Source organism: Capricornis sumatraensis, chromosome 7 (genome assembly GCF_032405125.1).
Source record: "Capricornis sumatraensis isolate serow.1 chromosome 7, serow.2, whole genome shotgun sequence".
Lineage (NCBI taxonomy): Eukaryota > Metazoa > Chordata > Mammalia > Artiodactyla > Bovidae > Capricornis > Capricornis sumatraensis.
The window spans coordinates 47,678,328-47,822,506 of record NC_091075.1 but is presented as its reverse complement, the minus strand read 5'-3'; the positions used below and the strand labels follow the sequence as shown (position 1 = coordinate 47,822,506).

Below are 144,179 nucleotides of genomic sequence, written 5' to 3'. Positions count from 1 at the left end.
ACAGGGATTATGAATTCTGTGAGATAGGCTGAAAGCCCACAGTCACCTTCTGAACAGGCGAAACTCTCTCCAGAACCCACCTGCACCGCTTCCTTAGTTACACTATTCTTTTCTGCTTCCCTTCCTGTCACCATCTCTGATACACCAAGGTGCTCATTGGTGGTCAATCCCAGACAGTAAGAAATGTCTTTAGAACACTCTGATCCCTCCTCTGGATCAGGGTGGAGGAGAGATGGGTAAATGAATGAGCAGGTGTCTATGGAGCTTCATCTCATGCAAGATGCTGTGCTGGCAGCTAGGAAAGGTACAAAGAATTCTGGAACACATTCCTGACCCTAGGTACATCTCTTCCAGCCAGGGTTAGCAGCACAACTTTGAAGCAGACAGCCTGGGTTTGCATCCTGGCTCTACCACACTGGCTACGTGACCTCAGGCAAATTACACAACCTCTAAAACCTCAAGTTTTCGAATCTGTAGGATGGGGATAACAACGCTACCTCCCTCCCTCATAGGGTCATTGTGGGGAGTAAACATATTAACAAAAGGGCTTAAACCATGGTCATTGCTCAGTAAATGTGACCAAGCAGCAATCATTTGTAGAGTATTCACTGTGCTGAGTGTTTTATATGCTCTATTTCATCTAATCTGCAAACAACATGTGAGATGGGCACCAACGTTTTATCAATAAGGAAGTGAAGTCTCAGAGAAGTTAAGTGATTTTTTATACAGAGCCACAAAGCTAGGAAGTGATGGAATACTGGGGTTTGTACCCAGAGCCCAGGTTCCCTAGAAGAAAATCCACAAGGTCTTTAGGTATGCAGAGAACAAAGCTCCCAGGGAGCTGGGGCAGTCAAGGAAGTTTTCTTCTGAGTCTTCCATTCGCGGGAGGAGCTCCTTTATTTCTTCAGCCAATATTTGTTGAACACATACTGTGATCGGGCACAGAGCTGGGGACCTTATGAGTAATGCATGGCTTCTATTAACAGTTTGAAGTGGAGGAAGTAAACCACTGAATGCTACGTGGCAGGGAGGGACCTCTGTAAAGAGTCACTCTGAGCAGGACCTTGAGGGAGAAGTTGGATGAAAAGAGATGGAAGAAGGGAGAAAAACAGGATGAGTAAAGTTCAGAGGGATGAAACAGCTCCAGGAAACCCCAAGTATTTACACGTCTGAAGCCAAGGGTGAACGTGGATAGGAAGATAAGAAATCATTATCATAACCAACATCCTCTGAGTACCCACAGCATGTTAAGTACTCTCTGCTATCTCTCATTCTTTCCCTGAAGTAGGCAAACTGCGGGCCAAATCTAGTCCACCACTTGTTTTTGTTTTTAGCCTAAGAGCTAAGCTAAGCATGATTTTTCAGAGACGAACATTTGCAAAAGATTTTGATGATAGGAAAATACTAAGACTGAACCTAATTAAGCAAAATATTATCTTTTCCCCCCAAAGAATTCCATTGTTCTCATTAGCAGACATGCATTATTATTAGAAAAGTCTTCAATTTTAATTATTATTATATTTTGTATTTTATCAGTAAAATATGTTGTGGAAATTTATTCTCTCTTTAGTTATGTATCATAGCCTTAATTTTGCATCTTGACCTACAAACTGACCTACAAATCTGGAAATGCTACCTGGCCCTTTATGGGAAAAGCCTGCCAACTCTTGTCCTTTCCAAATGCCCATGAGGCATCATTCTAATTTAAGGAGGTCTAGCGAAGAAGCTCAGAGAAGGCAATGGCACCCCACTCCAGTACTCTTGCCTGGAAAATCCCATGGACAGGGGAGCATGGTAGGCTGCAGTCCATGGGGTTGCTAGGAGTCGGACACGACTGAGCACCTTCCCTTTCCCTTTCCACTTTCATGCATTGGAGAAGGAAATGGCAACCCACTCCAGTGTTCTTGCCCGGAGAATCCCAGGGACGGAGGAGCCTGGAGGGCTGCCGTCTGTGGGGTTGCACAGAGTCGGACACAACTGACGTGACTTAACAGCAACAGCAGCAGGGAAGAAGCTGAGGACCTGAGCCATAGCAACCTGACAAGGAATGAAGAGGATGAAACTGCCCAGACTCGGAGACAAGCAGGAAGCGAGAGGCTCCCCTGGCTATCCTGATGTGTGTGGACCTGGGCTCAGGTCTGGGGCACAATGAGAGTAAGGCTTGTTTCCCAGAAAAGAATTCTTGGCCAGGGGCAGTGTGTTTCTCCCATGGATAACCAGGTATATTCTCAGTGCTGCAGGAAGTGCCAGAGGAAGTGGAGGTCTGGTGGACTGAAGGTGGGACAGACAGGTGGAGCTGGAAATGGCACGGGGGATAAATACGTGGAGATGTCCAGGAGGAGGGTGGGTCTCCAGAGCCAAGGATAGAGTTTAGAGTCATTAGGAACGGGGGCTGAAACCTCGGAGAATCAGAATTCATGTACCAAGGGAAGAAATTATTCCCTCTGTCAACAGGAGTTGAACAGTTCACCTTTTCAGATTGAGAGCAAGGATAGAACACTTACTCATCTTTGAAGCTCTTGGGGGTGGGAAGGAGGGGAGTGGAACCAAGTTGAATTCAGTAGATCTGGAAAAAGGAATCAGAGCTATTTTTGGAAAGGGTTATCCATGTCAGTATATGATATTTCTTCACACACACACACGCACATACTCCAAAGGATCATGAAGGATATATTTTTAAAACTCCAGTGTGTGCATTAATTCACACAGAATTATCTGATTAGCTTCAGAGGCTGCTGACTTGAAGATCTCCAAGTAAAAGCACAGGGGAAAACACTCGTTGTGATTGAGAATGAAGGGAATTTCCTTCTAGAGAAGTTTCAGGAAAACAAAGGAAGAAGCCGCTCCTGGTTACATAATTCCAACCTGGGAAAGTAAAAATCTTTGATTATCTATTTATGCCCTGCCAAACTCAGAGCCCAGAGGATATCAGACAAGCCTAAAAGAGACTGATTTCCAGCACTTCTTTCCCTTGTTTTTGTTCGTGGTCTCTGTAACCTTGAGGAACTAGCCTGCGTGGGCTTCCTGCTGGTGTGGGGCTCCAGGCAGGGCCAGTTCTTTATGGGAAAGGGAGGTGCTAGTGAGGGAGAGACTGGGAGGAAGGGAGAGAGGTGACGATGCTACCACCTAACTGGGGGCAGGACCAAGTCACCTTGCCTGCTGAGGGGCTCGATTCTCTTAGACCTACTGTTTCCCCAAGAATTCTCAGGGTAAATAAGGGGGGAAACGTGAGGCTGTCCAAAACTCTACAGGGAGCAAGAGCAAGAGCAACTCTACAGCAAGCAAGATCGAGGTTTGGGCTGTGCCTAGTCTGAAATTTTTGCCTCAGTTTTCCTTGGGGCCAGTCCTGGACTGTAAGGTTCTTGTGTGTAAGTTATAGAAGTATGACCCATTGTCCCTGGACCCCTTCTCCCCCTCACTCTGGGCAGCCCGAGGCTAGGACTAATGGTAGCGCAGAGTGAGCAGCCTCCCACTTGTCCCCTTCAGGGAGCCTGGGGGCAGAGCATACCTGCATATCTCACCCCCCCACCCGCCTCCATACCCCCACCCCCTGATCCCAGTCGTGTGTGCCCTATTCGTTGTTGTTGTTTAGTCACTAAGTCGTGTCTAACTCTTTCTGCAACCCTATGGATGTAGCCTGACCAGGCTCCTCTGTCCATGGGATTTCCCAGGCAAGAATACTGGAGTAGGTGGCCGTCTCCTTCTCCAGTGGTTCTTCCATACCCAGGGATCGAACCTAGGTCTCCTGTATGTATAGTGGGCAGATTTGTTTTTTTTTTAACCACTGAGCCATCTGGGAAGCCTGCCCTATACATTAATTTGCAGAAAAAGCAGCATTTGGAAAATGGGTGCTGCAGAAAGCCAGATGACATGGGGGGGCTTAAATTAAGTAGTTAATGTATGTCCATCTCAAATACTGATCTTTTCCTTGGACAAGTAATGTAACAGCTGGGAGTCAGATACGACTGAGCGTCTTCACTTTCACTTTTCACTTTCATGCATTGGAGAAGGAAATGGCAACCCACTCCAGTGTTCTTGCCTGGAGAATCCCAGGGACGGGGGAGCCTGGTGGGCTGCCATCTATGGGGTCGCACAGAGTTGGACACGACTGAAGCGACTTAGCAGTAGCAGCAGCAGCCCCAGGGACACCTGGCATTTCATGAACTCTATTCTCCCCTGGATTTAATTCTGCGAGAGATCATCCAGGAGGCACTCTGAAAAACTGCAGCCACACATTTGAGTTGCTAGGGTTCGACTGAAGAAGTGATCATTCTATTGTTCTAAATGGAACCGGAGAGCAAGACCACAAGATCGGGGAAAGCCATTAATAAAAGAAAAGGCAATACATTCCCATATCTAATACAGGAATGAGATTTTCATGAGCTATCTTCCAAAAAGAAAAATGCATGTGCAGAAATAACCTGGATAAATCCAAACCATTATCCCTCCCAATTTGAAGGGAACATATAATGTTGGAGAGATTTCTGTATTTACCTCTGAACCTGATTTTCATGTCATTCTGTCATTGATGAACAGTTCCCAAGTAGCTTGTCAAAAAGAGTTGCTTATTAAGCCACTGAAAGTATAAAAATAACAGACAATGTAAACTGTAAATCATTCCATGAAGCCCTGGTGGCCCAGACTGGATTTGGCACTGAGTTAAACAGTTGCACAAACATGAACTCAGCCCCTTTCCATGGCAGATCCAGTGCTAACTCCAGGTAAAGGATGAGTCACAAGGCACTGCTGTGTCTGAGGGGGGAAGGAGCGAATAGATTTTAAAAATACCGTACAAAATGAGGGTAAGCCATTAAACATCAATTGGAAGGGATCACTCTGAAGCTGCACTGAAGTATAGATTATATACAGAGTGTGCTGGGGACACAGACGAGGTGAAAATTAAGCCAACCCAGGGGTGCCAGGGAAACATCAAGACAGAGACATTTGAACGGTGTCTTGAAGGATGAATAAGAGTCTGAAAACAGCATGGGGAGTCTTCTCTGCTGAGTGACAGCATGGGCAAAGGTTTGGAGACACGACTCTGCACAGCTAACGAAGGAACAGGAAGAGATTTGCGAGGCTGATGGTGTGCGTGAAGCTGGAAAAGAGGGCAGGGTGGCTGGGCCGGCTCTAGGTGGATATGAACCCTGGAGATTTTTCAGGCTGAGAAAGGCACAAGCAGATTGGTGTTTTAAACAGTCTTTGATCTGCAGAGCAGAGCCTCCCAGTGAGATCCACCTTAAGGGTGATACATGGCGCTGTTTTTTGTGGGGTTTTTTGTTGGTTTGTTTGTTTGTTTGTTTACTGATTCAGAGAATTAATCCACTTCCTAAAGTTCTTTGCTTATTCTCAGGGAGTGTTTACCCTAGAACAGAGGTCTGCAAACTATGACCCACTGGCCATATCTGGTCTCCCACCTGCTTTATCCATAAAGAACACATTCTCGTCATTTCTTTGCGCTCTCCACTGTGGCTTTCGCACTGTGGCTGATCTCAAAGCAGAGTTGAGTAGTAGCAGTATAGACTGTATGACTTGCAAGGTGTGAGATATTCATGATTTGATGCTTTACAGAAAAACTGTACTGACCCTTGCCCTTTGGTTCTCTGAAGTTTATGCCGATTTTCCCATCAGACTAGAAACTCTGGAGATCATCTTGAAAGTTTGCCTCATTACCTTGTGTGCGGCTCACCTCTGCCTTTAACAAGTGACCAGATTCAATCGTGCTGATTAAGTCAGTAGCAGGAAAAAGAGTGAAGAGTGTCACGTACAAGGGAGGGTGAGCACCAGGAACTAGGCAAGTCTGGTCAAACCACTCCATTTCTTCTCGGCAGGAGTCCTCGAGCACGAGATGAGCAGCCTGCCAAGCGTATCGATTACATCAGAGTTCAAAAACCTTCCACCATATAGGTAGGATGCAACTGATTAGTAGGTTGTGTTGATGGTCAAATAATGGCCTGTATGTACAGATGAATGGGCTGACATCAATCTTGGAGATCTCTAACAAGTTCTCACAAGACTCCGGACTTAACTCCTGCCCCGCTCAGCATTTTTATTGGCACAAATAATTCAGAAGCCATGCTATCAGTGTGAAGTTTGCCCATAGCTGGAGGATAGGGGATAGCTAGTAATGGGCATTGATTTGTCAGCATCACTGTTTCAGAAAATCTTGATGAGCTAGAGCGGGATAAATGTGAGACTCCTGAACATCCACCCCTAACATTCCAGGGCCCTGGGGTGAAAGTACAAATGAAGACCAGCATTCCATACAACCAAAGACTTCGAAGTTATAAATCAGTCTAACAAACTTTTAGACAAAGTGTGTTCTTTCTTTCTACCTTGACACCACCTGGAAGCCTAGATTCAAATTCAGATTCTGAGTCCTCAGAGTGGTAATGCTGGAAGACAAGCAGTGTGGGAAACAGTCCTAGTCCCCTAGGTTTCAGCTTTCTGGGAGATGAACCCATCTTTCTATTTTCCGGCCTTACTCGGACTCCTCAGCAACTTCTTTCCAGTTGTTTCCTCTTTGCGGTCTCATCGCTTGTATCTGTCATTTGGTACCATTTATCTGGCTCTATCGTATGACTTTTATACTTAAACCCAATTCCTCTTGCATTGTGGGTTCATTTGTTTCCAGTCTCTTCAGGTAACCCTGGTCTAGTGCTTACATTTGGCAATCCCCAGGAGATAGTGTCCCTGATGGACTCCCCACCAGAGCTGGCCAACAATCTGGCCAACTCCCATCCACTTCCTAGCTCCCAGGTCTTCCATGATAGCCCCTCTGCCTTGCCAATACCTCTTGAACTTAATCACCAAGGATGAACACATACTGCAGCAAATTTGGGGTAGTGAGGGTGGGAGGTAGTCCCACCCACAAGCAACATACTTCTCTGAAAGCTAGTGTTTTTATTTTCAAAGGGTCACACGTTTTAAGAAAAAAAATTAATCTTTAGAATATGATTAAATATGCATAACATACATTCTAGAAAGTACACAAAGCATAAACAGCATAATGAATTATCACAAGGCTTCTGATCACCAGGTAAACAAATGCCTCACAAGACCTCACCCTTTTGTACCTCGCTTTCTTCTCTCTGAAGGAAACCAGCTACTATTGTCCATTTTGCCTATTTTGAGAGTTTATGTAAATGGAATCATGCACTATGTATTTCTTTGTGTATGGCTTCTTTCACTCAATACGTTTGTGAGATTCGCCTGTGATGCCACGTGTGGTTGTAGTTCACCCATTTTCATTGCCGTGGTGCATTATGTGAGGACTCCATGATCCACTTGTGGGCTTCCCTGGTGGATCAGATGGCAAAGAATCTGCAGGAGACCTGGGTTCAATCCCCTAGCTTTCCAGAGTGGCTGAACCCATGGAGAAGGGAAAGGCAACCCACTGAAATATTCTTGCCTGGAGAATTTCATGGCCAGAGGAGCCTGGTGGGCTACAGTCCATGGACACAGCTGAGTGACTAAAACTTTCACTTTCGCTTTTCATGATCTACTTACACAGCTCATCGTTGATGGGCATTGGGACTGTATCTAGTTGTTGGTTATTATGAATGTTCTTGTAAATATCTGTTGGCACGCCTGAGCATGAAATTGGGGTTATATAGATCTAGAAGTGGGCTTCCCTGGTGGCTCAGATGGTAAAGCGTCTGTCTGCAATGCTGGAGACTGGGTTTGATCCCTGGGTCAGGTAGATCCCCTGCAGAAGGAAATGGCAACCTATTCCAGTACCCTTGCCTGGAAAATCCCATGGACAGAAGAGCCTAGTAGGCTACAGTCCATGGGATCACAAAGAGTTGGACACGACTGAGCGACTTTACTTTCTCTTTTCACTTTCATATCTAGAAGTAGACCTCTAGATCATGGGTTTTGCATATTTCAGCTTAACTGAAACTCCCTAATAGTTTCCCAGAGTGACTGAACCCATTTGTGCACCCATCTTCAGTCTGCAAAAGTTCTTGTGGCTCCACATTTTCTTAGGTTTTTAAAAAAATTATCCCCCATGATACAGCCATGTTTGTTTCCATGTTGAAAAATGTTATACATTTTTTGCCAGAAAGGGAAAATTGACCTTTCTGGAAGATGTACCAAGTTTATCCTGTGGCTTCACCTGTCCCAAAGCAGAGGAGCTCAACCAAACTGACCTCTTAGAGGTTCTTTAACCAGAGTCATTACCTTCTAGCCTTTCACCAACTTTCTTATTCAGAGCCCAGCTTCCCTCCTCTGTCTGTGAGGAGGACCCACTGCTGACCTTCAATTTATTTTTCCAAGACAGTTCTTATCTGAATAATCTTATTTTGATCACACATTCCTCTCTCTGTCACTTAGATTTGCCTCCAAGTCCTTTCAAGGAAACGGACCATATACTCCTTTAATATATACCTTCATCACCTGCAGGAATTCTTGGGACCCCATGGGGAGCCATCAGGATTTGCTAATGGACTGCCCGGCTTAGTGTAGCTTAAATTCCATCTTTATACGATAGTTTAAGTGATTTAATGAGTGGCTGTCACTGACAAGGCACTTGGGGACTGTGCATAAAATGACACAATAGTATAAAAATAAAGCTTTGCTCAGAGACTAATACACAGAACTGCTTTCCATGTACACATCACTCTTTATCCTAGAGGAAACAGTTCTTTCTTCGGTCAAGTGCAGTCTGTTTTCATTGATAAAACTAAGCAAACCCTCATTCCCTTTTTGCCTGGCTTGAATGCTTACAAAGTCAGGAATCATATATAATATTCATTTCAGCAATGAATATGCAGAAAGTGCTGCAACTCTTTATTTAGGGATTTTAAACATTGCAGTCATGTTCATCATGGTGACTGTGGGCTTTTATATCTAAATCAGAATCATTTCTCAAATTCGTATTTAAATATCTCAAATGGTGCTCTTGGCTTCTTGGGTACTTTACAACATACAACTAAAGAAGGAAGGTTAGCCACACCAAAAAAAGAGAAAAAAAGTAAAGGAATGGTGCAGCTGTGACTATTTCACGTTTAGGAAGCAGCAGGATCAGGGAAGAGAAGAAGAGAATTCTGGGGGAGCCAAATTTGCGATGAGAATCTGGATGTTGGCTTCATCCTAAAGCACAGTGTGGGAGTTGTTCTCTAACTTAATGATGCTCTAAGTGAGGTATACAATTTTTTTCTCAGTTGTTTTGTAGGCAAGGTTTCTCTTCTGCTCCTTTCAATAATCTCAGTGCCAAATACTGACAATCCGAATGGTTACCTGGACCTAAGCACACACACAGTTTCACACCTATATCTTGGCTGGTGATTTTATGTTTTAGAATAGTTTCATTCATTCAATCATGTCGTTTCATTCATTTTATGTTTAATGTCTAATTAAATGGTCAAATAACAAATACTTACTCAGCATCTATGATATGGTAAGTGTTGTGCTTGTTGTTGTTCAGAGTACAATGATGTGTCCTAGCCAGACATTATTCAAATAATTACACAAATGCTTGTAAACCTGCATCAGTGTGAATGCACCAAAGGAAGAACAAGATGGAGATGTGTGTTTGAGGGCTTTGATTTAGGGCGGTCTGGGAAGTGTTCTTAAGGAAGTGATGGGCTGAGATGATGTCTGTTAAACCAGCAAGTGAATTAATTAGGTAAGGTAGGGGGAGTGGAGGGGAGCTTGAAGAAATGGGAACAGCTTGTGCAAAGGCCCTGTGGTGGGACAGTGCCTTATGTGAGGATTAGGTCAGTGTGGCAGGAGCAGAGAGAGTAAAGGCAGTGGGTAGGACCTTGCAGGCACTAAAGGAGCTTTGTCTTTATCTCAAGAGCCAAGTTGACACACGGGGAAGAATGGGTGGAGGACAGGAAGAGATCCAATTGCACAGTGTGAGTTGTGGGACTCAGAGGTATGCAAGGAAGAGGGTTTTAGAACCTCTTGTTCTCGCCTTACCCACAGCCCCAGGGTGTTTATTTGACTCAGTTGCAGATGTCCTCTGATAGCTGTCAGGCAGGCTTCTCTCCCAGGCCTGAGTGGGTAACAGGGAGGATGCTAAGGGGTGGTGGCGGGCCACGCTCCAGTGGTCCGGATCCGCTCTCTCCTCTGTGCACAAGGAGCCATTTGCAGGACGCCTGTGCTTTCTGCTGGGAGACCCAAATGTATTGAGCTGTAAGAGTCTGACAGGGAAGCCTGGTTTTAACTTTAATAGAACACAGTGCACCCAACCGACTGACATAATCTCTCTCCAGAAAGGTAATGTGTGGCCTTTGTGTGCTGGAGCTTCCATTTACAACCTAGATTAAATATAGACAAATGCAGAATATAAACGTTCTTGACCCCATTTATAATGCAAATCATAAAGTACATCGCAAATGGCATTCTCAGACTCCAGGTATTCAACATTTGGAGATGCAAAAGATCTGAAAAAATATTTTTGGTTCAAGCTATTCTAATGTGGAGCCTGCTAAGACAACAGTAACAACAATAAGAATTCAAGCAGACTTCTGGGTGGGGACAGAAGGGAAGGGGCACCTATTTCCTGATGTTGGATGTGATGGTCATAGAGCAGAGTTTCTCAACCTTGGCACTGTTGACATTTGGGGCTGGGTCATTCTTTGTTGCGGGGCTTGTCCTATGCACTGTGTCACTAGCATATTTAACAGCATCCCTGCCCTCCCCTCATTCCATGCCAATAGCGCATCATCCCCTCTCCTGGTTGCGATAAGCAAAAATGTCTCCAGACATTGCCAAATGTCCCCTGGAGGGAATAGTTCACCCCCAACTTGTGAAACCCTGTACTAGAGGATCCGTAATTAATATATATGGTGTAGAGACTATTGTGAAATAGAAGTATGCATTGCCAATAATCTGAAGATTGTTCCATGTAACAATGTTTGAATTTTTCTATGGAATGTGGCCAGAGGTTTTTCAACCTGAAATCAGTTTTACTTCTCAAACTATTTGGACACATAGCACATGTGTGAAAATGACTACTTGAAACTCCCAGCTAAGGGGCAAACCCATTTCTATTCACTGAGGGAAGCTGAACTTTTGATTCTGCAAGTCCACTTTTTAATTTTAAGTTGGGAGTGCAAAGACGGTTTTGCCATTTCTTTCTTTGCAGAAGAATAGCACCAAGTAATAACTGACTGTTCATGTTCTGTGCTCTTAAGCCTTTAAATATTTCTCAGTTTGGGTGGGAAATGGGAGGATATTAAATGCTGCAATACAATCATTTGGATGCTTCCCCATAGTCTGGAGGAATGGGAAAAACTTTGTGAAATTTCCCAAGAGGGTGAAGTGCCCTGTCTGGGGTCCAGTACTCCCCATCCTCTGCTGGGACAGGCATTGGTGTCCAGCGGGGGCTGCTGCAGCCAGGCAGACTGAAGAAATTTGGCTTTCAGCTTCTTTACTGTGGTGTACGTGAGTGACCTTGAAAATTGGCTCAATCTCCTTGGACCTCCACTGTCTTTTTCCCTGAGAATAAAAATAAAAGCAGTGACTGAATCCTTCATCTTAGTGTGGTGAGGTTTAATGAGATCACAGTTGGGGGATCTGGCGTTATCATTTAAGGACTGTTGCTTCTCACCTTGATGCTACCAGGGCTTTCCCCTTATTTTGCCTATTTTTGTTAAATTGGCTAGGTAGGCAGATGTTTCTTCTGTATAATTGGAGATACAGGATTTAGAAATGTCGGGGAAGTACCTGTCAACCATCCTAACTTTAAATTTGGTGAGTTGAGGTTAGATATAGACAAATTTAAGTGAATTTTATGTATATATAAAATATATAAACTTATATATAGAAAATAAGTTTAATCTTATTTTGTATAATAAGATTAAATAAGTTTAGTCTTAATCTCTAATATATAGTTATTTGCTCTCTATATGTAATATATAAAATAGATTCAAACTATAGCTATAGCAAATATCCTTGAATAGAGTCCTCATGTAAATGATAATAAAATATTACCTAAAATATTAATAGTGCCTTAATAATATAGCTTGTGTGTGTCTGTATAATCAGTTGCTTCAGTCGTGTCCGATTCTTTGTGATCCTATGTAGCCCGACAGTCTCCTCAGTCCATGAGGATTCCCCAGGCAAGAATACTGGAGTGGGTAGCTATTCCATTCTCCAGGGGAACTTACCAACCCAGGGATGGAACCCAGGTCTCCTGCATTGCAGGCAGATTCTTTGCTGACTGAACCACCAGGGAAGCCCAATAGGCAGCCTTTGTGTTTATCTGGGGGAAGGAGAATTTATCTACAGTCCCTGAAAGAATACAGGGACAGGGCTTGTTTGGTTTTGTTTTGTGGTTTGTGCTGCTGGGAGGGGAAGGGTTAGGTAGGAAGATGCTGGTCCATTTATGTGAAGGCTGAAAACTGCTCCCTGACTAAGGCTGAACTTCACCAGATAAACTGGGATGAGTGCAGGGGGGAAGCAAGCAATAAAAATGAAACTAACATCTTTGAAACTGGAGCATGATGTTGGAATATTTCAGTGGTAGCAGCTTGGGATGTTGGTCTGTGGGAAAAGGTGGGAGGCAGAGACCTCTGAGGTTTTCGTTCCTAATCCTCAGAAGTGTGTGTCCTGAATAGTAAGAATTTGATCCCTGTCCAAAATGATACAAATAACCCCACATCTGTGTAGTTTGCAAAGCACTTCTCAGCCACCTTGTCCTTTAATCCTAGGAACAATCCTGAGAGTGGCTGGCATCATTTTCAATGGGTAAAGCCTGCTCAGGAGGGTGAAGGGACTTGCTCAAAGGTCCTTGATTGGGAGTTGGTGGAGAACGAATTCTATCTCACATACCAAGGAAGACAAATCCCTGTTTGTTTGTTTTTTAAAGGTAAAATAAAAATTGAAAGCAGTCAGGATTTCAGATGGAGTTGGGGATCCATAGAATGATTTTTTAAAAAGTGTCTTCCCCTGCAACTCACCACCCTTTCCTTTTTATTTGAATTTCCTGCCAATGGACTTAGGGTAAGGTCATCTTTCATTTTAAGGAGGTGAGAAAACCTGTCTTCTTGTTCATTGCCATCTCTCTCCCACACTGAGACTTCCTATAGGCTAATTGGCCAAATCTCAACATTAGCTGCTGGTCTGTGTGTCACTGGGTGATAGGTAAGTGAACGATTACATGTTGTGGTTTCAGTCACTTTGATCTCTCCAAGGACCATGCCTGTTCTTCTATGCGTGTGGATTCCGGTTTATCAATTGTAAGATGCAGTGAGCTGAAGTCTGTTCCTGTAACTGACCAAGAGGTCTTAGCCCAGGGAGGCACGTGGCTACTCTACTCATTCTGCAGCCGCGCTCACTGCTGCTGCTGCTGCTGCTGCTGAGTCGCTTCAGTCGTGTCCGACTCTGTGCGACCCCATGGACGGCAGCCCACCAGGCTCCCCCGTCCCTGGGATCCTCCAGGCAAGAACACTGGAGTGGGTTGCCATTGCCTTCTCCACTACAGCCACATGTCTGCCACTTTCACTTCTCTTTTTTTTTTTTTTTTCTATGATTTTTGTTTGGTTTTGCCCTCTGATGATTTGGCAAATACATTTATACTTCCCACAGAGATATTTAAACCATTTATGTTAAAGGTATGTTTTTTTTCCTTAATATGTGTCTTGTCAACAGTGCAGTGAAGATACAATTTTAGAAACTGAAAATATGTTCAAACACAGCCTAGTAAATGTTATGGCTCATCATTGGGTGTTTGGCCTTTGCAGTTTCATTTTATTTAATGCCATATTTGATGTTCTTGATTTGAAATACTTCCTTTTATTTTTGTCTTGAAGGCAGTATTTTTTTAACGTTTCCCATTCGACTTTCTTCTAATAACAGCCTCTCTCAAAATATACTAGATTTCTATAGTAATTCATCTCTATTTATGTGTTTGTCTGTCCTTCTAGCATCATTTATCTACATTAAAAAAACCTGCTTACTCTGGAATGTGCTAAGACAGACCACCAGAGTGTCAGCCCCCAGAAGAAGCCTTGTGTCCTGTGGCCTCTGCCAGGCACCATGTGGGTTTCCTTTTTCAAAGCAACGCATCTGGTCATCACTCACCAACCTGCTTGGCTCTTCCTGGAATATTTTCACTGCCTTTCCACTTCACTCAGATTTGAGAGTTAATTATTTAATACGTTTGCAAAGCACATTGGGTTCCCTAGAGAAAGTGTGCCACGTAAATATATATAAATGAATAATTAATTAAAGTGTAAGCAGATTACTTGGTGATTTCTTCCTTAACTGCCCCATTTTCCTAATGAGGTGTTTTGAAGTTCCAGTCTGGGTTTGGTTTCTCGACCCTCCTCCTTCCCCACGCTTTCTCTTTCTTCCTCTTCTTAATTCCTTCTGTTTTTAATTCTTTTTCCCCTCTGCCAGTTCTATCAGTGCCTACCAGATTGTGAGCACTCAGTCAGTCACAATGATTTAGTGCCAGACCTATAGGTAAAAGCCTTCATTAACTTCAATGGGCATCATAAGCTTCTCAGAACTCTAGGGTGAGATTAATAATTAGATAATGATTCTAAGGCACTGAGAAAATGAAAAAGCAGGCTCCTGAGGTGCTGAGCACGGTGTAGCAATCAGTAGTTGAGAAAACCTTGTTTACTGACCCCTTTTCCCTGAACCGTGTCAAGTAAAACAAGAAATCCCTGATACTCTAAAAATTAATATAAATCAAATCAAATCCCTCCTACAACCTCCCTTCCTCTCAGGGGCCAGAGCAAACCAAGGAGACTGCAATTTAAGAGCACGCTTTGGCGGTTTGTTGGATTCTTTTTGAGTGAACAGTGGACTGATTTAGATGGAGTCTGAAGGAGTGACATAATTGCTTATTGAATGTTGATGTCCAAATCCTAGTTATTCCTTTACAGAGATTAAAAGGAATTAGGGAACAGTTCACGTCCATCCTGCTAAACCTGACCCAGTTTATTTACACTGTAATCTTACTTCAGAGCATGAGACGTAAAATGAGCTCCTCTTATCAATTAATAGCTGAAGAAAAATTTAGATTTCAAGTTCAATGTAAGAGCTATTTATTCCAAAGTACTACAGAAATGAAGAGGTGTTCTCTCTTATGTTGGGGGTGAGGATGGGGGGAGGTGGATAAGGAAGTGCTGAAGAGAATTGTTTTCTTTCTCTCTTGAGAGTTTGAATTACTGTGCAATCTTGGATTTTCTAGTGACCTGTGTTAAAGCCCTGGGGCTAAAGCAGACCTATAATGGATCTATTTCTGAATTGTTCAGCAGTATTGGAGTTTAAAACAGCAGCCATGGTACATGCATATAATGAGGCCAGTGCCTCCTTCTGCATCCGGGAGGGCACTGTTCACAGCCTTGCACGGCCTCCCAAAGTACGGGGCAGACCCAGCTCTTCCTCAGCCCTCTCCTAGAATCCTTGAAGGCAGCCAGCCACATCCTGAACAGAAACAGAAGTTACTTTCAGGATATAAGATAAAAGACCTGCAGAAGACTGCGCTCATCTCCAAATCCTCACTCTGCTTGGTCCACCTTACTCCCACCCCTATTCCATGCCTGGAAATTCCCTTCTCTGGGTGAAAGCATTGTTCCACATTCAGATACCTCTGGGAAGCATAACACATTCTCTTTACCAGTCATTAATGATTTAGTGTTCGTTCGACAAACATTTGTTGTTTGTTGAATTTATTCATAACATGAATTAATCAGAGTCAGGGAGGGAGAAGATGTGGCAGAGCCCAAGGCTGCCTTTCTGCAGGTGGCAAGATCCCTCAGAACCTCAGCGGGCACCCCTGGAAAACCAGAAAACCAGGAAGACTGATCAGGAGACCTCCCAAGCACTTCCAGAGCCAGTATTGTCTGTCTCTTAGCCAGCTGTGGGAACCAGCACACACTGGACAGGTGGGGGATGGCTGGATCGAGCCCGAGACACAAGGGCATAAATGTGGAAATTCACCAGATGGCTCAGGGTCTCAGATTTGCTCTGTATTAACCTAAAACTAAGATCATGGCATCTGGTTCCATCACTTCATGGGAAATAGATGGGGAAACAGTGGAAACAGTGTCAGACTTTATTTTTCTGGGCTCCAAAATCACTGCAGATGGTGATTGTAGCCATGAAATTAAAAGACACTCCTTGGAAGAAAAGTTATGACCAACCTAGATAGCATATTGAAAAGCAGAGATATTACTTTGCCAACAAAGGTCCATCTAGTCAAGGCTATGTTTTTTCCAGTGGTCATGTGTGGATGTGAGAGCTGGACTGTGAAGAAAGCTGAGCGCTGAAGAATTCATGCTTTTGAACAGTGGTGTTGGAGAAGACTCTTGAGAGTCCCTTGGACTGCAAGGAGATCCAACCAGGCCATTCTGAAGGAGATCAGCCCTGGGATTTCTTTGGAAGGACTGATGCTGAAGCTGAAGCTCCAATACCTTGGCCACCTCATGCGAAGAGTTGACTCATTGGAAAAGACTCTGATGCTGGAAGGGATTGGGGGCAGGAGGAGAAGGGGACGACAGAGAATGAGATGGCTAAATGGCATCACTGACTCGTTGGACGTGAGTCTAAGTGAACTCCGGGAGTTGGTGATGGACAGGGAGGCCTGGCGTGCTGTGATTCATGGGGTCGCAAAGAGTCAGACACGACTGAGTGACTGAACTGAACTGAACCTAAAGCTTTGTTTCCAGGTTCTAGAGCTCAGCACAGAGCCTGGGACACAGTAAGGACCCAAAGACATTGAATTAAAAAAAATAAGAAAAATGATAACACCTATATGTTAGTTTTCTAGTGCCACTGGAACAATATGTCACAAACTGGGTGGCTTGAAACAATAAGCATTGCAATAGCCTTACAGTTCCAGAAAGCAAGAGTCCAAAATCAGGGCTCTGGCAAAGCCATGCTCCCTCTGAAGCCTCTAGACAAGGATCCTTCCTTGTCTCTTCCAATTTCTGGTAGACCCAGTCATTCCTTGGTTCATGGTAGCAAAACTCCAATCTCTGCTGATGTCTTCACATGGCCGTCTTCCCTCTGCGTCTTCACACTGCCATCGCTCTGTGCATGCCTATGTTCAGATTGCCATATTGTCTGAGTACAGCAGTAGTATCAGATTAGGGCCCCTCTTATGAGCTCACCTTAACTGGAAATCATCTGCAAAAACTCTATTTTCAAATAAAGTCATATTGACAGGTACCAGGGGTTAGTACTCCAACCTGTCTTTTTAGAGGACACAGTTCAACCAATAACCACCTACTCCATGGGACTATTGGAGCAGTGAACTGAAACTAGATTATGAAATGTCTTGATGCTTGGAAAGTGTTTATGCAAATGTAGGGTAAGGAACTCAGCTGGGATGTGAGTCTGGCCCTTTCTCCCAACCATTAGGCTATCCACAAGGAGCTTCAACATAAGGACTCTGATGTCCAATTGTGAAGATAAATGAAGGGGAAGAATGTAGAAAATGAGGTTCAGGACCCAAAAGACAATTTTCACCACCTTTACAGGGCTACGTAGGCTTAGTTCAGGTCCTAAGAGACTGAGGTCACTTCCAATACCCCATGTGCTGACCCAGATTCCCCAGAATATGTCCTGGGCATTGATTGCCTGCTGGTCCCAAGTGTCAAGGTCATACCAGAGAGAATGGAAACCACTGACTCACATTCATCTGAGGTGGTTTATAGACATAAACTTGGAAGGTCGCTAAATGAAGAAAAGCTTTAATAAGCAGAGGTAAGGCATTAAATACTGTACTATTCAGAAGATGGAAATGGTTCCTGACCTTCCAGAGCATGGGTTCTAAAGGACACAAGACATGAGCACTTGTATATATTTTATGTGTGAAGAAGGCTGAGTGCCGAAGAATTGATGCTTTTGAACTGTGGTGTTGGAGAAGACTCTTGAGAGTCCCTTGGACTGCAAGGAGATCCAACCAGTCCATTCTGAAGGAGATCAGCCCTGGGATTTCTTTGGAAGGAATGATGCTAAAGCTGAAACTCCAGTACTTTGGCCACCTCATGCAAAGAGTTGACTCATTGGAAAAAACTCTGATGCTGGGAGGGATTGGGGGCAGGAGGAGAAGGGGACGACAGAGGATGAGATGGCTGGATGGCATCACGGACTCGATGGACATGAGTCTGAGTGAATTCCGGGAGTTGGTGATGGACAGGGAGGCCTGGCGTGCTGCGATTCATGGGGTCGCAAAGAGTCGGACACAACTGAGTGACTGAACTGAATGAACTGCACCTGTTTAGGGGGGTTAGCACCAGGGAAGCACTGCATTCTAGTTGATTAGGAGCCACAAGTCTAAATTTCAATTCTGGGCTCAATAGTAATTTTTCCTGAAGGTTTGAATAAATCATCCAATCTGCTTCTGTTTCAACTGTTTCTGGCATTTCTATTTTAATCATTAATTTTGGCTGCTCAGGACCCCAGAGTCACCAAGCCTGTTTGTGACTTAATATGGGATTGGAATGAGGGAGGAGGCAGAAAATTCACTGGGAACCAAACAGGAGGAAATGGGCTTGAATTCCATTCTGAAAGATTTGGGCCAAATGCAAGGCACATCTTCTCCATAATGACACCTGCAATTCTTTGGTTCATTCTGGCAAGGCAGATTATAGAATCTGAGCAATTGTAATTTTGATAAAAATAGGAGAGATTGTCATGTAAGCAGGGTAGTTTAATTTTCATTCTGATTTGTCTGCAAGGAGATGGGTCAGATCAACTATCCATTCCAGTGAATCAGTACCTCAAGACAAGAAGAAGTGCGTATGATCCACTCTGCTCCTCTTTCTGCTTTGAATGCCAGGAAGCTCAAAATCAACTACACAGTTCAGTTAAAATATTAAAAATTAGCCCGGGGCACTGTTTCAGTTATCTATTGCTGTGAACAGACAACCCCCAAACTCAGTGTCTCAAACAGTTTATTTGTATCTGTCATGGTTCAGTGGGTTGCCAGGATTCTGCTGGGCAGTGCTTGTTTGGGGACGCTAGTGCAGTTTCAGCATAATGGTGGCTGGGGCTGAAGTCATCTAAAGGCTGAACTAGGGTAAACATGCAGGATGCTTTGCTCATGCATGAGATGGCCAGAATGGCTGGAGGCTGGCTACCTGTCTCCCTCTAGATGGCTAGCTTGGACTTTCTCACTTCATGCCAGTGGTCACAGTTCACACATGGCCACTGACTTCCCCAGGCGTCATATTCCTCCCCTGCAAGCTTATAATGGGAGATGTGGTCTACGGGTGGGGTCATCTTTGAAGACATGCTCCCACAGCTATTTATTAACCTTTTATTATTTTTCATGGTCTTATAGGGGATGTCTTTTTTTGTGAGCTTCTTTTGAAGTAGACAAGCATGAATAACATCCACAGGATGCTTGACTCTTTTCTAGGGCTTGATAAGGGACAATGCACCCACTTGTGCTACTTTACCTGGCCTTTGCAACACCATGAAGATGGGCAGGTCCACTGATTTCATCCTTATTTTTACAGACATGGAGACAGTTTAGAAAAAGATTAGTCATTTGCCCAGGGTCACACAGCTGGAAGCACAACCGGACAATGGTGTCTGAGCTGGCAGTCCACGTCCTCACGCACCGGGTGGAGCCCTGATAGATACCTAAGTGTAAAACCCGGGAGTGACTCCCTGACATGCTGCACAACACCTGCTGCTTCTCCAACACCCACTCCCAGCAGGAGTTCAGCGAAGTGGCATGAGCACGAGTCCTTGGGCAGAACTGAATCCAACCTGGCTCTGCTGCTTCCCAGCTGTGGACCTGGGACCCTTTAAACGACTCAGTGTCTTCGTCTGTAAAATGAGGTTGCTGCTGATGATGCTGCTTATCCCCTCTCAGGACTCTCATGAGGATTAAATGAATTAATGCATCAAAGTCATACTTGATACGAACTTTGAAAAGAAATTTCTCCGTGAAAAGCTACAGAGATAAGTAGCTATTAAGAGGACTCTTGTCTAGCTTTCCTTCCTTTATGCTTTTATTGATTTTATATGGACCTTATTAAGCTTCCAGGATGGTATTGACATTTTACACTTTACTGGATACTGCATATTACCGGATAGATGAAAAGTCCTAAGTCAATGTTAATGACTGCCTGAGTATCACAAATGCGGTTGCAGGATGTAGTTATAAAATACCATCAAGACTTGTCGACATAAGCCACTCCCATGCTCTCGCACGCACCCATGCTCCCGCTTCAATTATTTACACTGACATTCTCTCCCTCGGTGCCCAGTGGCTCTCTCCTCTCACTCTCCATCCCGAGTGGATCTGCACATTCACACCCAACTCCTCTCCACTCTGCTGCTTTTCCACACACACATTCTTCTCAATATGCGCAACCAAAGACATCCTTCCACCTGTGGACATGTGCTCTTGACCTTCCGCACCTCAGAGCAACTTCCTTCCTCAGACCCACCGTGTACAAACATTTCTTGCTCACTGAGCCTGAAACGTCTCCCTCCATCTCAGATTCCCCCAAGGATCTGGAGAAGTTTTTCAGCTGTGCCTCAGAAGGGCAAGATGCAGATCTATGTATGAGTGAGGAGGTTCTGGCTGCACCTTCCCGGGGATGCTCAGCTCACAGAGCTCTTCATCAGTGGCCAGAGAGTGGATTTCCCTGCTGCTCACCTGGACACTGCACAGACATCCTGGGAGCGAACCAGGGATGACAGCTGGTGCTTAAGGGGACAAGTGTTCCCAACACGGGAGGGAGGAGGCTTGGCTAAGGGAAGCTGCCTGCTTTTTCCCAGCTCAGAGTTGGGGGGAGCATTGAGCTGAATATGCACCTATTCAGAAGGGCAAAGAGCCAAAAATAACTAGGAGCAACAGCATTTCATCTGACAGTCCCAGAAATAGAGCTCATTTCAGAGCTACAGACCGAATGATTCCGAGACCTTCAGTGTCCCCACAGAAATACACAGGGAAAGTCTGAGGTGACACCAAGAGCTTCCATTGCCTCTTCACTACAACTTCTCAGAGCAAGGGCTCTGGGGCCCAAAGGAAGAGTCTGCAGAGTCAGAGGCTTGAGGCTTGAAGGACAAGGTCTGGCAACCAAGACATGAGGATGGTACCTGGTGCAATGTTCTAAGGAAGGCAGAAATAGGAAGTAATCAGTCCATATAGAACAGAGATAGAACTGGGATGGAGGGAAGGTAAAGACTAGGTGTCAAAAGAAAAATGAAGTACTGAACGTTTAAAAACGCCGTGCAGAATTTAGCTGGATCCTGAATGCTGTCCTTGGCAGAAAGAAATCCCATGGTCTCCTGGTCAGAATGGGAATGTGTCTTCTTACAGCCTTCTTCTCTTCTATTTTCATTTTCTGCTCTTCTATTTTGATGTAAAAGGCAAATGTCACAGTTCATTCGTCTTGATTCCAAATATCTGAAATTGCAGAAAGGAAGTCAAGGATGGAAGAAAGGAGAAGGCGGGAAGATGCCAGAGACCTCTGACTGCGGTGGGGGCTGGGGGTGGGGAGGACGACTGTTCTAACAGAAGAAAATCAGGGAGACAGGAACAAATGAGAAAGGAAAAGGAGGAAAGAAGATAAGAAGGAAGGAAGACAGAAGAAGGCAGAGAGAGGAAAAATGGAAAAGGAAGATAGTGGATTTGATTATATTCAAGGAATTTGTTTAGGAACTTTCTATGCAAAGCATGAGAGGGTTACTCAGGGCTGATTAAAACACAACCCCTGCTTTCAAGGAGCTCACAGTCCATCTGAGGAGGAGAAATGGACAACAAACTAACTACAGTATAAAGCAGGATTAAAGGGCTGCAGGCAATGCTTAGTGGGAACAGAGAGAAATGACCAGTTGATTTTTTCATAGGTATATAATTTTATTTAGTGGCATTTTAAAATTGAAATATAGTTGGTTTACAGTAGTGTGTCAGTTTCAGGTATATAGCAAAGTGATTCAGTTTTATATATATATATTTTTCAGATTATTTTTCATTATATTGTATGTATGTGTGTGTGTGTGTGAAAGTTACTCAGTCATGTCTGACTCTGTGCAATCCCATGGATTGTAGCCCTTTAATCTACAGGTTCCTCTGTAGCCATTCCCTTCTCCAGGAGATCTTCCCAACCCAGGGCCTGAACCCAGGTCTCCTGCATTGCAGGCAGATTCTTTACTGTTTGAGTTGCTGCTGCTGCTGCTGCTGCTAAGTCACTTCAGTTGTGTCTGACTCTGTGCGACCCCATAGATGGCAGCCCACCAGGCTCTCCCGTCCCTGGGATTCTCCAGGCAAGACCACTGGAGTGGGTTGCCATTTCCTTCTCCAATGCATGAAAGTGAAAGTGAAGTCGCTCAGTCGTGTCCGACTCTTAGTGACCCCATGGACTGCAGCCCACCAGGCCCTCCGTCCATGGGATTTTCCAGGCAAGAGTACCATTTCCTTCTTGCCATTTCCTTCTCCATTATGATGATGCTAGTTCCTTCCTAATTTTTGCTGGCAAAAATGCCCTGTCTTGTTAATGAAATAATCCTGATAGAAGATTGTGTATAGGGGGTGGGGATTGTATTTTGTTTGGTGGTTTGGCTTAAATATTTTTACTCGGTAAGCTAATAGTTGGCCAAATGGCATTGCTCTCTGAGATTTTTCTGATCTCCAACCATTCCGGCCTGGAGTAGGAAATGGCAACCCACTGCAGTATTCTTGCCTGGAAAATTCCATGAACAGAGAAGCCTAGAGGGCTATATAGTCCATGGGGTCGCAAAGAGTGGGACATGACTGAGCATGCTTGCACGTGTGCACACACACACACACACACACACACAACCATTCCAGAATCTGAGAACTACTGGCCTCAGATGTTACACAGCATCCAACCAGGCAAGCAGATCCTCCCCAGTCCTTTTCCCTCCAGGACTCTGGGTGCTCCTCCACAGGTAAGGGAGGCTGCCATCTTCCTTCCAGACTCTGTTGCCTTTCTTCTTTCCCATGTTCAGGTATGGAATTGTTCACCTTCCACTGTCTCCTTAGAGAACACGTGATGAACTGACTTATGCTTTGGCAGTAATGAGAGATATCACATTAATACACTTTCTCCAGGGGCCTTCACATTTTAGTGAAGTATTAAAACTTAATTCAAACCAATGAACTGTAATGGTGGAATTTTAAGCCATTCCACGGGGGCAATGGAAAAGAGGCTATTTTTAAATAAAGAGACTTCTTCTGAAACCAGACCACACCCTTCAAATTAATGACACAAACCTCTAGAGAGGAGGCAAGGGCAATAACGGATTTTGTCTTCTGGATCAAAATGTCATAGTCGACTGTAAATAGAAATCCTGACCTTCTCTTTCTCTGCCCCTCTGCAGTACAGAATTAATCAGTCAATCCCATCACCCCCTGCCCTGGACCACAGAGCAACTTGAAAGTCACTTCCAGAGGATCAAATTGTGTTTGGGTCAGTTTTCTGCCTGCCTGCTGCTCCTCAGGACTGCCAGTACCTGGGATGGAGCCAGACACACAGTAGGAAGGCAGTAGACGATAACTAAGTGAGACATAGCCTACATCAGGTTAACAAGAGCCCCGTTCCCTAGGGGGTGCCTCCACATTGGCGAGAGTTAGGTAAATTCAAACCCTTAAAGCTCACAAGACTTGAAAGCTTTCATTCCACATATCCTGATTACAAACAACCCAAGAATTCAGTTCCCCAAAGACCAGTCTAAACCATGTATAATGAAGGAGGAGGGAAAATCCAGAGGAAGGTCCTGGAAGACAGATGGGACCCCCAGAACTACTATGAGGTCCAGTTCTCTGGAACAGATTGTCTTCCATAAGCATTAAAAAGTAGCAACGAACCTATTTTCAGGGCAGCGGACACAGTGGGGGAAGGAGAGGGTGGGACAAACTGGAAAAAAACATCATGGAAACATACTCATTACCATATGTAAAACAGACAGCCAGTGGGAATTTGCTGTGTGACAGGGAGCTCAACCTAGTGCTCTGTGACAACCTAGAGGGGTGGAATGGGGTGGAAGATGGGAGGGAGGTCCAAGAGGGAGGGGCTATATGTACACCTGTGGCTGACCCATGTTGATATATGGCAGAAAACAACACAATAATGTAAAGCAATTATCCTCCAGTTAAAAAAAAAATCAAAAAAACTACAGTCTACTATACTGATAGAAAAAAATATGTATATAATCTAGGACAAAGCCACCAAATCTTTTATCCCTTTGGACACTTGATAGAATAAATGGTTTTCTACATCACACAGGAGAATTTTAAGAGCTTTGGGTCTGTGGAAGTGGGACAAGGTGTAAAATAAAGAAATCCTCAAACGCTTTAATGTGGTTGCTTCTGGATGAAGGGGGAGCAGAGTGACCCTTTCCTATCAGCCAGTGGTTCTGGAAATGGGGTCTCCGGACTGGCAGCAGCATCACCTCCCAGCTTGGTAGCAAATCCCACCCAGGACCAGCTGAACCCCAAATTCTAGCTGACTTGCCCAGCAATGTAGGTTTTAACAAACCCTCCTGGTGATTGCGAGGCAGACTGAAGTTTGAGAACCGGTGACATAAGACTACTTTGCAGCAAGTGACTTGGATCCAAGAGCCTGACCCAGGGCCACAGCCCTAGGTGACCTAAAAAAAGTAAGGAATGACTCAGCTGAGTTGCTGAGTGTGGACAGGGCTGCACAAGAGATGGCTGAGGGCATAACCAGGCACAGGGGATTCCAAAGCTGGTCTAACCCTACCCTGGGCATCCTCTCTTCACCACCAACTCTCTCCTGATGCCTGTCGGGACTTGACCTGCTATGGTGTCCTCTCAGGCTCCCAATCTATTATTAGTTCCAATCCGCTCAATCCACCAGTGCCAAAGGAAAGCTTTAGAGAACTTTCGAAGGCTGGTTAACTGTTTCACAGCAGCCGCGGGCCCAAGCAATTGTGTGAGCCGTTAGACACAGCCACACGCCTCCCAGAGCGCCAGGGCTGGCGCGAGCTGGGGACCCCTCACTCCAGCCTGGCCCCTTGGCCTCACGGCAGAACTCAGGACGGCGAGCAGCCATCCCAGCCTGAGTCCCTAAGGCCGAGGTTGTGCTGGATTTTTTTTTTTTTAAGCTGTTTGTGCACTTCAAGAGCCTCGCCCCTTTCACTTGGGGCTTGAACACAATTGCACTGGCCTAATTAACTCATTTTCTTTTCGGTCCAAAGTGGAAGCCGCGGCACAGGGATGCAAATCAAATACAAACCCGCTTTGGGCGCCGATACTCTGGACAATTAAAACAAAGAGCTCGGCGGCGGCGCCGGCGGTGCCAGCCGGGCACAAAACGCTCGGGAAGCATCCAGAACGTGCCGCGAACCAGCTGGCAGGGTGGGGCACAACCCGGGCTGAAACTGTGCAGGCAGGGAGGCGGCCCCGCCCCTGCAGGTGGACAGGTGGAGGTTGGCAGGGGTCAAAATCCATCTTAAAGACTGGAAGCTGGGCCGCTGCGAGGCGCGACTCCAGGGGGCACACTCGCCCTGCGCCGGGAGGGAATGGCGCCCTCGCCAAAAAAGCCACCAAACAAAAAACCCACTGCACGGGCGGGAACTGGGCTGCGCGACCCGCCGGAGGAGTGGGTGGGAGAGACGGGATGTGCAGGAGAGAGATAGAATGAGAAAAGGAAGGGGAGAGAGGAAGCGGATCGGGAGAGAAGGGAGAAAGTGGGGGGAAAAGGGGGGCGGTTAGGACGAGAGAGAAAAGAGTGAGAGAATTGGGGAGAGGGAAAAATGGGAAAAGGAGGGAGGGGAGAGGGATCGCGGAGAGAAAGAGTGAGGGAGGCGGGCGGGGAGGGGGGGTGGTTGGGGAGGAAAGGAAAGAAAGGCAAAGCGGAGCGGGCTGGGAACTGGGGGCAGCGGTCAGGGGGCGGGGCTGGGGTCGGTCCCCACCTGCGTGGGCGCGGGCTGCCCCCTGGGGTGGATGCCCGGGGGCCGCAGGGAGCGGCCGGGAGGCGGGCTGGGCCGGGAGCGGAGGGGAGGGAGGGAACGTGGACTGAGAGGCGGGGAGGAGCCGGCGCTCGGCTGGGGCTGCGGGGGCGGCGACGGCGGGAGCGGCAGTGGAGGCGGCGGCGGGTCCGGCGGCAGGTGGCCCCGCGCGCGGCGGCCGCCCGGCCGGGGGCGGGCGGGAAGGTGGCGCCTCGGGCGGGGGCCGGTCCCTGCACCAGGTGACCTGTTCCGGCCCGGATCCGGGCGGCCTCGCCATGCAGCGGCGCGGCGCGGGGCTCGGGTGGCTACGGCAGCGGCAGCAGCAACCCCCGCCGCCCGCGGTCGGCCCCCGGGCCGCAGCTATGGCACCCCCGAGCGGCGGCGTCCCCCCGGGCCTCGGCGGGCGCCCTGCCTGCGCGCTGCTCCTGCTCTGCTACCTGGTGAGCGCCGGACCCTGCCCGGGTCCTCCCCTCCGCGCGGGGCCCGGGGGACTCGGGTGGGGGCGACCAGGGACCTCCGGCTCGCGGGCGGGTACGGCGCGGCTAGTTTTGTCTCTTCCTCGCCGCCGCACCTCGGGCGCTCCTGGCACCTGGGATGGGTACCCGGGGCTTGGAGAGGGGTGCGTGGACCGGACTTGCGGCGCTGCACTCTCGCCGGGATCTGTTCCTCTTCCTCTGAGACCCGCTCTAGACCCGAGTCAGGTTCCTCTGGAGCCCCGGTCCTGTTCCCCACTTCACCTGGGAGCCTCGCTCCCCGCGTTTCCTCCCTCCCTGCAGCGCACGGCTCTCCTGCCCCCTCCCCGCCAGTCCTGGGCTTCCCTGACAGTCTTCTCGCGGCTCCTTTCCTTCCCGTACCCAACTTCGCCTCTTGCTTTCCGCCAAAGCCACCCGCCTCGACCCTCCTTTTAGTTTCCACCCGGCCTTCATGGCCCGGACCGTTTTGTGCGGACGCACCGGGCGAGGAGCCTAGTATTTCCAGCGCTCTTCAACTCCTCCATGGTCACTCCAGCCAAGTTGCGGATGCCGGAAAGAAATCTAGTTCTTTGTAACACGCTTACCGCCAGAGTGGAGACTTCAGCTGCTTCTTGAGCATTATTTCAGAGAACACACTCGGCTCATGCATGTTCCGTTTACAGTTTGCACACTTCTTGGCTTCTGCTTTAGCCATCAACTAAATGGCAGTAGCCTATTATTTAAAACCAACTCATTTTAAATACCAGAGTAATTTAGACCCTCAGAACAGGGTGGGGAAATATTCCTCAATTCCTTCGGTAGCTTTCTTTCTTCTGCTTTGAATTCTCCTAAACTATAGTAAATTTGCAGGAGGGAACACCCTTTCTGTCCAGCCAGCCTACCTTATGTTCCAGGATCCTGCAGAAATCTTGGGTTATCTTGCCATATATTACTGTAAATAAATGAAATGGAAAATGCTGAATCATGAAACTGATGTAATAGGAAATTCACAGAATACTAAAAAGAAAAAAAAATGAGCAGTGTCATTGTCCAGAATTATTTTCATTTATGTGGCATTGTCATTATACGAAGACTTTTCTTTTTGGAGGATAAAACTGCTTAAGAACTGGCAGGAATTAGAATTTGATTCCAGAGAAACTTGCCATCCAGCCCAAGTTTCTTTTGATACTCTTTACTTCTTGGATGTTTCACTCCGTGAAGCAAGAGGATGTAAAAATGCACGTTGTAATTCTGCTTTAGTATCTACCTGTTGAGCAGCCCATGTTTTCCCTCATATTATAAAATAAGCCAGTACCAGGTTTTGTGGTTGGCTTTAGTTCATGTTTTTATAAGAAGTTGTCAGTTGACATGAATGATTTTTTTTCACCCAGGAGATATTATTATTTAATATTTATGCCACAGGGTTATAGCACACAGGCTCATAAATAAAACTGCCGTAACAAATGACAGGGTTTCAGTGTAAACAGATGATTCCCGTCCACAATGCACTGGTTACCCACAGAGGCAGAAATGATGTAGTAAAGCACTGTGTGAAACATTAATGCACAGGCGATCAGGAAAGTTCCACGTGGAAATCCCGAGACCTGGCAAGGAGAGACTGCTTCTTGACAGTTACAAGAAATTTAAAAAAAAAAAAAAAACAAGAAGAATAAATGCCTAAGTGGTCCACAGGAACAGAGGCAGATGATGGAGCAAGTGTAAAAGTTCTCTATGGACCAAGGGGGATTTGAGAGAACCGATCACAGAGAGGACAAAAATGATGTTATGGGCAGACTATGGTGAGTTAGTGAAGTGGTAAGGTAGGGCTCCAAAAAGAAAGATTATAGAAAACACTGTAAGGTGGAAAATAACTAGAGCATGGACGAATGTCTTGGCAGACAAGGAATGAATTTTGGAATTATCTTGGAAAGGGAAATGTCAGTGTTTCCTGACTGTGTGTGCGTCCTTCAGATGAGCTTCGGATATGCTACCGTATGAGAAAAATGATTTGGATAAACAAGAAAGCCGTTTTGCAACTGAATGAGAAAGTTTTGCAAAACCCAGAGAAGCAAACGTGTGACTTGGAAGGTGGGCTTAACCTTTTGTTCTGAAGGTCTAGCCATTGGCTAGAGATTTTGCTCTAGAGGTTTGTGCTACCAGAGAAACTGCTGAAAGGTAACCTCTCTTGACATTGGAGAAATTCAATTGCAAATTGGGGAAAATGTAAAACAGCAGCATGAAAAACATGGAACAACTGAGAAAGTGCATAATTGTGTGCATCTTGTATATCTAGAGAAAGTGATTGGTCAGGACAGAGAGGTGGACAGGTGGAGTGTAGAGAGCAGAAAAGCTAAGCAGAACCTCAGAAATATGGAGACACTGGAGGAAGAAAGCTATCCTGTAATTTGGAAACCTAAATAATAATAGTAATACTACCACTACTAGTAGTTTGCATTGTGATAGGTTATTTATGTACATTATCCAATATTAATCTTAACAATAACCTTGTGAGGTAGGAGCTAGTATGATCCCTATTTAGATGAGTTAACTGAGGCTCAGAGAGATAATGTTAGTTGCCCTGGGACACACAGGTAGTCCAAGGTGGAAACCCAAGTCTATCTCCTTCCAGCGCCCCAGTTCTAGCCATTGGCTTCTAGCTTATTGCCTTCTGGATTTTGCTGCTTGTAACCCATTCCCCTCATTCATAGATGTTTGGCCCATTAGTAAAGTTCTCAAAATTAGCAGCTACTGTGAAATGGGCCAGGATGTGAGGTCATGTCTAAAGTAGCTTAAAATATACAAAGCAGGAAGCCCAGCCACAGAGTAGAAGCAGAATGCTAAAGAGAAAAAAAAAAAAAAAAGGTAAAGTCAGGAGATATTTGCCATCGCAGTGGGGAGGTAAAGGATGGAGTCCTTGTACAGTCCAGAGGCAGCTGGCCGAGTTCAGCACTTGAGTCTGTATGAACATGTGTCCATGAGTAGAGCCAAGTGTGCCTTGGAATGTATTCCAAAGACAAACTGTCGGTGATCTGGGGACTGATTCCTCTTTTGTGTCATCCTTACCTACATGCTTGTTTACAAGGGCTGAAGGTTCAGAGTGGCTTTCTAAACAAATGCCTTTAAGCTCCTGCCCTCATGGGGGACATGCTTCCTGGAGCCAGGGTCCTGAGGTGATGGGCACATTCCTCTTCCACTAGCTGGGACAGAATAACCTTCAGGAGCAGCCCAAGAACAGCACTGTGACTGTAGCTAGGATACTGCCAAAGCATGAATAATTGTGACGAGGCCTGAAAGATAAGTCACGGAACGATGCCAGGCAGATTTCTGAAAAGATGATCCCTGGTTCCAGCAGCTGCCAAAAAAATTCTGAGGTCGCCAAAGGTCAAGATGCAGAGAGCCTCCTCAGAGAGGCTGAGGCCCTTGAAAACAAAAGGGAATGGAAACCGCTTCCACTGGGGTCACGGGTGCTGCCTGGTGTGGTCCGTGGAATTCTTGCTCAGCCTCACAGACCCCCTTGCCAGTCTCGGTCATCGTTAACTCTTACCTTCCTCCAGACGTGACCAGAATGACCTGAGGCTGCCCAGCCTCATCTGTGGCAATGGCACTTGTAGAAGGCAGTTCTGTCTGATCCGAACTCTAGTCTCGAATGTATAATTGTTTTCTTAAATGGGAAAACAGATCTCACAGCGGCTGGTATTGGTGTCATCTGTAGAGCTGAAATATTCCGAGTGGACATTTGCACTTGTGAGACAACCAGAGGACAAAGAAACAAAAGTGCATTAGCGTCACAGATGTATGTGGGGCTCATTAGCAGACAGTGACTGTGACAGAGTCTGGTACGGAATTCTGACCGTCAGTTATCCCTTTAGAAGTATTCATTAATTCCTTGCTTTGTGTAACACAGGACCTAGGAAGTTCAAAACAAGGTATAGAGGCCCTCAATTATCCAGTTTGTGCAAGTAATTATGCATGTCTGAAATGCACAGACCATCCTCAAACTTCACATCAGCCAATAGCTTCTGCATGCCTCCCAACCACAGCCCCTAAAAGCTCCCAAATGGTGGTGTTTGCCTCCTGCTTTCTCTTCCTTCTGGTTGCCTGTTGGCAACAGTGTAGGAGCCACTAGTTGGCTGAAAGAAGCAGCTGGAGGGAAGGTAGAAGAGAAGGTGTAAAAAACCCGGGCAGTTTATGGAGAAGATGAATAGAGTGGAGTAGACCATAAATAGCCTGAAGCAGATTCAGTTACCCTGTTTATTGCCCATCCCATTCCCTGGGGAAAAGGACTGAGGGGCAGGAGGGCAAGCAGGATGTGAGGAACTGCTGAGGAGGTTCTGCTTTGGCGGCTTAGTATTGGTTTCCTAGCTTCACCCGAAGAAGGGCTGACCCGGACTGGGGAGTCAGCTCAGTGCAGCGTGTGTGTTTGTGAGTAAGATAATGTCTCCTCTCCCCAGACGTAATGCATGCATGGTGATCTGATGGCATTTTAACCTCTCACCCCCCCCACTTTTAAGATGAGAGTGAGCCAAGTCTTGAGACCATCCCACCTGTAACCAGAAGGTGGTGACAGGCATAGACGTAAGTGAGTGCATTTAGGCATCGTTTTGGGTGTTTCTGTGAGGCATGAGCACACCATAACAGGCTTTGGAGTCAGCAGCTATGGATTTGAATTTTGGTTCTGCTTTTTAGTAGCTGGTTGCTATTGGGCGAGTTATTTACCCTATCTGAATCCATTCTGTTTCCTCTTCTCTTAACTGGAATGCTGTGTCCCTCATGGAGCTGCTGTGAGGTTAAAGGGGAGAACTTCTGTGCAACTTAGTGTGAGAGGATGAGGTTAGAAGTGAATGAGAAGACTTAACTGCATTTGTCCCAGTGCCCAGCACATAGTAGGTACTCAGTGAAATGAAACTGAACCAACCTTGTTTACCCTCCTGTAATGTGTGTTAGAAAGAAATAGCATATCAAACAATATTGAATGGGAGAGAGGAGTATTGGGTCAGCAAGGAGTATTGACCATTATTGTGATGGCGTTTCTCTAGCCAGCTCTCAGTTTGGGGAAGGCACTTGGGTCAGCCGGGAAACGTTTCCCCAGGCTTGTCTTAACCTTGAAGTCCGTGTTGACGTCATTGTTCGTTCTGCCTAATGGCATGCTTTGTTGACATAAACAGAATTTTTGCTTATTTCTAGTTGGCAGCAGTCATAAACAAGGGCCTTCTAAGTCAATGCAGTTGCCCTTTTGACCTATGGAAAGTTTGATCCAGCCAGTTTGAGAGAGGGTGCCCAAGAGCCAAGGTTTTCCTAGGAGCCCGTGGGGTAGAATAAACAGAGATGAGAAAAACAGTCAAGTGTTGTTTACAATCAGATACATTCATGTGCATGTGTAAGTGTAAATGAATTTTCCTCAGCGAGGTGTAAGGTGCCGAGAGTTAAGATTTTCTAATCTCTCTGCCCCTTCCTTAGCTAATAAGTGGATCGTATAGAGAGAAGAACCAAGTTTTCTCAGCTCTTTGGAACAAGCGAAGGTTATTTGAATAGTTTCCTCTTATTGATTTTTAAAGGAATGAGATGCACTCATCCTAAAAAGAGTTTAGGTGGCTTTGATAGATTTTTTTTTGTTCATCCAAAAGATATATCAGTTCATCTGTTTCTTGATTCTCAGGCTGAATGAAATGCAGTTAGATTTCCAATTTGGGGTCTATTATTAGGAACATACATAAATGACCCATTTCTTTCTTTTTTAAAAATTACAAAGCACACATAATTAGACAAAGACAAAGGAATCTGTTTTGTGACTCTGTGGACTGTTGTCAAATTTGACTTTGATTAGGGCTTCCTTCTGGTATAAACAGATGTTTCAGGACTTCAGCCCAGCTCCATTGTGTGCGGGTGGAGCATGGATGTGGCTGCCTAAATGATCATTTGAGGGGCACAGCAATGTCATTTACACCCCAACTATGTTGCTTATGAGCTGCAGGGCATTTGGCCTTGTTTTTAAGGCATGATCTCCCCCAAGCTGGCATAGAAATACAGATATATGACGTTACTGCAGTATTTTTTTCATTATCCCATTAACATGGATGAACTTGCCAGATGAGAAGGAGTTCAACAGAGGCTAGAGGGACAGGAAATCTAAAAATTTTTAATTTGTATTTTTGGTATGTAGAAATGGAAAAGTTCTAGACTGTAGGGCAGTTGTCTGAAAGATATGGGAGAAGTCCACCTCAAAGGAACATGATGAGTGCTGGAGTACCACCTTCTCTGACCTCACTCACAGTCCCCCAGGTCAGCTCTAACACCCAGGGGCCGGGTGAGATGCCAGAGGTTAAGGGCTCTTTGGAACGAGATTAATGAAGCTGGGTGGAAAACATGGAAGGAAGTGCCAATCCACCTCCATGACCGAAGAACTTGTGGATGTCAGGAAAGGGTGGTGGGAACTCAAGATTGGATCTAGTCCTTTGAATTATATGCAGGTGCCCCTGGGACTGTGGGGCAGTTGATCTGAGTTGGACCATTGAGGCTTCTGGCAAAAATGCCCATGTCTGGTACTTTATTTCAGCAAGAAACACTTAGCCAAACTCTGTACGTCCCGAGCTCTGTCTTAGAAGCCGGAGACATAACAATGAATAAGACATGGACTCTGACTTTATAATATCTAAAGAAAGGAACATTTGGGGTAATTTTTAGCTTATGTTAATGCAACCTGGCATGTGAAAATACCTATGAAGGTTGGACACGTGTCATGCCTGTAGCTGAAACTCTTCAAGTTAATTGCCTTATTCTCCTGGCAGAAAATAGCTCATAACCACACACATGACTTGAGCCAGGAAATCAGCTTCAGCTTAATCAATATTTAGAGTGTGATGTGTCACTAATCGGTGTTGGTTTTGTACATAACAGAGGTAGCCACGGCTCACGGTGTAGCAGCTGCACACTGGGTCTGCTCCAACTCACAAGATGCCAGCTGCCTACATCACATAGGTGCCCACAAGACTGAAGATTGTAACACTTTCTTGGGGGATTTAAACCATGGTCTTCAAACCACTTACGGTGACTCTGAGGTCCTCTTTGGGGCCAGCACATCCCATCGTATTAAGAATATTGCCCTATCCCTGACGTTGCTCTTCTCTTATTCCCCAGATGACACTCATACTTCTCAAATCATCTGTGTCAGTCCATGAAATTCTATCTTTTCTCAGCCTAGCTCCAACTTCTTGTCTTAGATTTTTAGCAAAAGAAACATTAGCAAGATGTCAACATGCCCACAAGAGACCCTTGGCAAAATAACAAATCAGACCTCATCAATCACACATATAGGAAATGATGCCTGATTGGGTTATTCATCTCATCTCTCCTATGTGATTATTCCTTTACAAAGTGTATCTCTGTGTTCTTTAAAACTCTGACACTTTAAGTGGTCTTTGTTGATTATTGTATGATCTTGTCATCTTTCCAAATGGCTGTAACTCAAAATGATGACATGAGAACACATTTTCATAAAAATGACAAAATAATATCTAATGATACAAAAACTCTATCTAGAGTAAAGGCTTGACAATCTACAATAGTGATCTGCAAGCTATGGCCCCTGGGCCCATCTGGCCTGCTGCCTTTTTCTGTAAACAAGATTGCAGTGGGCGGCAGCCATGCTCACTGGCGTGTGTGTTGTCAATGGCTGCTTTCTTGATACCGCACTAGGTGAACGTTGAGTGGCAGAGAAACCCTAAATAATTACCATGTGGTCCTTTTCTACAGGAAATGTCTCTGACTTCAAATCTAGAGTAGTACTACTGGGTAGAAATATCACGTGAGCCACAAATCCGAGCCATATGATCACATTTTAGTAATGCATTTTATTTGACTCACTTATTACAACATGAAATCAGTATAAAAATTATTAATGTGATGTTTTTCATCCTTTTCTGTCTTCAGTCTTTGAAATCCATTGTATCTTTTACACTTATAGCACATCTCAGTTTGAGTGCTTAGTATGACTTGTGGCTACTATACCAGATAGCACACATCCAGAACCTGTCAACCTGGAATATACTTTTACTTCACTTGAGACTCTGAAGCCAGTGAGAATAAAATGATCTTCAAATGAGTATATGGAGGTTTCCTTAAAAACAGAATTTCAAGGGAAGGTCTTTGAGAGAATACCCCATACCTTCTTCATTCTCTTCTGTCACCACCCATCGCCACAATGAGGAGCCTGGGGTGTAGAAAGTTGTGTGTTACCAAGGAAAAGTGAAACTATATTTAACCCAATACTGCACTTACTAACACAGAAAAGTGGGCTGGGGGATTTTTAGCAATAAGATATAAACTAATGAACATTATTATTAACTGCACTTTCCAAACGAAATGTAAGGAAATCAGACAGCTCTGTTTAAAAGAGGTTTTTACTGGAGTTCCTAGAATCAGCAATATAAGTGCGATTTAAAGAATCTACCATATGACCCAGCAATCCCACTACTGGGCATGTACCCTGAGAATACTGTAATCGAAAGAGATGCATGTGCCCCAGTGTTTGTTGCAGCACTTTTTACAATAACTAGGGCATGGAAGTAGCCTAAATGTCCATCAACAGATAAATGGATATGGAAATTGTGGTACATACGTACAATGGAATGTTACTCAGCTTTAAAAAAGAATGCGTTTGAGTCAGTCCTAATGAGGTGAGTGAACCTAGAGCCTATTGTACAGCGTGATGTAAGTCAGAAAGGGAAAGACAAATATTGTATATTAATGCATGTGTATGGAGTCTATAAAGATAGTACTGATGAACCCATTTGCCAGGCAGCAGTGGAGATGCAGGCATAGAGAGCAGACTTGTGGACACAGTGTAGGAGGGAGAGGATGCGATGAATTGAGAGTAGCATGGAGACATACTCATTACCATATGTAAAATAGACAGCCAATGGGAATTTGCTGTGTGACACAGGGAGGTCAACCTAGTGCTCTGTGACAACCTAGAGGAGTGGGATTGGGTGGGAGATGGGAGGGAGGTTCACGAGGGAGGGGCTATATGTATACCTGGTGCTGACTCATATTGATGTATGGTAGAAACCAGCCCAATATTGTAAAGCAATACCTTCCAATAAAATTTTATTTAAGTGATTAAAAAAAAATTGAAGTGGAGAACAGGGCTTGGGTTAAGTGTTAAAGTATATGTAAAAAGAATGAGGAAGAAGTTTTAAGTCGTTCTCCGAGAAGACTTGTTAAATTATATTTAACAAACCATAGCATATCCTGGACTCTTCTCCCTATTGTATCATTAAATAAGGAAATGTCTCCTTCCAGGGAGCTGAGGAAGGAAGCCCCAGGGATTGGGGGAGTGGGCATTTGGACTGGGGAGTGTTATTCACCCATGCTCACCCCTCTGGTCCAGCTTCCATTAGCACCGGCCACCTCTGGCTTCAGCTAAACTCTGCTGTGGGCTTAACAGCTTGATTCAGATCTTAACGGGGGCCACAGCTTGGCACCTCTGGCCAAGTGAATAAACCCTCACTTGTTTAAATGCTGGCCATATCTCCCTTCATACAAAAGCAGAATTCAGCCTGGAGTTCTCAGGGAGCAGTGAAATGGCAAATCTCTGGTCTCGTGATGTGTGCTGTCCAGTGGAGAGCCTCGGGGTGGGTGTGAAGAGAAGGAGCCGCTGAGTGTCTAGGCTGACTCGGCTAAGCCTCCAGTTGTGGGATGTTGGAGAACGTCCCCTCCGGCTTGCCGTTTCCTTGTCTTGAAAAATGGGGTGAGCTGATTTATCACCAAGGATTCATCTGTTCTAATATTCTCTACTTATAAGATGATTTTAATTTTTACTCCCCCTCTTGTAATTTGGAGGCCTACATGATAACATAAAACAGTTAAACTTCTCCTTGCGGGGGCGGGCAGTTTGGACTGTACCCACTTCTTGAGGTGTTTCTTCCTACAGGTTTCCCATGACTAATCAAAAGTTGTGGCTGGCTCTTCTAACATTCCTCTGCCTTTTGAAGAAGCTGCATTTTCCACTTTCATCTTTTAGAATGGTTGTTTTTCTCCCCCACCCCTAAACCCCGACTTTTAGGGGATAAATATTCATGTGGCACAAAATTCGAAAGATGAGTAAAGACCAAGCGTGCAGGTCTCACTCTTCCCCTCTCTTCTGGTCACCTGGTCCTTCTCCACGTGAGCAGCCGGTGCCATGTGTGCTGAAACAGAAGTGTATATATTTTTCCCTTTTTTAAAAAGCTGCACTTCTGAATTTGCTTAAAAACAAACAAACAACTGGAGATCATCCCATTATCTGCAGGAAATCTTCCTGATTTGAATAGCTGTTTAGTACTCCAGGAGCAGATGTACTATCATTTACAAAACCAACTTTCTCTTGGTGGACATTTAGGTTTTCCATCTTTTGCAGTTACAAATAGTGCTATAGCGGAAAGTCATACATAGATCAATTTGCACAAATTTGACTATGTATATTTGTAGAAGCAAATCCTAGAAGAATTTGGGGGTCAGAGGGCAGGGGCATTTACACCTGTGATAGTGCCTGATTTCCATCCATGGAGGTGACAGCAATACGTAAGGCCAGGCGTCCCCACTTCAACCAGTGCAATGTACTATTGGGCTTTTTCATCTCTGTGAACCTAGGTTCAAACTGGCATTTCAGTGTAGTATTTCTTTAATTTAAAAAAAATATTTTAAAAAATTATTTATTTTTTAATTGAGGGATAATTGTTTTACAGAATTTTGTTGATTTCTGTCAAATATCAACATGAATTAAGCATAGGTATACGTATGTTCCTCCTGAACCACCCTCCCATGTCCCTCCCCATCCCATCCCTCTAGGTTGTTACAGAGCCCCTGTTTGGGTTCCCTGAGTCATATAGCAAATTCCCATTGGCTCTCTATTTTACGTATGGTAATGTTAGTTTCCATGTTACTCTCTCCATACATCTCACCCTCTCCTCATGCCCCTGTGTCCATAAGTCTGTTCTCTATGTCTGTTTCTCCATTGCCAGTGTTTTATTTTCCCTTTTTCTTGCTATAAGTGAGAATTTTGGGTAATATCATTTGCTCATTTTTCTTGATTGCTAGCCTTGTGTCTACACGACTGTCAGTGCTCTAAAATAGAAACACTACCCCCTTTTTTATTTGCACGCATTTGCGTATGAATATTCACTTAGTCACAGATTCACAGAGATCAAAAAGCCCAGTAGTACATTGTACTGGTCGAACTGGGGATGCCTGCCCTTACGTATTGCTGTGGGCTTGATCTCCATGGACAGAAATCAGGCACTATCAGAAGCGTAAATGCCCCTACGCTCTGACCCCCAAATTCTTCTAGGGTTTGCTTCTACAAATATACATACTCAAACCTTTATTGATTCTTTACTGTCAGTAGACTACAAGTCCATCTTCCTCGGGCTGAACTGTGGTGTTCTCCAGAGCTGGGGTTCTGCTTTTCTTTTCGTCCTCCTATTCCCATGTCCTTTTGTGTGTTTACCCTGTTCTGTTCTCTGGCCAAATCCAGCTGCTTGCTGGACCGTCAGACAGCCATGTTTCCCTGCCTTCATGCCTCTACTTAAGCTGTTCACAACACTCGTAGTGTTCTCCCTCTGCCTTCCTACCTAAAGAACTCTTCAAAGCCCTGTTGAAATGCCATTTCCTCCACAAAATCTGTCCCAGAGCCCCCAGTCAAAATGACTCGCGTTTGCTGTATTCCCTTAGGATTTTGCTTTCAGTTTGACTGGCGTACTGCCCATGTTCTGTCCCACGTCCCTACTATTTGCAAATGTGATTCCCTGATCCCAGACTCGGTGCTGTCCACCTTTGCCCCTCCTACAGAACTGAAGAAAGGGCTCCCTATTTCTTCCTTCTCTGGAGAAGACTACAGTGACCCTTTCCTTTAAAATTGTGCTGAGAATATTCATAACAAAACATTTACTGTTTTAGCCATTTAAAAATTTACAGTTCAGTGCCAGTAAGTATATCCACACTGTTGTGTGGCCATCACCACCATCCATCTCCAGAACTCTTCTCAGCTTGCAGAACTGAGAGTCTGTGCCCATTAAAGCACACTTCCCCATTTCCCCTCCCTGTTGACGCTCGTAAACAACAATCTACTTTCTATCTGTGTGAATCTCACTTCTCTTGGTAACTCATGTAAGCGGAATCAAGCAGTATTCATTCTTTGGTGACTGGCTTATTTCACTTAGCATAATGTCCTCATCGTTTATCTATATTGTCGTGTGTGTCTTAATTCCCGTCCTTTTTAAGGCTGAATAATGTTCCATTATATGTCTGTACCACATTTTGTTTATCTGTCTATCCATCAGTGAACATTTGGATTGTTTCTACCTTTTGAAAATGTTAGTTGCTCAGTCGAGTTCAACTCTTTGTGATCCCATGGACCATAGCCCGCCAGGCTCCTCTGTCCGTGGGATTTCCCTTCCAAGAATACTGGAGTGAGTTGCCATTTCCTTCTCCAGGGGATCTTCCCAACCCAAGGACCAAACCTGAGTCTCCTGCATTGCAGGCAGATTCTTTACTGTCTGAGCCCCCAGGGAAGCTCAGAATACCTACCTTTTTGGTGTTATGAATGATGCTGCTGTGAAGCTGCTTGTAAGTCTATGAACATATCTTTTCCAGTCCCTGCTTTCAACTCAGGTATAGACACAGAAGTGGCATTGTTCAATTATGTGGTAATTCTGTACTTAATTCTTTTAGGGACTGTAGTACTGTTTTCCACAGTGGCTGTACCATTTTGCATTCCTGCCAGTAATGCACAAGCGTTCTGATTTCTCTACATGCTCTCCAAAATTTGGTCCTTTCTTTCTTTTTTTTTTTTTTAAATGGTAACCATTCCAATGGGAGTAAAGGGGTCCACAGTAACCTTTTTGCTATTGTGTTTTGGACTGGGAGCTGACTGTGGCTCAGATCATGAACTCGTTATTGCAAAATTCAGACTTAAATTGAAGAAAGTAGGAAAAACCATTCAGGTATCAAATCGTGAGCGATTATACAGAGGAAGTGACAAATAGATTCAAGGGATTAGATCTGATAGAGTGCCTGAAGAACTATGGACGAAGGTTTGTGACATTATACAGGAGGCAGGGATCAAGACCATTCCCAAGAAAAAGAAATGCAAAAAGGCAAAATGGTTGTCTGAGGAGGCCTTACAAATAGCTGAGAAAAGAAGGGACACTAAAGGCAAAGGAGAAAAGGAAAGATATACCCATGTGAATGCAGAGTTCCAAAGAACTAGTAAGGAGAGATAAGAAATCGTCAGTGATTAACACCAAGAAATAGAGGAAAACAATAGAATGGGAAAGACTAGAGATCTCTTCAAGAAAATTAGAGACACCAAGGGAACATACATGCAAAGATGGGCACAATAAAGGACAGAAATGATATAGACCTAACAGAAGCAGAAGATATTAAGAGCAATAACACACAAAAGAACTATACAAAAAAGATACCTTCATGACCCAGATAACCATGACGGTGTGATCACTCACCTAGAGCCAGACATCCTGGAATGCAAAGTCAAGTGGGCCTTAGGAAGCATCACTACAAACAAAGCTAGTGGAGGTGGTGGAATCCCAGTGGAGCTATTTCAAATCCTAAAAGATGATTCTGTGAAAGTGCTACACTCAATATGCCATCACATTTGGAAAACTCAGCACTGGCCACAGGACTGGAAAAGGTCAGTTTTCATTCCAGTCCCAAAGAAAGGCAATGCCAAAGAATGCTCAAACTACTGCATAATTACACTCATCTCACATGCTGACAAAGTAATGCTCAAAATTCTCCAAGCCAGGCTTCAGCAATATGTGAACCGTGAACTTCCAGATGTTCAGGCTGGATTCAGGAAAACCAGGGGAACCAGAGATGAAATTGCCAACATCTGTCAGATCATTGAAAAAGCAAGAGAGTTCCAGAGAACATCTGTTTCTGCTTTATTGACTATGCCAAAGCCTTTGACTGTGTGGATCACAATAAACTGTGGAAAATTCTTCAAGAGAGGGGAATACCAGACCACTTTACTTGCTTCCTGAGAAATCTGTATCCAGGTCAAGAAGCAACAGTTACAACCAGACATGAAACAACAGACTGGTTCCAAACAGGGAAAGGAGTATGTCAAGGCTGTATATTGTCACCCTGCTTATTTAACTTCTACACAGAGTACATCACGCGAAATGCTGGGCTGGATGAAGCACCGGCTGGAATCAAGATTGCCGGAAGAAATATCAATAACCTCAGATATACAGATGACACCACCCTTATGGGAGAAAGCAAAGAAGAACTAAAGAGCCTCTTGATGAAAGTGAAAGAGGAGAGTGAAAAAGTTGGCCTAAAACTCAACATTCAGAAAACTAAGATCATGGCATGTGGTCCCATCACTTCATGGCAAATGGATGGGGAAACAGTGAGAGACTTTATATTCTTGGGCTCCAAAATTACTGCAGATGGTGATTGCAGCCATGAAATTAAAAGATGCTTGCTTCTTGGAAGGAAAGCTATGGCTAACCTAGACAGCATTTTAAGAAGCAGAGACATTACTTTGCCAACAAAGGTCCATCTAGTCAAAGCTATGGTTTATCCAGTAGTCATGTATGGATGTGAGAGTTGTACTATAAAGAAAGCTGAGCACTGAATAATTGATGCTTTTGAACTGTGGTGTTGGAGAAGACTCTTGAGAGTCCCTTGGACTGCAAGGAGATCCAACCAGTCTATCCTAAAGGAAATCAGTGCTGGATATTCCCTGGACTGACACTGAAGATGAAGCTCCAATACTTTGGCTGCCTGATTCAAAGAACTGACTCATTGGAAAAGACCCTGATACTGGGAAAGACTGAAGGCAGAAGGAGAAGGGGAATGCAGAGGATGAGATGTTGAATGGCGTCACTGACTTGATGGACATGAGTTTGAGCAAGCTGTAGGAGCTGGTGATGGACAAGGAAGCCTGGTGTCCTGCAGTTCATGGAATCACAAAGAGTTGGACATGACTGAGTGACTGAACTAAACCGAGCTGACTGTGTTTTGGATGTCTAAATCACAAAGTCTCATTTAGAGAAGAGCTCTTAGCATCCATCCGTCTGTGCCTCCTAGTCAAAAAGCATTGCCTTGATTTCATGACAAAACTTTCCAGACTTTTTTCTGGAAGGAACGTCTACACTGAGAGGGCCTCATCATTGAAACAAATAGATAAACCCACAGCTAAAAATCTTTCTTGGCACATCCGGCGCCATCCACGGTGAAAAAAAAATCAGACAACACAGTCTGTGGTCCGAGCCTGCCTATGTGTGATTTGGAGCAACAGAAACTTCCTGCTGGCTCATTTGTAATGTAGGCTTGTCCTGGCTCAGAACTTAACGGAGAAAAAGGGGCCAGGCTGGCATCCCTGATATGTGTTCTCTCGGGCGCCACTTTGAACTCTTCTCCCATCGTCTCATTTGGCTGCTTTTGACTACCATTTGAAGTCAGGACAATAGTTTGAAAATGTCTGCAGCTGGACTGCCTCTTTTCCACTCTAAGGCATGTTCACTGCTACTGTTCAGGATTTGCCCTGAACTAGCTCTTCCATTTGGAAACCAACTCTGGAATGATTGCCATGTAGCTTTGAAAGTCCCATTTTGATCAGCAGATGCTACTCAGTCTGGGGAGAGAATTTAATGTGGCCTAATCTTCACTTGTGTGTATGTTGGTTTTTCTCCAATTGTTTGGTAGTGCTTTCGACATCCTTTATCTTCCACTTTCATTGCATGATGTAAATGGATATTTTTTTTTCTTCCAGGAATATAATGATTCATGTATCTGTTAATATGGGCAGTGGGAAGAATTGGGAGATTGGGACTGACATATGTACGCTGCTGATACTATGCGTAAAGTAGATAACTAGTGAGAACATAGTGTCTAGAACAGGGAACTCTACCCAGCCCTCTGTAGTGACTCAAATGGGAAGTGAATGCAAAAAAGAGGGGAGATATATATATGTATAGCCAACTGGCTTTGCTGTACAGTAGAAATGAACACAGCATTGTAAAGCAAATGTGCATGAATGCCAAGTCGATTCAGTCAAGTCCAACTCTTCGCAACCTTATAGACTATAGTGCGTTAGTCTCCTCTATCCATGGGATTCTCCAGGCAAGAATATTGGAGTGGGTTGCCATGCCCTCCTCCAGGGGATCTTCCCAACCCAGGGATGGGACCTGTGTCTCTTATGTCTCTTTCATTGACATGCAGGTTCTTTACCAGTGGCGCCACCCCAGAAGCCCTGTAAAGCAATTAAAATGAAAATTAACAAGAATATGATCATTTTTAAACTTACTTCTTTTCTTTTCTTCTCAGAATTTTGTACCATCTTTAGGGAGGCAGACTTCCCTGACAACGTCGGTGATACCCAGAGCGGAGCAAAGTGTGGCTTACAAAGACTTTATTTATTTCACCATCTTCGAAGGGAATGTTCGCAATGTGTCTGAAGTCTCGGTAGAGTATTTATGCTCTCAGCCTTGTGTTGTCAATTTGGAAGCAGTTGTTTCATCTGAGTTCAGAAGTAGCATTCCCGTGTACAAAAAAAGGTGGAAGAATGAGAAACATCTTCACACCAGCAGAACACAAATTGTACATGTGAAATTCCCGAGCATCATGGTTTACAGAGATGATTATTTCATCAGACACTCCATTTCAGTATCTGTGGTGATACTACGCGCCTGGATTACTCACCAATATAGCAGTGGGGACTTGAATGTTAAATGGGAGGAAAATTTGCTACACGCTGTAGCAAAGAATTACACACTGTTGAAGACTGTCCCGCCTTTTGAACGCCCTTTCAAAGATCATCAAGTGTGCCTTGAGTGGAACATGGATTATATTTGGAACCTTCGAGCAAATAAGATTCCCCAGTGTCCTCTCGAGAATGGTAGGTCATTTGCCTTGCTAGGAACCTAATGCTCATTTCTTCAGACAGCCTGGATGGGAGGAGGAGGAGTGTATGAGAAAATTCTTATCTTAGCAATCGGGGACACAAGGCAAACTGAGTCTATAATTTTGGACTTTGGGGAGAAAAGGGATAAAATGAAAAGGTGTGAGCAGAGAAAGAGTAGGAGAGAACAGGATTGAAGATGGAGGTGAGAGAGGGACAGAGGGTCATGGAAGGGTGCTTTGAGAGGCTTGAATCTGCTTTACGTTGAAGAGGAACATTAGTGCCACTGAAATAAGGATCTGGAAAATCTTCCTCCTCAGGTCCCTCAAAAAGCCCTCAAGTGTTGGTTTTGGTGCAGCATTAGCTTGTCAGCCAAGTACCTGAGTTCAACTCCTGGCTCTGCCACTTTCTGCCAGTGTAACTTTGGAACTTTAAGAACCTCAGTTTTCTTATCTGTAAAATGGGATAATAAATAATAATTCCCTCAGGGCAGTGTGGTGAGAATTAAATGAGATGTGCTTGACATATAATCAACACTCAGTAAAAAGTAGTAGGCATAATGATGATAGAATGCAAACTCTGTATTTTAACCCAAATGTCACAGGGTCACAGCCACTGAGGGATCAATAGAGGAGGCTCCTATGCCTTTTTTCAGCCGTCTTTAAGCACTGGGGTTGGAGGTCACTGGCTATGTGCATTTGGAAGAAGAGGGCTATAATTCTCTCCATTGTTGGAGGGGGCACCTTGCTATGTGGATATAGAGTGCCTGCCACCTCTCTGCCCATCCTGCAACTGGGGGCCTATCCAGGCATGCTCCCAGGCACTCACCTCGAGCCTGGTCATGTTTGCTAAAGTGGGACCCTAGGATCACCTGTATCAGAATCACCCAGGGCTCTTGTTGCAAATGCAGATTCCCATTTCCTGCTTAGACAGGATCTGTGGGGTGTCCGGCCCTGGGATTCACATTTTAAATACATTTGCATGTCTCTGATGCGCCTTAAAGCTTGAGAATCCCTGGAGCAAGGATAGAGCTGATGGGACTTTGAGTTGAAGTGGCTGGACCCCCAGGCAGACTTGGAGGGTGGAGGAAATACAATGGCAGTGAATATTTCCTGGGGTCACTCCCAAACAACCCGGCATATAATGAAAACAGAATGGACCAGAATAACCATGTGGTATATAGTTGGTCAGAGGCCGCTTGCTGTAGAACCAACACATTTGGCATTTAAAAATACTCTTTATTTTGAAATAAATAAACATTTGCAGGAAGTTGCAAAAATGGGATCGAGTCCTTGTTTATTTCCCCCAGCTTCCCCTAACTGACATCGTCCATAACTAGAGTACAATATCAAAACCAGGAAATTGATGCTGATCTAATACTCCTAACTAGACTGCAGACCTTCTTCAGAGTGCACCTGTTTTTGCAAGCACTTTTGTGTGTGCATAGTTCTAGACAATTTCATCCCACATTTTATTTTATAGTCCTCTTCTGTGTCTGGCTTATGTCTGAGCAGTGCTTTAAACGTAGAGAAATCTGGAAGAAGAATCCCCTTTCTGTCTTTCTGTGTGTGTGTGTGTGTGTGTGTGTGTGTGTGAGTGTGCACACTGGGGGTAGGGCGGGATGGGCAGTTAAGCCTCCGAAATAGTCAAGCTGCCTGCGTTTTGATGATCAGTGTACATCCCTCTTCCAGGCAGGGCCCCATGCTAGCATCTGTCTGGAATGCCTTCCGCGGGGATACCTAATTTGTTAAGGAGAAGGCAACACGGGGCACCAGCAGCCACAGTTTTGCTTTGCCTCCGATTGATTTTGTCAGGGCTTAATGATTCCATTTCATGTTTGGCAAATCACATATTTCTCATTGAAGAATGACTGAATCGCAAACTGGAAGTTTTCAAATGAAGTCATTTATGAACTGGCTGAGTTCTTAGGGTGCCCGAACATACCCTTAAAATGCGAAACAGCTTTTCTTTCTTTTGTTGTTCCTTCTCAGTAGTCACTGGGTTCAGAAACAGCACAGTGGGTTTTGTTTCTCCCCACCTCCTTCAGACCATTACTTTTGGGGCGAGAACCAGTCTAATAAAGGCATAATGCAGAAGAAAACCTTTTCTAAGAGTCAAAATCACTGACAATGGGAGGGGGGCTCCATCCACCTGCAAAACCAGCTATTTGCCAGGCTGAGATTTGTTCACCAGGAAAGGGGAGCATTTCCCCTCCCTGTCTTAAAAAGGAAATCAAAAGAGAGTCTGCCGCAAGCCCCGTGGAAAGTGTCCACGACCTTTGTTCTTGATATTGGCGGCGCAATGGAAGGGGGCCAGGCCTCTGGCTGGTTCCCAGCGGGGGCGTCTTTATTCTGCTCTTGAAGAACAAGAGTCAAGTCCGAACAACAAGGTGGCATTAGTGCGCCGCGGGGGCGCTTTCATGCCTGGCCCCACCGCAGTCTGCCACCAGCCCTGGTGTGGAGTTGGGGGGACGTTTTCTGTGTCAAGTGCCTGTTGTCCTGCAAGAGCTCTGCGTCTGAACTAAGTACCCCCTGTGACTCGCTTGCATTTTCTTTCCTCTTTCTGAAGAGAGAGCCCAGTCTCGGTGCATATATGTTCCATCTGTGTGGTTGGAGCGCCCCCACCTAAAGTCTTCAGTTAGGCTTCTGGGGCCAGAGCTGTGCACCCTGACGCTCTTTACAGCTCATCTCCTGTGCTGGGATTGTGCCAGCCTGGCCGGTGGGCTGGTTTTGGGTGGAGGTGCAGCTGGCTTCCGTCCCGCCCTGCTGGGTCAACCTACCCCGGATCAGAAGCTGGCGGCCTTTCAGGACACGTTTGTGCCAAGGCTCGGCCACGTGCCCTGCCAGTGCACCTGTTCTTGCCTTTGGCCAATAGATCCACCCTGCCTGGGCCCCGCTGATTGTCTGTTCCCTCCGGGGGAGGACACCGGGCATTATCCGCTGCCTTGTCACACGTGTGCCTGACTCACACATGAGCTCACCCAGAGAAAGAAATCAACCGCTCGGGCTGGTGCCTCCAGGGGTGCACCTGGACCGCGCGTTCTGTTGTGAGAGGTCAGCTGGCCCTGCGGCCTCCATTTCAGCCCCGACCGCGTATTCAATCTCTGTTCACCGCTTGTCTGCTGTCATCCTGGTCTAAGCCACCATTGTCCCTGTCTGGATTCTGGCCGCAGTCTGCAAATGGCCTCCCCGCTGGCCCTTGTCCCCCTACGCAATGGCCCCTGCAGCCAGCTCCTCCCTGATGGAGTAGGGAAGGATCACCCACGTCCCTGGGCATGGCCTATGGAATCTGTCCCTGTCCCCATACCGGCCTCATCTCCTGCCACGCTCCCCCTTGCCCACCTGTTCCAGCCATGCAGGCCAGCTTGCTTCTCCCTTGATGTACCAAGTTCATTCCCACTTTGAGACATTTGCATCACTGTCCCCTCCCCCTAACATGCTCCTCCCCTAGATCACTGTGTGACTTGCTCTCTTACCTCCTTGCACCCTCTGCATGAATGTCATCTTACTGGGGACAGCATCCTGGACCACCTTATCTAAGATGGCAGCCCTACCCAGTTGCTCCCGCCACACCAGTATCCACCTTTTATTTCCTTCATAACCTTAGCTCCCCCAGGCCTTGTAATTGAAAATACTGAATGGTTTATTTGCTTGTGGAGTGTCTCTGTACTAGCACACAGGCTCCATAAGGCCTGGTGTGTCTGGTTCTGGTGCCCAGGGTGGCACCCTGTACACAGCAGGCACATGACAACTGCTTGTTGATTGAGGGATGAAGGCTCTTAGCCAAGAGGCAGGGACCCTTTCTCTCTTAGCTTATGTGTGACCGTCTCACTGTGACAGCCTTTTTACATGGTAGGGAGCGTGTAGGGTGGGGTCAGCCATGTGCCTTCCATAGTGCCTATACACACTGAGGCTTCCCGGGTGGAGACCGTTTTGCTGTGCTGGTTACGGCTGCAGTGATTCTCCTTTGCAACTACACATGAGCACACCTTCACCCCGCACCTGCCCTCTAGCTCGAGTCTGTGATCACTCATCTGTATGCCTTGGCTAATGCATCTCTTTTTACTGGAAGCTGCCACCCCGCCGCCCTCTCAACACTCTCCCAGCCCCATGGCCATTTTTCATGTTTTCCTAGCAAAATCATAGTCATATTTCAGTAGTCCGCTCAAATTTTCTGCTTCTTCCCCACAAAGGTTTCTTCTTTTCTTTTCTTCCCTTTTTTGATTCTCAAATCGGAAATGAACTCTCTGCCCTCCAGCTTCCTCTAGTTCTCTCTTGGTACTCACCACCCCTTATGATGTGTATCATGTTCAATTCCATAAAGACTGATTGAACACCTATCCTGCGCCAATTTCTTTACTAAGTCTGGAGATTCAAAGACGCAGACATGGTCGTTCTCTTTAACGTGGTTATCCACAAGTAAACACAGCTCCCAATAGTAACAGTCACTTTCCCATACTGAGCACTCACTGTGTGCCAGGAACTGTGCTAAGTGCTTGTGCAAGTATCTAATTTAATACCAGTGCACTACTGTCATTATTTATAGAGGAGGAAACTGACTCAGAGAACGAGAGTAATTGGTCTAAGGTCACACAGCTAATGATCGAACTAGGACTTGAACTCAAGTAGTTAGGTTCCCAAACACCACACTTAACCACTAAGCTATATTGCCAGGAGATGTCTTGAAGTTATTTATTTATTTAAGTCACTTATTCATAGAAAAAAGTTACTGAGCAATCTGTGTCTTAGGTACTTTGCAAGGTTCTTCACAGAGGAAGTGACATTTGAACAGAAATTTTAAGAAAGAGTAGAGTTTCCATAGTCAGAAAAAGAATAAAGGAAAGAACCCATCTGCCAGTGCCGGAGACACGAGAGACACAGGTTCGATCCCTGAGTCGAGAAGATCCCTTGAGGAGGGCATGGCCACCCACTCCAGTATTCTTGCCTGGAGAATCCCATGGACAGAGGAGTCTGGTGGGCTGCAGTCTATGGGGTCACAAAGAGTCGGACATGAATGAAACAACTTAGCATGCACGCACGCACATCTAGGCAGAAGGGAAAAAAAGAGAAAGGAATGCAGTCTGATGCGGGAATGGGGACGAGCCTGCAACCCTTGGAATGAGGGATGGCAAATGGGTTTCATCTTGCTTGCCAGCTCAGAGCAACGGGGGTGGCTACCTGGAGCACAGTGCTGAGAAGGATTCTGAGGCCGAGTCTGTGCTTAGTGAGAGAGACGCCGTGTAGATTGATTACCAGTGTCTGCCACAGGTGGAAGTGTGGAGTAGCCGCACTTGAGCTTTTGTTCAGGTAGAGTCTCAAGTGTGAGATGGGCAGTTCCAGAAAGAAGACTGGAAAGGCAAGTTGGGGCGACATTTTGGAGTTCCTTAAATGCCATGCTTAGATGTAGCAAGCATTTTGTTCTACTTCCACCTGCTGCACGCTCAGTCCAGCTCTGACCTCGTGGACTGTAGCCGACCAGACTCCTCTGTCCACGGGACCTCCAGGCAAGAACACTGGAGTGGACTGTCGTGCCCTCCTCCAGGGATCTCTTATGTCTGCTACACTGGTACTTCCACCTAGACGAAGGTTTTTCTGACTTTCCCTCTTAGGTCAGAAACTGGCAGTCGTCTTCTTCTCTACTCTCTTTTCCTTCCACTAAAAATTCATTCTCATTTTCAGACCCAATGGATTGTAAGTAAGATTTCCTTATAACAAAATTCGTTTACAACAAAATCATAGAAGAGTAAGTCAAATTTTGGAGACAGACTTTACATGTCTCTGTGAAAATATCAGTTTATTCAGTGGAACAATTCAAGTTAATGATATGATGATGCTTTTTGTAATTATAAGAACTACAAATGTGACACTCTTAGAGACAAAGGAGACTTCTTTCTTCCCCCCAGGTAATCACTGTAGACTGGGATTTTTCAGTAATACCATTAATGAATGCCTAGCGTCTGCATTGCCCTTTATGATTTTCAAGTCACTTTTTCCATGCGCAGTGTCTCATTTAACCCTCATAAGAGCCCCGGGGGCGGACAGTAGTTTCATTCTCTTTTTACAGAGGTGAAAATTGAGGCTCTGGGAACTTGTTTAATGGAGTCCAAGTTCTTTCAACTTTGCTAAGCTGCTTCTCTGACACATGTTAAAACAATTCCAACCCAGGTTATACATTAGAAGGAATACACTTTTGTCTAAGTTGAATTTTGATTGGCATGAATCACCTTGTTTTCCTCACCCACTGGACTTTGCCTCTTTGAAGTGGATTGAACTGCTGGGGCGCCCAGGGTGGGGCAGGCCTCTGCATGTGGCAGGCTCCTTCTCCCTGCCTGCATGGAAAAGCCCAGAGATGTTCTTTTCTCTTGTAGCCAACAAAGTAATACATGTACCTGGTTAAAAAATTCAGAGAGTGTTAAAAGGTTTGGGGGAAGAGTAAATTCCTACCTGCCCCAGTCTTTTGGTCCTATTTCTTAGAGGCAAGCTCAATAACACTAGATTCTGTGTTTCCTTCCAGGGATGTTCTCTGCCCATATAATCATTAGGCTGATAGACCCTTCTCTTCTTACACACGTGGGAAGATACTAAAGATTCTGCTTTGCACTCATTAACAATATGGCAGAAATTTTTTCTATGTCAGTACAGGAAACATGACCACGTTCTTTGCAATAGCTCCCTAGCATTGCATTGCCTGGCAGTCCATAATTTATTTGCCCTGTCCTCTGTTGATGGTCATGCAGGTCATCTTTTGTCTTTTATTGTTAGCAACAAGGTTTCTGTAAGCACCTTTGCATGTGTATCTTTGTACACACAAATAAATATGTTTGGAGGATAAATTCCTGGGAGTGGAATTTATTCTTAAGACTCCTAGTGTTGAACATCTTACAGGCTTCCTTAGCCACTCACTTCATTGCCTAGTGCCCTTTGCAGGGATAAATTCCAACCTAAATCATACTTGCTAGAAAGTAGAATTTTTTGTTCCCAGGCTTTGGCTTTAAGGACAATAAAACTCCCAATCACCACTTCCTGTTCAGTGTCCTGCGTTTGGAAAGAAGATTGAGTTATCATCATTTTAACTTTACTTCTCTGGGTTGGAAAATCGTGGCTTATTTTCCTCCAAGTTCCCCTTACAGACTTCTAGCCTCAGGAACATCCCCTGGAGAAGGAAATGGCAACCCCCTCCAGTATTCTTGCCTGGAAAATCCCAGTGGGCTATTGTCCCTGGGGTTGCAAAGAGTCAGACACGACAGAGAACAACAACAAAACAATGACTTCTTTGCCTCAAGACTATCTCTAAAGAAACGTGAAAGTGAAAGTCACTCAGTGGTGTCCGACTCTTTGCCGCCCCATAGACTGTAGACTGCCAGGCTCTTCTGTCCATGAATTCTCCAGGCCAGAGTACTAAAGTGGGTAGCCGTTCTCTTCTCCAGAGGATCTTCCCAACCCAGGGATCAAACCCAGGTCTCCCCCATTGCAGGCAATTCTTTATTGTCTGCGACAGAATTTCTCCACGAAAGGACTGGGGTTTCAGCTGCATCACTGTGGTGTATTTGAAGCTTATCCTAAATAAGGCTTTGTTATGTAGAAACAGGAACTTCCCCAAAGCAGGTATCCCTGTCAGGGCTCTGAGCATTCTGTTGAACTAGAGAATGGGCTGTGTAACCCCCCAGCCACCCCACTTAGGGTAATAAGTTCAGTTCAGTTCAGTCACTCAGCTGTGTCCGACTCTTTGCGACCCTGTGGACTGCAGCCCACCAGGCTTCCCTGTCCATCACCAACTCCTACAGCTTGCTCAAACTCATGTCCGTCAAGTCGGTGATGCCATCTAACATCTCATCTTCTGCATTCCCCTTCTCCTCTTGCCTTCAATCTTTCCCTGCATCAGAGTCTTTTCCAATGAGTCAGTTCTTTGCATCAGGTGGCCAAAATATTGGAGCTTCGTCTTCAGCATCAGTCCTTCCAGTGAACACCCAGGACTGATTTCCTTTAGGATGGACTAGTTTAATATCCTTGCTGTCCAAAGGACTCTCAAGAATCTTCTCCAACACCAGTTCAAAAGCTTCAATTCTTCAGCACTCAGCTTTCTTTATAGTCCAACTCTCACATCCATACATGACTACTGGATAAACCATAGCTTTGACTAGATGGATCTTTGTCGGCAAAGTAATGTCTCTGCTTCTTAAAATGCTGTCTAGGTTGGTCATAGCTTTCCTTCCAAGCAGCAAGTGTCTTTTAATTTCATGGCTGCAGTCACCATCTGCAGTGATTTTGGAGCCCAAGAAAATAAAGTCGCTCACTGTTTCCATTGTTTCCCATCTATTTGCCATGAAGTGATGGCACATGCCATGATCTCCGTTTTCTGAATGTTGAGTTTTAAGCCAACTTTTTCACTCTCCTCTTTCACTTTCATCAAGAGGCTCTTTAGTTTTCTTTGTTTTCTGCCATAAGGGTGGTGTCATCTGCATATCTGAGGTTATTAATATTTCTTCTGGCAATCTTGATTCCAGCTGGGGTTTCATCCAGCCTGGCATTTCACATGATGTACTCTGCATAGAAGTTAAATAAGCAGGGTGATAATATACAGCATTGATGTACTCCTTTCCCAATTTGGAACCAGTTCGTTGTTCCATGTCTGGTTGTAAATGTTGCTTCTTGACCTACATACAGATTTCTCAGGAGGCAGGTCAGGTGGTCTGGTATTCCCATCTTTTGAAAAGTTTTCCACAGTTTGTTGTGATCCACAGAGTCAGAGGCTTTGGCGTAATCAATAAAGCAGTAGATGTTTTTCTGGAATTCTCTTGCTTTTTCGATGATCCAATGGATGTTGGCAATTTGATCTCTGGTTCCTATGCCTTTTCTAAATCCAGCCTGAACATCTGGAAGTTCATGGTTCACATACTGTTGAAGCCTGGCTTGGAGAATTTCAAATGTTACTTTGCCAGCATGTGAGATGAGTGCAATTGTGTGGTAGTTTGAACATTCTTTGGCATTGCCTTTCTTTGGGATTGGAATGAAAACTGACCTTTACCAGTCCTGTGGCCACCGCTGAGTTTTCCAAATGTGATGGCATATTGAGTGCAGCACTTTCACAGAATCATCTTTTAGGATTTGAAATAGCTCCACTTGGATTCCACCACCTCCACTAGCTTTGTTCATAGTGATGCTTCCTAAGGCCCACTTGACTTCGCATTCCAGGATGTCTGGCTTTAGGTGAGTGACCACACCATTGTGGTTATCTGGGTCATGAAGATATCTTTTTTGTATAGTTCTTCTGTGTATTCTTGCCACCTCTTCTTAATATCTTCTGCTTCTGTTAGGTCCATACCATTTCTGTCCTTTTTGTGCTCATCTTTTTTTTTAAAATGTCACTCAGGGTGATATATATATATATATATATTTTAAAATATCACTCAGGGTGATATTAAAAACATTTGACAATTAGTACGAGGTGAGGGGGCCCAGGCAGGCTCCTCCAGGCACTGGCCCTGGTGCTGAAACAGGATGTGCTGAATATCGTTACTGAGCCAGATTCTACTCTGAAGGAGAAGCCAGAGTGGGTATTGTGTATGTGTTGGGGCACATCACCTAAACAATAAGGACATATTTCAGTATTTTAACAACCAGTAGAGTCGCACATGGGCATGCCAGCTGAACATCAGCCCTAGTTCTCTCTGGAAGGACTTGTGAGATGTGATGTGGTTTAATAACAAGCACATTGGTTTGCAGTGGGAGACCAGGTTTGAGTCATGCCTGGGTCTCTTGTTAGTTATACGACCTTTAACAAGACATGAACACTTCTCTTGTCTCCAAATGAAGGAGTTTGCACCATGTTAAATCTAATGCTTCTCCTTGCTCTAAAATTTGAGGAAACAAAGCAATAAAAGTGGCCAAGGGAGTGGGTTTCAAACCTGAACTGATTCTATGGCATTTTGTGTTTATGTCCCAGTGATGCCTCTTCCCCATGTAACTTCCTCATTCAGGATTAGCCAAGAGAAATGGATCTGAAAAAAGACATTTAATTTTTGACTTGGGGGGGCATGGGGAACATCGTAGAATGATGGAACATGATGGGTGAAAGAGACACAGATTCAGATCCCGATTTGGCCACAGCTGTGTTCATTTGTTCATTCATCCATTCACTCTCTAAATGTTTTCTGAGCCTCTATCATGTTTGGGCCACTGTTCTGGCTCTGAGGATGGATTAAAGAATGAAGTAAAGTCCTTGCTGTCCTGGAGCTTACATTCTATGTTAGCAATTAATTTAACCTCTTTCTTTGAGCCCATGTTTTGAAGTCGAGTTTTTCTACCTGTAAATCCTTCAATGGGCAGTGGCATTGTTACTACAGTTTCCCGTTTAATGCCTATGACAGTCATCACAAATCAATTATAGCAGTCCAAGCAGCCAATCAGTTACTGGAGGATGTTATTTATCCTGGGCTAATATTTTATGTTGATGCATTTTATGTAGAAGAATTCTCAAGTCTTTCCCTACTCCAAAATGTTTCATTCTTATTCATTATTTCTAATGAAATGGGAAGACAATATTGTACTGAGGGAACCTGTAATAGAACTCCAAATCATAGAACTATTATTAAAGCTACAGATTTTACAAGAAAACCATCATCACTTTGGTTTTGTTGGACACAAAAGATATGTGTTATTGTAAAATTATTTTAGATCTTTGGGCCTTAGATTTTCCCTCCACAGTCTTTTGCTGCAAGTTCTCGTATTCAACTAGCTTTACTTTGATCCCTGGATAAAGGAAAGGCTCATCAACATTCACTTTTGACTCCTTTCACTTTGGAAACCTCCTTTATGAAACCTCCTTTTACTGTAGTCAGATGGGGCAGAATCAAATCCTGCTCATTCTGATAAATTTTTCTACTATATACTAGATAACAGCAGTCACCAGCAGAAGGCTTTCCAGGGGGCTAACATGGCCATCTGGTCTCCTGTGTTTTGCTCACCACTGTGGAAGCCAGCCAAGGTTGGGCTGACATCAACCTCTTGGTCAGTTTTTTTCCCTTGGATTCTGAAGACACCCTTGCAGTATTTCCATTTCTAATCCTCTTTCCTGGCTCCCATAACTGACCAGCAAGTCCAACGTGCTCACATCGAGCTCAAATTGCAAAGAAAAAAGTTTGAAGTATTTCTGTTGGAATTAATAACTCCACCCTTTGGGGTTTCTAAATGTATCTCTGAGACTATGAAAACATCACTCTTATGATTTTCAAGTTATAATGAACTAGAGGGACCTCTTTATATGTTGAAGCATTTTTCCCCAATGAGGAATGAGAGCTGGGATGTCCTCTATCCCAGGCTGAGGCTCCTATTATTTTTGCCAATATTGTCATTTGGTAACTTGCCCAGAAGTCAACTCTTCCCTCTCTAAGAAGACCAGGAAAGCAGATTATTTCCAGCATTTAAATAGAGACCTTTAGACCAGGAGCATTTTAAGAAAGAGAAAAGATGATCTTTATTTCTACGTTGAACTCAGTGAATTAATTTTTCTTTGAAGTGGGGTGGAGTATGGGAAATAAAAAATCCATATTAACCTTTTAGACCTTAAATACAGATTAAATAACTCAGTTTTCTCTATAAGATTTGTTATAGGTACTCCTCTTTTCTAGAGCCACAGAACTCTCCCACATGTGCAAAATAAAGAGGAAGACTCTCTAGTTTTTTTGTTTTATTGATTCTTTAAAAAAAATTATTTATTTTTAATTGAAGTTTAATTGCTTTACAGTATTGTGTTGTTTTCTGCCAAACATCAATATGACTTATCCATAGGTTTATTCATGTCCCCTCTCACTTGAACATCCTTCCCACCTCTCTCTCCATCCCACCCCTCTAGGTTGTTACCAAAGACTCTAGTTTTAAAGGGTATAGTGTTTTGCCTGAACAAAAGAAACCACTCATTATACACAATTCCACTCATTACACAACAATTTCAATATTTAATAGAAGACTATTTAACTTAATTTCAATATGCAGTCATTAAAAGAAAAGAAAGAACCATTAGAGACAAGTAGTAGTATATTCATCACCAAATTGGGCCGAAACCTACATCCAGACTTGAACAGTGCTGGGAAGTCCTGAATGACAGCAATCTGGAGTCCTAGTTGGGAAGAGGGTCCTGGGCTGTGTGTTCACTCTGCAAGTAAGAGTTCAAATTGCAGTTTTCGCAGGTCTCATTTACAACCCCAGGCTGCAATCTGATATCATCATCGGTTTGCATTCAGAAATGCAGCTCTTATTTTTCTTTAACTTTTACAATGCCCTCTGTTTCAGCTTGTGAGTCAGAAGACTTCTTAGACCCCAAGTGAAACAGTGAAAGTTGCTCAGTCATGTTGGACTCTTTGTGACCACATGGACTATACAGTCCTAGGCGGCTCAAGAAATTCCAGGACCCACTCCCTTTCTTACCTAAAGTGCAACTTGACTTGCTGAACAACTATATATATACATTTACATATTTATTTATTTGTTTAACAGCAGTACGGACCACAGTAGATGGTACTTAAGTGTTAACTGTTAGTATTATTACACAAATTCAAAATGCTTTTCATAGCATTAGACGGGCAGGATGTAAGGTAGTTAAGCACATGGAATCTAAGCTAGAAACTTGACATTTTGTTCTACTACTTATTAGCTCTGTTACCTTAGGCAAGTTATTTTATCTCTCTATACTTCAGGCTTTTCATCTGTAGAGTGGGACTAATGAAGACTCTCCTTTGTAGGATTGCTATGGACATGAATTGAGATATCTCTGTAGAGTGCTTCTTGGGTGCCTGGCATATATTCAGGGTGCCATAAATGTTTGCTGATATTTTCAGACTTAAATGTTTGATTGGAGCTAGGCAATAGGTTCCAGAAAGAATGTGATGTTGAAAGCCGTGTTTTTCTGGAAATAATTTAAAGTCAGCTGTCTTGCTGTTTACAGATATGGTTACCCTCCTGGGATTTCTCTATGCCTCCAGTGGAGAAAACACAGGCATTGTGAAGAAGTTCCTGAGATTTCAGAATCGAGAGTTGGAGGCCACCCGACGCCAGCGGATAGATTACCCAGTGTAAGAAGGGGCTGGTGATGGGAGGCCAGTGCAGCCATAGTGTTCTTTTTATCTGAGGACCAGAGCAGGCTGATTTGACTCACACACTTAGTCACTCAAACATGTCTGACTCTTTGTGACCCCAAGAACTGTAACCCACCAGGATCCTCTGTCCATGGGATTTTTCAGGCAAGAAATACTGGAGTGGGTTGCCATTTCCTTCTCTAAGGGATCTTCCTTACCCAGGTACTGAACTTGCATCTCCTGTGTCTTCTGCATTGCAGGCAGATTTTTTACCTGCTGAACCATCTGGGAAGTCTAGAGCAGGCTAGTGGACCCACTTAGGAGGACCTACCTTTGTAATATGCTTTGAGGAAATGATGAGATCTACATAGCTTAGGCAGAATTTGTGGACCCCAAAACTTCAGCATTTGGAAATCATTCTCTCACTTAGCAATCCTCAGTTTGCCTCGGAATGACTGGTATGCCATTCCTGGGAATGACCTAAGTAAAGGAGTCAGGTGTTGGAGCCTGAGGCTTTGCAAGGTGTCAGATGCAGCCAGCCACAGCCCTGCCAGATTGCAACCTTTGGTTTGCTTTTTCTGCCTTGGAAGATTGGATGAGCTGCTTGAATCTCATAACGTCTGATCTCCTCCATTGATTTCAGCAAAACCCAGATATATATATATATATATATTTTTTTCCTTCTGCTGAATTGAAGATGCTGAAAATGGTTCGTGGTTCACCTCAGACCGGATGGATTCAGCAGAGTGATTTAATTCTTCCCATGCTGTTGGCTGTAGAAAGATCTTGAGTCACTTTACTAAGCGTATGTTCTTACTAAGCTTCCTTGTAATAACTTATCTTCATGAGCTTGCTCAGCTGGGTGGGTCAGGAGGGAGCTGTGTGGCACCATCTGTTTGTATATCTTACACTGATTTGGAGGCCAGATTATAAAGCCCAGAATATTCTAATATTCTAAGGTCTTGTTGGGATGAATCCCCAAAGAATCTGGAGCTGCTGCCACTTTAACCCAAACTGTGAATTGGTTTTGGGGGAAATGGAGAGCATTCTCTGTATTGGTTTTGACCTTGATTCATGTTTTACTCACAAAACACAATTGCTCTCAGCTCATCTTTAAACTGCTGGTCACTAGCACAATGTGTGACGTCTAGCAAGTGTTCAAACAGCAAATATTTGTTGAATGATTCGTGGATCACAAAGCTTGGCTAAAATATTTCCTCTTGAAGTTGACTACTGTTATTTTATCCTCACTTGGCAAATCACAGATGGACAGTGTATTTTTTTTCAACTAAAATAGCCCTTATCCAAAAATGGAACAATTAGAGTAGTTGCTCCATATCGGTCAGCCAGAACTGTGATACCAAACAACCTCATGTGTGCGTTAAAATAGTATTTCTGGGTCCTGTTAACATATTGCAATGCCATTTGCAGATTATGACATGTTTCTGCCTTAGGGCTTTTATCTTTGAAAGAAATGAAATTGCTCAAAAAGCCCTAATTATGTCTTTTTTTTTAATCATTGAAATTAGAATAGCTTCTTATCAAATCACCTCTTATTAAAACCCAGTTTTTTAGTCTGTTTCTGGCTTTATAAGCCTTAATCAAGTATTCAAATGGCAAGTCCGTGTGATTCTCAAAAAGGCATAGGAATAGTTTTTGGTGCAAGGTACAATGTCTGCTAGTTTTATACAGTGATGCTTAACTCCTGTCTTTCGCAGTTACTATAACTACCTCCTTTGTTTCTAAAATCAAGCTTTGCAAGCGGATCTCCCATGATGAGCACGAAGGCAAATTCATCCCTTCAATGGAAAAAAAGCAATTTACTTGGTCATTGTTAACTATAATTACCTGTTCTTGGATGATATCAATCTGCAGAATTTTTTTTCTCCTCACTCTTGCAGGTTTACTGTTTCATTGTGGCTTTATTTACTCCATTATTGCAAGGCCAGTCTCTGTGGGATTCTGTACTTTGTTGACTCTAATGAGATGTACGGCACACCTTCTATATTTCTTACTGAAGAGGGTAAGTGTGAAATAGAATCTTTAGAACGATGGTGTGGTTTTCTTAAGCTCTGTCTTTTGGACGATATGTCTGTCTAGAATAAGGAATGTTGTCGTTGTGGCCATGCAGGAGGAACGATGGTTTCCAAATAGGGACTTCAAGTTCAACTTTTTCTGGAAGCTTAAAACAAACATTTTTAATACAGACGAATGTACTTAGGTGTTTTTTGTTGTTTTGTTTCATTTTGCTTTTATTTAAAGGAAGAAGGAATGTGATCTAGTCATAGCTTTTTTGGAAAATCCTTGAAAAGATATAGCCACTTTCTTCACTTCTAAGTATTCTTTGTCATTTTCACAAACTTTTGTTTTCCCTTTAGGCTACTTGCATATTCAAATGCATCTTGTCAAAGGAGAAGACCTTGCTGTAAAAACGAAATTCACCATACCTTTGAAGGAGTGGTTTCGCCTGGATATCTCTTTTAATGGTGGCCAGGTACCAAGAGCATGTTCCATCATGAATCATATCAGCACCGTCACTTAACTTTAAGCATTGCTGTAAAGTTAGGGAGCTAAGAAATCTGCAAAAACAAATTTGTGGTAGCTGATAAACTTTTACAACCATAACACTTTTTTTAAATAAAAATTTTATGGTTGGAATCTTAAATCATAAGCATTCTATCCCATTTAATTAACTTTTAAAGTGCTTTTTTCAACTATATTGTGAATGAATAATATATCTAGCTATATAACCACAATTATCTGAGCAATTCAAGCCTTTTTTCCTAGCAAAATAGGCTTTGAGGAGATAAATGGTAAAACAGCCTTGGCATATTTATATAGTGTTATCAAATCTACAACTTTTTTATAGGAAATTTATTGGTTAGCTCAGCCAAGAAATGGTTTGACTGTTTTTGGCAATGAAAACAATTGCTTGTGTTTGACATTAAACAAATAATAACCAACAAACCTGAGTGATAATTCTGGTGAGCTGGACGTTCTTTATCCACTTTGTACTATGAAACACTGCACGTAGCAGTTTCAAGCACTTATAACACAGGTTTTATGGATTATGGCAAATCTCTTGTTATTATTGAAGATAATTCCATTCCTTTATGTTGTTATATATGATATTGGTGTACTGCCTTTTTTCTGGTTACTTTCTTATCAGCTTTTCTTACTGATTGGTGATTTTCTGAAAATGAAACTGGAAAAGACGTTTTGTTTGTCTTCTGTGTTAGAGAATACACAGACTTCCCTTGGTGGTTAGGTTTATCACATGTCCTTTTTCTGAAGAGAAGAGAAATTGGGTCAGTCCTTGTAGCTTAACTGAGGAGAGTCTGTAAGATATTAGCTGGCATTTTTTGTATATTTCTTTCCTTAATGTTGTTAGGTGACATTGCTGCGGTCTGAGTTTTAGTGTCTCATTTGCATGAAGATTATGATGGCATTATAGCTTGGTTGCTGCTTTCTCTTAAGGTCAGCTCAGCGCCTCATATCACTTAGGTATCAAATCATCAGAGCAAATCACAGATCTTATTTTATACCTGCTGTATGCCAGGCACTATGATCAAGGAGCTTAGAGACTATTTATGGAAGTCACATACAGCAGGTAAGGGGTGTCATAAGGTGAGCCTAATTGCCAAAAGATTCATATTCATTCACAGAAGAGAGACATCCAACTTCATGCTGGGATGCTCAGGGAAGGTTTCCTAAAGAAGGTTCCTACAGATGGGGGACAGAGTTTAAATGGAGAAACAGAGGGGATATTTTAGCCCATCATTGGATGGTCACTTCCAATTTCTTCTTGCCATGCAGCATGGTGTCATTGAAGTTTTTTAAACAGAGGAGTAAATCAAAGTAATCCTTTAACTAATGGCAGAGTACACGATTGGGTAAAGCAGGAGAGAAGAGTTAGGAAGACCAGATGGAGTAGAAAGGAAAAAAAAGCTAGATTTTTTTTTTAGTAGACATTCACCAAATGCCCTTTTATCTTTGCATCCCATCTGCTCTCCTTGATACCCCTAGGTTCCAAAATAATACTCACTGTTTTTCTACACAAAATCCAGCTCTGTGGTAAGACCACTGTATTCATTACTTTGACTAAATGGACACATTGGCCTAAAGTAAATGGTTGGTTTAGAAAGACAATTGGTCTGAGTCATTTTTTTCTCTGAAACAACACGGTGTCTATGGCTGAATTGGACTGTTTTTTCTGGGTTAGCCCTTCTTTCAGAGACATGGTGTTGGAGCTACATCTTTGAGAATCTAGTTAAGCCAGAATGTGTTTTCTGAACACTTGCTCTGTGATAGCACTGGGGAGTCAAAGAGCCCTCTAACCTTAAGGGTTTATGTTGTAGTCCAGCCACGAGAAGAATGCATGACAGCCAACAACACTCACGATGAAAACATTGTCACCACTGAAGTGATGGTGACGATTCTTAGTGCTGGAAAAGTATCTTACACCTTTCTTTGTCTTTCTATGCAACAAGCTTTCAAGCACAAATTCACCAAAAGAATCTTTTGACTCAAAGTTTAGAAGTGTCTGCAACCCCCTGGGGGAAACTACGTTATAGATATTTTTATCATCTCAAGTCATTTGGAGAAATTAAATTTCTGAAGTCTCAAAATATACACAGCGTTGGTAAACTACTATTTTGATTTTTGTGGAAACTGATCAAACAAAAGACTGTGAAGCATATTTTATGCGTAACTCATCCCCAGGACTGTATTTATGGTGTGGGGTCTGGAGGCATTACTAATCCTTGTGTATCTCTCCCAACATAGATAGTAGTAACCACCAGCACTGGGCAGGATTTGAAAGACTACCATAATCAGACCATTAGGTAAGTGTGGCTTTTCATTTGTGTCAAAATTTTCTGGATGAGGGCTAAAGGAACCTTCCTGTGTTAGCCCTACACCCTAATGTTATTCCTACCCCATCCGATTCAGCTTTTCCAAGCACGAATGGTAACTAGTCTGCCTTGAAGTTAATCTTTGTACCTTTTTTTTTCCTCTTTTTTAATTGCCCACAAACTCTCCTTGTTTTCCCCACAACCTTCTTTTTGTTTTTTCCCAAGCGAGAGAAACTAGTTCTGTCTCCAGATCTCATTGTAAATTCTTCCTTTTATAGCACTGCATAATTCGTGTTCTTTGAAAATTATCATTTACAAAGGATTCTAGAAAACAAATCAAAGTATTAATGTTGCTTACTGGGAGGAGTTGATAACTTTGACTTAGTGTAAAACATAAAAGCAGACAGCCTTCATATTTATGTTTATAATCTAAATTTGAAATGTATGTAACTATTGATATTGGGCTAACTTTTCATCTTGATATAATCATTCTCTACAAGAGTTAAAGAAACTGAGAATTGGGTCTTTTTCCTTGTATGTCATAATTTTAACTTGCGTCTGCATCCCTGATTAAGAGTGGGTTTTAGAGTGGTAGAACCATGGGGCATGAGTTCTTTAGGAACTCAGGGTACCTCATTATGGTGTCATGAAAGGAAGAATTTACAATGAGATCTGGAGACAGAAATAGTTTGTTCAGTTGCTCAGTCATGTCCAACTCTTTTGCGACCCCATGGACAGTAGCCCACAGGCTCCTTTGTCCATGGGATTTTTCAGGCAAGAATACTGGAATAGGTTGCCATGCCCTCCTTCGTGGGATCTTCCCGATCCAGAGATTGAACCTATGTCTCCTGCCTTGGCAGGCGGATTCTTTACCACTGACCCACCTGGGAAGCCCTTGTATGTATGTATGTGTGTGCGTGTGTATAAAACAGAAACACAAATTAGTAGCTTTGAATGTATAATTTTTTAAAACTTACCAGAGGAATTCCCTGGCACTCCAATGGTTAGGCCTCTGGACTTCCTCTGCACTGGGCACAGAATCAGTCCTTCATCTGGGAATTAAAATCCCACATGCTGTGCTATGTGGCCAAAAGAAAAAAGGAGAAAATCAGGACTGTTGGGCACTTTGGCTGGGGGGTGGCAAAGTGGTTGATTCCTTCATCTTTTAGTCATCTCACAACACCAAGCATAAAACTGTCTTTCCAAACAGGCTCTGTTCACTCAGAGTCCCTGAGCAGTCCAAATTTTCTTGGAAACCAATTACTAAAGGAAGGAAAGCAAAGAGGGGTGATGTCAGCAGAGTAGGGAGCACACAGTCCACTTTCCTCCCCCGCTATTTCTCTTTACATTTAAATCAAACAACTATGTCAGGACCTGGGCACATACAACAATTCTTATGTCAATGACCAGATTAATGGATGGAAAGTGTCAGACTTTATGTTTTTGGGCTCCAAAATCACTGCAGATGGTGACTACAGCCATGAAATTAAAAGATGCTTACTCCTTGGAAGAAAAGTTATGACCAACCTAGATAGTATATGCAAAAGCAGAGACATTGCTTTGCCAACTAAGGTCTGTCTAGTCAAGGCTATGGTTTTTCCTGTGATCATGTATGGAGGTGAGAGTTGGACTGTGAAGAAGGCTGAGTGCCGAAGAATTGGTGCTTTTGAACTGTGGTGTTGGAGAAGACTCTTGAGAGTCCCTTGGACTGCAAGGAGATCCAACCAGTCCATTCTGAAGGAGATCAACCCTGGGATTTCTTTGGAAGGACTGATGCTAAAGCTGAAACTCCAATGCTTTGGCCACTTCATGCGAAGAGTTGACTCATTGGAAAAGACTCTGATGCTGGGAGGGATTGACGGCAGGAGGAAAAGGGGACGACCGAGGATGAGATGGCTGGATGGCATCACTGACTCGATGGATGTGAGTCTGAGTGAACTCCAGGAGATGGTATGGACAGGGAGGCCTGGCGTGCTGCGATTCATAGGGTTGCAGAGTCGGACACGACTGAGCGACTGAACTGAACTGAACTGAACTGAGAGAGGCTAAAGCAGTGGTATTCCTTAGCTTACAAAGAGAAAGTCAGGGGTGACTGGATGGCAGTACTGAAGCACAGAAGCCAAGATCTTAGGACAGAACAGAAGTCTCAAGGGCACCAGGTGGATTTAGACCAGTCAGGAAGAATTCAACAGATAGGAATTTTGTTATATAATGGGTGACCACGGGCTCTTCTATGAAGTCTTTGAGAATAGGAAGGGCAGGGAGTTTACTCTGGAGAAACAAATGATGTGTGGCCCCTTTGGAAATGTCTTCCAGTGCCCTCTTCTGCCCCAGAAATGGTTTTTTAAATTTCTTTATTTATTTTTTGCTGTGTTGGGTCCTCGTGGCTGCGTGGACGTTCTCTAGTTACGGCGAGCGGGGGCTCCTCTCTAGTTGCAGCGCCTGGCCTTCTCATCTCGGTGACCACTCCTGTTGTGGAATACAGGCTCTAGGATGCACGGGCTCAAAAGCTGCGGCGCACGGTTGCCTGTGGCGTGTAGAATCTTCCTTGACCTGGGAGCAAACCTGTGTCCTTTGCGTTGGCAGTTGGATTCTCAACCACTGGACCACCAGGGAAGTCCTGACCCAGAAACTAAGGGTTTGCATTTCAGGATATAAAGTCTAAAATAATACCTGCCCTTTCTCCCCTGACACCCATCTCCAACCTCAGACACTTTGGACAACCAGTTGAATTTCATAAGCTTTTCTTTTTTTCTTTCTGTGTCAGGGCTTCCTTTCTTCTTAAATCCGCAAAAATGTAGCTTCTGAGACGAGTGGAGTGAATCACAGTAAGATCCAGTGCTAGGACCAGGGTAAGGCGAGAAGGGCACCTTCCACATAAAATTTAAGCAAGCCCCCCAAAACTTAGTGATTATATTATTTTGCCAAGGCTGCCAGAACACAGTGCCACAAACTGAATGACTTGTCCTAAGTCACTTCAGTCATTTCTTTTTTTTTATTTTATTTTAAAAGCCAGAATATTTATTGTGCGACTGACCATTGAAATCCTTAAGATGAACTGGATGCTGCAACAGCCACTCGCTTGGGTTTAGATGTTGTTCCTTCACGGAATCCATGCCTGAATCTGCGGTATACAATTTTTAGGTGCCTCATTCGACCAGTCCCGGTGGTATTTCGTCTTTTAGCTTTAGCACTCCAATTATACTTTCTCTTTCGCTTGGCAGGGTAGCCACACTTGCCACAGGTCGACTTCTGAAGGTGGTAGGCCTTAGAGCCACAGCGGCGGCACAGCGTGTGCGTCTTATTCCGACACTTTCCAAACGATGACGTTCCCTTCATCTTGCTTCTGCCGCCAAGACCAAAGAGCCACTTCAGTCATTTCTGACTCTCTGTGACCCCCTGGACTATAGCCCACCAGGCTCCTCTGTCCATGGGATTCTCCAGGCAAGAATCCTGGAGTGGGTTGCCATGCCCTCCTCCAGGGGATCTTCCCAACTCAGGGATGGAACCTGCGTCTCTTATGTCTCCTGCATTGGCAGGAGGGTTCTATACCTCTAGCATCACCTCTTTAAGCAAGAGAAATGTATTGCCTCTCACTTCTAGAGGTTGGAGGGCCAAGATCTAGGTGTTGGGAGAGCCACGCTCTCTCTGCAGGCTCTAGGGAAAGAGCTGTTCTAAGCTTCTCTCCAGCTTCTGATAGTTCCTTGGCTTGTGGCAGCATAACTCCAATCCTCACATGACATTTTCCCTGCGTGTCTGTCTTTGTCCAAATTTCCCCTTTTTCTAAGGTTTACCAGTCACACTGGATTAAAGTCCACCCTATTCTAGCATGATCTCATTTTAGCTAACTATATCTGTAATGACCCTATATCCAAATAAGGTCCTATCCATACTGGGGGTTCAGATTCAACATATGCTTTTTACAGGGGGCACAATTCAATTCAACAATCTTCATAATAAGTAACATTTAACACAGTGTTTTAAAAATCAGGATTAATGTAAAGAATCCTTGATGCAAAAAGTAACAAATTTTTCTTTAATATTTATTTGTGTTTATTTGGCTGTGCTGAGTCTTAGTTGTGGCACGTGGGATCTTTTTAGTTGCTACATGTGAGATCTAGGTCCCCGACCAGGGACTGACCCCAGGCCCTCCGCGGTGGAAATTCGGAGTCTTAGCCACTGGACCACTGCTGCTGCTGCTGCTGCTAAGTCGCTTCAGTCGTGTCCGACTCTGTGCGACCCCACAGACGGCAGCCCATCAGGCTCCACTGTCCCTGGGATTCTCCAGGCAAGAATACTGGAGTGGGTTGCCATTTCCTTCTCCAATGCGTGAAAGTGAAGTCGCTCAGTCGTGTCCGACTCTTAGAGACCCCATGGACTGCAGCCTACCAGGCTCCTCCGTCCATAGGATTTTCCAGGCAAGAGTACTGGAGTGGGGTGCCATTGCCTTCTCCGTACTGGACCACTAGGAACATTCAAAAAATAACAACATTTTAAGTAAAGACAGAACCAGTATGATCATATAGGATTCCAGAGTTCAAGACTGATGTTCAGGTACATACCAACTCAACATCCCAGGGAAAGCTTTGACATGGTTCCTTACCTGGGGATACTGGCAGTATCCAGGCCCAAGACTGCCCCTCACCACCATCTCAGCTGCTCATCCTATACTCCTGGAGTACCCCCACTACCACCACCATCAATGGAACAACTAAAGAGTTAATCTTAGCCCACCTGGGATTCCTGTGGTTAGATATTTTTGAAATCTCATTCACCAGAGAGATTTCAGAATGGGCCAAGTCAGTATACTACGCCTCAAATATTTCAGGTATTTATAAGTGTTTCAAGGAAAGTCTCTTAATCCTCCTTTTATTTGTTCTCATAATGTAAACATAATAATAGCTGTTATCCTACAAAAGTGGTGTAGGAAGATCAGTAATTAAGTGCTAAGAAGTACAGTGCTGCACTGCATGAAAGGCTGCAGTGACAATCGCAGAGCTGTCTGCTGCTGAATTCATTCATCCATCCGTTTATCCATCCAGGATATATTCATTCATCCAACACGTTTACCGCATGCCTGACACTGTGCTGGACACTGGGAATAAAACAATGAACAAGAATACAATCCATCCCTGCCTTCGTGGAGCTAAAAATTCTAGTGTGGGGAAGACAGATTTTAAACAAATATATTCACAAATAAATTTAAAATTCCAAATTGTGATAAATGCAGGGAAGGAAATAAGGAGGTTTTTGGCTTCAGAGGACCACAAAGGGGCCAGAATTTAGACCAGGTCATGAGGAAGTGACGCTTAAGATGACAATTACTTTAAGGAGTAAGAGGCTCATTTGAGGCTCTAAGTTCCCCTGCTACAGAACCCTCGAGCCAAAGCTGTTCCCTAGATTTGAGCGAAGCCAGTTTAACAATGGAGGCAATCCTTTCCCACTGCCGGGTCCTTCACAGTAATAAACCAGAGCATTCTCCTATGTCCAGATAAGAGTAGAGATAGCTTGCCAGTCTGTCTGATGCTTGCGTGCAGAAGGGACAGGCTTGGGCTTTCGAACCATCTAGCTCAGCTTTTATGTCAGCAAAATTGATGACCATCAAACAATGCACAGTGCAAGGAATTTCTTACAATCTTGATGCAGCCACTGAGAATGTTAGAGAAGAAAAATGTGCAGAGAGATGGAACTGAAAGGATCTATTAGTTGTATTATAATAATGACAAAAAATTACAAGCTAGTACCATAGGGACAAAGTAATTTATTGATTGATTGAGAATTCAGTTAAAGCAAAAATCCATACAAATATTCGATAAGCATTTTATTTTAATTGAAACAATGGATATGTACATTCATTTGCCAGTCTCTCTGGTTACAGCCTTGCCTTTGAGTATGGGTCTACTGATTGGAGTTTCTTGTGATCTTTCTGGCATAAACGGTACCCAATTTCTGTTTCTTCCAAATGGAAAGAAAACAAAGACACTTGTGAAACCATTGAAGCCCAAAATTCATCAAGATTTCTTCAGTTTCTTTTCCCAGCCTTTTCCAGCTGTCCTAATTCCATAAGAGCTTTTTTAGTAACCATTCTTTACTGAGTCTACCCAAAATATTCAACTTAATTTTTAAAGAATGAACATCTCTTTCTTTTCCATGCTTTCGGGATTACGTAAGATTTAATTACATTGTAGGGTTACAATGACCAAACAGGTTTGGGAACAAACACATCTTATTCTTAGTAAGCATGAAAAAAGTAAAAGTGAGTGAGGGGCTTCCCTGTTGGCTTGGACGGTAAAGAATCTGCTTGCAGAGCAGGAAACAAGGGTTTGATCCATGGGTCAGGAACAAGGAGACAAGGGTTTGATCTGCTTGCAGTGTGAGAGACAAGGGTTTGATCCCTGGAGGAGGAAACGGCAACCCACTCCAGTTTTCTTGGCTGGGAAACCCCATGGACAGAGGGGCCTCGTGGGCTACAGTTCATGGGGTCCCAGAGTCAGACATGACTGAGCGACTATCACTTTTTCACATCTTACTCTTGGTAAACATACAACTCAACAAATGGCAGCAAAAGTAGTAGGGTGGACTAAGTTAATAATAATAACTATAGTTAACAGTTATGGTGCCTACTATGTGCCAGGCATCATTATAAATGCTTTGTTTAAGTGCTAATTTCTCCCAGTGACCTTGTGTGTGTGTGCATGCCAAGTCACTTCAGTCGTGTCCAACTCTGCGCGACCCTATGGACTGTGGCCCGCCAGGCTCCTGTGTCCATGGGGATTCTCCAGGTAAGAATACTGTGTGGGTTGCCATGCCTTCCTCCAGGGGATCTTCCTGACCCAACATTGAACCCACACCTCTTATGGCTCCTGCACTGCCACATTCTTTACCACTAGTGCCACCTGTAGATAGGTACTAATATTGTCCTTATTTAAAAATGAGAATATGAGGGTTCCAGAGAGTAACCTCAGCTGGCTAGTATCCATTATGTTGAGGACTGGCCACGAGGTGAGCTGGTGAGTTGGTTAAGCAGAGTTCTGTCGAGAACTTCTACTTCAAAAGCGTTGCTTCGTGTCCACCAAGTGCTGGTATTACCTCCTCATGAGGGTAGTTGGAGTGTTCAAATCTTTCAAAGGTCTTAAGAAGCAGAATCAATTTGCCACTCTCAGAGATAATAACTTTGTGGTCCTGCCTTTAAAAAGAAGAAGAAGAGATCATCATCTTCCCTGGGCCCTTCAAGCCTAAGATTCTGGAAAAAGAAATAGCAGGCAAAAAGCTTTTTTTTTTTTCCTCATTGGTTGCCTTTACAAATCAGAAAGCTGATTTCTAAGTATTCCCTCGGGCCGCCATAGGGTGATGATGTCAGTGCCCATTTCTTCACCTTTGTGTCTTCCTTCCAGCCAGGAGTACCTGCTCAGGGTCTGGTTTCTGGCTGACAGTCAGCCCTTCCTCTCTCCTGGGATGACCCCAGGTTGCCTGGCTTCTGCCCCAACCACTGGTGGCCGCTCTGTCCCGTCTGCTTCACCCTGGCCCCTTGCTCCTGGCAGCCTGCCTGATGAGCTGTGCCCTTCCCTTCTGCTGCCCTCTGCCCTCTGCACTCCCTGGCTCTTTCATCTCTGCCTGGCTTCTCACTTGATGCCTGTCTTGACCCCCTCTTGCTGTTCACATGTGCTCCTATAGCACCTTGTCCACCCACACCTATTTTACTTTCTCAGTTGGTAGTAAATGCACACGGTAGAAAAGCCAAAACTATGTGAAAAGGTCTATAGTTAGATGTTTTGCTTCTATCTCTGCCCCCATCCACTCCATCCCTTAACCCTCATGCCAGGGGAAAATACTTTTATTAGTTTCTTACATATATATCTCTCTCCAGAGTTTTTGTAAATGCAGATACAAAAAAATCCACTCTTCTCTTCCTTGGATAAAATGTATATGTATTGCTCTGCCCTTACATTTTTATCTTTTTCACTTAACAGTGTATTTTAGATATTTCTCCAGAGCTTTTTGTTCTTTTTTAAACTATAATGAAAGAGCTCATGCTTAAGACCCATTGAATGGTGTGGGTACCAGTCCTCACTGACAGACACCTGGACTTTTCCACTCTTTGGTGGATGTAAGCAATGCTGCCAAGAACAGCTTTGTACATTTTATTCATGTCAATCCATTTTCCTTCCTGATCCTCTGAGTCTTTCAAGACAGAGTGGACTTCCAACACGTCATCTGTGCTGCCCTCTTATCTTTGGCCAAGTCCTTTGACCTTGCTATGGCCTCCTTCTCCTCACTCTGAATTTGACCTTGGTTCTTATCTAATAGGGTGTGTTTTCATTTTTCCCACATTCACCTTCTGTCTACTCAACAAATTTTCTTTTTTTCTTTTAGAGTAAAATATTTCTATTTAAGATTAGCAATTACACATAAATCCAGTGATTCTAAACAGTTTCACCAATATCAATAGTTGGCATGTATTAAATATTTATGGTGGGCAAGGCACTTTGCTATAAATAGACGCTGTATGTTTTCAGTAAAGAATCTGCCTGCAATTCAGAAGACCCTGATTTGATCCCTGGGTCAGGAAGCTTCTCTGAAGAAGGGAATGACTACCTATTCCAGTATTCTTGCCTGGAGAATTCCCTGGACAGAGGAGTCTGGTGGGCTACAGTCCATAGGGTTGCAAAGAGTTGGATATGACTGAGTGACTACCACTTTTTCTTTCACTTGCATTGAATATTTATGGTGGGCAAGGCACTTAGCTATTAATAGATGCTGTATGTTTTGTCTTTGCATCTACCTAATCCTTTTACCAACCCAGTAAGAGAGGAATTATCATTTTTACTAATGAGAAACCTCAGTCTCAGAGAGGCTAAGCAACTGATCCAAGGTCACACAGCTGGTAAATAGCAGAGATGGGATCTTAGCTCAAGCTTGCCTGACCCCACCATCATCTCATCTTCTTGAATTCAGAGTAAAGGGTTTGTGGAAATTTGGGGTTTTAAGTCAAGGAGGGTCAGTGAAAAGGTCTTTAAAAAAATCTGTTGAAAGCTTTCTTAATCCTTTGTACTTTTCTAGTTTCCGTGAGGATTTTCATTATAATGACACCTCTGGGTACTTCATTATTGGAGGGAGCAGGTACGTGGCCGGCGTTGAAGGATTTTTTGGACCCCTGAAGTACTATCGCCTCCACGCTCTGCACCCTGCACAGGTGAGCCCAGGGGAGCAAGGCGTATTCTGGTGCTTATGGGTGATGGGCGGGTGGCTCAGGGACGTGGAACTCAGTCCAGTGCAAACAAAAGATTTATCCATGCCAGACCTCGCATCGGCTCTGTCACCAAACATAATTAATATTGAGGCTTTTCCCCCCTGCAAACACGATAATAGATTTTTGTTAACGTTTGGTTCATTTAGTACTCATAAAATGGAAACCATTTACTTCCTCTGTTTTAATAACTAGTAGCTTAATTATAGAGTCGATTTTTATCAGGCTGTTGCCTCTCCACTGATTAAGCTAATGAAAGGAGAGAAGCTTAGTTATTTGGTAAAACTTCTTTTATGTGATATTATTTAAAGTATCAGAAGAGGAGACACTCAGCAAATTAGACTCTTGGTTCTGCATACTGCTTTCTCCAGAAACAGGCCTTCAGCTCATACTGGGTGGGGTGAACGGCGGTGGCAGAGATCACAGAGGGCCCTGTAGTCAGAATTGAATTCTCAAGTCCAACACCCACCCGCAAATGGAATCGAATTGTCCAACTCTCCAGGCCAGCTCCAGCAGGGCTAACAGCTAGAGGAGGGCTGCCCCACATGGGAAACTTCACCCTGGTTGCTTTTTGTGCTTTGATAAGGAGATCGCTGGATACCTGAAAAAGGAATTTTTTTCATTCCCATGACCTTGTGGAGTTTGTCCTGGGAAAATCAGGAGTTACTAGGTAAAATCAGTTAGGAAAAATGGAGCACATTATTGCCCATGGGTCATCTTTGAGCCCCTGCTGAGAAATCTCTAGAAGAGGAAAAAAATGAAATTTTTTTGTTCATTTGTGCAACCAGTGCTTATTAAGCACCTACTATGTGCCAGGCTCTGTACAAGATGCTGAGGCATCCAAGATGAATTAAGGTGGTGACTTCCAAACTCTTTTTTGAAGGTGATCTACAATAAAAAAAAATCTGTTTTAAAAGCATGAGCAATACATACATATTCATACATATACAGTACCTATGTGTGTGTGTGTATATATATATATATGCATGTACATAATACACACACATAAATGTATAAACACAAAACTGAAAGAAGAATTTTACCAAGAACACAGACCCTTGGTGTGTTCAGTGTACTATAATATTTTGTATTCTGCTTCATAAAAACCAAAATCACTGCTAGTTACAAAGCACTGGAATAATGTCATGACCCTCTGATAATGGGTCACAACCCGCATTTTGAAAACCACTGAGTTGAGGTAAGACCTCTGGTCTTGAGGAGCTCCCTGCCTGGGTCTTTTTTTGTTTTGTTTTGTTTCCTGCCTGGGTCTTAAACAGTTAAGTTATGAAAGAATGGGGTCCATGCTTTCATTCAGATGTGAGCACGGTGTTTGGGAGTGCTGAGGCGGGCTCATCTGCTTGGGTACTCGTGTGAAGGTGGATGGGCTGCTAGGGAGGCAGCCCTGAAGTGATGACCTTGGATCTAACTCTTAGAAGTTGAACAGGAGCCTTCCAAGCTGAAGCAAAGGAGAGGGGGGCTGCCAGGGAGCAGGTGTGTCACGGTTAGACTTGGTGCCCTTTGGGAACTCTGGGGAGATGAATGTGATCTCTGGGGATAGAATGCCGCAGTGGGGAAGAAGAGAGCACGGAGATCTGGTCTCTGGGAAATCCTAACATTTAAGAAGCTCTGCAGACGAGATGTTACAAAAAGAAGCCGGAGGGAAGCGATCAGAGCTGGCATGCCCTTCAATCCCTAGTAACACCCTGCTTTTGAGAATCCAGAGATGATCTGTGTACAAACAAGCCAACTTGGGGCTCTCACTGGGAGAAGGAAATCCAGCGTAGGTATCCACGGGCATTTGATGCCAGTGTTGTTCCTTTCGTTTTCTTGCCCTTTTGCAGATTTTCAATCCCCTCCTTGAGAAGCAACTTTCTCAACAAATCAAGTTATATTACGAGAGGTGTGCAGAAGTTCAAGAAATAGTGTCTGTGTACACATCTACGGTGCAGCAGGGGGACAGGAGACAAGAAGCATGTACGTACTAAACTTAAGGAGAGCAAGTTTTAGCTCTGGGCATTTGTATCAACATATTTGGCTTCTTTCTGTGAGTGTGTTAGTCACTCAGTCATGTCTGACTTTTTGCGACCCTATGGATTGGGGCCCACCGGGGATTCTCCAGGCAAGAATACCGGAGTGGATTGCCATTCCCTTCTCCAGGGTATCTTCCTGACCCAGGGATCAAACCCAGGTCTCCCTCATTACAGGTGGATTCTTTACCATCTGAGCCTGAGAAAGCTTCTTCCCCAGGAGGCTGAAATAGAACACATGTGACTTGATCAGTGGGGACAAATATGACCTCACATAGATTGATGCAAATGAAAGTGTGCCTTCTACCTAGATCCCAACAAGACCAACACTCAGCAGGAACCCAAGGCTGCCTCATAGCTTCAAGCAGCTGTAATTTAGTTTAAGAATATAAATGAGAGTGTTTTGAGCCTCAAATTGTATTATTCCCATCCATAATGTGATCTTAGGCCAGTCTAAGAAAATAAAAATGAATTGGAAAATAAATTAATCATTAGAAATGTTTCCCCATCGGTGCACTTTTGTCTTGGGCCATTAATATCTGAATATTAGCTTTCAGAAATGTTGAACAATGGCTTTGTTGTCAGGGGCTGGGTTTTATTTTGTTTTAATCCTTGAAATTGACTCATTCTGGAAGACATTGGTGATTTTTCAACAGAAGGAATGAATTTCAAATAGAGTGTTTTCATGCCTGCCCATAGCTGCATGGACATCCTTTCATTCATATGGAGGGTGTACCTGTTATAAAACTCGTCTTGTCTTCCAACGTTCCAGCTTGGACCTAGCACTTACAAATTTCTCTGGCTACAGATCTTCTTGCATGGTATGGTGGCACTACAGTTAGTCACATATGTTCCTTCTGGAAGAGAAATTCCTGTGGGACCTTTGCCATCAGCAAAAGCAAATTGAGTATTTCAGTCTCGCCAAGATATCGCACCATCCCCAGAGCTGAACTTCCCATTTCAGACCATGGAGGGATAGATGCCTCTTGCACAGTACCCCATTCTGATAGGGTTCACATAAAATGGTCTTGGGAAGTGATTAGAGATGATGATAGGTAAGTGTGGAAAGGCAGCACTTCTGCAATTTAATTTAAGAATAGGCTATACTGGTCCCCCAGCTGCCGCTTTCACCGCTGAATCATCCAGAAAATATGATGCTGTCAGAAGAGGGGGAAGATATATAGAATAGTAATATCCCAAACAGGAAAGAAACTGATTTTGATAGCTGATGTAATTTCAGGAGAGATACCCGGAGTCAGAAGGCCGGTCTTGCATGCTGATCTGTGTGGTGGCATTGGGAGGACTTTTCTAACGTCTTTTGCTGCCTCGATTCCCTGGGGTCCCTGGGCTTTGCTCCTCGACTCACACTGCCAACAAAATGGCCTAGATATTGGCCTCTTGGGGACGCATCCGAGGCCAGCTGCTCATTCTGTAGAATTATTCAACAGCTATCAGCAACTTTGGCACATCTCCCTTGGACGAGGCTTTGAATCTGTGACCTCGAGGCAGAGGCATCGTAGCCAATTTCAAAGCCCTGATGTATCCAAACCAATATCTAGTAAGCTTAAGTCTGACGCCTTATTTCTGGTTCATCTTAGAGGAAGGGATTTAGGGAGCAAGCCCTTCCCTCTAACGGTACCTGGGGCTTCCCTTTCCTGTAGGCAACCTCCGAAATTCCTATCTGGACCTGAAACTTAGATATGGGCGGCCCTCGACGTGTAGAGCCTTCCCCTGGGAGAAGGAGCTGAGAGCCAAGCATCGAAGCTTGTTCCAGGCCTTGTTGGAGCTGAGTTTGGTGACAGGTAATTGAGTCCATGCCTTGTCTTTGGACATTGGTTAGAAAGGTCCCTGTTTTTCTGCTTTCCTTCACCTTCTTTAGTGATTTATGCCTTGAAGTTATTTTTAACACTAGTGTTCTAGCTTAATTTCAAATTTAAATTCTGCCCTTGTATGTCCAGCACTCTCGATGTACCTGTGCACATTTGTGACACTAAATAGAAAAACTTAAATTTAGGAATCACTTGAGCACGTCTTTATGTAAAGCCAAGGCCAGAAACAAACAGCCGACAGCCAGACCTCACCCCCAGGTGTGGTTACTCTGGCATACACATTGTTGTCAATTAAAAAAAAAAATTAGTTCCAGTTTCTAAAAACATATAAAAATACAAATTTATAGCTTTTGTCAAAATATCCAAAGATCTGGCGATACTGGGCCTCAATTCCTGAGTGGCAGCGAGCTCAGAGGTGAGTGGTTGGCACAGACGGGTTTTGTCCATCTGCAGCCCCTCCTGCCTCTAGCTGAGCACTTCCTGTCTACCTCCATCATGGATCTCACCTGCCTGGGCCCTTGGGCACTTGAACTTGAGACCCCCTGACTTGAAGTATTTCCAAGCGCCATTCCATGAGTCTGTGTATATTCCCCAAATGTGGCCAGCTTAAGTCCATTGCCATTATGGTTTGCATCGTAATTAAGTACACACTGTTAGACTGAGGGGTCAGGAAACAGTGTCTGTTGGGAAGAGGAGAGAAGCTGGAAGTGTGCAGCCTGGGGAAGGAAATGATAAGGAGGGTGATGAGAACTATTTTAGTGACTAGTGAGAGCCTGTGGTGTTCCTGGGCGTACGATCAGACCCTTGAGGCAAGGCAATGCAGAAACTGATTTCTGCTTCGCTTAAGAACTTTCTAAAAATGGGAGCGTCCAGTGGAATAGATTCTCTTTGCAGATAGTGACTCACCCTCACCCCATCTTGAAAGAATTCAAACCATAAAGGATATTTCATCTTTGGTTCATTTGATATTTGCTGAGTGACTGCTCAGTTACTTGGCTAGACTGCAGAGTTAAGTAAAATAATTCAAGATTTCTACCTGTGAAGGACAGACTTGAAAGCAAAGAAAAATCGTAATGTATTTTTAAAAATAAACGCTATGGGAGTAATTGACAACTGCACAAAGAGAGCGGTCAGTTCTACTTAGAAGTCTAGGGTGTTCAGGGTAGGCTTCCTGGAGGAAGTGACACTGGGATTGATTTTTTTCCTAATTTTATTTATTAATATTTATTTTTGGCTGTGCTGGGTCTTCGTTGCTGCACACGCTTTTCTCTAGTTGCGGTGATTGGGGGCTAATTTCCAGATGCAGTGTGCAGGCTTTTCCTTGGCAGTGGCTTCTCTTGTTGCAGAGCGTGGGCTCTAGAGCACACAGGCTCAGCAGCTGCAGCTCCCAGGCTCTAGGGCACACAGGCTCAGTAGTTCTGGTGCATAGGCGTAGTTGCTCCGGGGCTTGTGGAATCTTCCTGGATCAGGGAATAAACCCATGTCTCCTGCATTGTCAGGTGGATTCTTTACTACTGAGCCACCAGGGGAGCCCCTGGTTCCAATTTTAAGTTAGTACTTTCTAGCTATGTGATCTTAGGCAAGACACTTCATTTCTCTGAGCCTTAGTTTCCTCATCTGCAAAATGGGAATGACACACAGGAGTCTGTCTCTCCTACTGTTGGTTTAAATGAATTTATACTTAGAATACTGGCACTTAGTAAACACTATGTATACAGCGTTTCTCAGTCTGGGCATTGCTGCCATTCAGGACTGGATAATTCTTTGTTGTGAAGGCTCTGTCCTGTGCATTATAGGATGATTAGCTGCATTTCTTGGAGAAGGAAATGGCAATCCACTCCAGTGTTCTTGCCTGGAGAATCCCAGGGATGGGGGAGCCTGGTGGGCTGCTGTCTCTGGGGTCGCACAGAGTCGTACATGACTGAAGTGACTTAGCAGCAGCAGCAGCAGCTGCATTTCTGATCTCTGCCCAGTAGATATCAGTGGCACTCTGTATCCTCCCATGCCCCTGCACCCCCTCAAGTGTAACAACCAAAAATGTCTCCAGACATTACCAAGTGTCCCCCAGGAGGCCAAACTCCCCCCAGCTGAGAATCACTGCTGCTGTGTACGTGTTAATCTGTTATTACTTGGTCTTCATGGGTCTTCTGGGAGATGTTGGAGTTGACCCCCCGAGTTGGGTGAACAGAAGAAGGAGATGAATATTGGAAGGTGTAGGCTAAATGGACGAAGACAACATCCACCTGAAAACTAGTTTCATGAGATTTTGGATATGCTTAAATATAGTTTTGCTGATTGGGAGCAGGAATGAATCATTTTTCACAAAACATTCTTTTTAAAGCAAATACTCTCAATAAAGAATGTTTTTGTGTTATTTTTACAGCTCAGAAGTTTCGTTTAAAGAATGTGGAATGATTTTATTCTCCGTGGAGGCCTAGAAAGGGAGCTCATTAAAAACCCAAATCATGAGCCCCCGAACCTTGAGACTTGATGGGCTGTGGTGCTGGGGAGCTGCCACGTGGCAGCACAAAAACGCATGCAGCTGCCCCGTGCCTTGGGGGAGAGGGGCCGCGAAGCTGGGTTTGCCGCTTCGAGGCTCACTGCTGGTGCCCAGCCAGCCAGGTGGGCCCGGCTGGTGCCAAGTCTGCTCACATCAGCACCAGTGAGCATACCCTGAGGGGCCTCTGCCCCCCCAGGCACGGGGCCACCTGCATCCCGCCTCTCCCTGCCACTTCCTGAGGTGCAAAAGCAGGTGGGACAGGGGTGGGGGCAGACAGGGGAGGCGAGTCTCCAGAACCAACCTCAGACCCCCGTTCTGTCAGCCCCTGTATGTCTAGTCTGCATTGTCCCATCTGTGGGAACTGGGCGCCGTCTGCAGAGGTAGGGCCTACACTCCTCGTTAAAATTCATCTCTGCCTGGCACACTGCCCTACTTGGGGCAATCATAGTTAACCAGATATTCTGCCTGCCTAATCCTAGAGAGAGACTGGTGTCACACATCATGCCCAGTTTCTAACAATCCTGAGACAATTAAGAAAATTTGATTTTGTAAGTTGAGGGTAAAAAAAATAATAATTAAAGATTATTTAGATTTCTTTACTCTGGCCCTATAGAAAGAAGAGTAGTCAGACTGGTGTGACTGTGTTTCTCTTCCCACGTCCTCACATACCTTTTCTCCCAAGTTTGTCCTGCAGTGGGTGTCTAGCTGGCTTTGGAGTGCTTTGGACAACTCCAGTCAACAGGACCTATGTTTGTATCCTGTCTTCAGCTGTCAGCCTGAGCTGTTTCGTTCTGTTGACTAATAGACTTTTCTAGAATACCCTCATCAGATTGCATTTCTCGTATCTGAGATAAGCTATAGGAACAGAGTCAAGGATCAGATGTTGGCTGCTCAAAATTCCTGATGTAGGAACCGAGCAGGTGTGGTAGCACAGATAAAGGAATGCAACTGTGTGAATAACTTAAGTCACTTGTATCACAACCTTCCATTCATTCATTCCCTAGACAAGTACTGACCAAGTGGCCCCCATGAGCCAGGATAGAACAAAGATGGGGCCATGTTTTGAGTGAGAGTGACTTAGATCAAATGCAAAGAAAAACATCAGCTCCCATAGTTCCCACAAATAGAATTAATTGGTGGAATTATTTTTTTTCCTGGCGCTAAAAAATACATATGACAGCAACAGACAATGGCCTGCAATTTCTCGTTCTTTGTGACAGACTCACCATTTTCTTGGCAGCATTGCCTGACATACACCGCCAACTCCATTGCCAGGCTGCTGTACGTGCGCACTTCAGATGTGAGTGTGTCCCCCCACACCGACACCATATGATTTTAGATGGATCATCACTTCAAAGGAGCCGTGGGAACAGTGCATGGGTACAGAGCTGGGAGCTTATGCTTCCTCACAATCAGTTGGAGTGTCCTCTGCTTTCTGCCCAGGGAAGTCAGGAGTGGTCACCACCTCCTAGCTGGTCCCAAAAGATTGAGCTCTACTTACTTACTACAGAAAAGAAAGTCAAGTATTTACATTATCACTCTTTAAGGATTGTAGTTTTAAAAAACGTTTATGGTAAAATGCACATAATTTAAAATTCCCCATCATCACCATTTTTAAGTGTAAGGGCTTCCCTCGTAGCTCAGTTGGTAGAGAATCTGCCAGCAATGCAGGACATCCAGGTTCAATCCCTGGGTTGGGAAGATCCCCTGGAGAAGGAAATGGCAACCCACTCCAATATTCTTGCCTGGAGAATCCCATGGACAGAGGAGCCTGCCAGGCTACAGTCCATGGGGTCATAAGAGTCAGACATGACTTAGCCACTAAACCACCACCACCATCAGTGGTGTTAAGTACATTCACATTGTTGCACAAAAGACTCTAGAACTTTCTCATCTTGCAAAACTGAAACTCTGTACTCATTTAGAGGGGCTTCCCTAGTAGCTCAGACAGTAAAGAATATGCCTGCAATGCAGGAGACATGGGTTTGATCCCTGGGTTGAAATGCAAATGACACCCTTATGGCAGAAGAGGAACTAAAAAGCCTCTTGATGAAAGTGAAAGAGGAGAGTGAAAAAGTTGGCTTAAAGCTCAACATTCAGAAAATGAAGATCATGGCATCCGGTCCCATTGCTTCATGGCAAATAGATGGGGAAACAGCGGAAACAGTGTCAGACTTTATTTTTCTGGGCTCCAAAATCACTGCAGATGGTGACTGCAGCCATGAAATTAAAAGACGCTTACTCCTTGGAAGAAAAGTTATGACCAACCTAGATAGCATATTCAAAAGCAGAGACATTACTTTGCCGACTAAGGTCCATCTAGTCAAGGCTATGGTTTTTCCTATGGTCATGTATGGATGTGAGAGTTGGACTGTGAATAAGGCTGAGCGCCGAAGAAGTGATGCTTTTGAACTGTGGTGTTGGAGAAGACTCTTGAGAGTCCCTTGGACTGCAAGGAGATCCAACCAGTCCATTCTGAAGGAGATCAGCCCTGGGATTTCTTTGGACGGACCGATGCTAAAGCTGAAAGTCCAGTACTTTGGCCACCTGATGCAAAGAGTTGACTCATTGGAAAAGACTTGATGCTGGGAGGGAGTAGGGGCAGGAGGAGAAGGGGACGACCGAGGATGAGATGGCTGGATGGCATCACTGACTCGATGGACGTGAGTCTGAGTGAACTCCAGGAGTTGGTGTTGGACAGGGAGGCCTGGTGTGCTGCGATTCATGGGGTCGCAAAGAGTCGGACACGACTGAGTGACTGAACTGAACTGAACTTGGGAAGATTCCCCTGGAGAAGGGAATGGCAACCTACTCCAGGGCTCTTGTCTGGAGAATTCCATGGACAAAGGAGCCTGGCGAGCTACAGTCCATGGGGTTGCAGAGTCAGACATGACTGAGCGACTAACACTTCTAGTATACTCCTTTAGACCACAATTCCCCACCCCGCCCCCTGGTGGCCACCATTCTACTTTCTTTGCCCATGCATTTGATTCTTCAAGACCACATATGACTGGAATCATTTAGTATTTGTCCTTGTGTGACTGACTCATCTCACTTAACATAAAGTCCTCAAGGTTTGCTCATGCTGTACCCGTGTCAGAATATTCTTCCTGTTTAAGGCTGAATAATATTCTATTGCATCTCTAGATCGCATTTTGTTAATTCATTCATCTGTGGATGGACACTTGGCTTGCTTCCCCCAACCCAAGTGCACTATTTTAAATAGTGCTGCTTTGAATGTAATAGACAAGTATCCCTTGAGGACTTGGCTTTCAATCCTTTAGGCTGTATACTGAGAGGTGGGCTTGCTGGATCATATGATGATTCTACATTTAATCTTTTGAGGAACCATTATCCTGTTTCCCATAAGGGCTGCACCATCTTACAATCCTGTCAACAGTGTACAAGGGTTCCAATTTTTCCACGTTCTCACCAACACTTGTGATTCTCTGGGGTTTTGATGGTAGCCATTGTCATAGGTGTGAGGTATAATTTGTAATTTATTTGCTAGGGTAAGTCTAGTTTCATAGGAATGAAGAATGCAATACTCTCATAAAGTGACGGTGTCTATGAAAGAGATCCACGGACAGAAAGGTGACTTATGGACCTGAGACCGAGTCGCCCATGTAAAGCTCATCTCATCTGCCTTGAGACACACGTCCTTGATCCTCTGTGTGTCTCCATTACTTGCTTAGCTGCAAGCCTGTCCAGGGTGATGCGAGAGGTGTAAGTATCCCACTGACACTTCCAATTACTTCGCAGTGTCTGCAGTGATGCTGGACATAGGTTAGCTGCTTAGCTATCAGTCCTTCTTCCATATGACCTGAGGTAGTGCATTTCTGCACCACTCCCCGCAAAGAACACATCTCCGCCACCTGTGCTTCTCAGCTTGCCTGCCTTGCTGAAGCCTTCAAGTTCCAACTCAAACAGCCTATTCACATCATTGTTCCTGTCCCCTTAGGCAGTCCGCGCCATCTCCCCCACCCTCCTTGCCATTGTGTAGGTTTTCCCTTGTCAGTACCCATCTTACCAAGTTACAATATTGACTTACCTGTCTAGTTCCACAGCAGCACTCAGATGGCTTCAAATCTAGGCTTTCTTTGAAGACCCTCCGTATTTGTTGAGTCATTAAACGCACTCCAAATTAATAAGTGATCTCATTGTAAGTACTAAAAACATCTTTTGGGGATATGAGAGAACAGGGAGTTTGAATTCCAGGAGATGCAAGTTCAAAGCCAAGCCATTATAGCAATCCAGACTGATGGAGTCTATGGCTTATTTGCCTTTTCTCTACACTTTTCTGATTTCTCTCACACATTTTTAGTCTGCTTCCCCCTCAGGAGGTGACATCCTGGCTCTGAAAACACTGTCCTGTTTCCCAGGTCAGGCAGAATGCTGTCTCCCAACTCTTGCCTGTCAGCACAAGTAGACCAGAATCCTTCTTAGACTATGCACACGTGTGGCAAAAGAATACCCAAAATACAGCCCTCAGGGTTCTTGCCTCCATATATCTGTAACCTCATTGCTGAGGTAATACAGGTGCCTGGATATGAAACTGCCCGAAGGTTCATGCAGACCCAACTTGGCACCCATGTACTGAGAACCTCCAAGCATGGCGCTGGGCCCTGGGGTGACTGTAATGAGAAGCATAGACCGACCCACACACTGCTGTCTGCCAAGTGCCAGGGGGTGTGGAGGTGGGAGTCTTCTTACACGGTGACAGCTGATGTGCTAACCTGATATAAAATGCAGCTGTCCCCGCTGGTAGTTCCCCCTCTGAAGCAGCACAGGACTTGTTCCTCACCTCCCGGAGTCAGCATGCCTTTGAGTTACGGATGGCAGTGCTCCTGGGGCACCCAGCTGCGATGCATACAGATGTAGCGGCCAACCCTCCCCGCCGACGGCGTTCCTGGGCCTCTGCTCTGCATCCTCTTTCCCTCGTGTGGTCCAAGAATGCTCCCGTGCCACTCTGTCCTGAAGTCCAGGCTCTGGGGGACATCCGACCAAGACCCCATGTTCAAGACTTCAGGGGGACCATTCTAATTGGCCAACCTCTGTGCTGTTTCCGGGGGAAGCTCCAATTCTCTGGAAAATGGCGCTTGGGAGAGCATGGAATCACCTATTAGGTGTTTCTAATGCTAGGCTGGTAGTATTTCAGTACGCACACCTTTTCATCCTTGAAGAGCTGGCTGCTTCTTTTACTCTCCTCTCACACCTTTCTTGATGGAAACCTTTGAATTCAGAAACCCTTTGAACGGGGCTCTGGAATCAGGGAAGAGAGATGGTGGGGACTGGCTGGTAAGAGGCTGCCGGAATGGCAGAGCCAGGTGAAGGCTCTGGGTCAGAGAAGTGCTCATGGTGGGAAGGAGTGAGGAAGGACACAAAGGCCTAGGTGCAGGGGATTCCGCGGCAGGGAGGGCCAGGGAAGCGAGACAGGTGAGAGACCAGCACGCCCTCCAGACACATGCCCCGAGGCCAGAACCGGTGACTCCCTTTCTTCTTTTCATGCCAGACGGGGCACCCCTGAGCCCGTGAGAGCTGGTGACTGTGGCTACAGAGAGGCTGAGTTCTGCCTCAGGGGGTCCTCAGTGGTCCTCAGGGGGAGGCCGGGGTGAGGCTGGGCTGCCGTCCTGGGGCTGACGCCATTTGCATTGTTCCTGCAGGACCACTGCCTGGCTCCTGCCCCAGGCTTCAGAGAGTGGAGTAGGAGACAAGGTTCCTCTTCACAATATGCAGAGGGGTGCTGGCTGCACTGATGTCACTCTAGCTTGTTTCTGAAAGGGAAAGCGTTAGTTGCTCAGTCGTGTCTGACTCTTTGCAACCCCAGGGACTGTAGGCCCTCAGACTCCTCGGTCCATGGGGATTCTCCAGGCAAGAATACTGGAGTGGGTTGCCATTCCCTTCTCCAGGGGATCTTCTCAACCCAGAGATGAAACCTGCATCTCCCACCTTGTGGGCAGATTCTTTACTGTCTGAGCTACCAGGGAAGCCCCCAACTCTTCATATTTTTGCAGTGTTTGTTTGGAGACTAAAATGCAGAGCATGAAAAGGGTAGAAACACAATGGTGGTATTTAGCAATTCCAGGATGCTCTGGAATTTAAGAGCTATGCTTGCTGTTTTTCATTAAAGGGCCCCTATCTTATTTTTTTAATTCAAGGAAGTATACATTATAGTTTTTAAAAAATACGCACAGAGAAAGAGATAAAAAGAAGGAGGGAGTGGGGAGAAGAGGAGGGAGGAAGAGAAATGACGTGTATAAAGTCAGAAAATCTACACAGGACAGAAAAGTACAAATAGTTTATTTTGGGGAGAGAAATAAGCCACCTCTTTGAGCCTCAGGAACCCTCTGGGGCTCATCAGATGCAAATGCAAATGAGAGATGTGCTATTTAAAAAAAAAAAACTAGTGAAAGTTGGTGAAGATCTTTCCTTTTCTGGTTAAATGATATTTTCTCCTTCCATGTTTTTCCCCTCTTTTCAAACCTCTCTGGATACATTATACCTTTCGGAAGGTTGAAACCAAAAATGACTTTCTTAATGTGCCTTTTCCCCCTCACAAGGAATAAATAAGCCTGCTTTTTTCTCCCAAATTTTCCGTCAGATGTGGCTTCAGCTCCTTCAGTAGGCGGCTACCTTCTCGCTTTCTGCTTTTTGCTTCTTTTAATGATGAGCCCACAAATGGTGACCTTATGGTATTGCTGGAAAAAAAGAAAAAAGAGCAAAATAAACAATAGTGTGCTCCTGGGAAGAGAGTGAGAGTTAATTAACGGTGGTGGTGCCTTTTGTTTCCTTAGCCTCTCGTGTAGGAAGAAAGAAAAATGGGAAAATGGCTCCACTTCTGTTTTGTTTGTTTGTTTTTCATTACTCCATTAATCTCCATAAACAAGGCATGTTTTTTAGTTACAGATCCACTAGAAAAAAAATGCATATGCTAAACCAGATGGGTGAAATTAACAGTCTCATTAAATGTATTCTTAGATAGCCAGTTTTACAATATCACCAGTGACATCAGAGCTTTGATTTTGTGCCACATTTGAAATGCAAACTTTAAAAAATGTGCAAAATGAGCAGTTTTCCTTTAGAAGTATTATTATTTTATTATTATATCCACAAGGGCAGAAAACTGTCTTGATTCTTTTGTAGAGAAAGTACCGATTGGTAATGTTTGGGGGGAGTTAAGAATTTTGATAGGTAAAAGAAATAATGAAGGCTTTTCCACCTGCCTTCATTTCAGTCTGCAAATTGCGTGTGTGTGTGTGCATTTGCTGAGGATTGGAACTTTGTGAAGTTTCTCCCTCCTGATTGTTATTCTCCAGCAATCCGTGCTTCTGGGACAATCCTGCTAATAATTTCTGGGGTTCTGTGCCAGATGTCAGCAGGGCAAGTGTTTCATTTGGAGCTTCATTTAGTTTGGAGTCTCTTCTCTCCTTGGAGTCCCCAAAGCCTATGTCCGTGGGTACTCAGGCAAAACTCATCATCTTAGTTATGTGTTTGGCAAAGCAGGTAAGGCCAGAATGAATCGTTAACAAAATGGTAATATTGCTTTGCTCTGAATGTGCACAAAGGGGCATTGGAGATGAGCATGCATTTAAAAGTAAATATAAGAGCAAGTAGGGGTAGGGTTTATTTTGCAACTCCAGCTGAGTGCTGCAGTACACACTGAATCACTGCAGTAGGTTCTCACCCTGTCTAATGGTTGGATGGGATGGAATTCTCTCAACTCTGCAGAGGGAAAATTCAAAAGAAGAGCCCCAGACTCCTGGTGGCAAAGGGGGTTATTATTCAGATCCATCCCAACAGATGAGCAGAGGAAAATGTTCAAGGATGTTCATTGGCATGTTGTTGGTTATAGCCAAACCACTGGAAGCAACCCAAGAGGCTAAAAATAGAGAACTGGTTGGAAGAACAGCGCTGCTATAAAATGCAGAACTATTAAAAGTTTGGGAAGAAGAATAAGCTTCGGACTGCTGTGGACAGGTATCTGTGGTATGCTGTTAATTTCAAAAGAAAGTCGACAGATGAGCATAGGGAGCTACACTTCATATCTGCAATAACCTACAATGGAAGAGAATCTGAACAAGAATATGCATGAGTCGTTTTGTTCTACAGCTGATACTAACACAATGTTAAACTAATTTCAATAAAAATATTCATAAGGGAAAAAAGTTGGGAGTTTGAATCTATAGGAGCTTTTCAGAAGGAAAATATGTATGTATATAGGCAGATAGATGTGTAATGAATTACTTGTGCTGAGGAAAAGTCTAGAAGTACGTACACCAAACTTTCAATAGTTTTCCTTCACAATTAAAGAATGACTGGGAGAGAGGGGACTTTTTATTTTATATAAACCTACATTGTTTGAGTCTTTTTTTTTTTTAAATAACAAGCAGCTATTTCTTTAGGAGTTAAAAAAAAATACAGAAAGATGAGCAAAGTCTGTTTGTTCAGTGAGGTGGTTCTTTCAGCACTTACCTCTTGGCATGGAGAGAGTAAAAGCAGATCCAAGGTGCGGCCTCTGAACAAGCTGAGGAGGGTGAGGGTGAGGCGTTTCAGGAGCCAGGAGACAGGACTACCTTAGCGCTGAGGGGAGGTGGTGGGCGGGTACCTTTCCCACAGCTTAGCGAGTGAAGACACGTGCCTCCCTGACAGGGGCAGTCAGCTGCCTATGTGCTCAAAGGGATAGGCACCAGCTCATAATCAATGGCGTGGGGCTCACAGTTTCATCCGTTGGATTCCGCTGGCTTCTGTGATGCCAAGGCAGAGGCATCAACCTCTGCCAATGACCTCCCCTTCAATCCAATCTCAGATCCTCCAGAGAGAGGTTTCCCACGTTGGAAACTTATCTCTGTTCATGCCTTTTGTGAATTTTTTGTGAAAGTCGCTCAGCCATGTCTGTTTGCAACCCCATGGACTATATAGTCAATGGAATTCTCCAAGCCAGAATACTGGAGTGGGTGGTCTTTCCCTTCTCCAGGGGATCTTCCCAGCCCAGGGGTCGAACCCAGGTCTCCCACATTGCTTTGAAGGAGTGCTGATAGAATGAGTCTCTCGTTGCCTCCTGGAGGTTGTTAGTAACATTTTAATGTGTGATAGATTGAAGAAGCTCAAAGAAAACTGTTGGACGTAATTCTTAGGGGAGAAAATTTTCGCTTTAAATAAGTTGACTGCATTTCTTTAAATGGAAATAGTACCTGTGCAATCCTATGTGGCTTTTTGTAACATAGCATCTAGTAGATACACAGAGTAGAACTGTAAACATTTGCTGGCTGATTAATAAACGAGAGATGAATAATGTAGATAGACTTTAAAGGACTGTGACAGATTATAAGGCCATACAACTTGCCCGTTTGGACTTAGTTTATCAATTTATGGGAGGATTAGGTGAAAGGAAGTGCCATAGCTTAAAGCGATTGTATAGGGAGGTCTCTACCCATGGCAGTAAGGTACTTATTAAGACACCTGGTTGCCTTTTATCAGGAAGAAGCTGGAGAGCAGTGAATAGGACTCTTTTTCTGTGACCTACCAAGCTGGAGTCTAAGCTTGGCTCAGCCATTTGCCAGCTTTTGTAACTTTTGACAAGTTAGTTGACTTCTGTAGACTTCAATCTCCTCATCCGAAAAATTAAGACCCTAATAGTAGTACCTACCTCCTAAAATTGTTTGAATTACATGATATAATTTGCATAAGGCACTCAACTCAGTATTGGGCATTTCATAAGCCTTCAGTAAAAGTTGACATTCTTTTTGTTGTATTTAGAAACCCACAAGGAAAACCGGAGGCAAAAGATGATAAGAAGGCATCTCAAAATAAGATTCTTGTGCTCAACTTTTTACAGAAGCACCTAGGATCTATTTCTGAGATAAAACACACTCTCCTTCAGAGTTTTAGAGGGAAAAAAAAAAATCTCTCTGGCAGTTTCGGTGGTCCTAACTTGGTGTGAGTTACACTGAGTAGATTATTCTCTTGAGGCGTTCCTTCAGCTATAGAAAGCACATCCTTTCCCCCAGGATACTAGGCTGTCATTTAGTGCCAAAGGAAAAGCTATTTACAGAATGACACTCTGGCATCCCCAACGGGTTTGATTTACTTCCCCGGAAGGTGGTATATTTCAAGGCACTGCAGGACCAGCAATATTAATAACTCAGGTGATTTAATTGGCTCTTCCCAATTCTTTTTAAAGCCATGTCGATCCCATGGTAGTTAATTGTGTGTGCTGTGAATTGTGTTATTTACAGTGCCGAGGAACCAAAATGAATCTGTATTAGACATCGGTGGGCGGATATTCGAGAAGGCTGTAAAGAGACTCTCCAGTGTTGATGGCCTTCACCAAATTAGCTCCAGCGTCCCCTTTCTGATGGATGCCAGCTGCTGTGGATACCATAAAGCATCCTACTACCTCGCAGTCTTTTATGAAACTGGGTTAACTGTACCTCGGGATCAGCTGCAGGTAGAGTATTTCATGCGTCGCAGGAATATCCGTCACCTAGATTGTATTTGCAGGGTAAGGCCCTCGTGCCCGAGTTGGAACTGGACATGTTCATGCTCCCTGGAGTCCTTTAAAATCTTTACACTCAAGAAAAACAGCTTAGGGCTGTGTTAAATACAGGATCTTCTGCTGGCAGTGAGTGAAGAAGTGCACTTTATCCATTTCTGGACACAGCATGGGGATATGATTGATATACTGAGGAATAGTTTGTGCAGGGCTTATCAAAATCCTAGTCCTTCAAGAACAGGTGCCTCTTACCCAATTCTTGTAACTATTCTGGCTGTGGGCCCATCATTCCATATGACTTTTTAGCTTAGTGGAATCATTTAGACCTCTAAGCAAACAATTGTCACATTCAGCCTTCTACCATTAAAACAGGAGAAGGAAATGGCAATCCACTCCAGTATTCTTGCCTGGAGAATTCCATGGACAGAAGAGCCTGGAGGGCTACAGTCTATGGGGTGACAAAGAGTCAGACACGACTGAGTGAATTGCTCACATTAAAACAAAAGTCATACTAGACTGTTTTGTTTATGGTGTTGAATCCAAATTTCTTATGCAACTTGTTTAACATCCGGAGTTGCATTTTTATAAGTGCTGCTAAATAATCCCTGATCACATAGTTTTTGTACTTGCACCCAGGATTGTTTATCCTGGATTTGAAGAGACTCAGACTGTTCACACCCTCCCAGGTGGCTCCGCGTTTCTTTCACTTGATTTCTTTGTGTGCGCCTCTGGCTGTAGCAGCTCATGACTGATGGCGTGCTTTCCTAAGTCCCTGAGGCAGTCCCCATCGAGGTGTATAGAGGGGAAGACTTGAGCCCTGTTTCTGCCACAAAACGACTGGTTGACCAAAGGCATATGACGTCAACTTTCTGAGCCTCTGTTTCCTTAACTCTGAAATGAGGTGGTTCGACCAGTCGATCTCTAAGGACACTACCATTCTGAGAATGTGAGGTTGGAACGCGGCCCACCATTCAGATCATCTGACCACAGATGATGTAGCTGAAGTGGGCCAGCATCCTTAGAACAGTTGGTGGATACACGGAGAGATGCTGTGAGATAAGTCAGGAGAAGACCCTGTCTTCACTGCGAGAAGAACAAAGGGATTTTCAGCTATTAGACAGTAAGGACAGATAATCACGAGAAAGCTCTTGTGACTTTTCTGAAGTTTTTCGTGTTTTTTGTTTTGTTTTTTGGCCATGCAGTGTGGCACGCAGGATCTTAGTTCCCCAACCAGGGATAGAGCCCATGCAACCTGCTTTGGGAGTACAGAGTCTTAACCACTGGACCACCAGGGAAGTCCTATCTAAAGTTTTTCTTAAAAGGTGTATTAACTTCTTTCCAGAATGACTAAGTTCATATTATAGGGGTGGGGTCCAGATGACCTTTCTGTGTTAGAATTTCACCACCCTTTTCTGTAATCTTGTGAACCCTGTCCGCAGGGCATGTTGTACAGTTTGGTTGGAGGCCAGGGCAGTGAGAGACTGTCTTCGATGAATCTTGGGTACAAGCATTACCAGGGTATTGATAACTACCCCCTGGACTGGGAGTTGTCCTATGCCTACTACAGCAACATCGCCACCAAGACACCTCTTGACCAGCACACGCTACAAGGAGATCAGGTACAAGAGAGAAATGGGTGGGAGTGGTTATGGCCCTGCTTACTAGGGCTTCCTGAGCAATTTTATAAAGTGTCTGCCTCAGTGGCTGGTTTATTCACTGGCCTTCAGAGTCCAAGCATAATCCCATGCAGAGAGAAGCCCTCTCATAATCTCTAATTCATATTTCCTCACTGTGCTCTCAGGCTGAATGTAGGGACCATCCTATATCTGTGCGTGAGGAGCTTTTCATGAGTGGGAAGACTGGTATGGGGAGGGGAGATACAGCCCTGGACAGATTTGATTTTGAAAACCATGTGCACCAGAAAGAGAGACATTTTGTCTTTGTTCCAAAATCATGTGAATTGGCAGGATCTGGAGATGTCAGGGGAGATTGAGTCAAATTAAGCAGGGGCAGTTAGCCAAGGGCTGCTATCAACACATCACAAGCAGCAGAGTTGCAGAGTCTACATATAAGAAAGCTCCATCCCTCCCTATGTTCCTGCTGCCCAGCACCTTGAGAAGCGTCTGCCAGTCACAGGAGCCACAGGGCTCCAGGTGACTGACAGCAGGCAGTCCATCTTGGATTAAGGACTGGATGAGGGGCACTGACTCCAGCCTCTCATTTTGCAGGCTCACCTATCTTTTTGACTCGTTAGGTAAAGAAATCAGTGGCTAATGTGTGCCTTCAAAACATGATGTGTTACACTGGACCAACTGATGGTTTGTTTCAGGAACTGCGAATGAAAGGCTATAGGTAAAGGTGATGCGTGCATGTGCTGTCTATTCAGTCATGTCTAACTCTGCGACCTTATGGACTGTAGCCCGCCAGGCTCCCCTGTCCATGGGATTCTCCAGGCAAGAGTATTGCAGTGGGTTGCCATGCCCTCCTCCAGGGGATCTTCTTGACCGAGGGATCAAACCCATATCTCTTTACATCCCCTGCACTGGCAGGCAGGTTCTTTACCACCTGTGCCACCGGGGAAGCCCAAGTGAAGGTGACAGTGTGAGAATAAAAAGAAAGCTGCCTTTAAATGATGTCGATTTGCATCCAGCAGGAGTAGACTGTGACGTGGTTGGCCTCTCGGCTTGTATTTTTCATAGCCCTTGAGCTAGTTAAGTTGAGAAATGCGAGTAGACTGTACCAGGAGTTGACGATGTTTTTCTATATAAGGCCAGACAGTAAATATTTTAAGCTCTGATGTTATAGTCACTATTTCAGCTACTCAGCTTCTGCCAAAGATAGTATCTAAACCACTGGGGTGCCTGGGTTTGTGCAACCAGGGACAGTAGGTTGCTGTGTGGTCAGATTTGGCTCTGGTTGAAGCCATAAGCTCTTGATTTTCACCTTATGCTTGGTGAGCCTGGGGGATGGGTCAGGCTTGTGGAATCTTAGACCGAGCAGGCTAACTGGGAACCAGACCACTTACTGTTCCCCGTGCTGCTCCTGTATTACATTTAGAAACCCCCAGTGCAGGAAACGTGTGCTTCGATGACTGGGAATGAATGGTTTCTGGAACAGAAACCTACAGCGGCCACTGCAGAGTTATGAAATAAATGACTCAGAGATACATGTTGTCAGTGAACATTAAACATGAATCAAGCTATAAAGCACCCAAAGGCTGTCTGTATAGACATTCTAATTCCTTTAGAAGATAATGATTTCTCCTGAATAGACTTGTATTCTCTCAGCATACATAGGCTCTGGGCAAAATTTGACCTCAGTTTGACAGGAATGTTTTAATTTATTCATTTATAAAGTTTTTAAAGAATTATTCTGGAAACACATTCATAAAAAATTTAGACCACCAAATAATATTGTTATTGTTCTGCTAAGCTTGAATGTGTTAATAATGTCCTGTACGTATACACTTTTAGGAATTCTAATGCAGCATAAATGAGCAAGGGGAGATGGTATGTTGCTAACAAGCTCCTTTTCTTTTGAAGATTTGGCCCATGAAGTGTTATGATTATGAAAGAAAATGTTTAATTGGTCAGAACCAGAGAAGATGAATAGAGAAGATCCATCTTGCAGCTGGAAAGTCGTATGATTAAGAACCATAGATACGAATTATACAGTCAGTTGTATCATAGCTCATTTTCTCAAGAGTGTGTAATTAATGGCTTCTTGAGAATTTTAGCAGGTGTCATACGTCAATTTAAATATCCTTTTGTTGAGAGATCTATTAATTCACTGGCAGCACACAACAAGGGGCTTCTCAGGTGCCACAGTGGTAAAGGATCCTCCTGCTGATGCAGGAGACACAAGAGACAAGGGTTCAGTCCCTGGGTCGGGAAGATCCCCTGGAGAAGGAAATGGCAACCCACCCCAGGATCCTTGCCTGGAAAACTCCATGGACAGAGGAGCCCGGCAGGCCACAGTCCATGGGGCCACAGAGAGTCAGGCGTGACCGAGCACACCCACACACAGCACATAAAAAATGAAGAGATCTGGAAAGCCAGACCTCTAAGTAACAAACCAGAGATCCATCAGTGACTTCGTTCTTGATTCTTGTTCCATTTCCTATGTAACCTGTGGTTCCCATCACTTCTGTGTTAACAATCTCTCTTCATGTCACTCATATATGATTTAGAGGGACTCTACTTCAGGTCAAAGAGAAAGAAGACACTAATTGCTTTTGGGCTTGTTTCTGTGGCTTAATCACAAATGAGTTCCTATCATCCGTTTCGCCCTTCAGAATGTGCTCTTCTGAAAGGTTTGGTCCTCAGCCTTTTGTGTCTACACCTTCTAGAGGGGTCTCACACATCCCTCCCTCCACATACTGATGACACAAAAATCTGACTCTCAGGCTGAGCTCTTTCTTACAAACCCCCATCTGCAAAAATAACCTATCACAAAGGCAACACACTCTTTCCTCCTCTCCATTCCCCCCAAACTCCTCAAACCATGACACCCCTGTCCGTGCCAGGAACTGGGGAGTCATCTTCAATCCCCCCATCACCCTACCTGGGGTTATAATCCCCCCATCATCCTAGCTGGGGTTATAATCCCCCCATCATCCTAGCTGGGGTTATAATCCCCCCATCATCCTAGCTGGGGTTATAATCCCCAGCAGCTTTACACGCCAACTTCTCTCTGCTCCCACTCCCATCCAATATACAGCCGCAGCCTACAACTGTCCTTTACATCTCTCCACTGAGCAACTATGATGGCCTCCTTTTATGGACTGAGTATGGCATGAATTGACTGCTAAGTCCATAGATTGAAGCCCTCCCGCCCAGTACCTCAGAATAGGGCCCTACATTAAGGAGACAGAACCTTTGAAGAGAGGAAAACTTTCAATCGTGAGTAGCCCTCATCTAGCATGACTGGTATCCTTACAAGAAGAGGTTAGGATGAAACAGAGGGGGACCGTGTGACAACACAAGTTAGGGAGAAGGGGCCTCAGGAGGAACTAGACCAGGACTTCCCTGGCAGACTCCGAGCTGCCAATGCGGAGGGCGTGGAACTGGTCCCTGGTCCAGGAACGAAGATCCCACATGCCACGTGGCCAGAACAAACGAAAGAACGACACCTGCCAGCCTCTTGATCATGGACTGCCAGCCCCCAGAAGCACGAGGAAGTTGGTTTCTGTGGTTTAAGCCGCACCATCTGTGGCTTTTTGTTATGGCAGCAGCTCTGGCAAATACATTTACCCCCTAACTGGCCTTTCTGCCACCAGTTTTGTCCCTTTCAGTGTTCTTCCCGTGGAGGCCAGAGGGGGCTTAAAACAGGGGAGGTTCTCAACCTGGCTGCACCTCAGAGTCTCATGGGGGATCAGAGAACACCTCTGCGCTGGCTCCACCCCACAGTCTCATCAAATTGACAGGGCAGGGTCCAGGCGTATAGTATGGGTATATACGTCTACGCGCATGTGTGTATTTAAAACGTCTTCAGATGGTAGTAACGTGCAGTCAGGGCTGAGAAATACTGACCCGGAAGCACCAAGTCCAGCTCATCGCTTGGCACAGGAGTCGCTCCTTGATCAGGTTTCTCTCTGCTTCTCCGGTCTCAGCTCTCAGCAGTCCCTACTTGGCTGGCCCACTCTGGAGATGCCAAGCTTTCGGTCACATCAGGCTGTCCATACCTCCTGACCCTGCCGGGTTTCCTCTGCCTGGCTTGCTTTCTCTATGCCCACCCCTCCTTTTCCCATCTGCTGACCCTTCCTCCTGCTGGAACACTGGGCTCAGACATCACCTTCTCCTTGGATGTCCCCTTTGCCCCGCACCTGGGCACCCAGGCACATCTGTGCCCTCGCTCAATGATGGGTGCTGTGTACAGGATCTGAGGACAGGCTGTACCAGTAGACTGGGAGCCCCCCAAGACAAACACTTTGTCTGTTCACGTTGGTGATCCCAATGCCCAGCACTGTGCTTGAAATTTAGATGGCACTCACTGTTGACTGACAGGATGGAATGCAGAGTAACCAGAAATGGACACAAAGTGACCGCAGTGTTTTGTTGACTCTCTGGTACTTTTTCATGTGACCAGTGATCATTGTCGACAGCAAGCACCTAGGCACTTGGCTTTCAACTCTGCCTCCCTTGCAGTCAACACCCCTGCTCCCTATTTGGGGAATCTTGGGTACTTGCTTCTGTGTCTACATGTTTGCACTTGATATTCCTCCATTCTTACTTTTAAAATCCCTAAAATGTTAAATGTCAACAAAGAACACTTAGATTCCCCACATTGGAAGCCAAACATTGTAGCTGGTTTTAAACACCCTAAGATCTGGGTTCCTCCCGGTGGCTCCTCCAGACCCTGAAGGAAGTGGTGGTTTAGGTGTAGACTCAAATTGCCCTGCTGCTGAGTTCCCGGGAATGCTGGCTGAACCATTCTATTTCACAACTTCAGAGAACATAGATGTTCTGGGAAATGGGGGCCCACTAAGAGCATTTGCTTCCCAGGTTCAAAGTCCACTAAGTCCTTCACCCTCCTTACCCCTCCCTGATCTCTGCTCTGTCCTGCCTGTCTAGTGATTAATGGCAGACAGCTGGCATGATGTAGCCTGCAGGTGAGCAGAGAGAAAGGTGGCAAAGCCTATGAAGAGTCTAGGGACAGTGTGGAGACTTCTCTGATGCTGGGTCCAAGGACGTATGAAGATTGCAGAGTCTCTGGACACCAGACCTCCTCTCACCTGGTCAGCAGGTCTTAACCCTGCAGTATAGGCTGTGAACTGCTCATCCTAGAGGCCTTGATTTTATAACACAGCAACAAAAAGAACCCTTCCCCGACAGAAGCTACAGAAGATCCCAGAACTGGCCAGTCTGGACTCCTGCCAGCATCTCCCCAGCTCTGCCCCCAACTCTCACCCCCACCAGTCTTTCTCCACACCATAGCTTCATCCAGGATCGGTCACTTTCCCATCTGAAGCATCATTCCTTGTTCTCAAAATGTTTGATGGATGAACAGTCCGACACTGCCCCCTTTTAGGGATTGTTCTTTCATCAGATGTCTTTGTAGATGGTTGACTTTCACAGAGGGCCTGGGTATGTGGCTCTGACTGGTGCTGGTTGCCACTGTGGGGACCCCAGAGCTGTAAAGATGCGACCACCAGCCTGGGTGCGGCAGGCAGTTGAGGTGTAGCTTCAAGGCCAGTTTGCCTGGATTCAGGTCCCAGGTCTGCTGTTCATAGGGTGTGAAATCTTGGATAATTCCACTCACTTCTCTGTCTCTGCACAGTTTTTCACTAGTAAAGACTGCCATGACATGCTCCACCTCACAGAGTTGATAGCGTGAGTAAATTAATTCATCTGATGTGTGCTGAGTGGAGCCCAACACACAACATGATGCTCTCAGATGTTTCCAGCCCTGACACTCCCTCCTCAGATCTGTCCCTTCCATCTTCAAAAGCATCAAACTCTCAGAAATTCATCCCCACAACGTAAGGCTCTGAGCTGTACAAACTGCAAACACCAACAGGAGGGCTGATATTCTAAACTGCTGTCAGCCTTTTACATGTTAGAATGAGTTCGGGACCTAAAACATGAGTTGCTGTTCCAGAGGGCTTCCCGTGTACCAGACGCCCTGCTGAGATCTTCACAAGCAATCTCATTGAGTCCCCCTGCAACTCTGCGAGGCCAGTACAGGTATTGTTTCCATTTTACAAATGGGGCAGCTGAGACTCGGAGAAGCCAAAGAACTTGCCCAAAGTCAAACAACAAGCAGGTAGTAGAGCCTAGATTTGAACCCTGAGTGTTTGTAACTCTTTGGAAGTGAAGTGAAGTCGCTCAGTCATGTCCGACTCTTTGCGACCCCGTGGACTGTAGCCCATCAAGCTCCTCCATGGGATTCTCCAGGCAAGAATACTGGAGTGGGTTGCCATTTCCTTCTCCAGGGGACTTTTGCACTATTAAAAATAATGGCTAGTAGGTAGAGTGCTTTTGATATAGCAGATACCATGCTACACTTCATTTTTATTGATGCAGAAGCTAAGACTCAGATCAATAAAGTCAGTGGCCCAAGGCCTACAGGTAGTTAGTGGCGAGTTAGAATTCATATCCCCTGGGGGTGATGTGAAAGATCTGATGTCACCACCGTGACACGATTAGATGGAATTCATTATGCATAAAGGGAGACGATGAACCAGCCCCCTATCTGCTTTCTCCCAGAGGCGTAAGTCCTTCACAGGGTGGTGAGGCTGGGTGAGGACCATCTCACAGCCAGCTCTCCTGGGTCTGATTCATTAGTTTGAAGAACTTGGGTAAGTTGCTTAACCTTTCTGGGCCTCATTTTTCACATGTGTGAAGTGGGGATATTGACAGGGACTGTCTTATGAGGTGGCAAAGATTCAGTGAGTCAATCTGGACCAAGCAGTCGGTCCCCACACACAGTCCTTGTTGGTGATTATGGTATGTTATCACCGCCAGAGAGTGGCAGAAATACCTAAGAGTATAAATTCTTGCAGCGTAGAAACTCTGTCTTCACGTGCTATGTCTTTCATTCAAGTATCATAACAAAGTTAAGAAGGAAAAAGCAAAATAAGAAAAAGAAGAAAATCAATCCCAAATCAAATATCCAACTCCGTAGTTGACAAAAAAAACCCTTATAGCTGAGAATTATATTATTTGAGCAGCCTGAGCTTCTGCCCAATTCCAGGCTCATCGCAGATGACAGAGTATCTCCTGGAGTTTGACCTGAAGCGGCTACTTATTGGCCTTGCAGTTAGCGAAGAATGAGATAGAGACCAGTGCCCAGACAGGACTCCAGGGCCTTCCTGCTAGAAGGCGACATTGCTGGGGAGTCTCTCAGAGCCTGTCATTAGAGACAGGTCAACCTGGCTTCCAAGGCCCGCTCTATAACATGACCTTGAGCTCACGGTTTTACCCTGTGAGCCTCAGTTCTTTGCCTATAGATTGAGGACAGTGATATTTGGGTTTCAGTCCTGCAATGAGGATTAAGTGAAAAAAATGTTTGTTAACCACCCTGCACATGGTTTCAGTCAAAGGTGGCAGCATCATTATTGTACTTGTTGCTATTTGCTGGGTGGTATGTCAAGGTTAGACACCCAACAGGAATTGATACCTGTTGTGTTCTGAGTCCTAGCTCTGTCCCCAAGTCTGCCCTCTACTGCCCCTAAGAGGGACCTCTGGTTGCATGTGGCCACAGTGGATGATGGGGCTGCAGGCTAGAGCTTGTGAATCTGAGTCCTTTTCTCTCTCTCTCTTTTTAATTTTATATTGGAGTATAGTTGATTAACAATGTTGTGATAGTTTCAGGTGAACAGCAAAGGGACTCAGCCATACATAGACATGTACCCATTCTCCCCCAAACTCCCTTCCTATCCAGGCTCCCATATAACATTGAGCAGAGTTCTCTGTGCTATATAGTAGGACCTTGTTGGTTATCCATTTTAAATACAGCAGTGTGTACATGTCTAAGTCCTTCCCTTCGCTGACAAACAGAGGATCAGAAGGGAAATCAGGCTGAGCTTTTTGTTCTCTAAAGCTGTTTGTTCTTTCTCCCAGCCTCATCCAGAACCAATTTTTTTACCATCTGCTTGTGGCCTTGAAGCCCTTCCCAGGCCCTCTGGCATTAGATAGAGTTCATCATGTATTAAATATAAGGGGAAACTGTGAAACAACAAGACTGTTTTTTGGATAAAGAGCCAAAATTTATACATAAAAATGAGCCTTATTTTCTTCAAAGGAGGCAGATACCTGGGAGGCTGTTTGCAAATTTGAAGCATTTTGTGAACTTTCCCCTTGGGTTCCTCCTTAGAACCTCTGGTGCATCCTTGTGCATATACTCAAAAAGTTAATATGCCCTTTTCTTTTCAGACCAGATTTCATTTTTGGAAATAGCCGAAAGATATTGGAGGCTGAGCCTGCTAAATAAAAAGGGCTAGTCATGCAGGATAATAATAAAACATAATAATAAGATTATACTTAAAATTCATTGATTTACCTTTTTTGACGCCTTGTATAATCTGGCCCTAAAACTGCTGGCACAGAGGTGGACTTCTGAACTAGCTTGAGCAAAGGAAGAGAAAGTGGAGTAAGTTTCATCTTCCCAAGGCAAATGCTTTGATAGGAACAAAAATGCCCATTTAGATGCAAGGCGTGTGATCTACTCATTTAAAAAGAATGTGATCTTATGGCATTGTGGACACACCTCATATTTCCATTATTTGTGAGTTTTTACTTGAATAATTGCTGGTTTAAGAATAATGGCATGTCTTTTGCATGCCCAAATTATTTGGATATTTTCATTCTCCCTTCTCCCCTTCCTTTCTTCTTCTCTCCCTCCCTCCCTTCTTATATTCCTTCCTTCCCTTTTAGGCATATGTTGAAACAATTAGACTAAAAGATGATGAAATACTCAAGGTACAAACCAAAGAAGATGGAGATGTCTTTATGTGGCTGAAGCATGAAGCTACTCGAGGCAATGCGGCAGCTCAGGTAACAGTGTGGTCCGCTGTCTTGGAAACTGTCTCAGCCCTGATGGACCAGGATACGCTGTGATAACAAGATCTCCCAATCCTAGTGACTTAACATAGCACCAGTGTATTGCTGTTCACACTACTGGGGGTGCCGGCAGGGGCTGTGCTCTCATAGTTCTTCAGGAGCCCAACCTAACAGAGGAGTCACCAAAATGTGCTTCCAAAGCCATTGCCTCAGGGCCACCCTGTGGCATGTCACAGCTGGCTCCTGACGCTTCTGCTCAGATGGGGCACTTCGCACATTTCATCGGCCAGAGCAAGTCAGTTGGTCATTCTTTTTAAATAATTTGATTTCTGTCTTTATTTCTGGTTCTGTTGGGTCTTTGTTGCTGCACGGGCTTTTCTCTAGTTGCCGAGCGTGAGGGCTACTCTCTAGCTGCGGTGTGCGTGCTTCTTGTTGCCATGGCTTCTCGTTGCAGAGCCTGGGCTTTAGGGCACGCAGGCTTCAGTAGTGGTGGCACAGGGGCTTTGTTACTTGGCATGTGGGATCTTACGGGATCAGGGATTGAACCTGTGTCTCCTGCATTGGCAGGCAGATTCTTTACCACTGAGCCACCAAGGAAGCCCAGTTGGTCACTCTTGACATTGAGTGTAGTCAGATCTGCACCCATTGGAGAGAGAGTCACAGAATTTATGATCAGTCCCAAGACCCCATCAGACATTCTAGTGCATCAGATATAATGATATAAATCATTTATATAAGGCAGTTCTTCAGGTTCTTTGTTTACCTTTGGCCATTTATCTGGTTTCTTTTTTCGTACTTGACCTACCCTAGGACACTCCCCTGTGTGTGTGACTGTTTCCATGATGGATTGAGGCCTATGGGGTGGCCTTGGCATCACATATTATGGGGTGGTGCCTCCTCCTTTTGATCCCCAAGGAGCTTTCTGCACATGTGTAGTGTCTCTCTTGCCCCAAGAATAGGAAATATATGACCTCGTGATCCTGTACTCAAACAGGGTTTAGCCCCTCTCTTCCTGCCTTGTCTGTTACCTTAAGGTGTCCTCAAGAGACAAAGCCTGGCTATTTACCCTGTTTCTATTGTTATTTCTGTTTCAGTATGCAGACAGGAGGCTGGTTGTAAATATCTAACCAGGAGCCCACCTACCTCCTGTCTCAGGAAATGCAAACAGGAGGCCAGCTGTAAATGCCTAGCCTGGAGCCCATCTATCTCCTGCCTCACAGGGAGATGCCCTGATGGCCACAGATGTGCACAGGCAGGCATGCCTCACACTGGGCCCAGAAGACAGACAGTGACTCCCAAAGGGGAGGGCATTTCGAGAGAGGAGACAGTACGGTTGTTGATCCATCAGCTCTGACCTGGGTATAGTACATTCATTCACATACACACACCCACATCCCCCTGACACACATCATTGTGTTAATAACGTGTATTTAACCCAGTACACCTTTAGGGCTCCGGTCCCCAGTAGAAAGATAGCATGTGTCCACCTAAGTCTCGGTTCTCAACATAAAAACATTTTAAACTAGATTTGCCTTACCCTCTTTAAAAATCTCGTATGTTACATATTACGGCTTCCCAGGTGGCTCAGTGGGTAAAGAATCCTCCTGTGATGCAGGAGGGTGAAGGGCAAAGTCGCTCAGTCATGTCCGACTCTTTGCGATCCCATGGACTGTAGTCTAGTAGGCTTCTCTGTCCATGGGAATTTCCAGGCAAGAGTACTGGAGTGGGTTGCCATTTCCTTCCTCCAAGGGATCTTCCTGACCCAGGGATCGAACCCAGGTCTCCTGCATTGCAGGCAGACTCAGGTTCAATCCCTGGGTCAGGAAGATCCCCTGGAGGAAGGCATGACAACCCACTCCAATATTTTTGCCTGGAGAAGCCCATGGACAGAGGAGCTTGGTGGACTACAGTCCATAGGGTCACGAAGAGTTGGACACAATTGAGCCACTAAGCGCGCGTGTGCACACACACACACACACATATATATTAAGCATTTCACAGGAAAGTCATTGTTTTAAATTGCTATTGTCTTAAAGCAACGGTTGGCCCAGATGCTGTTCTGGGGCCAGCAAGGTGTGGCCAAGAACCCGGAAGCGGCTATCGAGTGGTATGCCAAGGGTGCCCTGGAGACTGAGGACCCCGCATTAATATACGACTACGCCATTGTGTTATTCAAGGTAAGAATCACTCAGTTTGTGCTGAGGTTGCAAAATTCCTATCAGATTTCCTGAGCAGTTTGATGTAGGCATGCAGGCAAACAGGGAGCCTGTAACCCAAGAACCTCGGAATCTGCTTCTGTCAGGCTGGATGGAAAGGGGTATTTGCTGAAAAGGTAGAGTCAGAAACAGTTCCCTGGTCTTGTTTTTAATCATTAGTCTCAGGTTTGGCACCTGGATTCTCTTTGCTTTTGCAAACATTGTGGCATTCTGGAGGAGACACCCCATATTTTATGGATTGGTACATTGCTGGCAGCCCCCAAAGGTGCTGCAATTCTCTTATCAGGCAGAGCTATCGCTGAATTACAGCTGAGATGAAGTGCGTATTTGGCTGGATCCCAACAGTCTCTCTGATCAAAACAAAGATCTTGGTTTTAAGCCAACAGGAGAGCAGGGGAATGGGTGAGAAGACCATTAGCCCAGGAGACAGAAGATGGAGATCAAATCCCTCCTCTGCAACCAGCAGCTGCATCCTTGGACTTATCTGACCTCATCAGTTCAGTTCAGTTGCTCAGTCGTGTCTGACTTTGCGACCCCATGAATCACAGCACGCCAGGCCTCCCTGTCCATCACCAGCTCCCGGAGTTCACTCAGACTCACATCCATCGAGTCAATGATGCCATCCAGCCATCTCATCCTCTGTCGTCCCCTTCTCCTCCTGCCCCCAATCCCTTCCAGCATCAGAGTCTTTTCCAATGAGTCAACTCGTCGCATGAGGTGGCCAAAGTACTGGAGTTTCAGCTTCAGCATCAGTCCTTCCAAAGAACACCCAGGGCTGATCTCCTTTAGGATGGATTGGTTGGATCTCCTTGGGTCCAAGGGCCGGTCAAGAGTCTTCTCCAACACCACAGTTCAAAAGCATCACTTCTTCGGCGCTCAGCTTTCTTCACAGTCCAACTCTCACATCCATACATGACTACTGGGAAAACCATAGCCTTGACTAGATGGACCTTATGGGACACTGGTAATGACCACAGGTTGAGTGAAAGAACCTAAAGAAGGGACTCCAAGAACTGAAAAATGCTTTATGGAGTAACACTAGTTTACTTCGATTGATGCAATGCTTATTACCTGATGTACATTCAATCTGCAAGATAACCTTGCAAAGGTAGCTACCGTGGCATATGATGGTCTCTGTTTATGTGTGTGCTAAGAGAAGCTAAGAAAGGATTTGTAACTTACCCAAGGGTTTCCCAGATGGTGCTAGTGGTAAAGAACCAGCCTGCCAATCCAGAAGCCTTAAGACACACGGTTTCAGTCCCTGGGTTGGGAAGATCTCCTGGAGAAGGGCATGGGAACACACTCCAGTATTCTTGCCTAAGGAGCCCCATAGCCAGAGGAGCCTGGCAGGCTACAGTCCATGGGGTTGCAAAGAGCTGGACACTACTGAAGCAACATAGCATGCACGTACACGTACAAGATTGTACAACTGGTACATTTCAGACCTGGGATTGGGATCCAGGCAGTCTGGCTTCAAAGTCTGTGCTCTTCAACCCTGAACACAGAGGCATCAATTCATCCACCTTGGAAAAATAGAAAGCTGTTAGCTCTACTAAGGAAAACCTTGGTGGCTATGTCCAGGCCTGAAGGAGGCAGCTGCCCACAGACAGCAAGTGGGCTGTCAAACAAGGACTTGGATGCACATGGCCGGTCTCATCTCCAGAACCACAGTTGTGGTCGCTCACTGATTAACAACCATGACTCTTGCTACATCTCTAGCCCTCCAAGTCTTAAAACCTATTGGTTGTTACGGTTTCCAAGTTTAGAGCCCAGACTTTTTCTTTGTAGTTGTTAAATCAACATAGAAGTGGTTTGACTCTTAGCCATATGCCAATGCATTTGTGCATTTATGTAATACACACACATTCAGGGCTGACAAAACGCCAGGCTCTGCACTAGATGGAGGGACGTATGGATGCCTGAGCCACGTTTCTGACCTCTGGAGCCTCAGACACTCATGGGGAAGACAGGACTGAGACAGGTGCAGAGGAGAGGCACCGGTCCCCCGGAGTTGGGGCTGGTCATTGCCCGGAGTGCAGAGAAGAAAAAGGCATGACTCAGGCATCATTTCTGCCTACCAGGGAGCTTGAAATCTAGGGGGAGAGCCAAAGATATAAATATATGACATGGGAGGTGACAAAATGTTTCTTTAGGGTCTGATTTCTGAAAACTGAAAGTTTTTTTGGTTTTCCTACATTCTAAGTTATCTCTGAGTGGGAGGAAGAAAACCCATTATCAACATCTCGAGAAAGATTTTTACCTCTGGCCAAAGGTGTCTTGAAGTGTTTTCAGTGTAAAAAAAACCCCATACAAAAAATGAACTTTCCAAACAGGAAGAAGGGCAGTGTGCACTCGGCTTATTGTTTTGTGTGGATATTTGGCTTATTGTGTTCAAAAATGGTGCCACGATGATGGTGTAGTTTTTCCAAGACAGTCGAGTCAATCCCGTTTTACACACACCTGAGCGTGGAGCTTGGACTTTCACTGCAGCTACCGTCCTCCGTGAATTCAGCCAGTGAACAGTCACTGAGTGTCTGCTATGCATCAGGACTTTGTGTGTTTCTTCTAACAGCTTCCAGTGCTACTCAGACTTGTGCAGAGTATATAGTCTCCGTGCAAGAAACCATCCCACTTCTGATTATGTAATTACACTGGGAAATCCCTGATCTAGAAATGAGAGTATCTTGAGTTCTGTTTGCAGATCTAACTGAGAGGCTTTGGGTTAGTCAGCCCCTGTGGGCCCCAGTTTTATTCCTTCCAAACAAAGAAGCTGGAGAAGATAAACTTTGAGTGCATCCAGGTTCTAACGTCCTGTCATCCTGATGGTTCTGATCCTTTCTGCAAAGTACAAAAATGTTGTCTCACTGCCCCGTCTAGTTACTCCAAATAGCCTTCATGTCCTTTTCTCTTTCCTCTTCCTCTAATTAAACGAAGTAATGGTCCACTTCTGAAAAATAGTTTCATCTTGCATCCTGCTTCAGCTCATCGGCTTTTATTAAATAGGTAAGTTAAAGGCGAGTAGAAACTCAGTGCATGTAGTTTAACCTTTATTGGATCCACCGTTTTGCTCTGGGTCCCGGAACTCTAAGGACAGATTCTGCAGCTTGTTGTTTTCGTATTCTGTAAGGAGATTGTGAATCATTTTACTTTCTCAGCATGGAAATGACAATATACAGGAGAAAATACAGCATGGCAGTTATAAACCTGAACTCTGCAGCCTGGGTTCAAATCCTGCCTCTGTTCCTCATTCCCTGTGTGCCTCTGGGTTGGTTTCTCAGATGAGAATGATGCAGCACCACGGCTAGGGTCGGGAGGATTAGATATGGCAGGAGAGCTCCTGGCCCAGGTAATTAACGTAGGAATGTTTGCTAGTGCTGTCTTCATTACTAGAGCTGAGTATTTAAATAGCGTTAATAGTTGTAGTCATTGCAAAGCCCTCTGACGTTCTATCACATGTGATGTAGGGGTCAAAGACAGGCTCTAAGTGAGCTTGGAAGCATCGGGGTTTTCATCCAGTCTTCTCATCTGCCCTCTTCGTGGTGAGAGCCACGTTGAGAGAGCCCTCAGCGACTCCTCCTGTCCTGCCCTTGGACCCACCATTTTCCCACGTGGTCCGGCGGACACCCCAGAGTGGTCCCATGAAGTTCTGCTCTTCTGACAAGAACCCCAAAGCCATTTCTCTCCTGATCCACAAACCGTGTCTGCTGGAAAAACTTGATTTTGCTGGAGGGAGCTTGTCAGTTGTCAGTGTCTGAAGGAGCTGATTCTAAGGGATCCTGTCTCTTTCACCACTGACCTTCCAGCTGTTTCTGAAGCCACAGAGGTCCACCTTGGGGACTCCCACGTGGAACTGGGATAACTGAGTTGTCCCAGCCTGGTAAGTCTTGACTGTCCGACACAGATCAAGTGCTTTATCTGACTCACACGTTAGGTGATCCCCAGAAAAACACAACCAGAATGACCAGACTCATTTAACCTTGTTCAAGGCTTCTCCCAACTGCACCAGTGGATTGACAAGAGTGTGATTCACCTGATGATCAAATGGGGAATTTTGTGTGATGCTAAACAGGAAGGGGGAGGGTTGTTGTCACTGTTCTACAAATATACCCAAAATGATGATGATGACGTAATAGCTCTGCATATGGAAATCTTCAAGATTAGGTTTTTCTTTGGCAGGGCCTGGGCTTCTGTTGGATCTTCTGTTGAACACTGGCGGATCGGTGTGATGGTTTTGCTTGCATTCTCTGTTTATTTTGTGTGTGTGTGATCATTGCTGTTTCTTGTTGTTTAGGGTCAAGGAGTGAAAAAGAACAGACGGCTTGCCTTAGAGCTGATGAAGAAAGCAGCTTCCAAGGTAACACTTGTGCATATTGTCAGAGGGAAGCCTTTGCCTACACACACCCACCCATGCATTTACAAGTCTAGGAAAGTGAATGGCCAGCCTTCCGAGGAAGGTAGAAATGCAGTGAGGAGGGAGGGGTCCCTAGCATTGCAGTGATTAGTCATTTTTGAGCTACAACACATACACAGAAACCTGCACAATGGGGATGACAAACTTCAAAAGGCGAACTCACTTTCCAGTCAATAGAATTCAGACTGATTTTGTTTGAAGGCTAAAATTATAATCAAGGGCTGCCCTAATAACAAGTAGCAGCAGGGGCTCCTTGAAACTGAATGGATATAAATGCCAATGAATTAGGAAAATCAAAAGCCTGATTCCTCTGAATCTTGAATCCTCTGGATTAACCCTGTCATGTCCAGTGCTCATTTCCTTCTCTGTGCTTTAATAAAAGGACTGTTTATCAAGTTTATTGCTGCATTTAGAAATTATTTTCTTTTTGTCACTATTTACTCTTCAAAGTAAACTTCAAGCCAACGAGTTTCAGTATTGCAGTACAGAATGGAGGTTGTAATATTGCTTGTGAGGGGATACACACACACACATAAGCAGGGATGCACAACATATCCCTCTGTACAAGCACCCCCCCATGCATGCACACTCACGTTCATACTCACATGTGCATGCATACATATTAGTAAATAAATGGATTGGTAGAAACCACTGTAACTCTACAACCTAGACAGAGTCCTTTATAGCCTTTCAGGCTCTTGAATGTACCTTCATCCCAAGGCTGCTAATATTTGCCCTAACTACAACGATTCCTCAAGTAACCATGCCGATTTTCCTTCCTTGCTCGCTTTTCTTAGGAAGCTTAGAGTGTCTATTTTTCCTGTAGACTAGGAAGTTGGAGCATGTAGTCAGAGAGTCAAGAGGCTTTTTCTCCACCTGTGTGGTCTCAAGGGGGCACATCACCCAGGAGACAGTGGGCTGAAACACACGCCAGCTCCCAACCCTGACACAGACTATAGTGCAGAAATAGAAAAGCTGCTTAATGTTGGTCATTGAGGGCATAGTTCTAGAGCACCCTAAAATGGGGCTTCCTGGCAGGTGTGAAATTTGCATCTCTTTAGCATGCTAGTGGTGAATTGTCGTCTAAGGTGCTTTATTCAGAGCGTGCTTTTAGCAGAGCTGAGATGAATATTAGAGGAAATGCAGTTTTATAGCCTGGAGTACTCACATTCTTAAGAGTGTTACATGATTCTCACTTATTCATTTGGCAGGGAGTTATTAAGCCCTTACTCTTTGTCAGGCACTGTGGTGAAGCACAGAGTTTGATGTCTGGAATTAGCTAAAAGTCACTTGAAAGTAAATCTGCAGATATAGCTGGAAATGTCCGGAATAAGGTGTGAGCATGAAGAAATAAAACAAGATTTCTTGTGGGGCTCCTGACCTGGGTCCCAGTACAATTTCTAAAGAAAGTTCTGCTAATGTTTTGAGTGATGACAGGTACCTTTGAATAAACCTAGGCATATGGAGGTGAGCAGTACAGAAACCATTTTGATGTAAATTCCATAGGCTTATTCCAAAGCTGGTTCTTGCCACATCATAATATGGCGTGGTCTGTCACTTCACGGAAATACATTCATCCTGCAACTTCTCAGGAGGCTGCCTTGCATCTGGTGCCACCCGAGGCTCAGGAAGAATATCTCTATGACTGGCCCACAGCACTGATACTGTGCCAAGTGGCAGCTATCTTGAGGGCCTGTGAATCTGAGCACTACCCTCAGTGTAGGATTGGATTCTGTTTTGTGTGTCATCAGCATTCAAGGGAGGGCTCTCATTCATTTCTCAGGTATTTATTGAGCACTTACTGTATGCAAGTACTAACACAGGTGCTTGGAATACAAAATAAAGATCCTTGCCCTCATAGAGCATTTATTTCAATGGGCTTTGTCAGTTTCCTTCTCCTGGTCTTCCTGGCACCTGGAGTCCAGTGTAAAAACTAAAAGGGTTTCGGGAGCCCTCGCAGGTAAAAAGGCTGCAGGCTGGGGTCTTGGCGTCCATAGCTGAGGGACACCTGTTCTTCACTTCTCAAAGGAGAGGGGAAAGAGATTTTGTTCCACACTTGGACTCTTAACCTGTCTCACAGATGCAAGGGCACTCACCGTTTGCCTGTTTAATCCTTTTTTCACTTGCTTGCCCATGGTCTTGTTGATCTGGCAGGAAAGCAGGAATGAGAGACCCGAATGTCCAGGTTTGCACACTTACACCCCCACAGGGTTCCTAAGCCTTCGACAGCCAGGCTGGAAGCTACTGTATAGAAGCAGGTGGGAGCACCTAGAGAGAGCAGAAGTGGGCCCCTGAGAGCACGAATCAGCAAGAACAAGGAGACTGGAGACTAGACTCACAAGAACCAGCCCTTCTGCGGTACCATCCCAGGTTTAGACACAGTCCTGAAGCCACCCTCCCTTCTCCGTCCCCTCCCCTCTGCCTCAGGCCCAGCCACCTACCTATCTACTAAGCAGACCCATAGCCCCTGCGCTTTACAAGTAGACCATTGCAGCTTCTTCCCTCAGATGATTTGTTGGTGTCCAGTGCAGAGTAATCAACAGATGGCCAGCAGGTCACCTAGAAATCAGCCCAGCCAGGCCAGGTTCCAGCCTCCTGTCGCAGTTGAGTGCTTGTGAATTTCAAGGGCGTTGCTGATACTCAGGGCAACACAAGGCCTTCTGTAGACAAGGGCATTGTGAAACAGTCCTCAGGGGCTGAGTGATGATTCAAGGCCGGCATCATTGCCGAGGGGGAAGGTAGAAATCCCAACAGCAGGCTGGTGAAGTCCTCCTGGGAAGACTTTGAGGTGGCCTCATGTTTTAGCCTTTCTTTAGTGCCATCTGGCCCCAAAAAGAGACAGGAAAGGTTTTTCTCAGACTCTGGCAGAATGCTTTCACAACAACTGATTCTCTTTAGAGAATTTTTCATTAAAAAAAAAAAAAAAAGTAGTTTCTTTCTTGTTGTTCTAAAATCTAGGGATTGCATCAGGCAGTCAATGGCCTGGGATGGTATTACCACAAATTCAAGAAAAATTATGCCAAAGCGGCTAAGTACTGGTTAAAAGCAGAAGAAATGGGGAACCCAGATGCCTCATACAACCTTGGAGTCCTGTACTTGGATGGCATTTTCCCAGGAGTTCCTGGAAGGAATCAGGTAAGCCTTGTGACCAGCTGTGCAGCTGGTCAGACACTTGGTCAGGAAGCAGGTGTACTATGCGCCCAGCCCAGTAGACACCACCCGACATACAGATCATGAGCTCAAGGACCTCAAGGGCCCAGTTAAGAAGACAAGAGAGTGAAGAGAAAAACCGGTATTAGCGAGATGCCAAGTGCGTTCTAATCGCTGTGACCCAAGCAGTTCTGGAAAGGGGAAATAAGGAAAGCCAAAGCAGTCAGGAAGGCTTCATGGAGGAGGAGGAGGCTTGCGCTGGGGAGAGGAGAGGGAGATGATGCGAGACAAGAATAAGAGAGATGGTGCAGAGATTGATCACTGATCTTACTGGAAGCAAAGCGCACTGTGTCCAAAAAGGACTGCCAGGTATGAGATCGGATTGGATAATAATAATGTAAATAGCAGTGACAGTCTTCAGTGTTTGCGGAACACTTCCTCTGGGCCATATACTCATAGATACTTTCTGTCTGCCATCCCATGTCATCCTAACTACACTCTTGGAATACAAATGTTACTACATCCGTTTAACAGAATAAGCGACCAAGGCTCTGAAAGGGTGCGTAACTTACTCAGACGTCAGACACTGAAATGGAGTCAGGACCTGGTTCCTGTGTGAAATGGAAGCCCCTCGTTATTGATAATAATGTTAATGGTGGTAATAACAATCTGAGCACCATTACAGTCAACAAATTAACTGAATACCCACCCTCTGCCAGGCACTCTTCCGGGCAGTGGTGGTTACAGCAGCAGACAGTCTCTGCTTTGGGGAAGCTTAGAATCTTATATTCCAGTGGGACAGAAAGATGATAAGCAAAGATAGAGCATGAGGGAAAATGGAGGGAAGTGATATGGGGAGAAAGAAAGCCAGATGAGGAGGACCCAGAAGGTAGAGACTAGGGGATGCAATTTTATAAGCAAGATCAGAGAAGGTCTCTCTGATAATGTGACCTTGTACAGACTCCTAAAGGAGTCTTGTGAATATCTGGGAGAACATTCCAGAAAGAGGGAAGAACATTCCAGAAAGCGGGATCAGCAGAAGAACAGTGAGGAGATGCAACTGGCAGGAGCTGAGAACAGAGAGGTGGCAGAAGAGATAAGGTCAAGGAGGCAGGTGCCCAGGCAGCTGCCCTGAGCAGAATGGGACAGCTCTGAACAGGGCTGGGATTTGCTGTGTTTGAAAAGGCTCTTCCTGGGTCCTGATGAAGATGGAGGTTCCTGATGGGCTTGAGGAAGAGACGAGCAAGAGCCGGGGGTTGATGCAACAAGGACCTACTGTGGAACACACGGAACTCTGTACTCTATGTTGTTATGTGGCAGCCCGGATGGGAGGGGAGTTGGGAGTAGACTGATTCATGCATATGCGTGTCTGAATCCCTTTGCCGTCCACCTGAAACTATCACAACATAGTTAATCGGCTATCCTCCAATACAACATTAAAAGTTTAGAAAAGAAGAAGCAGGGGATTAATGCATTGAATCCAAATGAGAATGGATGGGCAGTATCAGAAAGAGGGCTGAGATGTGACTAGATTCTGGATCTGTTCTGAAGGTCAAGAGGGCAGAATTTGATGGTGATTGGATGTGAAGTGTGAAGCAGGGAGAGGAGTCAGGCTGACTCCAGAGGGTTTGGCCTTTATTGAGATGGAAAGAAAGGTAGTATTCAGACAGATGGGCAAGCTGTAGCAGCAGATTTGGGGGTGAAAAATGAGAGGATTATTTTTGGTAAAGCCTCAAATTATTATTACTTGGTAAAGCCTCAAATATCATTATCTTATTTAATCCTCATGACAAACTTTCATGGTAGCTACTATCAGAAGCCACATGTTTCATTTGTAGAAACTGAGTATTCTCTTAGTTGGAGAGTTAAACTGACATGCTCACAGTCACACAGCTAATAAGGAGCAGAGCTGGGATTTGAACCCAGGCCTGCCTGACTCCAAGTGCCGTTCAGTTCAGTTGCTCAGTCATGTCCGACTCTTTGCGACCCCATGGACTGCAACACACCAGGCTTCCCTGTCCGTCACCAACTCCTGGAACTTGCTCAAACTCGTTCCACTGAGTTGTTGATGCCATCCAACCATCTCATGGCATCACCGACTCCAAAGCCCCTGCTTAAAAATGGCAGTTAACTGCCTGGGAAAAAATAACGGTAATCAGCGGCGCATCTACCCATTTAAGCACTTGCTTTCCCTTTTCCCTCTACTTCTCTGACTACCCCGGAGGCTGTGTATTTTTATGCACTGCAAATGTCTGTTAGCCCTCCCACATATCTGCTAGAATGGATTTTTTAATTGTCATATTCTAATTTTCACCTTCCTACTGGAACTGCAGTTTTTGCATCTGAGTTTGAAAAAAGGTATTAAGTGAGGTTAGGAAAGAAAATGCCTGAAGTTTCACCAGGTGTGATTTCTGCTGCGATCTTCTGTCTGGCTGGCAGGGGGTTTATGTGAGGATACCTGATGATAGTGACATTCGTAATGTTATTTATTGGGTAAACTTAACAGAATAGCTGCAGTCAAGGTTATCATGTCGAGAAGCTTCTGTGATTGACTGTCTTCCTGGAACTTGACTTGGTTTCTTAAAGATATCAGACGTTATAAGCTTATGATGAAATCACATGTTACGTACCTCACGACCTTAGCTCTGATGAAACCTGCCCAGGAGGACATCTCACTAATGATACCGACGTTTGCCCATCTCTTTCCAGACATTAGCCGGTGAATATTTCCATAAGGCTGCACAAGGTGGACACATAGAAGGAACTTTGTGGTGCTCTCTGTACTATATCACAGGCAACCTGGAGACGTTCCCGAGAGATCCCGAGAAGGCTGTTGTGTAAGAACCTATCAGATGCTGCTTGTGAAGGGAAAGCCATATACTATGTTCACCACTTCTGAGAAAATAGAGTTTTTTTCTTTTATTCTTTTTTTGTTTTCATTTTTAAAATGTAATTTTTATCAGTTACATGCGCACAAAAAGAGCCAAATTATTTGAGGAGGCAAAAATTTAAAAAGTAATAATTTGACAAGAAAAATAGGAAGTCTCTATCCCTTACCCACATACCATTTCCTGCTGCCTAGAATAAATCACTTTTCATGAACTCTTGCCTGGAGAATCCCACGGACGGAGGAGCCTGGGAGGCTGCAGTCCATGGGGTTGCGAAGACATGACTGAGCGGCTTCACTTTCATTTTTCACTTTCCTGCATTGGAGAAGGAAATGGCAACCCACTCCAGTGTTCTTGCCTGGAGAATCCCAGGGATGGGGGAGCCTGGTGGGCTGCCATCTATGGGGTCGCACTTCTGGACATGACTGAAGCAACTTAGCAGCAGCAGCATGTTTTATTAATAATTATTTCTCTTTTTATTTGCCTCTATGTCTAAATAACATGCTTAAATCACTATTTCTTATTGTACTCACTACAGACTTTGTCTAACGATGTGTCACTGGGAAAAGACAAATATATAAATAGTTCTTTCACTCTGCTGCTTCTGACTGCCCTACATGTTCACACTTCCTCCTTTCTCCCATCTTCCCCATGAGCACATCATCATTTTGCTTGGATTGGTATCAGGGTTCATATGATTGGATTTGCCAAAAAGTTCTTTTGGCCAACCCGATATTTTTACCATCTAATGCTACTCATAGCTGACCATGTAGTGTGCTCTGACTACGCTTTCTTGCATAACTTTTTGTTTTCTATGGAAGACTACTACTAATTATTATTTATTTGCTTAGCTGTCTGTGTACTTATCATTTCCTGTGTACTTGATGTTCACATTCCCCTTGTGTTGTCTAAATCTCCTCTCAGTATGTCTACACCTATCAGGTACTCTGTTCATTTAATCTTCTTGGCAACATCTCTTCTCTTTGTTCAGGGAGAGCTGTCTTCCTGCTATTGACTTGTTAGAATTCTTGATTCACACTATCTTTTTCCATATTGGTTGACTCTTCATTAAGCACTTGTCACATCTTTGTTTCAAAAAATGACAACTCTTAAACATTCATTATAAAGGGCACTGAACTCAAGCGCTCCCAAAGTATATCTCTCTTTGCCTTCTTAACATTCAGTTCCAACTTATGACTCCATAAAAATTCTAACAAGCAAAATATTTCCCAAGTGAGATTTATTGAAATCACTTGAAGTAAAAAGAAATTATTTAATATGCCACAGTTTGGATATTTTCTCCTCTGTTTCCTTTATAGATGGGCAAAGCACATAGCTGAGAAAAATGGCTACTTGGGCCATGTCATTCGCAAAGGCCTCAATGCCTACCTGGAGGGCTCGTGGTAAGTTCGACTGAACTTTCTCAGTCCTTACCTTTCAATCTGTCAGTGTATTCTTAGGAGATGGAATCTTAAAATGCAACTGAAAAAGCAATTTGCAGGGAAATCACAGCCTCCTGGTAACGATATTCAGAGTATCACCGACTGATTGGCTGTTGATTAGAAAACATAGCATTTCCATGTTTAATTATACGCAAAAATTAGTTCTCTAGGGGTGCGTCCACATTCATCAAGTTGAGAAACACATGAATGCGTTGACTTTTCTTCCCTTCGGCTCGTTCTACTTGGCTTCAGAGTCTGGAGACAGCATAGGGGATCCCTACCCACCCTCTGCCTCTCACTGGCACGCCACAGAAAGTCCAGGATTTCTATCTTGTTCATGGGAAGGAGTGAAAGCAGTGTGTTTTAGGGCTTAGGGTACATCTTTCCCAGGATTGCTGGACGTCACTCAGCAGACCTCAAGTATCACAGCCAAATAGACTCCCCCTCTCTAAGTACCTTCTGATGGAGTTAGCAAATCTCACCCTGTATGAAATGGGGTGAAAGCCCATACATGAGGACCAGTAAATGCCCCATTTCCAGTTACTTGATTTTACAAATATAAGGGCACTCCTCTCCAAGATCTACCTGAGTCCGTCTCTCTGATCTCTGTTTTCAGGCCTCACGGTCCATCTTACTTTTCTTTGTGCTACATTTTGTGTGCTTGTTTATTGCCTTAATGACCTGGATATTTCTGTAATAAATAAAGGGGAAATGCAAATTAGCACACATCCCATTGGTCCACCATCTCAAAGACTGTAGAGCAGCCCTATCATTGATTGTGCTCTGATATGAACTTTAATTAAAAACTAAAATATAAGTCCCAAAGAAGGTCATTTCCTTCTTTGGTTCATGGATGCCCAGGTAATCCACAGATAGCATCTCGGTGAATGAGAATCTCAAATTAGAAAATGCAGGGGAAATGGGCCACGTGAAAAAAAGCACTTCATAAAACTGTATTAGTATCATCTTGTAAAAGTTTATCATCTGTGGCCTCACTTTGTATAATGAGGAAGGAATTTTTTAATGAAATGGTTCTTTTCCCAATTGATACACCTTACTATTTGTGTGCTGTTTATCTTGTTTCCCAAGGAAACTTCAATTTATAAAACTTCCCAGTTTGACCTTAGCTCATTTCTGCTTCTCACCCTCTACATTTCCCATCCTTTGCTCCTGACAATTGCTTAGGGGAAACTAAGCATTCAAACATCAAAATGTTTCTATGTGGGGTTTTCCCAAAGAAAGAGCACATATGTAAACACCCCAGCACACGCATACACACACACCCCCCCCCCCCAAGATGTCTCACGCTTTTTCCCATAAAGAGGGTATCTGCTAATAGCTTAGCTTTCTTGCCGACTTTTGAATTTAACATCACAAAGCACTTCAGGGAGCACATTTAAAAATTTTCTGTGAAGGTCAAGAGGGATTAAGCTCTAGTGGCCTGCTTTCCTTCTTAGAATGTTCAGCTGCATTACATGATTGACTTGGGGGCGGTGGGGGGGTGGTGGATTAAGTGTGCTTTCCACAGTTGGTGAGTTTGGATTCAGTTCAGCAGTTTTCCTGAGTACACTTAAATGCAGGGTGTCATAGCTGCAGGGGATATCACAGGTAAGACTGGGGGCAGTCCGCTGCCTCATCTCTTCCTGGTGCTAAACTGCCTGCAGTTTCTCAGGTGGCCCATATTCCCTCTGACCTCTTGGCCTTTGCGCTTGCTCTCCCCTCTGCCCAGAAGTCCTGCCTGACCCCTTAGTCCCTTTGTCCTTGCATGGGTCATGACGGCTCTTTACTTGTTGATTGCCCTGTGACATGTATCCCAGTGCCCAGCACCTAATGGCTTCTAGGAAGTGCCGAGAAACTACTGAGCGAACAATTTAAGGCAAATAGAACAGCCATCACTGAAGAGCCATAAGCGGTATATGAAGAGCATTGGGGATTCAGAGGAAGACAAGATGCAGCCTGGTTGGGGCACTTAGTTCAGCCTTTATAAAGCAAGTAACACTATATGGCCTCGAGGGATGGGTGGAATTTCTACCTAGTCACAGTGCTTCTATGGGCTTCCCTGGTGGCTCAGCTGGTAGAGAATCTGCCTGCAATGCAGGAGACCTGGCTTCGATTCCTGGGTCAGGAAGATCCCCTGGAGAAGGGAATGGCAACCTACTCCAGTATTCTTGCCTGGAGATTTCTGTGGACAGAGGAGCCTGGTGGATTACAGTCCTTGGGGTCTCAAAGAGTTGGACATGACTGAGTGACTAACACTTTCACAGTAATGAACAGGATCACAAGAAGCAAAGAAACAGGAAAATTCTGGTACTGTCTAGAAATTTTTAAGCCACCCAGTTTGCCTTGAGGGTAAAATTCATAAAAGGAAGTGGTCTATGACAAGACCAAAGAGGTGCTGTGTTATGGGATTTTGAATAGCAGTTATATAGTTTTTATTTAGTTTGTCAAGTAGTGGGGAGCCAATGATGGTTTGAGGAGAGGGTAGTGACATGAGAGAGGTGGGTTCTGAGATGCTTAACCAAACGGCTGCAAATTATGGGGACGAGAAGGGAGAACCTGAATGGGAGAGTTAGTTCAGAATCCAGGTTAAAGGAGCTGAGTTTTGAGCTGGAGCTGCGGCCTGAGCCAGGTAAGTTGTTTCCACTTCTTTTATGACTCAATAATTGTTGCATACCAATAATATGTAATATGTATGTAGTCGTGTCTCACTCTTTGCTACCCCAAGGTCTATATGGTCCACGGAATTCTCCAGGCCAGAACACTAGGGTGGGTAGCCTTTTCCTTCTCCAGGGGATCTTCCCAACCCAGGGATCTGACCTAGGTCTCCCACATTGCAGGCAGATTCTTTACCAGCTGAGCCATAAGGGAAGCCCAAGTTCCAAAGCGTAACAATAAAATGAACACTTGTAACCCTACCGTCCTGTTTAAGAAAATAGACCACTGAAATCCCCTGCGTGTTCTTCCCAGATGAAACCCACCCCAGCCCCCAGGATCCAGAACTAACCATTTCGTGAGTCTTTTGTCCTTCTGCCCATTGCTCGCTTTATAGTTTTGCTATAGATGGATATAATCCTGAGCAATAGATTTGGCTTGTTTCTGAGCTTCATATCATTAGAGTCATGTAATTCTTCATAAATAAACATCATGCTTATTTAACCTGATGTTTCTGGGATGCATATCTTTGGATACATGTAGGTCGTTCATTTTCACTGCTGTCATACACTGCAGTTTACTCACCAGTTCTCATGTTAACACATATGTGGGTTCTTTCCCTTAAGAACAGTGTAGCCATGCACGTTTTTGATGTATATCTTAGTGCATGCAGGAAGAATTTCTCTAAAAATACACGCTTCGGAATAGGGTCACAGGCTTGCCATGTGTTCAACTTTACAAGACAACGTCAACTGTTTTCCAAAGTATTTTACTCATTTACACGCCTGTCAACCCCATATAAATTTCTGTTTCTTCATAGCCTTGCCAATTCTGATGCTGATGCTAAGTATTATTAAAGATATGTCTTCACCTGGACTTGAGGCCTTCTCCTACTAACAGGAAGAAACACCCAGTACCCACTACAGTGGGAGTGTCTTTGTCAAAGTACATTTGAGACAAAGAGCTTTTCTCTTTTCCTTCCCGCTGAGCTTCCAAATGCCTCAGAGGTTAAATAGGAAATGTATGGCCGTTGGCCTCCTCACACCACAACATGGCATTTTTTGGAGTCCCATCTATTTTGCTATAATAGAACTAAACCATCCATCAATGTCCCAAGTTCACCTCTTTGTTCATTTTTTGTGAGCACCTTTATTCTGGGCATTATTTTCAAATCACATGCGTCCGTTTGATGAGCTTGTGCTTTTCTGTGTTGCTCTGAGGTTTATATGGGATAGTTTAAAAGAGGAGCATGATTGAGAAAAGGGCATTTTGCTGCTTAGGCAAAGTACGGAAGATGATGCTGTCATGCCCGAGGCCGTCCCTGGACACCAGGAGAAGTCAGCTAAGCAGAGGTCACCTGTCGTGTTTCATTTCTTTCCCGCATACCCTGCTGTGTGTTTTATCTGTGAGCTGTGTGTTTTATTGTCCTTTGTCTTAACTGTACCCTCCAAACACTTAACCCAGGAGGTTAGCCGGATTCTAGTAAGCTTGAGGCAAGACAAGCAGGCATGCAAGATTCCTGTTCAAAGAGATGCGTCTTTTTGCCTTGGAGCAGGGTCCTAAATTCCACTGAGACCCCAGGATTTTTTTTTTTTTAATATATGTATATATATGAAACTTCCAGTTTGGACTGCTTCAGGTATTGGCAGAAAGAATCCAGAGAAAATAATTGGATTGTTTGAGAAACTGCTCAGAGAAACTCAAATTCACAGTTCACAGCAAGCAGCCAAAGGATTGATTATTAAGATGTATCATTATAAAAGTTCTATAAATGGATGTGCCGAGTCTGAAGTGGGAGGGTAGCAAACGTGCCCCTACACTCGCTCTTTAATCCGCTTCTCTCTGCACCCCCACCCCAATCCCCATCAGAATGACTGCCTGGGCGACTAGTTCACTTTAGCACATTGGAAATGAAGCTGGACACCCTGGTCAGCTTCCTAAACCTTGAGGAAGTTCACGGAAGGATAGTACAGATTTCCAGCTTGTCTCTGGGCCCTCTACACAGAGAAAATACTGAATAAATGTTTATCCTGTGAATAGAAGGATAGAAATATCTGTAATTAATACTTTCAGGCAATCTCAGTTGAGACACAAGTAAGAGCAAAGTGCTAGGAGGCTGAATGTAGATAGGGTTTCGGCAGAGGTGTCCTGTCTCTGAAGTCTTCGTAAGTTGAGAGAATCTGGTCTTCAGTGTTCTGACGCTTGCCCAGAGTTCACTCTTCAATATATGAAAATGGATGCTGGTGGTTTTGGATTCCATGGCTTCTGTAAAATGGAAGAGAGAGGTGGATTTCTGTTCGGTGCTTCTTCTCTCTTTCTGCCCCTGGGCGTGTGGGATCTTCCCTGATCAGAGACTGAACATGCGCCCCCTCCAGTGGAAATGCAGAGTCTTAACCACTGGATCTCCAGGAAGTCAAAGTTTTTAGACTTCTTTTTGATGATTTCAGTGCTTCCTCGAAGGAAACGCTTGAGAATTCTGTGAAATTTCCACCTGGCTTCTACTGACACAATAATTGGTCAATGAAAGGTTGTTATTGTCATTTAGCTGATAAAGTCATGTCTGACTTTTTGCAACTCCATAGATTGTAGCCCACCAGGCTCCTCTGTTCATGGGATTTCTCAGGCAAGAATACTGGAATGGGTTGCCATTCCTTCTCCAGGGGATCTTCCAGACCCAGGGATCAAACCTGCATCTCCTGCATTGGCAGGCGGATTCTTTACCACTGAGCCGCCTGGAAAGCCTCAGTCAGTGGAAGTCTTCCTACACAACGTGTTCCTCTCTTCCCTCTCCCATCACCCAAGTAACTTTAGAGACAAGGTATTGTCTTTATGAAGTTTATCATAGTGACTGTTTTTACAGGAAATGTCACCCTGCGTCCCCTGCTCCCAAATTCTAACACTCTGCCCAACCATTGTCTAAGAAAAACTCATTTTCTTACATTGCAAGTAATATGAGCCCTGTTCCATGATGGCAGCAGAGGGAGCCCACCTGACATCTGACCTTGGGCTGGCAACTCCACGCCATCTCCTTCCCTCATCCATCCCTGGGGGACACTGAAGCACTGATGCAAACCTGAGTGTTTGATATTATAAGACCTTTGGGATGGAACCTTATTGTAGGATGGGATTTGCTGCTGAATCTTCCTCGAGGGTCCTCCATCTAAGGGTCCACTCTGAGGATTCTTGTCACCAAACATGATTCTTGGAGGCTGTGTAAGAAAATGCCTGGGGCCTTTTGTGTTGTTGCAGTCGCAGTTGTGGGCTTGTTACGTGGCTTGTCTACACTCCTTACATGGCTGCTTAGCCAGCCATATCTCTCGAGCATGAGTCATGCCTAATTGGTCAGCTGCCTTGGGTATCTTGGAGGCCAGGAATCAGCACACTCAGCAGCCATGACCTGGGATGTCTGATTGAAGGTCTGCCTGTCCTAATTTGACCCCCAATCATCTCTCTCTGTCCCCACTGGAAGGCCTGCCAGGAGCTGCTTTAGCCACGTAGAAAAGGTGATCTTCTGGGACTTTCTTGGGGGTCCAGCGATTAACACTTTGCACTTCCTCTGCAGGAGGCACAGGTTGGATCCCAGGTTGGGGAACTAAGATCCTGCATGCCATGAGGTCTGGCCAACAAAAGAAAAGAAAAGAAACGATGACTGCCTCCAGCCCCCCGCCCTGCCCAGTTCTTAGATGTAGCTAAAATTAATGAAGAGTTCTTAATGTCAGCCACTGAAAATGAAAAATAAGCTTTAGAAACAACCATTTATAGTAAAATTTTAACTTATGACATGGGTAACACAAAAGAAAATGGAGGAAATCAGATAAGTAAAAAACAAATAAAAAAAATTTCACTTGCCCTCCCAGCGCCTAGGGATAAGTACTGTTAGCATTTTGGTAGATCAATTTAAGTTGTTGTTTTTTCTCTGCATATATGCATCTGCATATGTATGTCCATGTGTGTATTCAGTTTCATATTTGTTTTGCAAAAATGAGATTGCACTGTTTTTTATCCTGCTTTTCTCACCCAGTGGAAGATTTGGCATAGACACCTTTCTACGACTTTGAATGCTCTTCTTCAACATCACTTTAATGACCTCCTCTGAAAGTGGCTGCACCATGGTTTAATTGAACTTGTCACTGGTTTTCAGATATTTGTGGGGTTTTTGATGTTGTCATTGTTGATATACACAGATCTGACATGAGCTCTGTTGTCACGGAGTCTTTGCATGTTTCTGATTGTTTTTTTTTTAATTTACTATTTTTAAAATTTTTTAAAATTAATTTAATTTTTATTGAAGCACAATTGCTTTACAGAATTTTGTTGTTTTCTGTAAAACCTCAACATGAATCAGCAATAGGTATACATATATCCCCTCCCTTTTGAAACTCCCTCCCATCTCCCTCCCCATCCCACCCCTCTAGGTTGATACAGAGCCCCTGTTTGAGTTTGCTGAGCCATACAGCAAATTCCCGTTGGCTGTCTATTTTACATATGGTTCTTGGAATAAACCTTCATGAACTATTGGGCCAGGTGGTATGTACATTTGTAAGGCTCTCACATTTAACAATTGCATCAATTGCTAGTGCTTCCCACTAGCAGCGGTTAGAGAAACATGTCCATTTTCCCCAAGCCCTTGCCGTTATCCGGATTATGAATCGGATGCCAATCTTTCAATAGATGACAGGTGGTCTCATTGTTTTGCAATTATTCAACTACCAGTAGTCTTGAATACTTTTTTTTTAATGTGTTTTTGACCATTGGTATCAAGCCCCTTGTAAACTGCCTCTCCTTTGCCAAACTTCTAATGTACCACAAAAGCTCAGCTTTAATTAAGCTTGTTCACAGTCCTAAGCCTCATAAAGCCCTTCACAAAACAGGACTCAAAAGCACAGAGCTTTTTCTTAATACCACTTATCTCCTCTAAGCAAGGGTGGAGGGTGGAGGATGGAAGGATTTCAAGGGCCCAAAGCCGATAGGCAGCTCCCCAGGCAGCACTCCACGAGTCATTCGGCCAGTAGAGGTCGCTGTTGTATCAACCAGCTCCCCAACCTTATCTGTGAGTTCAGCCTTTTAAGATAGAAAATAAATCAGTGCAAGCAGTATTTTTAACAACAGCATTTATTTAAAAAAAAAAAACAAACTCATGATTTTGTGCTTTTAAAAAAGCTGCTTATTTTGTGTCCTCTTATGTGCGAATATAAAGCTCTCTGTGAATATTAGTAAGAGCCACTATATGAAATTTATTATTAATCATCTATTTTTAGGCACGAAGCTTTGCTGTATTATGTTTTAGCAGCAGAAACTGGAATTGAAGTGTCACAGACAAATTTAGCACACATCTGTGAGGAGAGGCCAGTAAGTAAATGTATTCTCCTCAGACTAGAAGCTCTAAGGTTAAGGATAATGAATTGGGTTTTATGGAGGCGAAATCAGTCACTTGGCCAAAATATTAATGAGGTAACTTTTTCTCCCCTTTCATTCCCTTAGGACCTGGCCAAGAGATACTTGGGTGTTAATTGTGTTTGGAGATACTATAATTTCTCTGTTTTTCAAATCGATGCTCCTTCATTCGGTATGTATAGAGAAACGGGTGCTGAATTGAAGCTTTGGAGGCTTTTAATCTTTGGCAACAGGGAACATCTAACAGCTTTGTGTGAAGTGTGGTATTTCTAAACAATTAAGAAAGAGAGTGAGAAATCTCGGCTATTAAGGTCTTGCCTAAACTCTGCTCTCAATCTCAAGCAGTGCATGTCTCTTCATCCGTCGTCTACTGAATGCTTAGAGCCACCATTTTCTAAGGAATCAGCGAGAATTGTAAGAGAAAGCTATTCTGGAGAGTCCCTGGGCCAGCCTTTTACCCTTTTGCCCTCAGATGGATTCCCTGTCTACCTGGTTCTGCTCTGTGTGATAGGAGGCTGACCCTCAGGAACTATAGTTCCCAGACCCGTTTGGATTTGATTAGTTTCAGCCAATGCGAGGCACAGGCAGGAAATTTCAGGGTAGGAGGAGATGAGAAGCCCAAATATTTCTCCACTTCTCTGTCTGCTTTGGGCTGTATCTCTGCCAATGGCTGCATTTCCATGGTCCCAGCTCCTGCCTGGCAGTCCATCCTCTATGGTCTCAGCTGGCCCCGAGTTCTGGGAAGGTTGTAGCTTCCTGCATTGCTAATCTCTAGGTTGCCTACTCTTTCCCATTTGCCCTTTCAGCTCTTCCAACACTCGTAGCCAGTAGCAAAATCCCAGTTTTGAATGGTCCAACATGGATTCTTTTTCTGATTGGACATTGAGAGATACATACATTCTTAAAATTTTTCCTTAGAGAAGAAACAAAACATATGGCTTAAACAGAGTAAAGACATGCTCATCAATCATAAAACCCAGGCAGCAAAACCTTGATACTCCAAACATCCTTGGCTGATTGGACTGTGAGGTTGCAGACTGATTTTCACTGGGTAGTCTCCATGTAGGAGAGCTACCCAGCCAAGCAAGAAAATGTGTCCAGAAATGGAGAAATGCAAAAACCATTTTCCCTCTCCTAACAGCAAGGAAACCTAAAGATGTATCTGTATTCAGATTCTGGTGGGAAAAATTTGAAATAATGCAAAAGAGCCATTCTTCTAAAATATCGATCTGAAATCAAACCACTCGACAAATGGACCTGTAATTCTTGTCCTGCAGCATATTTGAAAATGGGAGATCTTTACTACTATGGCCACCAAAACCAGTCACAAGACCTTGAGTTGTCTGTGCAGATGTACGCCCAAGCAGCGCTGGATGGAGACTCACAGGTAAATAGCGACAGAAATGAGCTCCTGGTGGTGCTCATTCCTGAGGTTGCAAATCCACTTCTCATTCATTTTCATGAGCCCCTCACAACCTCTCTGAGGCCACTAATCAGCATGGCAAACCTTTATCAAGCACTTACTATGTTTCCCACGCCATTCTCATAACAATCTTGTGGGAATGGGGGTCAGTGGACCTATTTTATAGTAAAGAATGCCAAGATTGTGACAAGGTGAAAAGATGCTCAAGGCTAAACAACCAGGTAATAGATGAAGCAGTTAGAGCCTAAACCCAGGTCTCCTGACTCCAAAGCCAGGAGTCTTTCTATCAGATTCCATCAAACTAACTCCCCCAGGTAGAAACTCAAGCAACTGCAAGTGGTCAAAATGGGAAGGAGTTTACTTGGATAGCTGAGTCAGTGCTTTAGTGATAGGACTTTATTCTCAGTGACCTTTTTTTTCAGGAGAGGGGGGACTTCTTATTTTGGAATATTTCTAAGAGTTATAGAAAGGTCACATAACCATAATACCAGTATCAAACTAAGAAATTAGTGTTGACTCAGTACCAGTAACTATACGGCAGAAGTTATTTGGATCTCACTACTTTTTCCACTGATGTTACTTTTGCGTTCCAAGATCCCACACTGCATTTAGTTGTCATATTTCTCTAGAGTTCTTCCAACTGGGACCATTCCTATCTTTGTTTGTCTCTCATCACCTTGGTACATTTGAAGGTTGCTGGTCCGAAATTTTGTAGAATGCCCCTTGATTTGTGTCTGTCTCTTGTCTCATGAATGTAGAGTTTATGCACTGGGGCAAAGATAGCCCAGAAGTGATGTGTCCTTCCCAGTGTATCATATGAGGCATGCATGATGTCTTATTACTGGGGAGGTCGATCTCGTTCACTCAATGAAGGCGGTTTCTGCTGGGTTTCTTCCCTGCAATGTTAATATTTTTTTCTCTTTCTAATTCATAGATATTTGGGGAAGGGACTTTGCGACTACACAAATATTCTATTTCTCCTCAAACTTCTGCCCACTGATTTTAGTATCCTTCAGTAAATCTTGCCTGCAACAATGTTCAGGCAACCAACTGTGGTGCGCTAATGATAATATTTGCTAATCAAAATGCTCCTGTAAGGACCTAAGGCCATTTCATGGTGGAAGTTAGAATAGCTGTTACTGTCTTATGCCACCGATTTCCGGTGTTGTGATTTGTGATCTGATCACACAGCAAAAGTTGGAAACCTTTCCTGTCTCAGTCTCTTTTTCTGGACCATGCCACTCAGCTTTTGAGATCTTAGTTTCTAAGTTCCCTGACCAAGGACTGAATCTGGGCCCTTGGCAGTAACGGTGCAGAGCCCCAGCTACTGGACTGCCAGAGAATCCCCATCTCCGTCTTTCTTTTTTTTTTTTTAAAGGAGGTGCTATGTTCCTTTTACCCATATCTCTGTCACTTCACAGTTATTTGAACATAGAAAGTCACTCAAGTACTGAGTCTTGATTTTCTCATTTGTGAACTAGGGATAATAATTGCATCCAAATCATAGGTTGCAAAGATAAATGAGATGCTAGATGTAACGTGCCGAGCCCGTCTCTGAGTACGCTCAGTGGACATGATCTAGCCTATATTATTATTATTTCTTCTGGAATAAAATAAATTCTGCTGCTAAAAGGATTTGCTCGAGAGCCAAACTCCCCTAAATGACATCTGTTTTTACTCAAAAGCAGTCCTGGACCTAATTTTTTTTTTTTTTTCCATTTCTGAGTTTTTATTTTTCAAAAGATAATGTTATAAAAACATTAAAGAATAATTTTTAAAGAGAATAATATTGAAGAATGCACCCACAATTCCATGTCAGGGGGCTTTATTCCTTTGGTCTTTTTTTTTCTATCAATTCCTTGAGTTTTCATGCCTTTCTGAGTCCTGGCCACAGGCCAGTGGGTCTCTGTAATGGTAACTAGAGCACATGGGCCACTTGAAAAATCTGCTCCTTCTCACATATTGCAGGAATATGTGCATCCTATTGCCTAATCTCTGTAATTATTACTCTTAACTACTGCCCCGTATTCTGTTAAGCTGATAGAATGTAATTTATTAAGTTTTATCTTTTCATGGACATTTATTATATCTTGTTCACTAATTTATTGATTGATTTGACAGATGTTTATGTAGTCGTGCCGTGTCTTAGACACTGCTTAGTGGTGGGGGCACAACATTAAAAAATAGACAATATTTTTGTCTACTAAGGAAGTCTATTAAGGAAGATGTGAAGGTCATTTCCTATTGTGTTGGAATTATAGTAAGTACTACAATGAACGTGTTCGTATTTCTACCTTTTACCTCCATTTGATTAATTTCTTTATAATCTGAGAAATGGTATTACTAAGTCAAACAGTCTAAATTGTTTTATGGCTCATAATAATAGTATATTGCCGATTTGCTTTCTGAAGTTGTTTCCCAATCAATATATCACCAAGCAGTACTTAAGTATAAGAGGATAACGGAAATCACATCAGCGCTGGATATTTTCATGGCTTAATTTTGCTGATTGAATAATACAAGTTGATCCTTATTGTTTTCAATTGTCTGTATTTGACCACTGCTAGGGAGGGACCCTTTTACATATACTTATGTATGATAATTTATTTACTCTTCATATTTTCTCATGTGAATTCTCTGTTCTTACTCTTTGTCTGCTTATCTATTGGAGTTGTGGTATTTTTCAATTTCAAGTATAATTATTTCTTTATACATTTGGCCAATAGATAATGAATTTTAAGCTATTACATTGCATATAAATATTTCCCTAGTCCGTTTTCTCATTTATTTTAACCATGTTGTTTTTCCATTGTTCAAAGACTTTAAAATTTTATAAAGTCATTTTATTCTTTTCTGCTAATACCTCATTTTAAGAGGACCTTTCTTTCAAAAAGTGAAGAAATAGTCTGTTTTCTGCTTGTGTGTGTGTGTGTAAAGTTTAAAGATGCCTTATACCTCTAACTATCAAGAAATTATTTGTCAGCACAGTGGAGCTTCAGATTTGGGACTGTGAGTCCTGTCCGCTTGCATTTGGATCCCCTTCCCAGCTGTGTGACATAGGGCAAATTCCTTAACCTCTCTGTGCCTCAGCTTCCTAGTAACAGTAATATACAGGGTAATAGCACCTATCTTGATTTGTTGTTATGAGGATTGAGTTAATATACATAAAACAGAACCAAGCCTCCTATACAACAGCACTCAGAAAATGCTGGCTCTGTTATTTTTATCATGATCATCACTTAGCACGCTTGTGAGACTCCTGCTGTTTACAAACCAAGGGTTGGTGATTTTTATTTAGAATCAACTAAATGAAAGAGAAGGGAGGATATAAGTCATTAAAGTATGACTTAATTCTTTGAAGGGCGACAACTCTTTGGAATCTGTAAAGCCCTAATGATAAGTAATGCATCACTGTGTATTTCTTGGGCTGGCCACGTGCTCAGCTCCTGCTGGATGGTGCATCTCCTCCAGGTACTGTAATAGCTGTCATTCTTTATGAAGCATCTCAACCATCAGGCTCTTAACTGTGCAATTTTATTGCACCTGCACAGCATAATATGGTAGTCCCTACCTCTGTGGGTCAAGAAGAAGATGTTTAATAAGGGAGAGGTAGGGAAGCATGCCAGAGTAGAGGATTTGTGCCAAGAGGAATCAGAAGAGGAGATTTTCCTCACTAGCCTACGAAAGATGAGTCAAACACTCATACATGACTCTGTGCATCAGAGACCCTCTCCACTTGGAACATCAGCCGTGAGCAGCGCCCACAGCCACAGCTTGCTCCATTTCTGACATGCCGATGGTGACTCAGGGTAGTAATGTAATGATGCACATTGCCTTTGACTCGGTGTTCTGGTTTTGTTGATAACTCAAAGGCATGTTTTCCAGAAAGTTCTGCCTTGAGAGAGTGAGCAGGAGGACAGATTGCCCTGGTTGACTGGCTTCTGAGCAGATGGGACACTGCAGCCTCTGAAAGCCTCCTGGTTCTCCTGCAAATAAGTTTCTCAGATGTATATATTTAGGGAAACAATTTATCAATGAAGATGACAAAGCCATCTGGCTCTAAAGACTGAGGAAAAATCCAGAGGTTGTAAAAGTTTATATTCTGAGGAGTGTATGTCTAAGGTTTATTATAAGGAAAGAATGAGTTTGGTTTGTGGCTTGTTTTCAGGGATTTTTTAACCTGGCACTGCTAATAGAGGAAGGTGCTAAAATCCCACATCATATTCTGGATTTCTTGGAAATTGACCCAACAATCCATTCTAATAACATCTCCATTCTCCGGGAACTGTACGAAAGGTGAGTTCAGAGCCTCTTCAGTACTGTGACGGCTGGAGGAATCCAAGTGGGTAGTGTTTGCTTTTTGGCTAAAGTTATCCTTATTCTTATTTTCTAAAGTATTAGTGTTAGTTGCTCAGTTGTGTCCAACTCTTTGCGACCCTATGGGCTGTAGCCCACCAGACTCCTCTGTCCATGGAATTCTCCAGGCAAGAATGCTGGAGTGGGTAGCCATTCCCTTCTCCAGAGGATCTTCCTGACCTAGGAATCAAACCCTAGTCTCCTGCATTGCAGGCAGATTCTTTATTGACTGAGCCACAAGGGAAAAGCCCCTTATTTTCTAATGTCAGTGGTTATAGAGGGCCCAGGATTTGCTTCAATTAGAGAACACACAGCTGGACCCAAACTTAATTCCCCTTTCTAGTATCTGAGGACTGAGATACAGAATGTGCTTGATCTGAAGTTAAAATGCTGACCCAGGTTTTCCATGAGAGTGGAAAACATAGTGTCCAATTAGATGATGCTCTTCTGCAGATAGAGAGGTATCCCTGTGTCTGGACTTTGGACACTCAGACAAAAGTGTTGCTTGGCAGTCTACATGCTGCAAGGTCTTCCTTGAAATGTCTTTTTATAAATGATAAGACTGACCTTTTCTGAGATTGTTGCTTGGGTGTCTAGTATTTCCAGGTAGGCTCAGACTCCTCAGAACTGCTTTATTTCTTTTTCCCCTCATCTTACGTGTGCTCATTTGACCCAAAACAGAAGGACATGGGTTTGAGGATCTGCAAATATTGGCAATGCTACCAACGTCTTCCAACACTGTCAGGATGCCCTGTGCTGTTTGTCTGCAGGTGCTGGAGCCATAGCAATGAGGAGTCCTTCAGCCCCTGCTCCCTGGCCTGGCTTTACCTTAACCTCCGGCTGATCTGGGGCGCTGTCCTGCACTCTGCAGTGGTAAGAAGCCATCTCCCCCAGCCCTGCCCTCGTGGTCCCCTCCTTCTCTCAATCATCTGACATCTGCTTCGGATGTTTGCAGATCTACTTCCTGGGAACCTTCCTGCTGTCCGTATTGATCGCCTGGACTGTGCAATATTTCCAGTCTGTCTCAGGTAAAGATTTACAAAAAGCTGGGCCCATATATAAAAAAGTAGTGATTCTTTTTCCCTAAGAGAAAAATGACACTTTCCCCCCTTGGCCATGCTGTTGCCTTTTGTTAGGAGGGTCATTCAGGAAGTGATGGTTACCCCTAGGGCTATATGGTAATCTCTGGCTGATGCAAGTCTCCAAGCACTGTTATAGTTTTCAAAATAAGCAAGGATTTAAAAAACAAAAAAATAAGGTGCTTAAGAAATTGAACAAAAATGTCTACTCCCATTGCAAATATACCTGCTATCAAAGAAACTATGGATTTCCCAGGTGGCACAGTGGTAAAGAATCCACCCACCAACGCAGGAGATGTGGGTTCAGTCCCTGAGTCAGGAAGATCTCCTGGAGGAGGAAATGGCACCCCACTCCAGTATTCTTGCTTGGAATATTCCAGGGGCAGAGGAGCCTGGTGGGCTATAATCCCGGGAGTCACAGCGTCAGACAAGACTGAGCAACTGGGCGCACGTGCACACACATCAAAACTATCCTTTGTGTGTCTTAAAACCCAGTTCCAAGGCTCCCTCTGGCACAGGGTCCTCCTGTGCATCCCAGTCAAGCATGCGGGATGATAAAAAAGCTCTTGTGATGAATAGCATACCCAGTCACTTAGATTCAGAGGGAGGGGCCGAGAGGGTAATGGAGCCAGCGTTTTGTCTAGTGCGGCTTCCACTAGTCAATAGTTCTTTTCTGAACTAGGGTGGGGCAGTCCTTCTAGGTGGGTTTAGAGTCCAGGCTTATCGCCTCATTAGCTGTGTGACTTATGGACAGTTATTCACCTTCCCGATCCTCTAATTTCTCATCAATAAAATAAAGTTACAGCAGTAGCTACTTCTCAGGGCTGTTAGGAGGGCTCAGTGAAAAAATACTCATGGCACTAAAATGACAACTGTAGTTCAATGTTAGATGTTATGTTTGAAAGTGAAAGTGAAGTCGCTCAGTCGTGTCTGACTCTTTGCCACCCGTGGACTCTAGCCCACCAAGCTCCTCTGTCCATGGGATTCTCCAGGCAAGAATACTGGAGTGGGTTGCCATTTCCTTCTCCAAGATGTTATGTTTATTTGAGATATAAAACCCTCTTGGTAAAGTTCGCTGTTGTGTCTGTCTTTCCTATGAACCATAGGCTGAGTCAGAGGAAGGCCTTGGTCTCATCATTTATGATCTCACACTTAGTAGGTGCTCAAATTTGCGAACCCTCTCAGTGGAGAATTCCAATTCCCCACCACCTGGGAAGCTACACCAGGACCGAATTATGCACAAAGACCAACAGGGACATTTACAGATGGATACATTAGGACTGGACGTGGCGTTTGAGCATCGGCATAGCCGTTGTTTGTGTAGCAAATAATGAAAAGCAAAAGGAGTGCATTTCAGCACATATTCGATGGTGAGATGGGAAGTCACTCTTCTGAGAGGCTAATACAGAGTCATTTTCCCTGATTACCTGAGGAGGTTAATAAGGAACCATCAAAAACCCTTCCAGGTTTGATGCCCTGTAGCATGCTGGCTGATAAATTTTCCTCATGCAAATTCTGTCCCGTCCTAAATTTGTTGCCAGGTAGAGCACATTTATTTTGCATCTTGTCAGTGTTTTCCATTTCAAATTATCTTTGTCATTTTTACTCTGTAGAAATATTGTTATGATTATTACAAATGCAATTCTGTTAGAGGAGCTGAAAATTGTCTTTATGATTTTATGCCAGCTGGTCGCCATGAAAATTCATGGGCTGGTAGAATGGCTTTTATCAGAAGTCGTCTTTTTTTCCTTTCTCCATAGCGTCATTATCAGTCCCTCCACATTCCACTCCCTGTCCCTCCTGCCTTTTGATATGTTTTCCCCTTCTTATGTATCCTTTGCTCTTTCATTCTCTTTTTTTCTTCACTTTTTTCAAACTCTTTCACTTGCTCCTTTATATATACATACCGCTTTCCTTTGGTGAGCACTGGAGAAGTCTGAATAAATTTAATTCTATGCCCTTCATTTTACAGATGGTAAAATGGGGGCTACAGGAATGACGTGGTTTGCCCAAAATCACAAAATAAAATCCAAGAAAGGATGTAGGGCAGCTGACACCTGAGCTTTTTCACACTCACAACACTTTACAGCAGGGGCTACCATCTGTCTCTGACCCATTGTCATCTTACATAAGACGTATTTTTTAACACATTTTCTGGTACCCTGAAATGAAGGACAAGTAACCTGCCTATATACTTATTTTTTAAAAAATACTGTAAACAGCGATATAAAGAAGAAATAAAAAAGAAAGCAATTATAATAAAATAACACATATTTCAACATGTATATCCTAGTCCCGTGCTTCTTAATTCCAATGTGCATAGAGATCAGGCATGGATCTGGTTAAATATAGATTCTAGGTCAGTCAGTCTGGAGGTGGCCTCTGAGATCCTGCATTTCGCATAGGGTTTCAGGTTGCATCCACAGAGCTATTCTATGGATCATACTTGGAGTCACAAGGGCCTAGAAGTAAAAAAAAAAAAAAAAAAACCTCTAGGTATTTCCAAAACATGCCCCCACAGGGGTACCTACCAGCTCTGTTAGGACTAACCTTGAATTAAAATATGTAGTAAATTATTTCCATATTTTTAAAGTCTTCAACATAAGTGCAGATTTGTCCCTAGTTTTGAAATAAGAAGGTACTCCGTCAGTGATTGGGCGATGGGGCAAGGGGGGATTGGAGCACAGAGAAGAAGAGAAGCCCTGCAGAGGGGTCCTGAGAGGGCAAAGTTTCTGCCCCAGGCACCTCCTGGATGAGCCAAGGTCCATGAGCCACCCCACGAATGGGATGGGTGTAGTAGGCGCAGGCGGTAGCCCTGACCATGGTGCAGCTGGTGTAGGAATGCAGCCCGGATGCTGACTCCCAGAGTCCAGAGGGACGGGATTTGTTGCGCTCAGAGCCCCCCTGAAGGTGGGTGGGAGGATTGTGCCATAAGTTAGGGATCTTTGTCATTTTGTGATTTGCATGTTTTACTGCCAGTTGTTTTTAAAAACTAATGATTTATGGCCAGACCTTTAAATTGAACTGTCCATCCATTTTGCGTTCAGCTCCAGCTACCTTCATTTTCCTGAGTTTATTCGCTTTGTGATATATAGTCAGCATTTCACTGTGTTTGCCACATTAAAATGTCCTGCATTCAGAAGGCTAGCGGTGCGGCACAGTAGCTGACAGCACAGGCTGCTGAGATTCCGGCCTGTTGCTAGTTGTGTGACCTTTGGCAAGGGAGGGACCCTTTCTGTTCCTCGGTTTCCCATTCTCTAAAACAGCAGAAGACCATCTTATTTACAAAGCAGAAATAGAGACACAGACATAGAGAATAAACATACTGATACCAAGGGGGGACGGGGTGGGGGGGGAGAATGGGATGTACTGGGAGATTGGGACTGACGTATACGCTATTGGTACTAAGGATAAAAAAGATAACCAATGAGAACCTACTGTATAGCTCAGGGGACTCTACTCAGTGCTCTGTGGGGACCTAAATGAGAAGAAAATCCAAAAAAGAGGGGATATATGTATTTATATAGCTGATTCACTTTGCTGTACCATAGAAACTAACACAACATTGTAACGCAACTATACTCCAAAAAAAATTTTTTTTAAGAAAAGAAACAAAAATAAATAAAACAGCAAAAATAGTAGTACACCTACCTCGTATTGTAGTTGAGAAAGCCAAATGAAAGAACATAGGGTTCTTTAGGACTCAAGAAATGTTAGCTGGTAGCTTCCTAAGGAGTAATGGTCTCCGGGACATTTTCCTTTCAATTAAAGCATGCTGACACCAGGTAATTCCTACACTTAAAGAGCATGTTTACCTCAGTCAGTATCACAATACTTCCAGAATCTAGCATGCTTTTCTTTCCTGTTAGGCTCTTTCTAAGACATAAAACTCGTTTTCAAAAACCAACTGAACAAAGATACCACTCAGATGATCACCAGTCTGATAGCAGAATACACAGTGATCCGGGCCTATAGCATCCTTCCGGGTCCTTCAGCTTTGCAGCTTCTGAGTCATCAATGAGTCCCAAAGCTGATCACCATTAGCCTTTCTTCCCCCAACTCTTCCTTTCTCAGATTGCTGCATGGCAAGATGAGAATTCCACTGAGCTATACCCTCAGCCAGGCTCAGCCTCTTTCTCACACTCCAAAAACCTCCTTTCCCCACCTCATTGCATCTCTAAAGTACTTTTCCTCTTCCCTCCCTGTCACAGATGCCAAGCATAATTGCCTTAATAGACTCGGGCTTTGGGGGGAAAAAAATCCCAAAGTGTGTCTGGGAGCATCTCAATTTCTCTTGTCACAAATCTCCCCTAAGACCAAAAAAAGTGTGGAGCCTGGCTGCCTAGTAGAAAGTAAAAGGGAGAATAGAGGGAGACAATGCAATGACCAGTTCAGAGAAAGTCCTGCCTGCCTCGGATTCGTGTAAACTTTATGTCTAAACATAACACACAGGAGAGAGCAAGATCTGTAGAACTACTGGCTCCGGGCATGACACAGGGTCACCTTTGCAACCAATGTCAGCCAATTCAAAACATTCATAATTTAAGCCAACTCATCTTAATTTAGGGGTCTTTTAAAAAGAATAAGATGATACGAACAAGATTAATTAAACCTTTTCCTACTCTTTCCCTGTCCTCTACATTTCCAGCTAATGAGGTTTCTTCTAAAATTACAGTAAAATGTCACAAAGTGGTGCTCATGAAAAAAGCAGTAGCTTTAAAGTCAGAGTGATTTAATGGTGAGATTTTACTTTTCTCCTATCTCATTACCCTTGGTGCCCTACTGGTATCTTTACTCATGAGAAATGTTTAAATGACATGGATTTTCTACATGGGCTGGGCCCTGCTGGAGCCAGAGGCTCAAATGAGGTAGATTTAATCTTCAGATTTTCAGAGTTTCCCTCCCTCACCTCCTTACCCGCACCTACCTCCCCTGTCTTTGTAAATATTCAATTATCTCCCAATTCACCCAATATATTCTCTACTATTCTTCCTTTCTTTGTGCTCACATCTGGTGAGCTAGCAAGCAGATATTTTTCCTACAATGGTCCATGACAGAGGTTGGCGAACTTTTTCTGAAAAGGGCCAGATAATAAACACTTGGACCTTTGAGGGCCATCTCTGTCACAGCTATTCAACTTTCATTACAGTTCGAAAGCATTCATTGACAATACTGGAAAACAAATGATGAGGCTGGTCTTCAATAAAATGCTACTCATATGATGATTTAAATTTCATATACTTCTCACATATCACAAAATAGTACTCTTGATTTTTATTCAACCATTTCTAAATGCAAAAACCATTCTTGGATTGCAAACTATACAAAAACAGGCAGCAAGTCACATTAGGTCCATGGACTGCAGTCTGCCAACCCAGGGCCAACTCTTGATTTTTCTCACTAATGAACAGGGAATGGTCCCCCGAGCAGCAAATAATCCAAAAATCACTTCTATTTGGCTCTGGAATGCACTCTGCAATTTTTTAAGCAGCATGCTGGTTTTCCTGGTTACCTTGATTCTAGTCCGGTAATCAAATTAGAATGGATTCCAGGTGAGTGGAGACAAAGAGGCCATTCTAAAATTGTGACCCACTATGGGGGACAGGGCTTGTCCAATGATTGCAAACTCCTGATGAAAATGGAAGAGTTCTCACATGGATAATAGCAAATATACTGCTGAAACACTGAGCATTTTTATTACGTTCTAACAAGATTTCAGTGGTGGCAATGCTAATTATGCATTCTTTCTACATTTACACATCGGCACTTTTTTGTTTTAATCAGAAAACTGATTGCTGATTTATCTTGTTACCATGGTGATTTAAACATTTCCCTGAGCTTGAAATGGAAAAATAGGTGACTTAGTACTTCATTAACTTCCTCAGAGAATCATCAGAAGGATAAATCTTTGGGCCTGAGAAGGTTTTGGACACCATGTGATCCAAGCCCCTCAACTTACAGATGAGGAAACTGAGGCCTATGCAATTCAAGCATCATCTTAGGACTGAAATGTCTGCCATTCAGTATCTACCCCAAAGTTGCCTACTAGTGATTGATAAATGTGATTTGCCTAGAACAGGTCTCCTGACTCCAACAAATGGTCTTTCTACCGAGTCACTGGGTCTCACAGTCCCTGCCATGCATGGTTAGGTCACCTGCCAGAGTGAGTGTCATCATTACATAACACCTGGGCACCACCCCCCACCCCACACCACCATCACCACTGTGTTCTTTCAGAACAATCTCTGGATTCACAAAGTCTTCTGTAGATACTGGAGGGGGCTCCTTGAAGAATTCCTTTACATATTCAAAAAGGTCAGAGGCTTTGGAGCCCATTCCTGATTTATCTTGGAATAGCCTCTCAGAGGTGGAAATCTTGAAGAGTTTATCTAGAAGTCAGATGATCAACATCTGGTGGCATCTTCTGCAAGTTGGTACATTTCAAGATGGACATTTGGGAACCTTTAAAAAACGGACTCAAGGACTGCAGAACTTAAGAGCACTGCTTAAAGGGAAACTAGCAATTGTTCCCACAAAGCATGGCCACTGTACTAGCCATATGTCATGCTACCCCCATTTGACAGAGAAACTGCAGCTCAGAGAGGTTAAGTAACTTGCCCAAGATCGCTCAGCAACTGGGAACTGGCAGGACCATGTGACTTCTCGGTTTTCTGGCTTCAAATTTTAGCTATTTTCATAAGCTCCTGGGGTCTAAAAGTGAGCCATAAGCATCCCAGAAATAAATGCTTTCATCAGTCCTGCCAGCCAGGCCCCAGAAACTGATAAATCAACACATTACCATGGTTAGCCAGGTCACTAGTAGTAATAGCTAACATCTAATGAGTATGTAGACAAACCAAACACTGTTTTAAAAATGGAATATACATTAATTCATTTAATCCTTATGACAATAAGGTATAGATATTCTTATTTTGCCCATTTTTTAAGAGGCAGAAAGAGAGTGGGTAACTTGTCCAAGGTTACATCACCGATTAAAGGCAGGGCAGCCAGGTCCCAGAGCCCAGTTTTATGGATGGATCAGGGTATATCTCCGCCTCAGTGCCTAATGCAGGTGTGTCAGCCTTAGCACTTGTGATATTTGGAGCTGAATCACTCCTTGTTGATGGGAGCGGGGGAGGCTGGCATAGGCATTTTATGATGCTTAGCAGCATCCCTGGCTTCTACCTACTAAATGCAAGTAGCACCTCACCCTCCAGTTGTGACAACCAAGAATGTCTACTGACGTTGCCAACTGTCTCCTGGAAATCAAAATTACCCCCACTTGAAAACTATTGACATAAAGTATAAAACTTTATAAGCCTCCCTAATCTTTATGGTTGTCCAAGCTTCTTACTAAAGGTAGAATGATACATAATTAAGCCTGGTAATTATGTTTCCAAAGCTTATATACATGGACTTAAATAAGTCAATTTAAATCAAATTTGGTATATCATCCAAATGGAATCAGAATATGAATGAAACCAACACTTTTCTGATTGATTGTTATAATCCATAGCTTGCATTGCATCAACACCAAGTGGAAAAAAAAAAAAAAAGAGAGATCTGACCGTAGAAAACATAGACCAAGAGTTGTCTCTCCCTTCCGTCCTTCCTTCCGTCCCTCCACCTTCTTCCCTTTCTTTTCCTCTTTTTCTTTCTTTCTTAATATTTACCTGGAATTCGCAGCATAATTTTAAGACTTAGACTCCCAGAGATCTTTGTATATATATTCCAATTGCCATTTTATAGGAGGAAACACCAAAGTTCAAAGAACCTAGATAATGGGTCCAAAGTTGCTCATCTGTTTGTAGTATCAAGGACACTAGATGAGCAGCATCTCTTCTGGCTTGCTAGAGTCCAGGTGTGGTTGTGTGTCCCATATATACTGTTTTGAGGATTCAGCATGTGTTGTGCACGTGTCTCTGCAGCCAGCAGTTCCCACCTGACAGCAGCCCTGGCCTCCGCCAACCCTACGGACCCCCCTGCAAGTCCAGCTGTGACTCCAACGGCAGATGCCTCCGCTCAGGACCAGCCCACCGTCACCAACAGTCCAGAGCCACGTGGGTGAACTGTGCGATCCAGGTCTCTCCAGATGAGAGAGAATCCTTTCAGCAACTGGTATTGGAGAGCTGTGGCTGGGGCATTATACACCTTAAATGTCTTCTCAACTGGATGCAAATTTTGCACTTGGTGTCTTTTTTTTTTTTTTTAATTAAAGAAATACCCAGAGCAGACAGTGGTTATACCAAAGGTTATCAAACAAATACAAGGAGCATCCTAATCACAGAGATGTGTTGGGAAGGTTAACTGGGTTATTCTGGATGTCCATGCCTAATGATTGTGTGTACAGGGAGTCAGAGTTTGCCTTGTGGTGTATCCAGATCCTTATACACTGAGGTGCATTTTAAGAATCTTAGCCCCTTGTTCATTCCATTTTATTAAAACAACAGAAAATTGTGACTTCTCTACCAGTTGGATAATATTTGGTATGCGTGTTTGCCACTGCCCTGCTCCTCGCAGTCCCACGGACAGATTTCCATTTGACATCTAAGACCAGCATTTCTGAGGCACCTTGAAATGAATAGGTTAAGGCTGGAAACACAAGAAAGGCAATGGCTTTGTAAATGGGTTTACATTTTTCTCCTTGATTTTTTCTAGGGTCGTAATGCTTCCAAATCAGTTAATGACACTGTTGGATGTCATTTACTTTTCAATTGCAATCCATAAAATAACATTTAGAAAATTCTTAGTATTTAAGTGTAGTATTTTCCATGAATTACCCATTAGAATAGACTGGCAGCAGTGGAAAACGCAGGAAACAAGACTTTAGCTCATAGTCTCATTCCCCACCCATTATGCCTGCCTGCATCTGCGTAGGGGTGTGTGTGTGTGTGTGTGTGTGTGTTTCTGAGAGAGAGAGAAGAAGAGAAAGAGCCAACTGCCCACACTGTATGCTGCTAAGGTAGTAAATAAATCAGTAATGCAATATTGTGGGTCCAAACTACTCTTTGCACTACTTTATTTACAGTAGTAAATAAAAATTATTTTTATACCGTTGACTCCTAGGAAGTGGCTGCTTTTTTTACTTTTTTGTAGTTAACTGTTGTCATCGTACAAAGTCCTAAAGTCCATACATTCACCTCAAGGAGGCAAAAAGAAAAAGTCCCCTTATGAGAGGGATTATTGCTGGTAACCATTAACGTTTGTGGATAGAGAGGTGGCAGGAGTCTCCTCTCCAGGGAGCCTGAGCTCAGGGGCTGGGCCCTGTGATGTTCACACAGTATCAGCTTTTGTCTCAGGGCTCTGCTGTTGTGAGGCTGGGTTTCTCTCAGTTCTAGGCTAAGTCTGTAGCCCATCCTTTTACTCCTCTGTGTACTGTTTTTGTTTTAGCAAAGACTGTCCTTCCTGCTTGTGAAAACATTAGGCTTTGGAGTCAGACAGCCCTGGATACAAATTCTGGTTCTGCTGCTTACTAGTTCTGTAATCTGGGGTGAGTGATTAACCTCTCTGAGTCCCAGATTATTGTTTTACAAAATATTGGCCATATAACCCACCTCTTTGGCTTTTTATGAGGCTTAAGTGGGATAACAGGGCTTCCCAGGTGGCCTAGTGATAAAGAACCTGCCTGCTAGTGCAGAAGACTCACATTCGACCCCTGGGTGGGGAAGATCCCCTGGAGAAGGAAATGCAACCCATTCCAGTATTCTTGCCTGGAGAATCCCATGGACAGAGGAGCCTGGCGGGCTCCAGAACATAGCGTTGCAAAGAGACAACAGACACAACTGAAGCACCTCAGCACACACGCAATCAAGTAGGGTAACGTGTAAAACTCAGGACGGTGCCCTGAACATGATTGGTTGTTATTTATATTAGAAAGAGAAGTTGAGGGGTCAGATCAAGGGCTCTTTGGTCCACCCAGATGCTCTTCATGGCAAACACGCCTGTTCTCCAGCTGCTGGGAACACAGGCCACGGACAGTCCATAGCTGCACTCCTCACTGGGGATTGCCATCAGTGACAGGGATCTGCCCAGGGTAAAATCTTTGCACATGCAGCTCAGGGCCAGTGACTGGTTAATGTCGGGAGGGAGGGTTTCACAATCTCGGCACTCCTGATGTTCGCGGTCAGGTGCTCCTTTGTCGTGGGGCGGTGGAGGAGGGTTGCCTGTCTTGGGCGTTAGGATGTACTTCAGCAGCATCACTGGTTTCTACCCATTAGAAACCAGTAGGGCGTGCAGCAGCCGCCCCCTCCCCCCGCAACACACACCCCCCCTCATAGGCCAGTTGTTGCAGCCAAAAATGTTCTGACATTGCCAACATTCCTTAGAGGGTAAAAAAATCATCACCCCTCCTTCACCTTGAGAGTGATTGGTGTAGGAAAACAAAGGCTCCTTGCCTCAATTTGGAACAGTCCTTGAAGGGCCACTCCAGCTTGAACACCACTTTGATGGCACCCTCATTCTAGCTCAAATTCTCCCTCTGCCCAATTCTGCCCTCCTTGTTTTCACATTAGATTTCCTGACATCTCCTATAAAGGCTCCTATAAACCTTTCCACACAACCCTGCACTAAGAATCTGTTTCCAAGAAACACAATTATTTTAGTCTTCTAGAGCTGCCATGTCAAAGTAGCACAGACTGGGTGACTTAAGCAACAGAACTTATTTTCTCGCTGTAGGGAGACTGGAAACCCAAGATCAAGATGTCAGCAGGGTGGTTTCTTCTGAGGCCTCTCCATGGCATGCAAGTGGCATGTCTTCTAACGGTATCTCTTTATAGTCTTCCTTCTCTGTGTGTCTGTGCCCTAACCTCCTCCTCTTACAAGAACACCAGTCCTATTGAATCAGGGCCCTTCCTAATGACCTCATTTTACCTTAAATATCTCTTTAAAGACCCTATCTCCAAATGTGATCACATTCTGTGGTACTGGAGGTTAAGACTCTAATACGTGAGTTTTAGGAGGACACAATTCAGCCCATAATACCAACCTAAAACACCATGGGGGTTGATTAAGGTCCAGAATATGGACTCTTGGGAGGTGTCCTGATCTGAGACAGTTGCCCAAACTTGCTCATCTCAGCTGATTCTGGAAAGAACAGGAGTGGTTCCAGAGCCAAACCACTTCCATCACTTCAGCTGAAGCCAGTAGAATGAGAGTAAAAGTGTCAGTCGCTCAGTTCTGCCAACTCTTTGAGACCCTGTGGACTGTAGCCCACCAGGCTCCTGTCCATGGAATTCTCCAGACAAGAACACTGGAATAGTAGCCATTCCCTTCTCCGGCGAATCTACCCAACCCAGGGATTGAACCTGGGTCTTTTGCACTGGAGGCTGGATTCTTTACCATGTGAGCTACCGGAGAAGCTAGTAGGTCTTCCATCAATTCTTGTTCCAGCTTAGGCTCCTGTTCTCTTGAGAGTTCTCAGACAGTATGACGCAGATCCAGCCTCGATCTCCATCTTCTCTCCTTATGTTCTAAACTCAGTTCCCACAAGTCCGATGTCCATGCTGGCTGGAATAGAACCCTGCACAGTGAAGGAAACAGGGCCTGGGTTTGGGGATGGGGGGTGGGGAGAGAAAAAGGAATGGGAGGATGGGGTCCAGAGGTGATACGCAGTTACTTCCCTATCGTCCCCTCTCCTTGGGACATTCTTAGGCCAGAGGGTGAAGTTCAGTAGATTGTCAAACAGATCTAGCACACAGATGTGATTTATTTGGTCCACCGAACACTTTAAAAAATTCAATTATGTTGTTATCTTAAAGATTTTAGGCTTTTCCCAGAAAAATCTACAGATGTGAAAAAAAACTGCACTTTCATTGCTATGTGGTAAGAACTGGCTGGAGCTGAGAAGGTCTGCTCTTTTTAGATAGATCTTGCGCTTTTTGGTTTGCCCCCGTCTCCACCATTCCCTGCTGTTTAAACTTAACCTACGTAGGTATTTGAATTTATGATCCATGCTTTGGACTCTCTTCATGCTTAATGACTATTTGACAAGTTTGAGACAGACCTCCAAATTTCTCTACTGCTTAATCACTGCAAAGCCCCTGGGAAACTGGGGAAGTGGCAGTCTTTCTGTGGCCTGATAGAGGGAGAGGCCAAGTTGCGAGTCATATGAAGTCCCAGTAAAGTGTCCAAAATGTTGCGGTATAAAACGTCAATTAAAAAAAAAACAACACAGTATTTTCGGGAATTCCCTGGCAGACCAGTGATTAAGATTCCATTCTTTCACTGCTGAGGGTGTGGGTTCAACCCCTGGTCTGGGAACTAGGATCCCACAATCCTCACAATGAGACCAAAAAATTTTTCTAAAGATTAGCATTTTCCTACACCAACAAATAACTAAATGATAAAATATTAAAGAATTATATTTGTTAAAAACAAATATTTAATAAAATAGTAAATATTGTAACTTAAATAGTTCATTTACAATAGTAATACAGTTATAAAAAGGATAAACAAACGTGTCTAGTAATTAATGAATTCAATAGATCTTTACCAAGAAAAATATTTTAATTTCAAAGTATATAATGGACTTCCCTGGTGGTCCAGTGGTTAAGAGCCTTCCTAACAATGCAGGTTATGACCAACCTAGATAGCATATTCAAAAGCAGAGACATTACTTTGCCGACTAAGGTCCATCTAGTCAAGGCTATGGTTTTTCCAGTAGTTGTGTATGGGTGTGAGTATTGGACTACGAAGAAGGCTGAGCACCAAAGAATTGGTACTTTTGAACTGTGGTGTTGGAGAAGACTCTTGAGAGTCCCTTGGACTGCAAGGAGATCCAACCAGTCCATTCTGAAGGAGATCAACCCTGGGATTTCTTTGGAAGGAATGATGCTAAAGCTGAAACTCCAGTACTTTGGCCACCTCATGCGAAGAGTTGACTCATTGGAAAAGACTCTGATGCTGGGAGGGATTGGGGGCAGGAGGAGAAGGGGATGACAGAGGATGAGATGGCTGGATGGCATCACTGACTCGATGGACGTGAATCTGAGTGAACTCCGGGAGTTGGTGATGGACAGGGAGGCCTGGCATGCTGCGATTCATGGGGTCGCAAATAGTTAGACACGACTGAGCGACTGAACTGAACTGAACTGAGCAATGCAGGGGACATGGGTTCGATCCCTGATCTGGGACGATTCCACGTGTTTCGGGGCAGCTGGGCCTGTGCCCCACAGCTACCAAGACTGTGCTCTGAAGCTGGAGTCAGGGAGCTGAAACTACTGAAACTCACATATCCTGGAGCCTGTGTCCCGGAACAGGAAGGCCACCGCAATGAGAAGCCCAGGCACCACAGCCAGAGAGTAGCCCCTGTTCACCAAAACTAGAGAAAGCCAGCATGCAGCAACACAAGCCAAAAATAAATAATGGATAAACATTTTTTTAAAGTGTATAGAGAAGATATAAATAAAGCAATATACCAAGTTCATGGTGGGATAACAACATAAAAATATGCCAATTTCCTCCTAGTGGATATATAAATTCACTGAAATGTTAATCAAAGTCCTGATTTTGTGAGAAACTAGCAAACTGATTTTAAAATTTATATGAAAGAATAAAAATCCATGCATAACTAACTAAAAAAACAAAAGTGAAGTGCATTGACCTACCCAATATTATTATACAACAAAATCATAATAGCAGAAATAGTAGGGTGATGATGCAGGAACAGACAAATGATTCCAGGTGAAAAAATGGGGATCATAGGAACCGACTGGATTTATATGGAAATTTGATGTGTGATAAAATATTATCACAACTCGGTGGGACTAAGAGTGGAATATTTAATAAATAGAGTTAGGAAATTGGCCAATCATATGCATAAAAATAAGACTGAAATTGTACCTCATGTCCTTTATTTTTAAAATTCAAAATAAATTAAAAATTTAACATAAAAAGTAGAACCACAAGGCTAGTAGGAGAAATTGTAGGAGAATATTTTACACATTTTAATAAGGAAAGATTTTTTAAAACAATATATAGGTTTTCCCTCTTCAAAAATGAAGGATTTTTATTCAGAGAAGTCAACCACAGCCAAAGTTGGTGGATCAGTGACAGGCTGGGAGAAGGCATTTGTAACATCCAGCACTGCAAAGGGGCAATATATAGATTGTGCTAGGAATGTAGGTTAATTAACCACCACAACAAACCGAAAACCCAGTAGAAAAAATACTCAAAACCTATTATTAGGTAATTCATAAAGGAAGAAAATTTAATCACTTACAAACAAAGAGTTGCTCAATCTATCTTGAAGTCAAAGAAATACAAACTAAAATTAAAAGGTATAACTTCATAGCCATCATATTTGCAAGAATGAGAAAGACATGCATATGGGAAAATAGTAACTCTCATTCTTAGTCACTAGGAGGGCAAACTGGCAAGCAATATGGCAGCAATGGTGAAATTAAATTATCTATAGGCTCAGCAAACACACCTGAGTATGGACTCCACAAACTGCACAGGTGCCATGGGGAATATATATGAAGGAGGATGTTCTTCACAGCAGTACTGAGAGAGCAAGGTGATGGAGCAGCCTGGATGCCCATCAGTTGGAGAATGGATATGATGGATGGATGAAGTGTAAAACAACACACAGTATCTGATAATATAAAATACCTAGGGATAAATTTAACAAAATTTTATGAAGTCTGTATTCTGAAAACTAAGAGCATTACTTAAAATTAAACAAAGAGAAAAATTAAACAAACTGAAATAAAATGGAGATATATACTATGTTTATAGATTAATAGACTTAATATTTTCAAGATAGCAATCCTTTTTGAATTGGTTTATAGATTCAATGCAATAACAATCAAAATCTCAGCAGGATACTTTGGTAGAAATTGCCAAGTTGATTCTAAAATTTATATGGAAATGCAAAGACCTGGAATAAAGAAAGCAATGTAAAAGAAAATATGTAAAAACGAATATAAGAACAAAACTGGAAGACTGACACTACTTGATTTTAAGACTTATCATAAAGCTATAGTTATTAAGACAGTGAGTGTAATAGTGGCATAAAAATAGACAAATAAATGGTAAGAATAGAGATTCCAGAAATTTCCACACACATACACATGATTTTCAACAAAGTTGCAAAAAAAAAAAATTATCTGCCTTGGAGAAAGAAAGATGTTTTCATAAAAACAACTTAATAGTCATAAGCAAAAACAAAACAAAAAAATTGATTCTTCCTTTACACCAGATATAAAAATTAAAATTGGTCATAGAATGTACACACTAAAATTATAAAACTTGTGGAAGAAAGTGCTGCTGCTGCTGCTGCCAAGTCACTTCAGTCGTGTCCGACTCTGTGCGACCCCATAGACGGCAGCCCACCAGGCTCCCCTGTCCCTGGGATTCTCCAGGCAAGAACACTGGAGTGGGTTGCCATTTCCTTCTCCAATGCATGAAAGTGAAAAGTGAAAGTGAAGCCGCTCAGTCATGTCCGACCCTCAGCAACCCCATGGACTGCAGCCTTCCAGGCTCCTCTAGTATCCTTGAATTTGGCAAAGATTTTCTTATGTAAGACACAAAAAACCATGAATTATAAATTTAAAAAATCAGTAAATTGGACTTGACCAAAATGAGGAACTCTTGCTCTTCAAAAGACACTTACCCAGTGAAAAGGCAAGTTACAAACTGAGAAAATATATCTGCAAAAAAATGTATATGACAGAGGACTTGAATGTACTATACATAAAGAATCCTTGCAACTCAATAATAAAAGACCAGAAACTCAATGCAAAAACAGGAGAAACAAACTGAACAAAATAACCTCCTCATGAAGCTGACTATAGGGAGGGCAAATAAGCAGACCGAAAATATACTTAAATGTCATTAGTCACGATGGAAAGGCAAATTAAAACCTCATTGAAATACCACTGCATATTCATTAGCTTGGTAAAATTCAAAAGACTTATCATAGTAAATATTGGCAAGGACATGAAGCAGATGAAACTCTCATTGACTGCTCACACGTGCATGTTCATCAGTCATGTCTGACTCTATGCCCAGGACTCCCCTGTGTTTAAGTTTGAGGATCAGTCCTCCTGGGGACTTGTTTTAGTTGCTAGTCATATCTGACTCTTAGGCTCCTTTGTCCATGGGGTTTTTCAGGCAAGAATACTGGAATAGGGATCATTTACCGCTGAGCTACTTGGGAAGCCCCTCATTTACTCATCATGGGAATGTTGTTGTTGTTCAGTTGTGTCCGACTCTTTGCCACCACGTGGACTGCAGCACTCCAGACTTCCCCGGCCTTCATCTCCTGGAGCTTGCTCAAACTCATGTTCATTGAGTCGGTGATGCCATCCAACCTTCTTGTCCTCTGGTGCCCCCTTCTCCTCCTGCCTTCAATCTTTCCCAGCATCAGTTTTTAAGTTTGACAGCAAAAAGTACTGGAATGCAATATGGGAATGTAAAATGATAACAATCACTTTAGGAACTAAGCTTGAGGAATTCCTTAAAAAGTTAATAGTACACTTCCTAATTTAGTGTTGCCAGATAAAAGACACAAAGTTAAATTTGAATTTCACATAAACAGTGAAAATTTTTTAATTTAAGTATGTCCCAAATGGGACATATATATACTAAAGAATTGCTTACTTATCCAAAATTCAAATTTAATTGGGGTTTATATATTTTTGTTTACTAAATCTGGCAGCTCTACTTCCCATACAACCTAGCCATTCCATTCCTAGCTATTCACCCAATAAAACATGAAAATACATGTCCACTTGTACACCAGTGTTCAAAGTGGCTTCCTTTGTAATAGCCCTAAACTAGAGACAACCTAAATGTCTATGAGAAAAAGAATAGGTAAACAATCTATGGTATAGTCATAAAATGGATTACTAACCAGTAATAAAAAGGAATGGACTATTGATACACACAAAAAAAAATCATGGATAAATATTAAAGTAATTATGCTTAGTTAGAGAAGCCAGACCCTCCCCCTCAAAAGAGTACATATCAAATTATTCTTCACATAAATTTCTAGACAATGCCAACTAATCTATAGTGACAGAAAGATTATCATTGACTGCCTAGGGCATGTAAGGATTGGGATGATATTAGGGGGAAAGATGGTTTTTGAACTTCTCAGAGTGATAGATAATTCGTTATCTTGATTATGATGATAGTTTCACTTTGTTTACCTATTTCAAAACTCATCAAGTCATATTCTTTAAATGCGTGCTATATATTGTAGGTCAATTATACCTCAGTAAAGCTGTAAAATTTTATTTCTAATTTTCTTTTATTCTGATAAAATAGTGTGTGAGACTCTAGTAGTTAAAATAAGCATTCTACTTACTTATAGACACAAAATCCACAAATACAAGAACTAAAAACCACAAGTGTTAAGGTGAAATTTGAGTTAATATTCACAAATATTTAAGCCAGTGTATTTTAACTTTCCCTATAA

At 44.0% G+C, this 144,179-nt stretch overlaps 1 protein-coding gene and 1 pseudogene across 1 annotated transcript; one reads left to right on the top strand and one right to left on the bottom strand.

The window, feature by feature from the left end:
* Positions 1-26,147: 26,147 nt before the first annotated feature.
* Positions 26,148-134,825, top strand: SEL1L3 (SEL1L family member 3). The gene is made up of 24 exons (XM_068975552.1): positions 26,148-26,312; positions 42,654-43,224; positions 56,167-56,293; positions 58,198-58,319; positions 58,675-58,790; positions 61,082-61,140; positions 70,210-70,342; positions 72,238-72,370; positions 74,085-74,225; positions 86,988-87,199; positions 88,684-88,863; positions 97,621-97,740; positions 99,783-99,923; positions 104,254-104,316; positions 107,332-107,508; positions 110,233-110,360; positions 111,731-111,814; positions 119,764-119,854; positions 119,987-120,071; positions 121,177-121,286; positions 125,491-125,618; positions 126,449-126,551; positions 126,634-126,706; positions 134,686-134,825. The coding sequence occupies exons 1-24, from the start codon at positions 26,148-26,150 to the stop codon at positions 134,823-134,825; spliced, it is 3,402 nt and encodes a 1,133-aa protein (XP_068831653.1).
* Positions 64,198-64,488, bottom strand: LOC138082213 (large ribosomal subunit protein eL37 pseudogene; annotated as a pseudogene).
* Positions 134,826-144,179: the final 9,354 nt, after the last annotated feature.

Coding starts and splice junctions, on each gene's coding strand:
- SEL1L3 (XM_068975552.1), top strand. CDS start 26,148: ATGCAGCGGCGCGGCGCGGGGCTCGGGTGGCTACGGCAGCGGCAGCAG. Junction 74,226..86,987: donor GGAGCTGAGTTTGGTGACAG/GTAATTGAGTCC, acceptor TGTTATTTACAG/TGCCGAGGAACCAAAATGAA. Junction 119,855..119,986: donor ACATCTGTGAGGAGAGGCCA/GTAAGTAAATGT, acceptor TCATTCCCTTAG/GACCTGGCCAAGAGATACTT.